Source organism: Anabrus simplex, chromosome 3, assembly GCF_040414725.1.
Source record: "Anabrus simplex isolate iqAnaSimp1 chromosome 3, ASM4041472v1, whole genome shotgun sequence".
Taxonomy (NCBI): Eukaryota; Metazoa; Arthropoda; class Insecta; order Orthoptera; family Tettigoniidae; genus Anabrus; species Anabrus simplex.
In genome coordinates this window covers 89,986,108-90,130,286 of record NC_090267.1, presented here as the reverse complement: position 1 = coordinate 90,130,286, position 144,179 = coordinate 89,986,108, and the positions used below count along the sequence as shown (strand labels likewise).

Below are 144,179 nucleotides of genomic sequence, written 5' to 3'. Positions count from 1 at the left end.
TTATTTTTTTTTTTGCTAGTTGCTTTACGTCGCGCCGACACAGATAGGTCTCATGGCGACGATGGGACAGGGAAGGGCTGGGAGTGGGAAGGAAGCGGCCGTGGCCTTAATTAAGTTACAGCCCCAGCATTTGCCTGGTGTGAAAATGGGAAACCACGGAAAACCATTTTCAGGGCTGCCGACAGTGGGGTTCGAACCTACTATCTCCCGAATACTGGATACTGGCCGCACTTAAGCGACTGCAGCTATCGAGCTCGGTCTGTGAAATATTACCTCATCAAATGTTAATGAACTTTTTGGTCACTCTGTACTTGCCTTTCATGTATATTAACTCGCTACTGTAATATATATGCTTAACAGGAGTGTAGTCAAGAGCTACCATTGCTGCTGGAAAATTATACTATCCCTGCTGCTCTTGTTTTGTAACAGCAAGTGGATACCAAGTGTCCATTACGCCATACTGAAATCCAGGAAGACCCAACAGCCTTAAAAATGCTTTTAATGTAACTAAGTTCTTATTAGCACTTCTTGTTTCCAGTTTCCTTGTTCAAATAAATTCAATTTTGAAAAAAAGGTTTAGGGCCAGTTTCATCAACCACAGTTAAAAGTCCGTTAACGAGATTTTCCTCCCCTGTGAACCATGTGACCTTGCTGCGGTGGGAAGGCTTGCGTGTCCCAGTGAAGCAGGTAGCCGAGCCGTAGGTGCAACCTTATCGGATGGGTATCTGTTGAGAGACCAGACTAACGAAGGGGCGTAGCAGCCTTTCAGAAGTTGCAAGGGCGGCAGTCTAGATGACTGACTGATATGGTACTGTAATATTATTTAACATGGTTTAGCTTTGTTGATACTGCTACACGGCTGAAAGCAACGGGAAATTACAGCCGAAACTAAATCCCGAGGACATGCAGCTCTCTCTGTATGAATGACGTACTGATGATGGCTTCCTCCCGGGTAAAATATTCCGGAGGTAAAATAGTCCCCAATTCGGATATCTGGGTAGGACTACACGAGGGGGTGGGGAGGCGAATCATCAGGAAGATGGATACTGACATTCTGCGAATCAAAGCGTAGAATGTTAGAAGTTTGAATCGTTGTGATAGGTTAGAGAATCTGAAAGGGGAGATGGATACACTAAAGTTAGATGTAGTTGGTATAAGTGAAGTACGTTGGCAGGAAGAGCAGCATTTTTGGTCAGGCGACTACAGAAATATCACCACAAAATCAAACAGGGGAAATTCTGAGTTGGTTTAGTAATGAATAAGAAAATAGGGCACCGGGTAAGCCACTACGACCAGCATAGTGAAAGGATTCTTATTATCAAGTTAGACACCAAGCCAATGCCCACCACAATAGTACAGATCTATATGCTTACTAGTTCAGCGGATGATGAAGAAATCGAAAGAATGTACGAAGAGATAGAAGATTTAAAACAATATGTAAAAGGTGACGAGAATCTAATTGTGATGGGAGACTGGAATGCAGTGGTAGGCCAAGGAAGAAAAGATAACAAAGTAGGGGAATTCGGATTGGGACAAAGGAATGAAAGAGGAAGCCGGCTGGTTGAATTCTCTACCGTTAGTAATTTAGTCCTTGCTAACACTTGGTTCAAACACTACAAACGACGCCTGTATACATGGACGAGACATGGAGCACTGGAAGGTATCAAATAGACTTCATTATGATTAGGCAGAGATTCAGAAACCAAGAGTTGTATGCATTCCCAGGAGCAGATGTGCGCTCTGACCACAACCTGTTGGTCATGAAATGCCATCTAAAATTGAAGAAGTGAAAAAAGTAAGGAATGCTAGGAGATGGGATCTAGACAAGTTGAAAGAAAAGAGTGTGAGGGAATGTTTCGAAGAACATGCAACACAAGGACTAAATAAAAGGGCTGAAGGAAACAAAGTAGAGAAAGAATGGACAGTCATGAAGAATGAGATCAGTAAGGCTGCTGAAGAAAAGGTAGGAAGAAACAATGGAAAATTCAAGAGATACTAGATCTGATTGACGAAAGACGAAAGTACAAGCATGCAAAAAATGGGGAGGGCAGAAAAGAATACAGGCGAAAGAAGAATGAGGTACATAGAAAGTGCAGGACAGCTAATGAAGAATGGCTGAAAATATTCACCAGATATTGTAATAGGAGTTGAATCATGGCTGAGAAATGATATAATGGATGCAGAAATTTTCTCACGGCACTGGAGTGTGTATCGTAGAGATAGGATAGGAAGGGTGGGAGGCGGAGTGTTCATTCTGGTGAAAGAAGAATTTGTAAGCTACGAAAAAGTTAAAGATGAGACACATGAAATTCTAGGTGTAAGGCTCATTTCTAAAGATAATAGGCAACTTGATATATTTGGAGTGTACAGATCGGGAAAGGGTAGCACTGACGCGGATTCAGAATTATTTGATAGGATAGTCAGCTATGTGGGAAACGACATGGAAAGAAATGTGATTGTAGCGGGAGATCTGAATTTGCCAGATGTCAATTGGGAAGGAAATGCGAATGACAGGAAGCATGACCAAAAAATGGCAAATAAGTTAATATGGGAAGGATAGCTGATTCAGAAAGTGATGGAACCAACCAGAGGGAAAAATATCCTGGATGTCGTGCTGATAAAACCAGATGAGCTCTATAGGGAAACTGAAGTAATAGATGGTATTAGTGATCATGAAGCTGTTTTTGTCGTAGTTAAAAATAAATGTGATAGAAAGGAAGGTCTTAAAAGTAAGACTGTTAGGCAGTACCACATGGCTGATAAAGCAGGTATGAGGCAGTTTCTAAAAAGTAGCTATGATCGGTGGAAAACGGTAAATATAAATGTAAACAGACTCTGGGATGGGTTTAAAGAAATTGTTGAGGAATGCGAAAACAGGTTTGTACCATTAAGGGTGGTAAGGAATCGTAAAGACCCACCTTATTATAATAGAGAAATAAAGAGACTAAGAAGGAGGTGCAGACTGGAAAGAAATAGAGTTAGAAATGGCTGTGGAAGTAAGGAGAAATTGAAAGAACTTACTAGAAAATTGAATCTAGCAAAGAAGGCAGCTAAGGATAATATGATGGCAAGCATAATTGGCAGTCATGCGAATTTTAGTGAAAAATGGAAGGGTATGTATAGGTATTTTAAGGCAGAAACAGGTTCCAAGAAGGACATTCCAGGAATAATTAATGAACAAGGGGAGTGTGTATGTGAGGATCTTCAAAAGGCAGAAGTATTCAGTCAGCAGTATGTAAAGATTGTTGGTTACAAGGATAATGTCGAGATAGAGGAGGAGACTAAGGCCAAAGAAGTAATAAAATTTACATGTGATAACAATGACACTTACAATAAGATACAAAAGTTAAAAACTAGAAAAGTGACTGGAATTGATCAGATTTCTGGGGATATACTAAAGACAATGGGTTGGGATATAGTACCATATCTGAAGTACTTATTTGATTATTGTTTGGTCGGAGGAGCTATACCAGATGAATGGAGAGTTGCTATAGTTGCCCCTGTGTATAAAGGAAAGGGTGATAGACATAAAGCTGAAAATTACAGGCCAGTAAGTTTGACATGCATTGTATGTAAGCTTTGGGAAGGCATTTTTTCTGATTATATTAGACATGATTGTGAAATTCATAACTGGTTCGATAGAAGGCAATTCGGTTTTAGGAAAGGTTATTCCACTGAAGCTCAACTTGTAGGATTCCAGCAAGATATAGCAGATATCTTGGATTCAGGAGGTCAAATGGACTGTATCGCGATTGACCTGTCTAAAGCATTTGATAGGGTGGATCATGGGAGACTACTGGCAAAAATGAGTACAATTGGACTAGACAAAAGAGTGACTGAATGGGTTCCTATATTTCTAGAAAATAGATCTCAGAGAATTAGAGTAGGTGAAGCTTTATCTGACCCTGTAATAATTAAGAGGGAAATTCCTCAAGGCAGTATTATCGGACCTTTATGTTTTCTTATATATATAAATGATATGAGTAAAGGAGTGGAATCGGAGGTAAGGCTTTTTGCGGATGATGTTATTCTCTATAGAGTGATAAATAAGTTACAAGATTGTGAGCAACTGCAACGTGACCTCGAAAATATTGTGAGATGGACAGCAGGCAATGGTATGTTGATAAACGGGGCTAAAAGTCAGGTTGTGAGTTTCACAAATAGGAAAAGTCCTCTCAGTTTTAATTACTGCGTTGATGGGGTGAAAGTTCCTTTTGGGGATCATTGTAAGTATCTAGGTGTTAATATAAGGAAAGATCTTCACTGGGGTAATCACATAAATATGATTGTAAATAAAGGGTACCAATCTCTGCACATGGTTATGAGGGTGTTTAGGGTTTGTAGTAAGGATGTAAAGGAGAGTGCATATAAGTCTCTGGTAAGACCCCAACTAGAGTATGGTTCCAGTGTATGGGACCCTCACCAGGATTACCTGATTCAAGAACTGGAAGAAATCCAAAGAAAAGCAGCTCGATTTGTTCTGGGTGATTTCCGACAAAAGAGTAGCGTTACAAAAATGTTGCAATGTTTGGGTTGGGAAGAATTGAGAGAAAGAAGAAGAGCTGCTCGACTAAGTGGTATGTTCCGAGCTGTCAGCGGAGAGATGGCGTGGAATGACATTAGTAGACGAATAGGTTTGAATGGCGTCTATAAAAGTAGGAAAGATCACGATATGAAGATAAAGTTGGAATTCAAGAGGACAAACTGGGGCAAATATTCATTTATAGGAAGGGGAGTTAGGGATTGGAATAACTTACCAAGGGAGATGTTCAATAAATTTCTAATTTCTTTGAAATCATTTCGGAAAAGGCTAGGAAAGCAACCGATAGGGAATCTGCCACCTGGGCGACTGCCCTAAATGCAGATCAGCATTGATTGATTGATTGATTGAAAAATGGAAGGATGTTGAAGGTTGTATAGTCTTAGGAAAGGTAGATGCTGCATACATGGAAATCAAGGAAATCATTGGAGAAAGGAAAACTAGGTGTATGAATACTAAAAGCTCAGATGTCAAACCACTTCTAGGGAAAGAAGACAAGTCAGAAAGATGGCAGGAACATATCCAACTGTTGTATCAAGGTAAAGAAGTAAATGATAGGTTTCTGGAACAGGAAGAGGCTGTTGATGCTGATGACATGGGAGACCCAATTTTGAGGTCAGAATTCGACAGGGCTTTGAGAGACCTAAGTAGGAACAAGGCACCGCGAACTGATGACATACCCTAAGAATTACTGACTGCCTTAGGAGAAACCAGCATGGAGAGATTATTCTGTTTACTATGTAATATATACAGGAGGAGTGCCATCCGATTTTCGGCAGAATATTAATATACCTATTCCCAAGAAAGCCGGTGTGAAAACTGCCGCATCAATAGTTTAGTATCTCACGGCTGCAAAATGTTAACACGTATTATTTACAGAAGAATGGAAAGACAAGTTGAAACTGAGTTGGGAGAAGATCAATTTGGCTTCAGAAGAAATGTGAGAACACGTGAAGCAATCCTGACTTTACGTCTGATCTTAGAGAAATGAATGAAAGGCAAGCCCACGTACATGGCTTTCGTAGATCTAGAAGAGGCATTCGATAACGTTGATTGGACCAAATTGTTTGAGATTATGAATGTGATTGGGATCAGATACGAGAAAGGAGAATTATCTATAATCTATACAAAAATCAGTCTGCAGTGATAATAATCGAGGGCTTTGAAAAAGAGGCAGCAATCCAGCAAGGGGTGAGGCAAGGCTGCAGTTTGTCCCCTCTCCTCTTCAAAGTTTACGCAGAACAGGCGATAAATGAAGTCAAAGAGGAATTTGGAAAGGGAATCAAAGTCCAAGGAGACGAAATCAAAACCCTGAGATTTGCCGATGATATTGTTATTTTATCTGACTCTTCAAACGATCTGGAGAAATTGCTGAATGGTATGGACAGAGTCTTGGAGAAGGAATACAAGATAAAAATAAATAAGTCCAAAAGAGTAATGGAGTGTGGTCGAACAAAGTCAGGTGATTGCAGAAAATAATAGAGGAAGTCTTAAAGGAAGTAGATGAATGTCGTTACTTGGGTAGTAACATAACTGGTGATGGTAGAAGTAAGGAGGACATAAGATGCAGACTAGCACAAGCAAGAAGGTCTTTTTTTAAGAAAACAATTTGTTTACCTCGAACATTGATATAGGAATTAGAAAGATGTTTTTGAAGACTTTCGTCTGGAGCGTGGCATTGTATGGAAGTGAAACATGGGCGATAACTAGGTTAGAAAGAAAGAGAATATAAGCTTTTGTAATAAATGGTGTTACAGAAGAACGCTGATGGGTAGATGGAATCACGAATGAAGAGATACTGAATCGAACTGATGAGAGGAGATCGATTTGGAAGAATTTGACCAGAAGAAGAGATAGAATGATAGGGCACATCTTAAGGAACTCAGGACTTGTACAGTTGGTTTCTGAGGGAAGTGTAGGTGGTAAGAATGGTAGGAGTAGACCAAGACAGGAATAAGACAAACAGATTAGAGTCGATGCAGTAGTTATGTAGAAATGAAAAGTTTAGCATAGTATATGGTGGCATGGAGAACTGTATCAAACCAGTGTATGGACTGATGACTCAAACAACAACAATGAAATTTTAACGTGGTCTTATGGAAATCGCGTTTCACAGAACACAATAACGAGCTCGTTAACTAAGGTGGCTTTAACGTTAACAATCAAGTCAGCAGTATGTAACATTGATATTATTTCGCTCTTCTGGAATGTGCCGGGAATGATACACTAGTGTCCAAAAGTTAAGCATAAGTTACGAGTAAGCGGGGCACCAGGAAATAGACCGCAAATCGCACGACATATACACCTACCAACCTTACGTGTTCGCTCTGTATAGGAAAGGAGTGTTTCCTGCTTTGACTAACGGCGTAACCGCAAGGTAAAAACAGCCAGTGCCTATGCCCCATATTCCCTCAGTCATGTTGCCCTGTTATAGTGTGCGGAGTGTAGCCTCGTTGTGAACGTGACAACATAATGGCACAACGGCACCATTTGGACCCTGTTTTGCAGGGTAGAATATTCGGCCGCCTGGAAGCAGGTTAGACACGGACCGAAGTCGCCGTATCCTTGAATGAGCCACAAAGTATCATTTCCAGGCTTTGGAGACGATTTTGAGACACAGGAGATGTTAGTCGTAGGACATTACCAGGTCGATCAAGGGTAACCACCCCACAGCAGGACCGATATCTGGTCTTAACCGCCCGACGAAATCGGAGTGCACCTGCAAGACAATTGTCACGGAACTTGCAGCCGTCTCAGGGTTTGCCTTTTCCTGGCAAACTGTGTACCGGAGGCTCAGAACAGCAGGACTGTTTGCCCGACGTCCAGTGGTGTGCGTTCCGCTCACTCCAGCCCAGAGACGGGCCGGTTTACTATGGAGCCGTCAACATCGAAACTGGGCCATGAATGAATGGAGGCATGTCCTCTTCACAGATGAATCCCGCTTCAGTTTGCAGAACGATTCCCGTCGTACATTAATCTGGAGAGAACCGGGTAGCCGATACAACAACAGGAACATCGTGGAACGGGACCAGTATGGTGGTGGTGACGTCATGTGTGGGGCGGCATCATGTTGAATGGCCGTACGGATCTGCACATCTTCTTGGGTGGTCCTAGGAACACTGTTAACGCTCGGAGATACAGGGATGAGGTACTGAGACCACATGGTCGACTCTTCCAAAGTGCGGTTGGTCCAGACTTCCTCTTAATGGACGATAATGCCTGACCGCATCGCGATGCTCTGGTGGATGACTTTCTTGCTGGGGAAGACATTCATCGTATGGACTGGCTAGCGAGGTCTGCGGATCTGAATCCTATAGAACATGCCCGAGGTGCATTTGGGAGGCGAATTGCATTCCGTCAGCCTCCACCAACGACCCTCCAAGACCTTCCCATTGCCCTTTCGGAGGAATGGGATCGACTGCCACAAGAGCTCTTGGACCATCTGGTAGAGGGCATGCCACGTCGCAGCGAAGCATGTGTGGCCGCTAGGGGTAACCATACATTCATTTAACAGCATATTTTGCTAAGCTACGTTAGTTGTTGTCAAATGTGTACCTTAGCTATCAGAACATTTCTGACACTGTTGTTTTGGACAAATTGTGTGACATATGGTGTGTGATTCAGTTTCCGTTTGTTCAGCAATCCGTCTGACATTCCTATCAGGCGGTATGGTCTCGTTAGTTATTGGACACTAGTGTCACCTTTCACCTGCACTCCTTTTGCGCGGAATAAGGGATCCCATTTGAAATTGAACTTACTCGGTGATAGGACGAGATATTAAATTAGACTACGTACAGAAGAAAATTATAATGGAAGGTGACGAGAAAAATATACGGGTCGGTAATTTTACTTCAGAAAGAAGATTGCAAATTCATTTCCTAAATTTGGGAGCGTTATAGAATGTAAAACTACAGAGGTTACATCCCTAAAAGGAAAAGAAAAGGCGTGGAATGAGTCAGCAAATGAATTCAATAGGCGCTTAATTGTGACCAAGCGTACCTGTACGACTACCTGAAAAAAGAAGCGAAAAAGGAAAAGATTATTCGAAGGACAAGTTGGAGAGGTACAAGACCGGAGGTGGTACATTTATTCCAGCGTTTACATGGATGACTTCGAAGATTATTTCATTAACCGGCGACCAAGTTGAGCCTCTTATTAACGACGACGACCGTGATGCATAATTTCTTTAGCATAAGATATCAATGTCCAATAGGCCTATACACAAGTTGTTTTCAGGTCGCACCGATACAGATAGGTCTTATGGCGACGATGGGATAGGAAATGATTAGGAATGGGAAGGAAGTGGCCGTGGCCTCAGTTAATGTACAACCCAACATTTGTCTGGTGTGAAAATGGGAAACCACGGAAAACCATCTTCAGGGCTCCTGACAACGGGGTTCGAACCCACTATCTTCCGAGTACTGGATACTGATCGCACTTACACGACTGCGGTTTATATCAATGTCATGTAATTATCCTTTGTTTTAAAACATTCTTGTTATTGTGTGAGATATCTCGTTCGCATTGCCAGTCAGAGGTTTTTAAATTGAACGTCATTAACTGAACAGATCATTAACAAATACAATAGCACAATCATATTAGAAATTAGGCCTGCCATGTTATACCTGGTGTAGATTATGATCCCCCGTTCTTCGAATTTATGTTTCATTACACATGTTTCTTACGTATTAATAAGTTTCCATCATCATCATCATCATCATCTGTTTACCCTCCAGGGTCGGCTTTTCCCTCGGACACAGCGAGGGATCCCACCTCTACCGCCTCAAGGGCAGTGTCCTGGAGCTTCAGACTCTTGGTCTGGGATACAACTGGGGAGAATGACCAGTACCTCGCCCAGGCGGCCTCACCAGCTATGCTGAACAGGGGCCTTGTGGAGGGATGGGAAGATTGGAAGGGATAGGCAAGAAAGAGGGAAGGAAGCGGCCGTGGCCTTATGTTAGGTACCATCCCGGCATTCGCCTGGAGGAGAAGTGGGAAACCACGGAAAACCACTTCCAGGATGGCTGAGGTGGGAATCGAACCCACCTCTACTCAGTTGACCTCCCGAGGCTGAGTGGACCCCGTTCCAGCCCTCATACCACTTTTCAAATTTCGTGGCAGAGCCGGGAATCGAACCCGGACCTCCGGGGGTGGCAGCTAATCACGCGAACCACTACACCACAGAGGCGGACAATAAGTTTCCATACCATGTTGAATACATCGGTTCTCGTCCGATCACCGCAGTTAAGCAACATTGGGCGTGGTCACTACCTGGATGGGTGACCGCTCGGGAACACCAGGTGCCGTTGGCTCAATTCGCCTGGCCGAGGCGGTAAAGGCGTGCTCGGTTAACCCGGAAGGACGTGGGTTCGAATCCCCATCAGGAAGTCGTAAACTTTAAGAAACGAGATTTCCATTTCCAGAGGTGCACATGGTCCTGAGGTTCACTCAGCCTACACCAAAAATGAGTAAAAGTACGGATAGTGGATGCCTTTACCTTCCACCCCTCCAAGGGCCTTCATGGCCTGTACGGAGATTACTTTCCTTTGGTTTTTAAATATTAGTTTATGTAACTATCTTTCTTCTGAAATTTACGATATTGGTGTCTCCCGTAGTGATCTGAACGCCATAATACAAGTATCCCAGTACAGTCCGTAATTGCTGCAATGGAGACAATGGATAATTTCTTCCTGTAGGGTACTAAACTAAACACGTGTCCTCATCCCGAGGTGGTGTAACTCTTTTCAGGTACACCCCCATTGGAGGTGAGCTGCATTTACCATTTCAACCACATACCAGCCCTCTTACCATTCTTAAATTTCTGGCAGTACTGGGAGTACTCTAACACACTGAAGGTATTCAGCGATGAAAGGATGGGGAAGGGCTAGGATTTGGAAGGTAGCACCCGTGGCCTTAATTAAGGTACAGCATGGGAAACCACGGAAAACCATCTGCAGGGCTGCCACCGGTGGGATTCGGACCCTATGCAAGCTCTCAGCTTCCTGACTTTAATAGCACTGCTATCTCGCTCGGTGATTTTTTGTGAAAAGCATTTAATTAGGCCTACTTCCGCGTAAAACTTCTTCTGTCAGCATTGTGAAAATAGTCTAAACAGAACAACTGAGCACGAAACAAAAAATCTCTTCCAGTCATTTGTATTTTAACACGAGAATGCTACGTTAAATTAACGAAGAGATCCTTTGGAATTTGCTTTACGGCGCTCCGACACAGAGATATCTTATGGCGTCGATGGGGTAGGAAATGGCTAGGAGTGGGAATGAAGCGGCCGTAGCCCTAATTAAGGTACAACCCCAGCATTTGTTTGGTGTGAAAATTGGAAACCACGAAAAACCATCTACAGGTTCGACAGTGGGATTCGAACCTACCATCTCCTGGATGCAAGCGCACAGCGGTGCGCTCCTAACCACGCGGCCAACTTGCCCGGTAACGAAGAGTTTAACGGCGCGTTTGATGAAACCGGCCCATAAACTGTTACAAAAGTGAGTTTATGCTACATTGCCTCCATGACATGAGTATACAGTATGCTAAGCTAGTGAGTACATTCTTATGAAATGGTATACATATATGTTCAGAAAAGTTAAATGGTCCGCCTCTGTGGTGTAGTGGTTAGTGTGATTAGCTGCCATTCCCGGAGGCCCGGGTTCGATTCCCGACTCTGTCACGAAACTTGAAAAGTGGTGCGAGGGCTGGATCCGGGTCCACTCAGCCTCGGGAGGTCAACTGAGTAGGGGTGGGTTCGATTCCCACCTCAGCCATCCTGGAAGTGGTTTTCCGTGGTTTCCCACTTCTCCAGGCAAATGCCGGGATGGTACCTAACTTAAGGCCACGGCCGCTTCCTTCCCTCTTCCTTGTCTAACCCTTCCAGTCTTCCCATCCCCCTGGAACGCCCCTGTCCAGCATAGCAGGTGAGGCCGCCTGGGCGGGGTACTGGTCATCCTCCCCAGTTGTACATCCCCCCCAACCCAGAGTCTGAAGCTCCAGGATACTGCCCTTGAGGCGGTAGAGGTGGAATCTCTCGGTGAGTCCGAGGGAGAAACCAATCCTGTGGGGAGTAAGCAGATTAAGAAAGAAAACAATCTAAGAGAAAATAATTATAAAATATCAAAGGAACTAAGGTAGCCGATATTCATTCAGAAACTTCTAGAAAGGACACAGCTATTCAATAGAGCTATTGGCCCCGGGCAGGAAGTCAGAGGAGACACAGAATTAGATAGCTCAGACGGTAGAGCGCTGGTATTTGTAGGTGCCCTCAAATGTCAGCCTCATGACAGTAGATTAACTGGCACATTAAAAGGACTCCTGTAGGGACGCAATTCCGGCGCTGCGGTGTCTCGAAAAACCTTTAAAAATGTAGTTAGTGAAACATAAAACCATTATTATTATTATTATTATTATTATTATTATTATTATTATTATTATTATTATTATTATTATTATTATTAACTGTAGTGTCCGACTGAAAGTTACCGATAAAATGTGGGATTTTACAGTATTATAGCTCCTTATCGTCCGCCTCTGTGGTGTAGTGGTTAGTGTGATTAGCTGCCACCCCCGGAGGCCCGGGTTCGATTCCCGGCTCTGCCACGAAATTTGAAAAGTGGTACGAGGACTGGAACGGGGTCCACTCAGCCTCGGGAGGTCAACTGAGTAGAGGTGGGTTCGATTCCCATCTCAGCCATCCTGGAAGTGGTTTTCCGTGGTTTCCCACTTCTCCTCCAGGCGAATGCCGGGATGGTACCTAACTTAAGGCCACGGCCGCTTCCTTCCCTCTTCCTTGCCTATCCCTTCCAATCTTCCCATCCCTACACAAGGCCCCTGTTCAGCATAGCAGGTGAGGCCGCCTGGGCGAGGTATCCCCCGACCAAGAGTCTGAAGCTCCAGGACACTGCCCTTGAGGCGGTAGAGGTGGGGATCCCTCGCTAAGTCCGAGGGAAAAACCGAACCTGGAGGGTAAACAGATGATGATGATGATGATGATGATAGCTCCTTATGTACGGTAATTAATGTAAACTCGGGAGCGTCGGGCCGATCCACTTGGAAGTGTAGGTGACTCTACTTCCGATCAAAGATGACCAGACGCTATTGCATGAAAGAAGGTAAGAATGCCGCAAAGCACAACCAGTTTTGTTCAGTCCCCACCACTCAGACAAGCAATCCCACTCCTGGCGTGGCCTCTCTCTCTCTCTCTTTCTCACTTTGACTCGCTACAGTCCTCGTACGCCTTGTAAGTTCGCCGTAGCCTTCACAATCAACGCCGACCTAGCCTGCGAGCAGTGAGTGAACTAGCGCGCGCGATCCAGCCAGCAACATACATCGATACTAGCTACATCTGTCATCAATAAAAGTAAGTGAAGTGCAAAATACATACACATTTGAGTTTTGGTTTTAGTCGTATGTAACAGAGCTTTATTTACAACATGGTTGCAGCTGTGGGAAGGGGACGACTTGTGATGGAGGAGTGGGGGAGGTTTAGTATGGCAGAGGTCAAGGTCAAATTAAAAGAACCAAATATGTCACTTAAGTTTTATCTAATATTCTGTCCCGTTTCCGAAGACTGGATCACAGATGCATGACGGAATCAGTTGCGTAAACCTCACTTCGAACTTCGAAAGAAATGCAACGAATTATTTATGATATTTTTTATTGAATCGCCAACGGCCGTAGCCGTGTTAAAACACCGGATCCCGTGAGATCTCCGACGTTAAGCAACATTGGGCTCGGTCAGGAGTTGGATGGGTTGCCTCGCGCTGTTGGTGGCGGGTAAGGAAATGGAGGAGCCGAAAGGAACTGGCCACCCTACCGCACGTAAACTACGGCTCAGGAACACCTCTGCGGAGGTTCGGACCTGCCTTCGGGCAGAATAACCCTTACCTTACCTTACCTTTATTGAATCCGTTTACTCTCCAAGGTTGACTCAGTGAGAGAATCCGCTTCTAACGCCTGGAACACTGTTCTGGAGCGTGAGACATTTGATCGTGGATACAACTGCGGAGGAGGACTGTTACCTCGCCAAGGAGCCCTCACCTGCTATGCTGAACAGGAGTTTTGTGTGTGTGGGGGGGGGGGGAGGGGAGAAGACTGCAAGGGATGGGCAGGGAACGTGAAAGGAGGCGACAGTGACCTTAAGTTAGGCACATACCGGCATTTGCCTAGAGGAGAAGTGGGAAACCAGGGAAAAACACTTCGAGGATGACTGAGGAGGGAATCAAGCCCCCCTCTACTCAGTTGACCTCTCGAGGCTGAGTACCACATTTCAAACTTCGTGACTGAGCCGGAAATCGAACCCGGGCCTCCGCGAGAGGCAGCTAATCACACTAACCACAACACCACAGAGGCGGACGAAATGCGATGAATACGGTATGAAAATAAGCATTTCCAAATTGTTTGTTTGTTTGTTTGTTTCCTTAACATGCTGTAAAGCCTGCGTGGCAGACAAATATTAAAAAATAATATTTTCAAGTTTTACATAAATTTACCTGAAATGCGACTCCTCGACTGACTGATCAGGCTTTCGGTTCAGAGGGTCCCGCGGTCGATTTGCGGCCTGGTCGGGGATTTTAATCGCACCTGATTAATTCTTCTGGCTCAGGGACTGGGTATTTGTGTTTGTCCCAACACTCTCTTTTTTCATATTCATAAAACACATCACATTACCAACCACCAAAGTAACACGCAATAGTGATTATATCCCTCCAGATAGGGTTCGGGTAAGGAAGGGCATCCAGCCGTAAAACAGGGCCATATCCACATGCGCTGCACAGTTCGCACTCTCGACCGCACATGTGTGTGAAACGCGACAGGGGAAAGAAGACGCCATAATGGCATCGATGATTTGGATATAGCCTAACAGATCGTTGTTGTTTGAGTCATCAGTCCATAGACTGATTTGATGCATAACTCCTTTTCATTTCTACATACTGTAACTACTGCGTCCAACATCTGCTCGAATCTGCTTGTCATATTCGTACCTTGGTCTACTTCTACCGTTTTTACCTCTTACACTTCCCTCAAAAGCCAGCTGTATAAGTCCTGGGTGTCTTAAGATATGTCCAACCATTCTACCTCTTCTTCTGGTCAAATTTAGCCAAATCGATATACTCTCACCAGTTCAATTCAGCATCACATCATTCGTGATTGTATCTACCCATCTCACTTTCAGCATTCTTCTGTAACAGCACATTTTAAAAGCTACAATCCTCTTTCCGCCTGAGGCAGTTATCGTCCATGTTTCACTTCCATACAATGCCACGCTTCAAACGGAAGGCTTCAAAAACATTTTCTAATTCCTATATCAATGTTCGAGTTAAACACATTTCTTTTCTTAAGAAAGGCCTTCCGTCCGCCTCTGTGGTGTAGTGGTTAGTGTGATTAGCTGCCACCCCAGCAGGCCCGGGTTCGATTCCCGGCTTTGCCACGAAATTTGAAAAGTGGTACGAGGACTGGAACGGGACCACTCAGCATCGGGAGGTCAAATGCGTAGAGGTGGGTTCGATTCCCACCTCAGCCATCCTGGAAGTGTTTTTCCGTGGTTTCGCACTTCTCCTCCAAGCAAATGCCGGGATGGTACCTAACTTAAGGCCTCGGCCGCTTCCTTCCCTCTTCCTTGTCCATCCCTTCCAATCTTCCCATCCCCCAACAAGGCCCCTGTTCAGCATAGCAGGTGAGGCCGCCTGGGCGAGGTACTGGCCATTCTCCCCAGTTGTAACGCCAACCCAATGTGTCACGCTCCAGGACACTGCCCTTGAGGCGGTAGATGGGATACCTGACTGAGTCCGAGGGAAAAAACCAACCCTGAAGGGTAAACAGATTAAGAAGAAGAAGAACAAAGGCCTTCCTTGCTTGTGCTAGTCTGAATTTCTACCATCATTAGTCATTTTATTACCCAATAACAATATTCATCTACTTCCTTTAATATGTCATTTCCTAATCAAATATTTCCTGCATCACCTGACCTTGTTCGACCGCACTCCATTACTTTTGTTTTGGACTTATTTATTTTCATCTTGTATTCCTTCCTCAAGACGCTGTCCATACCATTCAGCAATTTCTCCAGATCTTCTGCAGAGTCAGATAAAATAACACTATCATCTGCAAATCTTACAATTTTGATTTCCTCTCCTTGGATTGTGATTCCCTTCCCAAACTCCTCTTTAATTTCCTTTATCGCCTGATCTACGTTAACTTTGAAGAGGAGAGGGGACAAATTGCAAACTTGCCTCACTCCTTTCTGGATTGCTGCTTCTGTTTCAAAGCCCTCAATTCTTATCATAACAGACTTAATTTTTTACAAATTGTAGACAATTCTCCTTTCTCGGTATCTGATCCCGATCGGATATAATAGATATAATGTATATTCGGAAAAGAAATAAATTTAAAATAACAAAAATGGAGAACCAAAGAGAGAACGGGGTAGATATCAATCCTGAGAACTATATACTGTAAATACATGCAGTTTAGACTTAATTGTAGATCGTTTGTAAATACCGTGCAATAAATAGTAAATAGTTTGACTTTGGTATGTTTGAATCACTTGTCTTTGTAGATGTAGTGAAACGGAAAGCGAGGCTGTGATCTATGTAGGCTCACGAAAAAACTCGGAATGGTCCCACGATCTCCTATGGGCAATACTGAAGTGTTGTCAGTAGAGGAGAAACCTAAGGGCACTTAATGTCATGTAGGGCATATGAAACTGGAAAACGTGGATCATTTCAAGTTCTTAGGATGTGTTGATGATTATAAACGTCTTTCTTCCGGGCTTTCAGACTGTGGTCGAATTGGCTTTGTAGCTCCCAATGTTTTTTGCCATTACCACCAAGTAGAGTTTATGGTTGACTAAAATGTATTTCAACTTTCACTGGGAAAATGCAACCGGGCATTCTTAAGAGGTCTGTTCTGTCCGAAGGTCAGCAGTGGACGGTCGAAAACCAATTTGACCACAGCATACAAACTCGCGAAATAATATATTCATCGAGATGCTCGCGATGAAAGCATGATTGTTATTATTATTATTATTATTATTATTATTATTATTATTATTATTATTATTATTATTATTATTTACAAGCACATCGCAATTGGGAAATATTCCGGTGGCAATGGTCACCTTACAGTAGTGTGATAATAAAGTAAATTTAAAACATAATTATCTAACAACAACAACAATAACAACAAGATTACAACAAGCAGAGCCTCCGTGGCTCAGGCGGCAGCGCGCCGGCCTTTCACCGCTGGATGCCGTGGTTCAAATTCCGGTCACTCCATGTGAGATTTGTGATGGACAAAGCGGAGGCGGGACAGGTTTTTCTCCGGGTACTCCGGTTTTCCCTGTCACCTTTCATTCCAGCAACACTCTCCACTATCAAATCATTTCATCTGTCAGTCATTAATCATTGCCCCAGAGGAGTGCGACAGGTCACGGCAGCCGGCACAATTCATATCCTCGCCGCAAGTTGGGGGCTTCATTCATCCCATCCCTGACCCGGCCATTGACTGGAAAACAGGTTGTAGGTTTTCATTTTCATTACAACAGGCAATTCCATGGAAAGAAAATATAGTAGTTTAACATTCAAACCGTGGTGTAGGGGTAGCGTGCCTGCCTCTTATCCGGAGGCCTCGGGTTCGATTCCCGGCTAGGTCAGGGATTTTTACCTGGACCCGAGGGCTGGTTCGAGGTCCACTCAGCCTACGTGATTAGAAATGAGGAGCTATCTGACGGTGAGTTAGCGGCCCCGGTCTCGAAAGCCAAGAATAACGGCCGTGCTGACAACACGGCACCTCGTAATCTATTCCCCCTGTGGGTGGGGGAGGTAAAATAACACCCACGGTATCTCCTGCCTGTCGTATGAGGCTGCTAAAAGGGGCCTCAGGGGCTCTGAACTTTGGAGCGTGGGTTGGCGACCACGGGGCCCTTAGCCGAGTAATGGCATTACTTCCACTTACTTGTGCCAGGCTCCTCACTTTCATCTATCCTATCCGACCTCTCTTGGTCAACTCTTGTTCTTTTCCGACCCCGACGCTATTAGGTTTGCGAGGGCTAGGGAGTCTTTCATTTTCACGCCCTTCGTGGCCCTTGTCTTTTTTTGGCCGATATCTTCATTTTTGGAAGTGTTGGATCCCTTTCATTTTTCCCTCTGATTAGTGTTATATAGAGGATGGTTGCCTAGTTGTACTTCCTCTTAAAACAATAATCACCACCATCACCTCATAATCTGCAGGCCTGCGGGCTGAGCAGCGGTCGCTTGGTAAGCTAAGGCCCTTCAAGGGCTCTAGTGCCATGGGGTTTGGGTTTTTTTAACATTCTAAATCCAGCATCATCGTATACAATTTCTGTTATCTTTCGTACTTCTCCCAAAATGGTAGTATAGTGAGTGAAATGGAATCAAAGTGTACCGAAGCTGGTGTAATGAGTTCGCTGTAGCGATCTTCTTCTTCCTCATCATTATCATCACCTCCCTGGCCTTTTTTTCCATTAGCTTGAGTCGTATGTATATTTGGACGACTTCTACGGTCAGATGTCTGTACTGGCACCAACCCTATATGAGCAGACACGTAGTCAAAAAGGGAGGTATCCAGGGTGTTCAATCCCCTTGAATTTTCCCCTCGAAAGTTTAAAAGTAGAAACTTTTCTTGATCAACCAGTTCAGGGAAATGCGCTTAAAATTAATAGTTTTGGAATAACTGCAAGCGAATGAACCTGTGATAATTTACTTTTTGTAACTTCACAAATATTAGAATTCGAAATGATATACAAAATTATGTCCTAGTTCGTATGTTTGTTGTTGTTTTTTTACATAAAATTGCTATGTTAGCAATAAATATAAATTTCCAATATAAATTTCCAGATCATATCTTGGAATGCTAGAAATAGGCCAACCAGTAATTCTGTATTTAGGACCCCCTTCGAAAAGAAATCATATCTACGGGACTTAATTTCGGAGGGATGTAATCATTATTTCTTGTCTCTGTGGTGGTTGTTATTTTGATGTGTTGTTTAACTACTCACCGCGCTTCAATTCCATAAACACACTGAGATTTATTTTAAATTCTAGTCAGTTTTTTTTTTCTTTTTCTTTTGGCACAAATCTACTATTTCATGGTACAATCCTTTAGGTGCTGACAGTGAACAAGAACGATTTGTTATGAACAAGTCGATCGAATTAGGCCCGAGATACGGAAGTAACACGTATGGATTTACACTTTAAGCAAATTTTCACTTTACGAACACTCATAAGTGTGTATTACCTTCTCTTGCACCTATCTTGGCATCGATCCTTTCAGGTATGCTCCTGATTAACGCTGCACCGAGCTCGATAGCTGCAGTCGCTTAAGTGCGGCCAGTATCCAGTATTCAGGAGATAGTAGGTTCGAACCCCACTGTCGGCAGCCCTGAAAATGGTTTTCCGTGGTTTCCCATTTTCACACCAGGCAAATGCTGGAGCTGTACCTTAATTAAGGCCACGGCCGCAGGAATAATCTCCATTCTTCCATGAGGGCCTTCCGTGCTGGATAGTGCCGCTCCGGTGAGCTCCGACAGCACTGCACCCCTAATTCACTGGCCGCAGTCGATAACAACAGCACTTAGTGCACCTCGAAAGTAGAGGTGTAGTATGTTATTTTATGACAAGCGCTAGATAATATTGCCTAACTACTCATATTAGTAGAAGAATGCGGATACTGACACACGACGCACATGAATCATTTCAAGGTCAAGGATAGGATTTCTACTCTTCTTTGTAGATAATTCTTCTTTCTCGGTATCTCGGTAGTACAGGTGACAGAGGAGGATAGAATGTAAGGCTTTCACTACTCGTGACCTAGACGCTGAGTGGTATAGGAGTGGTTAAAAGTAGGAAAGATCATAATATGAAGATAATGTTGGAATTCAAGATGACACTGGGGCAAATATTCATTAATAGGACGAACAGTAAGGGATTGGAGTAAACTATCAGGGGAAATGTTCGATAACTTTCCAAGTTCGTTGAAAATATTTAAGAAAAAGCTAAGTAAACAATTGATAGGAAATCTGCCACCTGGGCAACCGCCCTAAATGCAGATGTTTGATTGATTGATTGATTGATTGATTGATTGATTGATTGATTGATTGATTGATTGATTGATTGATTGATTGATTGATTGATTGAACTCTACATCCGGCCGGCTTTACCTCCACGAATTAATCTGATACTTATTTTTGGTGCAGGCTGAGTGAACCTCACGGGCATGTGCCTCTTCTGAAGTGGAAATCTCATTTCGTCTACCTGACAAGGAATCGAACCTTCATCCTTTCGGGCGAACCGAGCACATCTTAACCGTCTGCACTAATTCTCCCCTATTATTGACCTACCTACTTATTGGCCATTCTCCTTGGTTTGATAAGGAAGAAGCCATACCCCTTAGTGTCGACTGAGTTTTCAGTTCATAAAACACTAATCACAACACATAATCGCTACTGGCGGTAGTAATGAAATGAAACGGCCTATGGCTTTTAGTGCCGGGAGTGTTCGAGGACATGTTCGGCTCGCCAGGTGTAGGTCTTTCGATTTGACACCTTTAGGCGATCTGCGCGTCATAATGAGGATAAAATGATGATGAAGACGACACATACACCACCACCGGCAGTGATGGTTAAAATTCCCGACCCTGCCTGGAATCGAACCCGTGACCCCTGTGACCAAAGGCCAGCACGCTAACCATTTAGCCATGGAGGCGGATACTAGCTGTCGTTCCCGTCGTTGACGGTACAATCATGTAGCATGTGTATAGTTACCTAACTCCCCAGCTACTTTCCACCAATATTCAGGCATTCTGTTTTATTCGGGACGCAGCAGTAATCCCATCTATCGGTGATGCGTGGCAGCAGAAGAGACAAATAACATCACAACAATGGTCAATGTAACAGTATTCAAAGGAGGCAGTTACACTGCCCTCGTTGCCTTACAAGGTTCCAGCATGTGATATTCGCTCTCAGCTGAGACATTTGGTTAGTCTATGTCCCATTGGGAGATGGAGTGGCCTCCACTTCCCAAATAAGCTGAGAGCGATTAAAGGTACAGCGAAGGTATGGATGACTTCCCTTCGGGCTTCTCAGAGGGAAGCAGTGGTATTATGTCGTCTTCGGATCGGCCACGGTATAGTCACGCACTCTTGTTTACTGAAAAGAGAACCCGCTCTGGTGTGTACTTGAGGCGACCATCTTACCGTGGTACACATCCTTACGGAGTGCGTGGACCTGGTCGATCTGCGTCGGGATTTGCCTGGAGGAGAAGTGGGAAACCATGGAAAACCACTTCCAGGATGGCTGAGGAGGGAATCGAACCCCCCCCCCCCTCTACTCAGTTGACCTCCCGAGGCTGGGTGGACCCCGTTCCAGCCCTCGTACCACTTTTCAAGTTCCTTGGCAGAGCCGGGAATCGAACACGGGTCTCTGGGGATGGCAGCTAATCACACTAACCACTACACCACAGAGGCGGACTTTATACACTATATACTGTAGGTATATTGATCAACCTGTGTGTGTTATTTTATTTTATTTTATTTTGAGCTGAACTGTGAGCACCTCATACGACTACTTCCAGGATGACTGAAAACGGAATACTCTCAGTTGTGAGATCTGAATGGACTGAGTGAACAGCTGAGAAACTCTTAATAGGTACTGAGCCGGCAATAGAACCCGGGCCAAACGTGCGATAAGTTGCCATATTAATGTTTAGGCTACAAGTACGACTACGATGAAGTGGACCCAACGATAATTTTATATGTGCCTGTTGCCGGGTCGTTAGGACGAAGACTGACGCAATATGAAGGCTCTTCCTTAACAAGCTGACTTTCTCAACACACACACTATACTTTCTCCAGCTCTGGAACGTGGGGCGAGGCATGACGATGCACAATAACCCTTTCCTCAGAATAGGTCTAGTCCCACCCTAGAAAGTTGCAACGCCCTGTTCCATTTTCTTTTAGCAGTGTAAGAATATTAGGATAATATCAGGTAAGTAGAATAGTGTCATGTAAAGTTGTGATACCAAACTCTTGATCATCACTTATAACTGTACTTACGTAGTTCTTGGCTAGGGGCTTTACGTCGCACCGACACAGATAGGTCTTATGGCGACGATGGGATGGGAAAGGCCTAGGAGTTGGAAGGAAGCGGCCGTGGCCTTAATTAAGGTACAGCCCCAGCATTTGCCTGGTGTGAAAATGGGAAACCACGGAAAACCATTTTCAGGGCTGCCGATAGTGGGATTCGAACCTACTATCTCCCGGATGCAAGCTCACAGCCGCGCGCCTCTACGCGCACGGCCAACTCGCCCGGTACGTAGTTCTTGAGACAGTCATCGTTTAACAAAAAGGTGCTTTCAGTACAAGACATCGTCCGGCTTCATGGCTAAATGGTTAGCGTGCTGGCCTTTGGTCACAGGGGTCCTGGGTTCGATTCCCGACTTGGTTGGGAATTTTAACCATAACTGATTAATTCCCCTGGCACGGGGGCTGGGTGTATGTGTCGTCTTCGTCATCATATCATCCTCATCATGACGCGCAGGTCGCCTACGGACGTCAAGTCAAAAGACCTGCATTTGGCGTGTTCTTTCCGGAAACCACGCATTTACGGTGTTTACAAAACATGCTGTACATCACATTTGAAATACCACTGTATTAAGCCCTATGTCCAGCTCGCCGCGAAACTCACGACTTATTAACGAAATTACATTTACAAACACACTGCATTTAGTATGACTTGCTTTCAGTTCACTTTTTGGAAATAATCGTACACTTGTCCTCGGACACTCCCGGCACTAAAAGCCATACCGTACGCCTTTTCATTTTTCAATACAAGACATCCAATTTGCCATAGGGAAGCAGATGACAATACGCTCAATAGTAAACCAGTATTGGTAAATACATATTACTGCGCATGTCCTTAAAGTGTTTGTAATTCAAATAACGTACGAACTGAACGTGAAAACAAACCCACAATAACACTATGTAGGTCAGAGTCGATTCATGGATCGCGAGCTTGTGAAGCAGAGAGCTTGCGCGTTGCGATCCGTGTTCATTGTGGGAATGTATCGCTTGCTGGTCTTGTGAAGCGCTCTCTGCTCCTTGCAATTTGAAACGGTGAAAGTTCTCACCATAGCCTCCATATGCATAGATTGACCTTTTACTAGTGGCAACTATTAATTTTCTAGATACATAGCATACATACAAAGTATGCCTTGGATGTGGCCAACTTGTTCCCAGCGACGCGGAAGCCTTTGAATATTGTCAGCACTGCCTAATCTTTGGATGTGCGAAGAGAGTGATCGATTGCCTACAGAACGTCTTCTTCTATTCGGAAGCGAATTTCACGCAGTGGTCCTTCATCTTAGGGATTAGGTTGAAGTTGCAGGGACACTTTATGTATAGCGCACCCATTATTCTGCACGACAATGCAAAGGTGCATGCTGCAGGTGTGGTGTATTGTTTGTACAATCGCTGGGCCTGGGAAGTGCTCTACCAACTTCCATACTCTCCGGATAAGTCCCCTCGACTTCGACCTAATCCTTCAGATATTTATCTACAGCAAACTCTCGCTTATCCGGATTAATGCGGACCCAAGACTGGACAGATAACTAAAAAACACGGATAATCCAGACTACATGTGTACTTACCGGAAACCACGCATTTACTGTGTTTACAAAACATGCTGTATATCACATTTGAAAAACCACTGTATTAAGCCCTATGTCTAGCTCGCCGCGAACTCACGACTTATTAACGAAATTACATTTAGAAACACACTGTATTTAGTATGACTTGCTTTCAGTTGACTTTCGGGAAATAATCGTACAAATTTTTCTGCTTCTATTTTTCATTCACTTTATCCGGAAGTTCCAAGCATCGGTATAGTCAAACGAATTTTGTTCTGCATTCTCTACTAACAGATGAACGTGTTTCAGTGCCTCGGTGTGCATGATAGTGGGTTCCTCGATCACCTCGTTGACTCTCCTTCTCTGCCGAACACGCTTTGTTCACTATATCCGTGTCACGTAGCTGCTCAAAACCTGGTTCATAGGCATCGCTATTTAACCACCCGCGGATGTTTTCGTCATCTACGTCTTCACAACCAGAAATTTGTTTCACAAGATACGTTAGACGAGTAGCAGCGATCACATTTCTCATTAGTTAAACCTTCAAAGCCAGTTTCAGGAAGACCGAAAGTGGGAATGGTGCCCGTAGCATCTTCCGGCGGTAGAACATTGGTCACATGCACAATAGTGCATTCTAAACAAAAACATTCACTGTAATTATAACAGTACATTACTGTCCGACTCGTTGGCTGAATGGTCAGCGTACTGGTCTTCGGTTCAGAGGGTCCCGGGTTCGATTCCCGGCCGGGCCGGGGATTGTAACATTAATAGGTTCCAATGGCCCGGGGGCTGGGTGTTTGTGATGTCCTCAACATCCCTGCAACTCACACACCACACATAACACTATCCTCCACCACAATAACACGCAGTTTCCTACACATGGCAGATGCCGCCCACCCTCATCGGAGGGTCTGCCTTACAAGGGCTGCACTCGGCTAGAAATAGCCACACGAATTATTATTATTAGTACATTACTTCAGACCTTGTTTGTATTCTTGTTTAAATCGCTGAACTCTCTCTTTCTTAGCATTAATCCCGACTTGCAGGGTCTGCTGCTTTGCTACATCTCCTCCATTTCTGTCTGTCGTTGACATCTTCTGGTGTTAAGCCAACACTGTGCATGTCTGCCCTGATGTTGTCAGTCCATCTCTTTGCCGGTCTTCCTCGTGGTCTTGTTCCCTCTGGGTTGATGTGGAGCGCTGTTTTGGCAACTGAGTCGTCCTGTTTTCTCATGACGTGGCCGTACCAGCGGAGACGGGCTTCCCTCACTTTGTCTATGATGGGCGCGACACCAAACCTTTGCCGGACGTCCGTGTTCCTTATGTGATCACATCGGGTCAGCCCCATGGACCATCGAAGCATCTTCATCTCCAATTAAATCGCTGAACTATGCACGGATAATCCACAAATCGGATAATCCACACTCGGATAATCGGAAGTTTACTCCATGTGTTTTATTAGTCTGTGTTTGCCCATTTTGTACAGGTGTGCGAGAAACGTCACCCTATTATCTTTTTCTTTTGTCGTGATTTCCGAGATTCTCTCTATGTTCTGTTAGATTTCTTTGTCGCTTTCTATGTCCTCCAGCTTCTCTAGTCTGAGACATTCGCTGGCGTATAGGCATTCTGTTTTGACGACAGTGTTGTGGTGCCTTATTCTGGCGTTCCATGAGATGCACTTTTGTTTGTCACTCTGTATGCTCTCTCCATTCTTCAGCTCCAGTCGTCTATTAATGTAGTAGCAAGTTGGCAGCAATCACGTGAGAATAGTTGCATGTTGTGATGCGAGTTAGACGCTGGTTCTCGTGATCGTTCTGCACGGAAATGCTCCAATAATGATGCGAATGTGGAACTGATGAGTTATGGGTGATAACTCATCAACATGAGGGATCAAGTTTACCCCATCGTACCACAATCGAAGTAAAATACATCTTGTGGGCCTCGCTATTATTGGTTATGAAGGCACACCACATAGATTCTCACAAGCACTGCAATGTGTTGCAAGGAAACCCATCCTCCAACACCCCGCTCACTGTCGAATGCATCACCAGGACATTTGTTTTTTTGGTTTGCATAACTTCAGTTTTTGTTCCCTGCACAGCATAGGATCTGCGACTGCAATGGTACTTAAAACATTGTGCATGGAGGGACGTATGGCAAATCTTCTTCTCAAATAATGATTACTGCATGTGTTCGGCGGTAGCGGTGCAACAGACTGGTTCATACGGGACCGGTTCCATGTGTTATGAAATGTGCCTTTGAATTTCAGTTCTGCTTGCACCTAATACGAATTCCCAAAACAGACGCAGTTACATCTTTGTGTCACTAGAACCTCTTGATTCTCTTGATCTTTAGGGCTTACCTAGATTTATTTGCCAACAGAAAAATGTACTACTGTCTTATATGATTGTTTCTGGTTGGTTGCTATGTTCCAGTCTCCATTGGCCTCCACGTTCATCGAATCTGACCCCTCTTAAACACGCATCATAATATGATCGAACCGCGATCGTCTGACACCACAAATTGCATGAAGATACTATAGACGCATTTTGGCAACATGTCGAGGGTATCTGGTCTGACATGTCCTTTGTATGCTGCGCCATGTAGCTCCACAAGATGCTGATTTCTATATGTTTAACACGTCGAACTGCGTTGTAAATGTAATCATTTTATCGCTGTACCATAAGGTCACAGCACAGTAACTATACCTCGATAGCCCTTGTCTACGTGACACTGCAACTTTACGGCTTGCAGTGTACGTGCATTGCCTATACTTTCGTATAGTTTGAAACACGTGATATGTTGTCTCCAATTGCAACGTGACATTTGACTGTGTCACCTAGCCATTAGAAGAAATTTGTGCCTTAGTTATTTGGTATCAAAAATAGATGAACAAGATGCACATTTCTTATAATGTGATGTTTTTCTTTTTTTGCTACTTGTTTTACGTCGCACCGACACAGATAGGTCTTACGGCGACGATGGGACAGGAAAGGGCTAGGAGTGGGAAGGAAGCGGCCGTGGCCTTAATTAAGGTACAGCCCCAGTATTTGCCTGGTGTGAAAATGGGAAACCACGGAAAATAATGTGATGTTACTGTTCTAGTTTTGTAAGAGGGACGAAAAGAGATAATAAGCTTTCATACTTCATTTTCTTAACTCAGTGGTGAGATCATCATTTCTGCAAAACAGAACAATGAAATTTATTCAACTCGCCGTCTTGAAGACAGCACTAAACGTGTGTGCCACAGAAGTGTTGAAATCTGCCATATCATCATTGTTACAGCCGAGCAAGTTGTCGAAAGTAAATTTGGACGTGATGTAATAGTCTATATCTGTAAGAATATTTTTTTTACACTGCAGGGAGCCCATTATCCTTTTGTGGAACCGGAAACGTCATGTCAAAAGTCTGCTTCTCAAAACAATAGTTGTCCTTCAGACTGCCGTGTTAGACATGGTTTGTTTTTTGGTTTTCTACGACGGAACGCCGATGATATAATATCCCAGCAAGAGAACATTGCCAGTCATTCAAGAGCTGATATATTTGGGAAAAGGTGTTATCAGCGATCATACATCCTAGTACACAGTAGGTACAATCCGCCACCAATCACGAGAGGAACATGTACGGGAACAAGTAAGTACGAGTGACAGAAAGAGTCACAATCAACCTAATATTGTATTGATAGGCACGGAGTCAGAGGTTACATATCGGATTGACATTACAATCCCAGCAGCTGAGAACATTGAAAAGAAGACTGGGGAAAAAGCCCACAGGTACCTGTCTCTGACCAATGAAATAAGAGAGATTTGGCATCAGGGTAGAGCTGTCATTGTTTCCATTGTGTTGGGAACTGCTGTATGATTCACTACACCAGCTAAAGTTTAACAATAACGTCTAGAATGAACTCCAGAAATTCTACAGCATTATGAGGAAAAGTGCTGAATACGGATTTGAAACTAACCTAAACCCATGGCACTACAGCCCTGAAGGGCCTTGGCCTACCAAGCGACTGTTGCTCATCCCGAAGGCCTGCAGATTACGAGGTTTCGTGTGATCAGCACGACGGATCCTCTCGGCCGCTATTCTTGACTTTCTAGACACGGGCCGCTATCTCACCGTCAGATAGCTCCTCAGTTCTAATCATGTAACTTAGGCTGGGTGGATCTCGAATCAGCCCTCAGATCCAGGTAAAAATCCCTGACCTGGCCGAGAATCGAACCCGGAGCGGCTAAGAGGCAGGCACGCTACCCGTACACCACGGGGCCGGCAGTACGGATTTGAAGGATTCATGAATCAAGACATTCTGAAGATCGATAGTGTTTTATTAGGCTTTGATAGCAATACCGCGCAATTTAACTGAACACCAGGGAAGCGCGAGACAACCTGAATAATAATAATAATAATAATAATAATAATAATAATAATAATAATAATAATAATAATAATAATAATAGGCTAATAATAATAATAATAATAATCGTATGGCCTCAGCTACCGTGTGCAGACATTTCAATTTGACGCCATCTGGCTGTCTGCTCGTCAATTTCGACGTTCCGTTTTACTCTAGACCCACTAGATGGCAGAACGAGTAAACCGAAACCCTCTCAGGCATCTGTGGCTGAGATTTAATGAATTTTGTCGGATAAATACCAAATGTGTCACCAGAGATATTTTACATGCCGACATAAATTTTTGCTATTGGCTTTACGTCGCACCGACACAGATAGGTCTTATGGCGACGATGGGACAGGAAAGGGCTAGGACTGGGAGGGAAGCGGCCGTGGCCTTAATTAAGGTATAGCCCCAGCATTTGCCTGGTGTGAAAATGGGGAAACCACGGAAAACCATCTTCAGGGCTGCCGACAGTGGGATTCGAACCTACTATCTCCGGAATACTGGATACTGGCTGCACTTAAGCGACTGCAGGTATCGAGCTCGGTAGGAAACATAATAACAGCTGATAACCGAAGTAAGGGAGATCTGGTCAGCAAAGGTAGCCTTCAATAAAAATAGAAAGCTTTTCACATCTAAAAATATAACCTTAAAACTAAGGAAACAACTAGTTAAGACATACGTATGGAGCGTATTTCTGTACAGAAGTGAGACCTGGACACTAGGGGTGGTAGAGAGGAAGAGAGTAGACGCCTTTGAACAATGGTGATATAGACGAATATTGAAAATTCTTTGGACAGATAGAGTTACTAACGAGGAAGTAACGGAAAGAGAAACCCCGAGCTTGTCAATGAATATGAAGAAAAGAAGAAATACAATCAGACATGAGAGTTTACTAGCCTTCATCCTGGGGGGGGGGGGGGGCTCTGTGGAGGGAAGAAATCGTAGGGGAAGTTCTAGACTGGAATACATTGGTCAACTGATGGAGGAGCTGGGATGTCAATCTTATGTACAACTGAAGAGAATGGCACGAAACCGGAACCTTTGGAGAGCTGCTACCAGCATACCAACCAACTTTAGGGTTGTAAACTTTAGTAGCAGTCCAATACCATAAAGAGATTGATTCTTTTGTAACGGATGCTTTAACTAGTAAGAGAAAGTAAAGTTTCATTTTAAAGTAAAATATGCAATATTTTGACAGCAAAAAACCAAACCAAACCCCATGGCGCAACGGCCCCGAAGGGCCATGGCCTACCAAGCGACCGCTGCTCAGCCCGAAGGCCTGCAGATTACAAGGTGCCGTGTGGTTAACACGACGGATCCTCTCTGCCGTTATTCTTGGCTTTTTAGACCGGATTTTGACAGCAGATTGGACTAAATACAAACATAAATAAGACATTTCAATGTTCCTCTACAGCAAACAAATTATTTTCCATATACTGTACAAGGAACGAAATTCAATTTATGTTCTGAAATAAGGATCTGAAAGGAGAGCAAACTGAACATTTTTTATCACAAATTTATAAAAAGCTTACTTTCACACACAATACGTTGAATATGGTACAGTTTCTAGGCTATTCATATAGTCCATGGTCGCTTCAATCCCTACCGGAACACCAGTTAACTATAGACATCACACCCCACATGTTTTCACAGTTTACGCCCTGTAAGTACATGGACTGTTGACCACAAAATATTGAAAATGGTATTCTGACTCGTACTGTGAAAACGCATCTTTAATTTGCAAGTTCCTGTTTGATTCCAAATTTCTCAAACAATGTTATAACAATCTATAAATTTTGTGGGATTGTACCTTCTATGTTTTACTATTTGTAATATTGTGTAACCCATACTCATACAGAGCCCTTGAAAACACTTCCTTCAAAATATTCATGGAAATTTAAAACGGCAGGCTTACTGGTGAAGGAGATGTTCTACCAGAAAACCAATTTGGTTTCAGAAAAGGATAGATTACAGAAAAGCCTTCGATTTCATAAATAGGAAAACACTCATCCGAAAACCCAGTCTGTTGATTGGCGAAGCACACCAAATAAAGAAAATACTTTCAGACATCCTAAAATACAATTTCATCCAAATATCTGATGATATCACATTATCCAAGCGTCTAATTCAACGCGCGTCGTAATGAGGATGAAATTATGATGAAGACGACACATACACCCAGTCCACGTGCCAGCTAAATTAACCAATATGATGGTTAAAATTCCCGACCCTGCCGGGAATCGAACCCGGGACCCCTGTTATTAAAGGCCAGCACGCTAACCATTTAGCCATGGAGCCGAACGGTGCGATAGGAAATGGCTAGGAATGGAAAGGAAGTAATACTAATGTTAATAATAATAATAATAATAATAATAATAATAATAATAATAATGATAATAATAATATTTCCGGGCTGAGTAGCTCAGGTGATAGAGTGCTGACCATCTGGAACAAAATTCCAGCACCTCGGCGTCTCCGTAAACCGTATAAATAGTTAGAGGGACGTAAAACCAATAACATTATTATTGTAATAATAATCGCATGACCGTAGCTACCAACTTGCAGAACTTCTGAAGTGGTGCCATCCAAACAGGTGCTAAAGCTAAGTTAATTTAATTTCGTCTGATGACCCTGAATGAGCCACTTTTATAGAGATCTCTCAGCTAGCAACAACATGACATGGAGCGTTAACATTTTCAACCATCTTTCAGATGGTGACTTCCTCGGCCAGGATCGAACCCACGAATTTGTGATCATGAGTCGGACACTGAACACTGTATACCACTAATTCGTCGAAGGAGCTAATGTCGCAGTATCACAGGGGGACTCTCCTACGAGAAAGTATGGGAGTCAACAGTCTTGCTTACGGAGTTGTTCGTGGAAGTGCAATTAAGTAATGTTCGTGTGGTCAGTGAGCTCAGATTGTGCTCAGTCATGCTGGATTACATGCAATGCACTAAACAAGCTGACGTAAGCAATTCGATGTCTACTGTAATTCGAGCAATGGATCTCTTCCTGCGTTATCGAAAAGAGAGGCAAGGCTTTACATTCAGCTGCCGTTTGGTAATGTTTATCGCAGGTTTGTGAAATTACTATACAGCACAGTTTCTGACAAATGTTATCTCGTAGGTTAGGTCTGTGGTAAACCCTAAATAATAATAATTATTATTATTAATTGCCGTTACTTCACTTGCTATACATTTTAAGAGACGCTGAGATCCCACAATTATGCTCTGAAAAGGGGTTCTCTAGTAAATCTACCACAATACAAAACAAAACAATTTTCTTTTTAAACGGCACATTCCAACGTAGGGCCCGAATTATTTTTAAATGCATATGCGCATATGCAAATGCATATGTTGAACGTTAGTGCATATTTTGAGCGTTAGTGCATGTACAGACATATTTTTCTCTTACGTGTGATCAATTACTGTATCTAAGATTTCTCAACGAAATTAAAAATCTCATGAACTCTGTATGTTGTGTATCCCTTGGCAACATAAGACGCATTCCCTGATCAAGGAAAAAGGTCTCATTCTCACAATACAAACAGGTAGACACCAGCTATTTCCTTCTCTCTGACATTCCTTCCTCCTTCTCCTTAACGTAGCTTCCCAAGGTTTGCTTAAACAAGTGCGTTCATCTATTAACTTGCTCTTCGTCTATTGCAGTGTTTCACCAGAATAAACTGTAAAAAAATGCCTAAAATCTTTGCCAGGAGAATGTTGCGAGCAGTCAGTGCCAGTGTAGAAGTATTGCCCAGTTACGTCCGTCGACGTAGAACGATCATTTTCAGCGTATAAATTAATTCTGGCCAACAACAGAGAGTCACTGACTCCTGAAAACAACTGTTGAAACCTACTGCCATGCATCATTTTGCATTTTGCATTTCATGTTTATCAATTTAACCCCGGTCTAGAAAGCCAAGAATAACGACCGAGAGGATTCGTCGTGCTGACCACACGACACCTCGTAATCTGCAGGCCTTCGGGCTGAGCAGCGGTCGCTTGGTAGGCCAAGGCCCTTCAGGGCTGTAGTGCCATGTTTTTTAATCAATTTAACAGCGTTAAAATTAAATAATGCTTCTGATGAGTTCATTTTGTTTTATTTTAATGCATATTTTTGTGCATATTTACAACATTTTTTGTGCATATATGCAAGCATACTTTCGGAGTTTTTAGTGCGTATGAATCCCGGCCCTAGATGTCATAAAGACATTTTTATTTAGGGCATTTCCTTTCGCCACATGCTGTCCTACTGAAAACCTCACCTAAGTTCTCCAGGATTCGAATCATGAACATTCCGGATGCGAGTCGATTGGCTCCACCAGTTCGCCCCTTGAAACTGAATATTATTAATTCAAAGATGTTAAAAATTAAAAATAAGATCAAATAACTGCAACTGACTCTCACTGCAACTTCTAATGGAATGAATAAATATACAGTCGAACCTCGGTATCTCGAACTTCCATTGCTCGAATTTTCAGTATCTCGAAATAATTTCAATTTTCCTAACGTCTGTTCTATTCTTCACGTGCATTTATTCCTCTAATTACTTGAAATTCGATTGCATATCTCGAAGCAAACGTGTCCTCCATAGACGCTGAAAAGATTCTGTAACTCAAATTTTGCACAACATTAACTGTGCAATTCGGCATTTAATTTATTTACAATTGGTTTTACGTCGCACCGACACAGACAGGTCCTATGGCGACGATGGGACAGGAAAGGGCTAGGAATGGGAAGGAAGCGGCCGTGGCCTTAATTAAGGTATAGTCCCAGCAGTTGCCTGGTGTGAAAACGGGAAACTACCGAAAACCATGTTCAGGGCTACAGACAGTGGGGTTCGAACCCACTATCTCCCGGATGCAAGCTCACAGCTGTGCGCCTCTAACCGCACGGCCAACTCGCCCGATAATTCGGCACTTAAGGTTCGTGTGTTATTGTTCCTTAACGTAATGCAGTATATCATGTCTGCCCACCCCTGGTGCGTTGACCATAGGCAGCTGGAGCTGTTTGGACCCTCTTCTGTATCTTCACTAAACCAGACTTTTCTTCGATCCTACATACAGAGTCAGTCGAATGTACATGTTTTTGCAGAAATAACTATATGTATTCTGTCTTCAGCGACTTGCTGTAATAAGTATTCTGAAAATTATAGGCCAGTCAGTTTGACATGCATTACATGTAAGATTTGGGAAAGCATTTATTCTGACTATATTATTAGACATGTTTGTGAAATTAATAACTGGTTCGATAGAAGGTAGTTCAGGTTTAGGAAAGGTTATTCCACTGAAGCTCAACTTGTAGGATTCCAGCAAAAATATAGCAGATATCTTGGATTCAGGAGGTCAGATGGACTGTATCGTGATTTACTTATGTAATGTATTTGATAGGGTAGATCGTGGGAGACTTACATGTCTGCAAATACATCTGGATGAAAATAGCTATAAAGTCCTTTCACTACTTATGACAGTATCAAGCCGTAGTTACACGTGATTCGAATACGTACAATCCTCAAAGGCGTTAATTCTCGATAACTCGAAATAAAATTCAGTGATTCGAGATACCGAAGTTCGACTGTATTTGAAATTCAGATATAATACCTAGCACATTAGAGTTTGAGATTTAACAGCATTTAGTCATATTCACTTCCAGCAGTGTTTCTCAAACACTTCACTTCTTCTATTACAGTGGCGATACTCACGTGACGATGTACGTAATGCAACATCCGCCGGTGTAATTGTTGTGGCGAGCGCTTTTATCTGCGGAGGCTCGTTACTATTACATAGTTACTTACCATAAATGAATTCATTACAGGTTATTAAATTTAGTTCTGTGGTTAGCACGATGGAAGATCCCCCTTATCTTCAGGAGTCTTATCATACGTAACTTTTCTTGTTACACAGCTGTCGGATGTTAGGACAGTGTTATCTACCAACCTAGAATTCCAACGGATATACACTCAGATGACATAGTATCACCATTATACACTGACCGACAGTGACAATGCAACACCAAGGAGGAGTGGTTCGAAAGGGATGAGAGTTGGAGAAAAAACAGAGACGGCACGGATGAATAATTGATGTTTATTTCAAACCGATATGCAGGTTACACAATGCGCACGGCATCGACTCAGTAGGATGTAGGACCACCGCGAGCGGCGATGCACGCTGAAACACGTCGAGGTACAGAGTCAATAAGAGTGCGGATTGTGTCCTGAGGGATGGTTCTCCATTCTCTGTCAACCATTTGCCACGGTTGGTCGTCCGTACGAGGCTGGTGCAGAGTTTGCAAACGGCGTCCAATGAGATCCCACACATGTTCGATTGGTGAGAGATCCGGAGAGTACGCTGGCCACGGAAGCATCTGTACACCTCGTAGAGCCTGTTGGGAGATGCGAGCAGTGTGTGGGCGGGCATTATCCTGCTGAAACAGAGTATTGGGCAGCCCCTGAAGGTATGGGAGTGCCACCGGCCGCAGCACATGCTGCACGTAGCGGTGGGCATTTAACGTGCCTTGAATACGCACTAGAGGTGATGTGGAATCATACGCAATAGCGCCCCAAACCATGATGCCGCGTTGTCTAGCGGTAGGGCGCTCCACAGTTACTGCCGAATTTGACCTTTCTCCACGCCGACGCCACACTCGTCTGCAGTGACTATCACTGACAGAACAGAAGCGTGACTCATCGGAGAGCACGACGTTCCGCCATTCCCTCATCCAAGTCGCTCTAGCCCGGCACCATGCCAGGCGTGCACGTCTATGCTGTGGAGTCAATGGTAGTCTTCTGAGCGGACGCCGGGAGTGCAGGCCTCCTTCAACCAATCGACGGGAAATTGTTCTGGTCGATATTGGAACAGCCAGGGTGTCTTGCACATGCTGAAGAATGGCGGTTGACGTGGCGTGCGGGGCTGCCACCACTTGGCGGCGGATGCGCCGATCCTCGCGTGCTGACGTCACTCGGGCTGCGCCTGGACCCCTTGCACGTGCCACATGTCCCTGCGCCAACCATCTTCGCCACAGGCGCTGCACCGTGGACACATCCCTATGGGTATCGGCTGCGATTTGACGAAGCGACCAACCTGCCCTTCTCAGCCCGATCACCATACCCCTCGTAAAGTCGTCTGTCTGCTGGAAATGCCTCCGTTGACGGCGGCCTGGCATTCTTAGCTATACACGTGTCCTGTGGCACACGACGACACGTTCTACAATGACTGTCGGCTGAGAAATCACGGTACGAAGTGGGCCATTCGCCAACGCCGTGTCCCATTTATCGTTCGCTACGTGCGCAGCACAGCGGCGCATTTCACATCATGAGCATACCTCAGTGACGTCAGTCTACCCTGCAATTGGCATAAAGTTCTGACCACTCCTTCTTGGTGTTGCATTTGCTCTGTCAGTCAGTGTACTTTGCATTCAGAACTCCATTTCTGTGGCGTTCATTGAACCCCATTAACCAAATCATCTTCTCTCATCACATTACCAAGAACACAGCTAGAAGTCTTCCATTAGGGTGACCATAGTCTTCTTTTCCCTGGGCGCACCCTCTTTTATCGGGCTAAAGAAACGTCCGGGAAGATTTTTGAAATTCTGGAAAGTTCCTTTTTTGCGAAATTCTAATATTTAAATCGCGAGCATTGCCTCTCCACCGAAAATCATTCAATCATGGTTATAGAAGTCTTTATTCACAGAGTAATACTGCTTTTTGTCTTAAAAGGTATTTGAAGAAAATAATAATGTTATTGGCTTTGCGTCCCACTAACTACTTTTGCGGTTGTTTGAGACGGCGAGGTACCGGGAATTTAGTCCCACTGGAGTTCTTTTACGTGCCAGTAAATCTACCGACACGAGGCTGACGTATTTTAGCACCTTCGAATACCAACAGACTGAGCCAGAATGGAACTTGCCAAGTTGGGGTCAGAAGGGCAGCGCATCAACCGTCTGAGCCACTCAGCCCGGCTTGAAGAAATTATGTTTGGTGCATTTACTTTAAGGATTTCGTAGAAATAACGAAAGCAGCAGAATTCCTTTCTTGTATCCCCCATCCACAATGCAGTACTAAGGAAAGACCGTTTTCTTTAATTATATTGAATTATTTAACTCATTTATTCACAAAAGCGTAAGTTATTTGCTGTTTATTACCTTCATGTACTCTTGCAGTTCCTCTTGTAGTCTATTCCCTGTCCCTTCGGACTCATCGAAAAGTTCGTGAAAACTAAATGATGAAACTGGGTTACGTCATCCATTTTGGCTAAATGTCGCTTTACTGTGTGTACTAAAGTACTCTCGTGTCCTTGTCTTGAGGTGAGTTGTATGTGCCCGAAAAGAGCTGTATCTACCATTTTAACCACATATCAGCCCTCCTGCCATTCTTAAATTTATGACAGTATCGGGAATCGAACCCATGCCTCCGAGGACGGTAGCTAATTTTGCTTGCCGTTACCCTACGGAGGCGTTTTATGTACTTAAGCATGTTGTTTATTCGTAGTGATCTTAGCTCTCTAACCTCTTTGGTCATTTGTATAACATGATGACTCAGATACCGCAATATAATAGACTCTCGATTATCCGTGAGCGGATTAACCGCGATGGTCTAGAAAAATGTAAAAAAAATCGGGTACCAAGCAATAAAAATTATTGAACTTGACTGTACATCACAATCCTGACCCACAGACTCTTGCCTCTCAAACAGTTGGTGTTCAGAGCAATGGTCCAGACTGTGTTGAGTTCAATTCAGTTCAGTAAGGAAGTGTCTACTGTACAATACTCAGTACTATTCGGCGATTTCTCTGAGTGTCTACTAATGTCCAAAAACCGTACGGTAAGTGTTTAATTTTAATATAGTGTGTAAATTTGAATGAGGCACAGGACTTATGGCGTAGGTGAAACAACAGTCCAGGATGTCCGAAAAATCAAAGAGAAAGTAATTAGTTTTTCTAGCAGCTCTACTCATCGAGGGGATTGTCAATGCGAAAAACAAATTTTTACTTGCACCAAACTGGATAAAGTCATATTGGAATGGTTTCAATAGAAATGAGCAGAAGGCATGTAGATATCCGGCGTAATGTGCACCAACGAGGACCAATTTTTCTTCAAAGTCTTGGAGAATGGAGAAAAATTGATTGCATCATCCAATTGACTGATGATATTCGAACGACCATTAGATATTGCATGTATGTCTGTCCTTTAGTCCCATTTTCTGACACGGGGCAGGGGATAAGATGAAATGAAATTATCTGGCAATGTTTTACGACCGGATGTCCTTCCTGACGCCAAACTCAGTTGAGGAGCTAATGAAGACGAAATTAATGATGGTGAATGACATTCTGTAAAGAGGTGTAAGGAATCGGCTGTTCCAGGCATTCGCCTCGAATTAAAAATTAAAAATGGGAAACCATAGAAAACCAATATCGGGACGGCCGACGGTGCTAAACCATTAGATACTGTTATTAATGTAATTTAGCTCCTTTTAAATCCACAGTGTTTTAATGTATCAAGCGGCTTCATAATATCCATTCTACCTCGTTTGCGGATTATCCACCTATTTGTATTTTTCCACCATCTGTCTGTCCCCAATTACTCCACGGATTCTCTATCCCCAATTACCGCGGATAATCTAGAGTACTCTAAGTAGGCTACTAGGAAGCGTTTAAAAGAAGAAGCCTTGTGGAGTGAAGACAACCTACTCGGCTTCATGTCATCCAACTCTCTTCTGGTCATCCTTCTTGGAACACCGTCACAGTTGTAGTCGTAATATTGAAATATGCGTTCTGACAGTTCTAAGGCGGATGTCCGTTTACTGCCTGCCTGGGTGGGGAGAAGGGGGGTTTGGTTGTCATGGAAATGAGGCTGGACCTATTGCGGTTGCCATGGAGATAAGCCTGCTGGCCGGCTTGTGTTGCCTGGAGTTGCCAAACCTCTCACTTCTGAGTTACGTACAACAGAACACAGCGGTCTGAACCAATGAAGAAGTGAGCCGGAAGCGAAGGAAAGGAGAAAGGAATGTAGGAATGTAGCAACACCGTGCAATGGCACGTGCAATGCTCCTCCTTCCAGACCATCTGTCAAAACGCTTCTTTTAATATTACGGGTATAGATACGTAAGACCTGGGTTTCCTCTGACAATGAGGAGTTAGTGGGATAGACGCTTATGCTTGTGCACCATTATTGGCGAGGAATGCAGATTGCATAACTCAGTGTCAATGAATGAGAGCTGTTTAATAACCAAACAAAAACTTATGTCATCCATTTTAGGTAAACATTGCTTTATGTACTTATGCATTATGTTAATTCATACTGTGGTCTTAACTGAGATGTGCTAACGTCACTGAACATACAAACAAGTAAATGAGAGGTAATTTAGTCAGGTTTGATGTCTGTCACACTTTAGGTTCTTCTCTCGTCTTCAAGTGTTCTTCAGTACCTCTTTTTAAAACATGACACCACTGAGTAAATACTGTGCATGAATGCACACGGATCTATTTGTTGTCGACTTTTAAAACTAGCTTTTATGTTATCTGAGTTCGACCTCGGCTGAATTCAGTGTTTCATTGACCGGGCGAGTTGGCCGTGCGGTTAGGAGCGCGCGGCTGTGAGCTTGCATCCGGGAGATAGTGAGTTCGAAACCCATTGTTGGCAGTCCTGAAGATGGTTTTCCGTGGTTTCACATTTTCACATCAGGCAAATGCTGGGGCTGTACCTTAATTAAGGCCACGGCCGCTTTTTACCAACTCCTAGGCCTTTCCTATCCCATCGTCGTCATAACACCTATCTGTATCGGTGCGACGTGAAGCCTGTGTTTCATTGTGATATCTCATTACCGTTAGTATACTCTTGGACCTACGTTAAGGATCACCCACGGGACAATATCCGACACTCCGTCATTTCTTAACCATTTGTGCTCGATCGTCAGATATGTTCCGACATTTAAGAGCAACGGGCGTACGCTATGATCGGCAGCATTTAAGCTTTCGGCAACTCTTGGGCTTTATCAGGCCTATAAAATAGAAATTCAGCTGTTTGAAAGGGATATTTCCTCTCCACGCGAGGAGCCTACTTCCTTATTAAGTTATAGTACAAAAATTGCGTACCGATTAATAATAATAACAATAACAACATTCAAATTTGTACACTAACTTACGGTTTTCCACAGTTCTCTGAAAGTCACAACTCTATTATATATACAGAATTAGATGCAAAAATACCAGTGTTCAGAATAAGTAGCCTACATATTAAATATAAATCAAAAAAGTTGCTTTAGGTCGCACCGACACAGATACCGGTAGGTCTTATGTCGACGATGGGATACGAAAGGGCTAGGAGAGGGAAGGAAGCGTCCGTGGCCATAATTAAGGTACAGCACCAGCATTTGCCTGATGTGAAAGTGAGAAACCACTGAAAACCACATTAACGGCCGTCGACGGTAGGATTCGAACTCACCATCCCCCGAATGCAAGCTCATATCTATGCGCCCCTAACCGCATGGCCAACTCGCTCGGTCATCTTTGAAAATGTGTCTTTTTCTATCAGCAGAGGATTTTTTTTAATCGTCATATTTTGTACGGGCTACCCGAGATGTACAGTAGCCCTCTGATTTTCTGATTCAACATCTTTGTGTTTAAGCAATTCGTCAGTCGGTCCGCTTACTCACTGTCCACGTACACAGGTGATCTCGTGATTCGATTATTGAAGTATTGTGCAATGATGCGATATACGTACTGCGAGAATACCGTGCGGTTCTTTCCGGTATAAACCAGACAATTTCGAGTGGTCATGAGCATGACTCATAGTCATAGGGTAGGCTAGAGAGTTGAGATGAATTAAGTGTCGAATGTCAACTAACTAATAATACTGATTCATTAAACTAAGTAGAATAACATAATAGCATACCTATGTACTAGCTAGGTACAGTGGAATTATGTTTTGAATACCTTTTTAACACTGGAAAAAACCCATCTATTATTTAAACATCCCTGTAAGAAGAGGGCAGTGAATGCAAGTGGGTATTATTTTCAAATGAGCTGAGAGTGGGAGTCCGTTATAGCGTGCCATGGATCTGTATGTCTCGCTGTAGCGGAAGTTCGGCTCCACGCTAATGTCCAGTGTGCCAATAATGAACTGTAAGTACACTGACTGAGCCCGGCGCCGCACACGGGGGCTACTGTTAACCCAACGTCATCGGACACAACGACGCGCATTTGTCGCCAGTCACCAGGGATGGACACTGGAACAATGGCGTAACGTGATATGGTCGGGCGAATCACGATTTCAACTGCACCATGCCGATGGGAGGCACTGTGTATGGCGCAGACCACATGAAGCGATGGATCCCGCCTGCCTCGAAGGTGTGGTCCAGGGCGCTGTTGTCTCTGTTATGGTCTGGGGTGCATTTTCTCGGTATGGAATCGCTCCCACGTCGCCCGCGAATGGTTCCAGGAACATGCAGCGGAGGTCCAACGACTGCCATGACCGTCCAGGAGCACCGATATGAACCCTATCGAGCATATCTGGGATGTCCTGGAACGCAGGCTCTGTGCCATGGATCCTGCACCCACGATTTGGTGTCAGCTGCGTCCAGAGGACTATCAGGGATTTGTCGACTCACTTCCACGGCGTCTGCCTGCAGTTCGCAGGGCGAGAGGAGGCCCCACACGCTATTAGGTGACTATCCCATGACATTTGCTAAGTCAGTGTATGTTGTGTCTCACTGATTCGTGATTGCGTACGATTCTTTTCAGTGTGCGATGGCTCTGTATGTCTCACTGCAGCGAAAGTTCGGTTCCCCTCCAATGTCCAGTGTGCCCATAATGAACCGTGTGTGTGTTGCGTTTCACTGATTCGTGATTGCGCCACTCAGCACTATCTGTGGCAAGTCAGCTGAATGGTGTGCCGTGAGCTCGTCGTTCCTGTGAATCGATTCATTCGGACACTTGAATGAATCGATACATTGCTTCGAATCATACAGTCTGTAGCCAACACTACAGCGAAGTGATGATTGGGATACATTATCTACGTATAATTATACATACTTCTCACAAACTTAACATGTTACAGACGTGAAAATTGGTATATGTAGTCTCTTGTAAAAATAAAGAAATATGTATTTTTTGTTTTCAGTGAAAACTCAAGGGGGAGGGGGTAAAAAGGAGTGAAAGTGGGATTTCATTATTTTTAATAGGATATCTCAAAAGCTGAAGATGTTACACAGGTGAAAATTGGGATTATTATATAAATAATATATAATAACATGTAGTGACTGACTGACTGACTGACTGACTGACTGACTGACTGACTGACTGACTGACTGACTGACTGACTGACTGACTGACTGACTGACTGACTGACTGATTCTTCACTGCCGAGCCAAATCTACTGGACAGAACGAAATTAAATTTTGGGGATACATTTATATTAGAGTGTAGGTTCTCACTAAGAGAGAATTATTGGATATTCCATCGCTAAGAGGGTTAAAGGGGGGTTGAATATTTAAATGAGCATATCTATATCTCAAAAACTTAAAAGTTTACATACTTAAATATTGGTATTTAGAATCTCCTTTAAAAATACTGTAACTTTTTTGGAAAATTCCCTTAAGGGGAAAAAGGGGTTGAATACCTGTTATGAGGATTCTTATATCTAAAAAACTGAATGTTACATACATGAAAACTGGTATTAGGAATCTCCTTTAAAAATAAAGAAATGCGTATTTCTTTGTTTTAGAAAAATCCAATTAATGGGGAGTGAAGAGGAATGACAAAGGTGGGTGAATTTTAAAAAAGATTATATCGACAGTATATGTCAGAAACGTAAATTGTTACAGATGTGAAAATTGGTATTTGGAATCTTTTCTAAAAGTAAAGAAATATAGATCAATTATTTTCGGGAAATCCACTTAAGGGGAACTGAAAAAGGGGGGAGTAAATTTTTAAAATGAGAATATCTACTGTACATTATATCTCATAAACTTAACACGTTACAGACGTGAAAATAGGTATCTGTAATCTATTTTAAAAAAGAATATATATTTTTTGTATTCAAAAAACACTTAAGGGGGAGAGGGTAAAAAGCCTGGAAAGGGGATTTAATTATTTTTGTTAGGATAGTGGTATCTCAAAAACTGAAGATGTTCACAGGTGAAAATTGGTATTTTGAGTCTCCTTTAAAAATCAAGATATACGTATTTCTTTATTTTCGGAAAATCCACTTAAGGGGTGAAGGATTTTGAAAATTAGTTGATTTCTTTGTATGATGATACTAATATCTAAAAAACTAAAGATGTTGCAGACGTGAAAATGGGTATTTATAATCTCCTTTAAAAATAGATAAATATGTATTCTTTCGTTTTCGGAAAATACACTAACGGGGAGGGGGGTGAAAGAATTGAAAATTCAGTTGAATAATTTGTATGAGGATACTTATATCTAAAAACTAAAGATATTATAGACATGAACATTGGTATTTGGAATCTCTTTTAGAAATTAAGAAACACGCTTTTTTGGGAGAAATCAACTTTGGGGGGGGGGGTGTAAAAGATTATTTATTTTTATGAGGATACATATATCCCAACAATTGAAGACGTTACATTCGTTATAATTGATATTTGGAAACTCCTTTATAAATAAAGATTATTTTATTTTCAGAAAATTCACTTAATGGGGAGGGTGAAAGGAAGTGAATGGAATTGCATTCTTTTTATGGCGATACTTATATCTCAAAAACTGAATGTTATAGACTTGAAAATTTGTATTTAGAATCTACTTTAAAAATAAAGAAACACGCATTTGGGGGGGGGGGGAAATCAATTTAATGGGGGTGGGAGGTGAAAAAGGACTTTTAATTCTTTTTATGAGGATACTTATATTTCCAAAACTGAAGATGTTACAGACACGAGCATTTGTATTTGGAATCTTCTTTCAAAGTAAAGAAACACGTATTCTTTTGTTTTCGGAAAAAGCACTTAAGTGGGGGAGGGGTGAATGAATTTAAAAATGAGTTGCCTTTTTTTTTTTTGTATGAGGTTACTTATATCTCGAAAAATAAAGATGTTACAAACATGAAAATTGTTATTTGGAATCTCCTTTAAAAATAAAGAAACACGTATTCTTTTGTTTTTGGTAAATTACTTATGGGGGTGAAAGAATTGAAAAATGAGTTGAATAATTTCTATGAGGATACGTATATCTAAAAAAACTAAAGATGTTACAGACGTGAAAATGAGTATTTCGAATCTCCTTTAAAAATAAAGAAACACGTATTGTTTGTTTTCGGAAAATCGACTTGCAGGGGGGGGGGGGAGGGAGAGTGAATGTAAGTACATACATCATACAACATCATTATAGACCGTTATGCCTTTCAGCGTTCAGTCTACAAGCCTCTGTAAATTTAGCAAATGTCGCCACAATCCTCTATTTGCAACTAGTGCTATGGCCACATTTACTTTTATACCTCTCATCTTTAAATGACAATGGAGTTTATTTACCAACCTTTCAACTTCCTGAAGCGTAATTTCACCAACATTTTCCTCCTCCCTATAGCTTGGTTGTTCGCGACACCACCAGGAAGATTTCGTTTTACATTGAGAAGATTTTCAAAATACTCTCTCCACCTGTCCAGTGATTCCCTGGGATCTATTATGAGTTCACCTGAATTACCCAAAACACCGTTCGTTTCCTTTTACCCTCCCTTCCTAAGATTGTTTATTACTGTCCAGAAATGTTTCCCTGTTGCTTGACCGAGTCCTTTCAGGTTATTACCAAAATCTTCCCACGATTTCTTTTTGGATTCAACAACTAGAAAATAAGTAAAGGAGTTGAATTCTGTTTATGAGGATTCTTATATCTCAGAATCTGAAGATGTTACAGACGTGAAAGTTGGTATTTTGAATCTCCTTTAAAAATAAAGAAACGCGTATTTATTGTTGACGGAAAGTCCACTTAAAGGGGAGAAGGGTGGAAAAAATGTTGAAGAAGTTGAATTATTTTTATCAGGATACTTATAACTCAAAAACTGAAGATGTTACAGACGTGGAAACTGTTTTTGGAATCTCCTTTAAAAATAAAGAAACAAGTACTTGTTTCGTTTTCGGAAAATCCACTTAAGGTAGTGAAAAGAATTTAAAAAATTGGTTGAATTTTTAAAAAGAATACTGGTATATCTACAGTGTATGTAAAAAACGTAACATGTTACAGACGTAAAAACTGGTATGTGGAATCTCCTTAAAAAATAAAGAAAGGTGTTTTTTTTCCGGAAAATCCACTTAGGTCGGGTGGGTTTGGGGGAAGGACAGATAAAGGGGTTGAACTCCTTTTATGGGGATTCTTATATCTGAAAAACTGAAGATGTTACAGACGTGAAAATATTTGGAATCTCTTTTAAAAATAAAGAAACGTGTTATTTGTTTGATTTCGACTTGAGAGAAGACTTTTTCTCATATGTACAGTTCTATGTCGCATGATCATGTTAGCCCTAAGAGACAATAACACAAACGCGGTTTACAAAGAGTTTCTGGGATAAATGAAACTCAATTATCGGTGAGTTTTTATACTTTCTTTCAGATAATGTCTTAGTACAGTGCTTAGGAACGGTTACTTTTAACAAATTACTTAATGCACGCGTGCGAAGCGGCGGGTAACTGCTAGTTTAAAATAAAACTTTATAATCGCAACAAAAAACTGACCTTCTCAAGGTATTCCAGATTGATGTATACTGCGATCGATATAAACAGATTTATTTTCTTATATTTATGCATTGAAAGAAAACGGATACGTTATACATTTTGTGTTACAATCTACAAAATGCAGGGTTTAAGCATACAAGCTGTGATTTACAATTCCTTGGATGGGAATGACAGTATTTTTATCGTTTTTAAAAGTAAAATTCCTGTTTTTTATTTAGCAAAATATAATATAATGGAACAATGATTTTGCACAGTGTTGTAGAGTTGTGTGACTTTCCTTCACTGAATTTCTGAAAATAGTATTTAAAATTTAACAAGCATACGGTGATAATAGCTAGCGAGAGGGAGTTTCATTACGCGTGAGGACATAGATATTTACTATTCAAGATTAAAGTACAACAATAACAACAACAGCAACGTTTGTTTAGGGGTTGTAGTGGGGTTGTAAAGGAGAGGGCATATAAGTCTCTGGCAAGACCCCAACTAGAGTATGATTCCAGTGTATGGGACCCTCACCAGGATTACTTGATTCAAGAACTGGAAAAAATCCAAAGAAAAGCAGCTCGATTTGTTCTGGGTGATTTCCGACAAAAGAGTAGCGTTACAAAAATGTTGCAAAGTTTGGGCTGGGAAGACTTGGGAGAAATGAGACAAGCTGCTCGACTAAGTAGTATGTTCCGAGTTGTCCGTGGAGAGATTGTAACTGTTCGCTCTCCTAACTTCACACTTGAGGAGACGAAAGTTAATACCTGGGGTCACATGAATATAAATATAAACTATATGTGGCTTGCCCGCAAATTGCCACGCAAATAGAATCAATTATCATTACATGGTTTCCCATTTCTCTATGTAATGTTTGGGTGCCAGCGTTACAGTTTTAACAAAACTGTAAACCAAAATTTATATTTACCAGCATAGAGACTTATACTTAAATCACAGGGGTAGGATTTTAAATAATTAACCATTAAGTATCGCTTGAGAAAGAAAATTAACGCAATATTAAATAAAAAGAATTTATTATACAAAAATGATATGAATCGGAAAAGTTCCTTAAAGCTTGGAGGGATTTTAGAATTTACGTTACTGAAATTAACTGTTGCTTGCTTTATCTAATTGAAGCTCACCAATTACAGCTTCCGTTGAGGTCATCTGGATTCCGTGGTTACTCGTTCCCCTCTTCTCGTTGTAGAATTGGCTCATGGACATCCTTCCTTCCTTCCTTCTGTGATATGGTTCGGGCTATCTGAACTAGCACTCCCTAATTGCCTAGTCTTTAAATTAGACATTGGCCCTATACTTGTGAAAATTGATCACCGTTGATCGTAGGAGGAGAAAATTCAGAGATATGAATTTTTCCATGTTATCAGAAATCACAATCCAACTTAGCTATTGTACTGATATAATACAGACTTGTACCAAATTCCGTGGACTTGAACTAAACGTAGTTCTTCGTCCAGAATAATTACTGAATATATCACAAGCCGTCGGCTTGTTTCGTCTCACCCTGATCCAACAACATCACAGCAGCTACATACTGTGTCGAAGTGACAACTCACTGTACGAAAAATAACTATGTCTCGAAGCGACCATTCACTGTCTCAAAAATCAATAAAGTAGTTGTGGTTCTGGTAGTGTGAGTGGAGATAATATATCCCCGGGCTCTCCCCTCTCTTGGTAGCAGCTCATTACCAAATCTCAATACAACGAAGCATCTGATTCGCAGATGGCATTATCATCTCCCTCTCTTCATTCTTCACAAGTAACCAGTAGGCGTGGCGAGGATGTAGATGCCCGGCTTGTTAGCCTCGCGCGCGGGTCGCTGTATACTACCTTTGCTCATGAGTTAAACCCGTGAGTCATCCAACTTCCCAACTTCAAGAATACTTTTCCGTGTACACAAATATGAGAAGAAATAACACCAACTCTGTCTCAACATTGACCATATATACAGTACATAATGAATTCCTATCCTACATAATATAATAATTTAAATAATAAATGATGTTCTAATATATACAATATGATTCCAAAAGCCTTATTTACACATGATTGAAGTTAAATTAATATGTCATTATGAATAATTGCCGATGGCGGATAATCTTGATATCGAGTGATATCGCGTAAAAGGATTGTACACTAATTTAATATGGCTGGAGAAGCCTGGACGGTTACAAGATTGCATGGGATGACATCAATAGACGAATAAGTTTGAGTGGTGTCTTTTAAAGTAGGAAATATCGCAATATGAAGATAAAGTTGGAATTCAAGGGGACAAATTGGGGAGAATATTCGTTTATAGGAAAGGGAGTCAGGGATTGGAATAACTTACCAAGGGAAATGTTCAATAATTTTCCAATTTCTTTGCGATCAAAGGCTAGGAAAACAACAGATAGAGAATCTGCCACCTGGGTGACTGCCCTAAATGCAGATCAGGATTGATTGATTGATTGATTGATTGATTGATTGATTGATTGATTGATTGATTGATTGATTGATTGATTGATTGATTGATTGATTGATTGATTGATTGATTGATTGATTGATTGATTGATTGATTGATTGATTGATTGATTGATTGATTGATATACCTACCAGGTAGATGTATGGTGAGTTTATCTGATAATTTAAACCCAAACAACCACAAGCCACAGAATATCCACCTTACCTTCGTATTATATTAGAATTGTTTCTAAACCACCTCTTTTTTAAGTACTAGTGAACAATTATCATTCATTACGTACATTATAAAATATTTGAGGTTATACGCCTAACTCTTTATTGTATCCGGTCAAAATACATAAACTACAACGAACATAAATAACTTACGGTATTTCTTACAAAGTAAATTGAAAATGACGAGGATTTCTGCCCTCTTTCTTTCTTTATTTTCTGCCACCATTTCAAACTCGGGTATCACCGCAGTGATCGAGATTGACTGGGAGAACTTCGCCCAACCTTCACGGCCTGTGACGTAGCCATGTCACTCTGGTTGAATACCATACGCTGCGCTCATCGCCTGCCAGCCTGCCCACTTTACAGTATTGGACGCCCGCGAGACGGAATGCCCAGCATGAGCACCTGTGTTGTAGAGCGTCGTGGGCAATGAGAGAGCTCCGCTCCTTGAGCTAACGGCGTGAGCGCGGGCAGAGCCGAGAGCAGCTCACTTCTAATAGCTCCCCCCCCTCCCCACCTTTATGGGCTTTAGTTACCAGACCAAACAGCCAGCTACAAATACATTGGAATACAAGATATAAACAGTAAATATACACTTAGGTCCGCCTCTGTGGTGTAGTGGTTAGTGTGATTAGCTGCCACCCCCGGAAGCCCGGGTTCGATTCCCGGCTCTGCCACGAAGTTTGAAAAGTGGTACGAGGGCTGGAACGGAGTTCACTCAGCCTCGGGAGGTCAGATGAGTAGAGGTGGGTTTGATTCACACCTCAGCCATCCTGGAAATGGTTTTCCGTGGTTTCCCACTTGTCCTCCAGGCATATGCCGTGATGGTACCTAACCTAAGGCCATGGCCGCTTCCTTCCCTCTTCCTTGTCTATCCCTTCCAATCTTTCCATCCCCCCACAAGGCCCCTGTTCAGCATAGCAGGTGAGGCCGCCTGGGCGAGGTACTGGTCATCCTCCCCACTTGTATCCCCGACCCAGAGTCTGAAGCCCCAGGACACTGGCCGTGAGGCGGTAGAGGTGGGATCCCTCGCTGAGTCCGAGAGAAAAACCAACCCTCGAGGGTAAACAGATTAAGAACGAAGGAAAGAAAGAAAGAAAGAAAGAAAGAAAGAAAGAAAGAAAGAAAGAAAGAAATACATGTACACATATGAGTCTTCCATTATATTGTACTTGGATTACGTAGTTTTAATAGTTCTGAGTCTTTACACACACACACACACACACACACACACACACACACACACACACACACACACAGAGAGAGAGAGAGAGAGAGAGAGAGAGAGAGAGAGAGAGAAGAAGAAGAAATTTAACCCTCAAGCACACGCGCCAGATCTTATGACGCAGACACACGCGTGGGGGTGCTTTCCACCCCACATATCATTGTATTGTAAAATATGAATTACTGTATTAATTGGAGATTTTAAGATAGTTAATGTAAGAATGACCCTTTCTGCGGGGATCCAGCCTTAAAGGTACAAGAGCGGGAAGAGCACAGGAAAGTTATTTGTACATTTCACTAGGAAATAAAATGACCTGGGGTGGATTCCACCCCATACGCGTGTGTTTGAAGGTTAAACACTACAACTGTAGTATGTTTAGTTATTTTTAACGATGTTGTAGCACGTCAGTCTTCATAGTCTTAAATCGGTGTCTTTAAAAATATGGCGATTGCCTTATACTCCTCTGGTTGCTGGGATTATAAAATGCACTGTATGTTGAGTGGTAGTTGAAAGTTCTTATTAAGTTTTTCTGCTGCACATTATAAAGATGGCACGAGAAGAAGATGTGGTTGACGTCAGCGATTGCTTGACGGTCACAGGAGCAGTAAGGCGAGTTTAGGACTCTTATTCGATAGAGATGGTTTACAAAACTGTCGCGATTGAACCTTATGCGAATAAGAGAAGTGACGTATCAGATACAAGCATTCTATTTGGAGAACCAAAGTGAGTGAGGAGGGTATGGTTGTGCTGCAGCGTGTTGTTTTCTTCGTTGCCTTTTTGTAAAATTCCATTCTTTTTCAATTTGCGTTCTACTTCTATTAGTTTATGCTGTAACACCCAGCTGGCGATATGCGGAGTCAAACAAGAAAAGCCACAGTAATGTACCTGGCTGAGTATATTATGTGTACGCAATACAATCATAAAATCTGATATCTTGGCCTTCCCATTCAACAAGTCCACATTATAAAAAGAGAAATGAGTATGAGGCAATGGGCATTCCAGCGGGTATGTTTAAAATGGCAAATATTTCAATTAATTGCTCAATCAACTTGAACTTTACGCGATGCTTTGTACGATTGATAAGGTGAATTATGGATCTTTCAAAGCTTATCTTCGTTTATTGGCGATGATAACGGCACCTTGAATTGGTTGCACAGTATTGGACAGTTCACCTTGTTGCTTGGTTACGGATTAATCTGTTCCTGTAAGTATACTGCACTATGTTAAATACTTCATTTTCTGTCACTAGAGCTGTAGTCTATTTTCTCGTCTTGTGACTATGAGTGTTGTTTTAAGGGAGATGTCAGGCTGAGTGGCTCAGACGGTAGGGCGCTGGCCTTCTGAGCCCAACTTGACGGGTTCGATTCCCGCTCAGTTCAGTGGTAGGCCTATTTGAAGGTTCTCAAATACGATAGCCTCATGTAGATTGTTGGCATGTAAAGGAACTTCTGGGGGATAAAATTCTGGCTCCTCAGCTTCTCAGAAAACCGTAAAAGTACTTAGGGGCACGTAAAGCCAAGAACGTTATTATAATATATCGGTTATTTGTATCAAAGCATTATTATTTTTAAAATTATTATTATTAAATTATTATTATACTCCTCGGCTGAATGGTAAGCGTAACTTTCTTAAGTTCAGAGGATTCCGGGTTCTTTTTTTCCGGCCGGTTCAGGGATTTTTAGTAACGCCTAGTTAATTCCTTTGCCGGGCTGAGTGGCTCAGACGGTTAAGGCGCTGGCCTTCTAACCCCAACTTGGCAGGTTCGATCCTGGCTCAGTCCGGTGGTATTTGAAGGTGCTCAAATACGACAGCCTCGTGTCGGTAGATTTACTGGCACGTAAAAGAACTCCTGCGGGACTAAATTCCGGCACCTCGGCGTCTCCGAAGACCGTAAAAGTAGTTAGTGGGACGTAAAACAAATAACATTATTATTATTATTAGTTAATTCCTTTGGCTAGGGGGTTACTCCAGTCCCTTACTCTTTGTCCCATAAATGGATATTTGCCCCAATTTTTCCTATTGAATTCCATCTTCATAATATGATTTCCCCTGCTTTTAAAAGCTCCGATCAAGCCTAATGCCATTCCACACCATCTCTCCACTGACAGCTCGAAACATGCCACTCAGTCCAGCAGCTCCTCTCCTTACTCCCAAGTCTTCTCAGACCAAAGTTTATAACATTTTAGTAACACTACTCCTTTGTCGGAAATCACCCCGAAAAAACCGAGCTGATTTCCTTTGGATCTTGTCCAGTTCTCGTATCAAGTAATCCTAATGTGGGTCCCATACACTGGAACCATACTCTAATTGGGGTCTTACCAAAGACTTATACGTCCTCTACTTTACATGTCTACTAGAACCCCTAAATACCCTCATAACAATGTGAAGAGATCTGAAAACTTTCTTAACAACCTCGTTAATATGATTACCCCAATGAAGATCATGCGTCACATATTGCACCTACGATCTCACCAGGGTTGGCGAAAGCAGCAGGGAAATAATAATAATAATAATAATAATAATAATAATAATAATAATAATAATAATAATAATAATAATAATAATCATCATCATAATCATAATAAAATATACATTTGAGTAGCCAAGCTAGTTCTTTTCTCGCCTCTTGAGCTTGAATCCCGGTATAGTAAGGTTGTGTTAACGAATATATACATACATATATATTATTATATACCGCCTGTTGCCATTTCTTGATGGATGCAGTATTTTTATATCCGTCTCTTGGCACAGGCCAGAGCAAAGTGTAGCTTCCACCGAAGTTCCAGTCTCATCCATAGCTGTGACAATATGGAAGTTGCTGGGGTATGGGTGGTGCTGAGTAATGGCATTGTCGAGTGTTATGAAAGGTGTTGCTCAAAAGATAAGTCGTGCTGCAGTAGCACCTTCTGGTCCAGTGAGGAAAGCAATGGAAAACTACCTCACCCCTCATCTTGCCTAGTATCCCTCATTTGGGCTCTGCCATTGGTTTTTGCGGTTTCCATATAACTGCATAGCCTTTGGTGGTGCTATTTGAGGATCCAACCAGCCTGTGGGCTGATGACCTGACTGACACTATATATATTATATAAAGAGGTAAAGTTTGTATATAATGGCTAATCTCAGGAACTACTGGACCGATTCTAAAAATTATTTTACTAATGTAAATATTCATTATCCCTGACGGACATGGGTTGTATTTTATTTTCAAAACAATTCGAGGGGGGGGGGGTGACGGAGGGGAGATATGAAAATACTAGGCTAACATAGGCGAAATATCGAATTTGTCGCACAAGGAAGAGACGAAGCTCAATTTAAGCCCCTTGACACAAAGAACAAAACTCGGTAAGCCCTATGGGTCCGAAAACCATGTTTTAAGGCCCTAAAACCAACCGTTAGGGAGATATTGGCACCTCACTACCCCTGCTCTAGGAATCGGATAAAGAAATGAACTGCCGTAACCATGGCAACGTCAGCTCCAGTATTCTTACAGCAGCGAGATTATCTACAACTAGCAAATGTACCCGTGCTTCGCTACGGTATTCTACAGTGTATACGGATATCGACGTAAATACTGTGCGTGCAGTAAATGAGATTGTTTTAAAATTGCATGTCTCTTAGCTTAATCCCAGAAATAGCATGGGGAGGTCCCCATGCGTTGTTTCCAATATAAAGTGAGGGTTGCGGAGTTGTGATCATAACGGCAGGCTCACTTGCCTACTGCCATTCACAATGGAGTTGGCAAGATTACATTATAATTGCAGGCCCCATTGCCTACTGCGCGGTCACAATCGATTTGCGGAGTTTTAGTTACAATGGCAGACCCATTTCCTACTTTCAGACAGATTACAGTTGAAGAGTTTTTATTATAATAGCAGGCAACTTCCCTACCACCAGTCAAAATTGAGTTGTGCATTTATCATTATAATGGCAGACCCTTTTTACTGCTGCCAGCCAGCTTACTGCCAGTCACACAGAATTAGTGAGTTTCCATGAAAATAGCAGGCCACTATGCCTAATGTTAGTAATTTTAGATTGGAACATTTGTTTATAATGGCGGGCACCCTGGCCTAGAGCCAAACACAATAGTGTAGGGGACTTGCGAACAAAACTGCATGATCCCTTGCCTTCTGCAAGACAAATCGAGAAGTGAATTATTCATTAAAATGGTAAGCCCTCCTTACTAATGCCAGTTACACAGGAGTTGGAGAAGGACTCCATTCCTACTGCCAGCAGTCAAAGTCGGTGTAGGGAGTACTGATTACAATAGCAGACACACCCTTTCTCGATCGCTACAAATCGACATCAATGCTTATATATATATATGGATATACGAAAGTATATGCATGTTTACAATATTGCAGACCTTCATTTACAGATTAACTGCTGCTGAACTGTACGTCATATTGACAAAGGATTGTACCGTAAGGCGCAGTATTTAGCGATCTAGATGGCTGGTCCTATGATATTTTCTCGGATCTCATCTATTCATGGGTCAGATTGAGTCAGAAACGTTGAATAGGTTGAAATTTGTGTAAGATTATCTTACATTGCATTACTTTTCGGATAATTATGTGACATAGCAATTGGCTCACATATGGGTACCGGGTGGGCCAATGTTCGTGTAGAGTTTGATCATACTATCTTTCCTGTAAGTGATTGAAAGCATGAATTATATAGGTAAAGAGTCCAAATTTACTTAAAATCGAGAAATAGAGACGAATCTAACGTATAAGCTATACAGATACGACAAAAAGTCATAAGACCAAGGTTGAAGATCACTCCTAATTCAACGACGATTGTGCCATCCGTTATGTGATAGGACTTCCCGTTTATCCCACGAAATACCTCGAAACGAAGGTCTGCACCATCATTAAAATTGCTTCCATATTTCGATATTCTTCGGGGATAAAAAATGAACAATTTAAAGATCTGTGAAGTTTTTCGTTCGTTACAAGCTGAAACGTGTAATTTTGCCAAATTTCAATTTTCCTGCTTGTCTGGCAGATTATGCTGCAATCTGGATTTTGGATGAGGGGGTAAAAATTATGACTTTCAGGAATTAAACCAAAAAATATGCAGACGATCATTATTACCGCTCAAACGGGTATCTGTACGAAAATTTCACCAAAATAGTCAATGTACAGGCACACACAGTCGTTACGATTTTATTTATATAGATAGATAAGGAATCTGCTCCACGTACAACACATTTTGGCTACGTTCGCTGGACTTAACCTGCAAAACCAACCGTTCATGATATCTCACTTATTAATCCTCCTGTCGAAAAATTCACATGAGAACAAAAGTTTCAGAAATGGATATCCATTAAGGATTGTAGATTTTGATTAATTTCGGATGCGCATATTTTGAGGAAGTGCAAAATCATGGTTCCGGTTTCGGATAAACCCCCAGTAAATTTAGGTATTCAGAAATAATATTGGCCCTAAAACCTACACAAGGACAGGTGGATTCTAAATATCAAGCATGGTAGAAATATATTCAGTAGTTTTCAAGTTATAAAAACTCATACAATCAAACCGACAAACAGACACCAAAGTTAAGAAATATGCAGATGCTCATTATTACAACTGAAACGGATAACTGTACGGAAATTCCGCCAAAATTGCCAATGTATAGACAGACGGTTGTTGCGATTATATTTATATAGATGACAGATAAGCATGGGCACTTCTGAAAGTGCAAACCTTCATTTCGAGATTTACTGCTCCTAAACGGTACATCATACCAACAAACGGTTTGCACCCTCAGACGTCCCTTTTATCGCTCTACATGTTTGGTGTTAAAACATTTCCTCGTATCTCACATATTTATGGGTTCGATTGAGTTACGATATTTGAATGGGCTGAAATTTGGGTACATTTTCATCATTTCACATTATTTTTCACATACTTATGTGGAAGCTAGAATCATGAAATTGGGTTCGCATATAGCCATTGGTCGTGACAATGTGCGTGCCAAATTCGATTACTCTGCATTTACTATAAGTGTGTCAAACTAAGTAATACAGGTGTAAAAAGCACAAAATTTACGAACCATCGAAATATACAGCCAAATCTACCCTATAAGGGAGAGAGAGAGAGAGAGAGAGAGAGAGACGACAAAATATCACAGGACCAAAGTTGTAGATCACTCGAAATTGAACGGAGATCATGCCATCCGTTTTGTGATAGGACTTACCGTTTGGCCGCGAAATAACTCGAAACGAAGGTCTGCACCGTCATAAAATTGCCTATATTTCGATATTATTCGGCATAAAAAGTGAAACATTTAAAGATCTTGAAAGTATTTCTTAATTTCAATTATTCAGCTCGTGTGGCAGATTGTGAGGCAATCTTGATTTTGGGCTGGGGGGGGAGGGGAGGGGGTAATTTAGGACTTCCAGCAAAATATAGCTAAAAAAATATGCAGGTGATCATTATTACCCCTTAAACGGAAAGCTGTACGAAAATTTCGCCAAAATAGTCATGCACAGACACACGGTCGTTACGATATGATTTATCTAGATAGATAAGGAACCTGCTCCACGTAAAGTATAACACCTTTTGGGCTATGTCCGCTAGACTTAGCCTGAAAACCGACCTTTCATGTTATCTGCCTTATTAATCCTCCCGTTGAAAAATGCACATGAGAAAAAGAAATTAGAATTGGATTTCCAAACCGTTTGATCGATTTCCAGTCAGGTGGGTCCTGTAGTTTATATATTGTGGGAGAGTAAAAATCACAATTTCGGTCCCCTATAAAACCCCAGTCCATTCCGGGAATTTGAAATGGTATAAACCTTAAAGTTCGCCCCTGTGGTGTAGTGGTTAGCGTGATTAGCTGCCACCCCCGGAGGTCCGGGTTCGATTCCCGGCTCTGGCACGAAATTTGAAAAGTGGTACGAGGGCTGGAACGGGGTCCACTCAACCTCGGGATGTCAACTGAGTAGAGGTGGGTTCGATTACCACCTCAGCCATCCTGGAAGTGGTTTTCCGTTGTTTCCCACTTCTCCTCCAGGCGAATGCCGGGATGGTACCTAACTTAAGGCCACGGCCGCTTCCTTCCCTCTTCCTTGCCTATCCCTTCCAATCTTCCCATCCCTCCACAAGGCCCCTGTTCAGCATAGCAGGTGAGACAGCCTGGGCGAGGTACTGGTCATACTCCCCACTTGTATCCCCCGACCAAGAGTCTGAAGCTCCAGGACACTGCCCTTGAGGCGGTAGAGGTGGGATCCCTCGCTCAGTCCGAGGGAAAAACCGAACCTGGAGGGTAAACAGATGATGATGATGATGATGATAAACCTTAAAACCTACCCTTGGAGGGGTGGATGCTAAATATAAAGTTTGGTTCAAATATCTCAGTAGTTTTCAAGTTGTAAGAAATACGCTTTACGCCCACCCGCTCTTGCGTTAAGTCTGATGGTACTTGTACCGAAAAACGGTCCGTTAATGATATCTCCGTTATTAATCCTGGTATCGAAATGATGCACATGAGAAAAAAAAAGGTTTAGAAATTAATTTCCATTAAGGCAGGTAGATTTCCATAAAGTTTGGTTGTGCATATTTTTAGGGAGTGCAAAATCACGGTTTCGGTTCCGTATAAACCCCCAATTAGTTCAGGGATTTAGAAACAATATTTGCCCTAAAACCTATCCAAGGACAGGTGGATTCTAATTTTGAAGTTTGGTGGAAATATATCCAGTAGTTTTCAAGTTATAGAAAAACAAACAAACAAACAAACAAACAAACAAACAAACAAACAAACAAACAAACAAACAAACAAACAAACAAACAAACAAACAAACAAACAAACAAACAAACAAACAAACAAACAAACAAACAAACAAACAAACAAACAAACAAACAAACAAACAAACAAACAAACAAACAAACAAACAAACAAACAAACAAACAAACAAACAAACAAACAAACAAACAAACAAACAAACAAACAAACAAACAAACAAACAAACAAACAAACAAACAAACAAACAAACAAACAAACAAACAAACAAACAAACAAACAAACAAACAAACAAACAAACAAACAAACAAACAAACAAACAAACAAACAAACAAACAAACAAACAAACAAACAAACAAACAAACAAACAAACAAACAAACAAACAAACAAACAAACAAACAAACAAACAAACAAACAAACAAACAAACAAACAAACAAACAAACAAACAAACAAACAAACAAACAAACAAACAAACAAACAAACAAACAAACAAACAAACAAACAAACAAACAAACAAACAAACAAACAAACAAACAAACAAACAAACAAACAAACAAACAAACAAACAAACAAACAAACAAACAAACAAACAAACAAACAAACAAACAAACAAACAAACAAACAAACAAACAAACAAACAAACAAACAAACAAACAAACAAACAAACAAACAAACAAACAAACAAACAAACAAACAAACAAACAAACAAACAAACAAACAAACAAACAAACAAACAAACAAACAAACAAACAAACAAACAAACAAACAAACAAACAAACAAACAAACAAACAAACAAACAAACAAACAAACAAACAAACAAACAAACAAACAAACAAACAAACAAACAAACAAACAAACAAACAAACAAACAAACAAACAAACAAACAAACAAACAAACAAACAAACAAACAAACAAACAAACAAACAAACAAACAAACAAACAAACAAACAAACAAACAAACAAACAAACAAACAAACAAACAAACAAACAAACAAACAAACAAACAAACAAACAAACAAACAAACAAACAAACAAACAAACAAACAAACAAACAAACAAACAAACAAACAAACAAACAAACAAACAAACAAACAAACAAACAAACAAACAAACAAACAAACAAACAAACAAACAAACAAACAAACAAACAAACAAACAAACAAACAAACAAACAAACAAACAAACAAACAAACAAACAAACAAACAAACAAACAAACAAACAAACAAACAAACAAACAAACAAACAAACAAACAAACAAACAAACAAACAAACAAACAAACAAACAAACAAACAAACAAACAAACAAACAAACAAACAAACAAACAAACAAACAAACAAACAAACAAACAAACAAACAAACAAACAAACAAACAAACAAACAAACAAACAAACAAACAAACAAACAAACAAACAAACAAACAAACAAACAAACAAACAAACAAACAAACAAACAAACAAACAAACAAACAAACAAACAAACAAACAAACAAACAAACAAACAAACAAACAAACAAACAAACAAACAAACAAACAAACAAACAAACAAACAAACAAACAAACAAACAAACAAACAAACAAACAAACAAACAAACAAACAAACAAACAAACAAACAAACAAACAAACAAACAAACAAACAAACAAACAAACAAACAAACAAACAAACAAACAAACAAACAAACAAACAAACAAACAAACAAACAAACAAACAAACAAACAAACAAACAAACAAACAAACAAACAAACAAACAAACAAACAAACAAACAAACAAACAAACAAACAAACAAACAAACAAACAAACAAACAAACAAACAAACAAACAAACAAACAAACAAACAAACAAACAAACAAACAAACAAACAAACAAACAAACAAACAAACAAACAAACAAACAAACAAACAAACAAACAAACAAACAAACAAACAAACAAACAAACAAACAAACAAACAAACAAACAAACAAACAAACAAACAAACAAACAAACAAACAAACAAACAAACAAACAAACAAACAAACAAACAAACAAACAAACAAACAAACAAACAAACAAACAAACAAACAAACAAACAAACAAACAAACAAACAAACAAACAAACAAACAAACAAACAAACAAACAAACAAACAAACAAACAAACAAACAAACAAACAAACAAACAAACAAACAAACAAACAAACAAACAAACAAACAAACAAACAAACAAACAAACAAACAAACAAACAAACAAACAAACAAACAAACAAACAAACAAACAAACAAACAAACAAACAAACAAACAAACAAACAAACAAACAAACAAACAAACAAACAAACAAACAAACAAACAAACAAACAAACAAACAAACAAACAAACAAACAAACAAACAAACAAACAAACAAACAAACAAACAAACAAACAAACAAACAAACAAACAAACAAACAAACAAACAAACAAACAAACAAACAAACAAACAAACAAACAAACAAACAAACAAACAAACAAACAAACAAACAAACAAACAAACAAACAAACAAACAAACAAACAAACAAACAAACAAACAAACAAACAAACAAACAAACAAACAAACAAACAAACAAACAAACAAACAAACAAACAAACAAACAAACAAACAAACAAACAAACAAACAAACAAACAAACAAACAAACAAACAAACAAACAAACAAACAAACAAACAAACAAACAAACAAACAAACAAACAAACAAACAAACAAACAAACAAACAAACAAACAAACAAACAAACAAACAAACAAACAAACAAACAAACAAACAAACAAACAAACAAACAAACAAACAAACAAACAAACAAACAAACAAACAAACAAACAAACAAACAAACAAACAAACAAACAAACAAACAAACAAACAAACAAACAAACAAACAAACAAACAAACAAACAAACAAACAAACAAACAAACAAACAAACAAACAAACAAACAAACAAACAAACAAACAAACAAACAAACAAACAAACAAACAAACAAACAAACAAACAAACAAACAAACAAACAAACAAACAAACAAACAAACAAACAAACAAACAAACAAACAAACAAACAAACAAACAAACAAACAAACAAACAAACAAACAAACAAACAAACAAACAAACAAACAAACAAACAAACAAACAAACAAACAAACAAACAAACAAACAAACAAACAAACAAACAAACAAACAAACAAACAAACAAACAAACAAACAAACAAACAAACAAACAAACAAACAAACAAACAAACAAACAAACAAACAAACAAACAAACAAACAAACAAACAAACAAACAAACAAACAAACAAACAAACAAACAAACAAACAAACAAACAAACAAACAAACAAACAAACAAACAAACAAACAAACAAACAAACAAACAAACAAACAAACAAACAAACAAACAAACAAACAAACAAACAAACACCAAGGAAACATACCCTTGGACAGATGGATGCTATGTATAAAGTTTGGTTCAAATATCTTCAGTAGTTTTCAAGTTGTAAGAAATACGCTTTACACGCACCCGCTCTTGCGTTAAGTCCTCTGGGATTTGTACCGAAAAACGGTCCGTTAATGATATCTCCCTTATTAAATCCTGTTATCGAAATGATGCACATGAGAAAAAAATGTTTAGAAATTAATTTTCATTAAGGCAGGTAGATTTCCATTAAGTTCGGTTGTGTATACTTCGAGGGAGTGCAAAATCACGGTTTCGGTTTCGTAAAAATCCCCACTCAGTTCAGGGATTTAGAAACGATATTTGCGCTAAAACCTACCCAAGGACAGGTGGATTCCAAATATGAAGTTTGGTGGAAATATATCCAGTAGTTTTGAAGTTATAGAAGGACAGACAAACAGACAAACAGACAAACAAACAAACAGACAAACAGACACCAAAGCTAAAAATTATGCAGATGGTCATTATTACACCTGAAACGGATAACTATACGGAAATTTCGCCAAAATAATCAATGTACAGACACACGGTCGTTACGATTTTATTTATATAGAAGATATATCACAAAAAAACTAAATGTTACAGACATGATAACTGGTATTTAGAATCTCCTTTAAAAATAAAAGAACACAAATTTTTGTTTTCAGATAATCCACTTAGGTGGTGAGGGGAGGAGGGGTTAAAAAGAAGTGAGAAAGGAGTTGAACTCTTTATATGAGGATACATATATCTCAGAAACTGAAGATGTTACAGACGTTAAAACTGGTAAGTGGAATCTCTTTTAAAAATAAATGAACACACTTATTTGGAAAATCCACTTAAGAGGGTGAAATAATAAAAAAGGCGGGTGAATTTAAAAAAATAATTATCTTCTTCTTCTATCGCTTTTCCCACACCTGTGCGGTTGCGGGTGCGAACTGTGTCCCCACATGTGGTTTTGACGCTGTTTTACGGCTGGATGCCCTTCCTGACGCCAACCCCGTGTGTAGGGATGTGATTACTATTGCGTGTTCCTGTTGTGGTTGGTAATGTGGTGTGTTGAGTGAATATGAAGAGGAGAGTGTTGGGATAAACCCAAACAACCTGTCCCCGAGCCAGATGAATTAATCACACGCGATTCAAATCCCCGTCCCAGCCCGGAATCGAACCCGGAACCCTGTGAATCGAAGGCCTCAACGCTGACCACTCAGCCAAGGAGTGGAGCTTTTTTGTAAAATGAGTATATCTCATAAACTTAGGCTGGAGATCGAAAAAGTGAAGAAGGAGTCGAATTATCTTTATGAGGATACTTATATCTCAAAAACTAAGATGTTACAGACGTGAAAATTTGGTATTTGGAATCTCCTGTAGAAATAAAGAAGCCCTTTTTTCTCGACTTAAAAGAGGACTGTTTCTCACATGTAGAGTTCCATGTCACATGTTCCAGATTTAGCTCTGCCAGTAGCCTGGTCATCTTAGTCCCAGAAGCCAATGCCACAAACGTGGTTTACAAAGAGGCTCTGGGATAAATGAAATGCAATTTTTCGGTGAGATTTTATACTTTAGGGATTTTCAGATAACGTCTTAGCGCAGTACCGAGGAACAATTATTTTTTATCAACTCCTCGCGAGCGAAGCCGTGGCGCAACAGCCCCGAAGGGCCAAGGCCTACCAAGTGACCGCTGCTCAGCCCGAAGGCCTGAAGATTACGAGGTGTAGTGTGGTCAGCACGACGGATCCTCTCGGCCGTTATTCTTGGCTTTCTAGACCGGGGCCGCCATCTCACCGCTCCTCAACTGTAATCACGTAGGCTGAGTGGACCTCGAACCAGCCCTGAGATGCAGGTAAAAATCCCTGACCTGGCCGGGAATCGACCCCGGGGCCTTTGGGTAAGAGGCAGGCACACTAACACTATACCACGGGGCCGGCACTCAGATATTTAGAAATAAATATTCATGTTTATTTTTGTTTAAATATTTACAGGAACTTGAAATCCTGAACTTACCTTAATGTCTAGGCAGGAATTGCTGGAATAGAGACAAAGGAGGACATCATTAAGATAAGATCCAGATTTCAAGTTCCTGAGTACAGGATGGCCCAAAAGTTCGTAAACTTTTGACGAGGAAACACTTTACGGAATATTGGAGATAGAGTGGTAATAACTGACACACACCATTGGCATGACATTCTATGATCCTTAACACCGGTTGCAAATAAATGGACGTTTAACACATAATCGTATAATTATTTACAATAGAATGCATCTCGACTGTATGCTTTGCCTCACTGAAATGGTTCTCCCTCACTAAACTTCTAAACTACAATAGGATATTATATTTATCTAAGTGCATTAAGTTTTACGATCTTCCTCAATATACATTTGTAATCTCATTGAAGATTTGTCTGAAATAACAGATAACCTTGACAAAATCCATTGTTTTACTTATCAGTCACGATATTATCAGAACTATTAATTTGTATATTCGCTTAATTTCTTGGACTTTGATTCCTGCACTTATTGTGAATTCCCTCAATTGCGTAATAACGCGAATGATTTCCACAGTGAATTGTGACAATAGATTTACCGTTTCATTTAAACGCCCTCTTCAAACCGAAAATAATAATAATAATAATAATAATAATAATAATAATAATAATAATAATAATAATAATAATAATAATAATAATAATAATGATGCGTGGCCTCCGGCGAGGCCTAGTGCAGGTCTTTCAAGTAGACGCTGTATAAGCGACCTGAGAGTCTGTGAGGATGGGGCCCTACCTAAGATGAATAATCATGTCCCCGACCCTGCCGGGAATAGAACCTGTGACCCCGTGTACCAGGCATGCTAACCATATAGCCATGGAACCAGACAAGGCGTCCGTAAGACCGGTTGTAACTGGGAACATTAGCTTAAACTTTATTAGTAGGGCCTACTCTTTGTTAAGATGGTGCAAAACAACATAAAGAAACTGTAATAATCATTCTAGAATCCTCCGTTGTCAGCTATTGATATGATAAGCTTTGATAACAAGGCAGAAGAATAACAAAAGAATATTCATCCAGTAAGTTCCGTAATCTGTTGTCATCTAATGTATGATATTGCACAAAAATTGCTCTACCGCTGTAACCTCAATCAATCAATCAATCAATCAATCAATCAATCAATCAATCAATCAATCAATCAATCAATCAATCAATCAATCAATCAATCAATCAAGATCTGCATTTAGGGCAGTCGCCCAGGTGGCAGATTTCCTCTCCGTTGTTTTCCTAGCCTTTTTTTAAATGATTTCAATGAAATTGGAAACTTATTGAACTTCTCCCTTGGTAAATTATTCCAATCCCTAACTCCCTTTCCTCTACACGAATATTTGCCCCAATTTGTTCTCTTGAATCCCAACTTTATCTTCATATTGTGATCTTTCCTACTCACACTTATTCGCCTACTTATATCATTCCACGCCATCTCTCAGTTGACAGCTCGAAACATACCACTTAGTCGAGCAGCTCGCCTCCTTTCTCCCAAGTCTTCCCACACCAAACTTTGCAACATTTTCGTAACGCCTGTCTTTTGTCGGAAATCACCCAGAACAAATCGAGTCGCTTTTCTTTTTTTTTTTTTTTTTTTTTTCAGTTCTTGAATCAAGTAGGGCCAAATCCTTGTGAAGGTCCTATACACCGGAACCATATTCTAGTTGGGGTCTTACCACAGATTTATATGCCCTCTCCTTTACATCCTTACTACAACCCCTAAACGCCCTTATAATCATGTGCAGAGTTCTGTACCCTTTATTTACAATCCCATTTATGTGATTACCCCAATGAAGAATTTTCACTATTTTAACACCTAGGTACTTATAGTGATCCCCATAAGGAACTTTCACCTCATCAAGGCAAGGTGGACAGTGTGACTGGCTACGTGGTACGTATCTTTTAGCTGTATGCTTGGATTCAGGAGATGGTGGATTCGAATGCTACCGTCAGCATTCCTGAAAATTATTTTTCTGTGGTTTCCCATTTTCACACCTCATACACTTGCCTGAAGTGTTGGGTTGGATTCTCAGCCAAACCAAGGCTTTTAATCATGGTGTGAGATTTGAAATGAGGTCTATTTAATACCAGTTGAAGAGGAGCTCTCTGACCATGAGACACTCCAAGATCATCACCTAGCTGCGAAGTTGACTTTTGTGTAACAGCCATGGCTTTACCGGAGATATTTTTCTGTTTAGACCTCTGTTCCAATATCGATTCCCGACAGGGTCAGGAATTTTGAACATAATTGGTTAAATCTGCTGGCACGGGGACTGGGTGTAGGTGTCGTCTTCTTCAATTTCATCTTCATCACGACGCGCAAGTCGCCTACGGGTGTCAATTGGAAAGAACTGCACCTGTCAAGCCGAACTTGTCCTTGGACTCTCCCGGCACTAAAGTCATACGCCATTTTATTTCCAATATCATACTCATTAGGACAGGTTCTGCTCAGCATGGATGACAGAATATTTAACACTTCTCGTATGCTAATGTGTTCCTGTTTGTTCATTTACGCTGTGTCACGGAGACAAGGGGACGCTTTAGGCTTCGATCACATTGAAGGCACGCTTGTGCAAGTAATTTGGTGGCGCGCGCGTGCGCAAGCTGGCGTGAACAGCAATGTGCTCACACTAAATGCAAGCAGGTGCAAGTTAATTATTATAAACAGGTCAGTCGAAATGGAGATGTCAGGCGATGAGGACATTGTTTTGGAAAATGGCGTTTTAAAGTTTTTATTTTTGGACGAGCAGGAAATCAGGGAAGAGTGGGTTAACGAGTCTTTTTTGGACAGAGAGGAAGATGGACAGTATGCACGAATATTCAACGTTTTGCTTAGACAGCCTGATAAGTTTTTTGAATACTTCAGAATGATACCAGACACTTTCTACTATATACTGTACAAAATCACACCTAGAATAAGGAAGCAATCTAATTTCCGAAAGTGTGTATCATCAGAAGAGAAGCCTCGATGGTCAGAAATCAACTGAGATCACGCACGCTTGCAACTACAAAACAAATATTTTTGTTCCGAAGTGGAGTCAGAACAAGCTTGCGCAAGCGTGCACTTTGTTGTGGCGGGCAGTGTGAGCAGCGATGAACAAGTCACCACTCGTTTCTGTCGCTCTCCTGCAGATTTTGTTTATATGAGCACGCTTGCGCACGCGCGCGCCACCAAATTACTTGCACAAGCCTGCCTCCAATGTGATCGAAGCCTTATACATCTCAAGTAGGGTACTTGAAAAATGTCAACTCACTCATCTCTCCAAGATTTTAAGCGTTGTTCTGGAAAAGCCAACTGTATGTCGAATATCCTAAGGGGCTTTATTTAGAATGAATTAATGAATGAATGAATGAATACACTTCTCTACCAGTCACGGATGACCACCAACTGGGGAGAGCGTATTCGTTTATTGTAATCTAAAACATTGCATGTAGTTAAAGTTGAACGTACTCCGAGCCAACAAACCAATAACCGAAAGCAAGATACAAAAAAATTAAAAGATATTAAAATTCGTTAACAGTTAGATAATGTTAGTATATACGGCAAACCACATACATATTATACATCCTTATAAAAACAGCGAACAGGCCCCCTCCTCCCCCCCCCCAAATCAGGGACAACCGCCCACCGGGGAGGGAGAGAAGGTCCGCCCACCGCGACCATTGCACACACACATGCAACCAGGATTATTAATTACAGTAAATCGAATATATTTTACTCCACACGACCGATTGGAAACAGTGAACGGACCGCTCCCCCTCCAGCCACGGATGGCCACCAACCCGGGGGAGAGACTGTCCGATCATCGCATCCATCGCTATCACATGTCACTGGTTCTGTTCAATTTCGAAATGCCACTCGCTTGTAACTGATACCACATTCAATTATAATTTATTACCACAGACATATTCTTTAATAGTACTTAAATATATCTTTTTGAACGTATACAACCTTATCCTTATGAGGTATTTCCTGGATTTTAACTAAGTTGTACAGTCCAGGACACCTCTTCCGTAACTACATCTAATTATCTCTGTTTTCTTTACATTTTTTCCCAAATACCTCTAATAATATTAAATAATTTTGCTATTTTTCTCGGTTTCTTCCATTCTCTGTTTAATAGACTTGAAAGTGCGTACAGTTCATGTTCATTTAGAATTTTTTCAACTCTCTCCTTTCTATGTATTTCTCTCAATTGTTTCTTGTTTCTTCACAGTCCTTAATCAACTGTGCCACTTCCATATTTGAATTACATAAAATACATTTATTTTCGTCATTTGTTTCTCTTAAAGCTTTATTTTTATACACTCACTTCAACCACCAGATTATTCCTCTCATTTCCCTTTTTGTTAACATTTGTGTCCGTATAGTCATATTCTCACTTATTTTTCAAAATTCTATTAGTGATCTCTTGCTGTTTCATTCTGCCCTAATTATTTGTCTTTCTATATCTTTCACTCTTTGCTATGCAATCTCCTGTTATCCCTTGACATATTACTTACCCAGTATGATCCCAATCCTATGTACTCTAGAAGCTTCTTCACTCCATCCACCCAGTAGCCTTCGTTTAGATGTTTCTTTTGGTGCTGATAGGTTATGACTAATATTTCACCACCTCCCCCTGTCTTTAATCTCAACCAATACTTGACTATTCGTTTTGCAATATCAGCCCGTATACTCACCCCTTCACACATCATTCTTACTCCACTGTTTACAGTACAGTTTGGCAGTCCCATAATTATTTTGGTAAATTTGCTAACGATTACCTCTAATGCTACAATTTCCTGATCTATTCCCCAAATTTCTGATCCATGCAATACCTTAGTTTTAACTACTGCATTAAGTATGTTTTCCTGAATTTAGTATTCTATGTTAGGCATCTTTTTATCTAATATTTTGATACTAGCCGAGGCACTTATTCCCCTCATTATTGATCTTTTTATTTCGTCAAACCAACTGCCATTACTACATATAATCGTCCCTAAGTATTCGATTTTTTGACCACTTCTAACTTTGTCTTACCCATCCACCACTGTTCACTCTTAGAAAGCTTTACACCCCTTTTACAAACCATTACTCTGGTTTTATGCGGGTTAACATTTAAATTCCACTCTTTACAGTAGGTCCCTACTTCATTAATACTATTTTGCATCTTGTTGGGTGTTAATGCGAGTAGAATGATATCGTCCGCAAAGATTAGGCCTGGAATATCTTGATACTCGAGACATGGATACGCTCCTTTCTCAAATTATTTCGAGTGGAATATATCGTTAATAAACAATAAAAATAATATGAGGGACAGTTTACACCCTTGTTTAAGACCCACTTTAGAAGTTATCTCCCCCACTATTAAACCATTTTTAACTTTGACAGTAGGCCTACATTTAAATTCCGAATATATATTATCAATTGCTCTTATAATTTTAGCTGATACTCCGATCTGCCCCAACTTGTGGACGACAGCTTTTCTACTCACCGAATCGAACGCGTTTTCTAAATCGATTACAGCAATGTAAAACTTGCCTCTTTTCTTAATATATTTATCTATTATTGTTTTAACTACCATTATATTGTCACTAGTCCTCATTCCCTTTCTGAATCCTGCTTGTAATCTCGACAGGGTCGAGTACTCCTCCGCCCAATTCATTAATATTTTTGCCAATATCCCTGTGTATGTTGGTGATGCATTTAAGTTAAAGTGGCAGTTAGTTACAGCCAAAGGGACCTCTCGTCCTACTTGTAATTAACTTTAAATAAATATATTTCTATATCTTACTTAAAGAATCTAGCAACGTAATCCCTCTATAATTACTAGGGCTAGATCTCTCTCCACGTTTCTTGTATACAGGACAGATGATACCTTCTTGCCATGATTTAGGGAATCTTGCTCTCTCGAAGATCTTGTTAAATATTTTGACTATACTTGCTAGGATAAAGCTATTTTTGCTTGCTTCCTTCAAGAATTCATTGTTTATACCTGAAATTGCTCCGGATTTCCCTTTCTTACCTTTCTGTAATATTTCCTTTACTTCGTCGGCTGAAATTTCCTTATCTAAATCGGGCAGGGTGCACTCCAATCCTCTCGAGACTCTCATCTTTTGTACATCCTGTTTCCAACTATCTTCACCACTTAATAGTTTACTAAAGTATTCTATCCATTCTCTACGGCTTATATTTACCTGAGTTATATTTTTTCTATCTTTACAAATTTGATTTATTCTATGCCATACTTTGTTAGTATTATTATTCAGAGCATCTCTGTTTAAGTTGTCAGTCTGTTTCTTCTGCCACAAATCTTTAGTTTTTACCAATAATTCTTTGTACTCTTTTCTTTTGCTACAGAATGCAGTTCTTGGTTCATGCCCGCCTATTCTTCTGAATGTGTTTAGTGCTTTCATTACTTCTGATGTCCGACTCGTTGGCTGAATGGTCAGCGTACTGGCCTTCGGTTCAGAGGGTCCCGGGTTCGATTCCCGGCCGGGTCGGGGATTTTAACCTTCATTGGTTAATTCCAATGGCCCGGGGGCTGGGTGTTTGTGCTGTCCCCAACATCCCTGCAACTCACACACCACACACAAAACACTATCCTACACCACAATAACACGCAGTTTCCTACAGATGGCAGATGCCGCCCACCCTCATCGGAGGGTCTGCCTTACAAGGGCTGCACTCGGCTAGAAATAGCCATACGAAATTAATTTAATTACTTCTGATTTTTTGTTTGCATTCTTCATTGTACCACCCACTATTTCTTTGTATTCTTACCTCCCGAGCCCGCATCTAAGGGGCTTTATTGGAATTTCAGATCAGTTTGTTAACGATTTTTCTATTATTATTATTATTATTATTATTATTATTATTATTATTAGTATTATTATTATTTACAGCTTTGCTTTACGTCGCACAGACACAAATAGGTCTTATGGAGATAATGGGATAGGGAAGGACTAGGAGTGAGAAGGAAGCGGCCTTGGCCTTAATTAAGATCCAGCCCCAGCATCTGCCTGGTGTGAAAATGCTATTTTTTTTGCTAGTTGTTTTACGTCGCACCGACACAGATACGTCTTATGGCGACGATGGGACAGGAAAGGGCTAGGAGTGGGAAGGAAGCGGCCGTTGCCTTAATTAAGGTACAGCCCCAGCATTTGCCTGGTGTGAAAATGGGAAACCACGGAAAACTATTTTCAGGGCTGCCGACAGTGGGGTTCGAACCCACTATCTCCCGGGTGTAAGCTCACAGCTGAGCGCCCCTAAGCGCATGGCCAACTCGCCCGGTGAACGAGTCTTCAATACAGATTTCATTTACATCCAAAGCTCTTTCTAAGAAACAACTTCAACAACAAACAACAAAACAACAGTAGACCAGTGTTTTATGTACTTCCAGTTGCTTATAGATAGATTTTGTAAGACGCCGGAGGGCAGGAATTTTGCTCTGAAACAGGGTCTTTTATGTAAAGGCGATTGGGAATTAGCAGTGTGGTGGGGAGGGGGTAGGCATCAAAATTGAAAAAAAGGTAAATTGGTAAGTTTTGGGGCTCTCTGAGTGAATTTCGATAGAGACGTAAAGGTTGAAAGTCTGCCAACTTAGTGCGGTAATAATACGTACTGTACTTTCACCAACGGAACAATAATTACGCATGTATTACAATTAAATAAAAATGTCGCGTGATTATGCAATTGAAAAGTCATTTAGTATTTGACTACACAGTAACAAAGAAACAGACACTAGATAGAACTAAGAAACATTTACTGAGTGAGACTGATAGACTGAGGAATACGTGCGATAAGCGGGTGACCTTGCCAAAAATATACCCCAGCTACCCTTCGTCGCAGAACGTGGTACACATTGCTCCACGGGTCTCCACTACTGGATTTGGCACTGCACAATTCGGTTAGCCGCGACGATCGACATTTTGTGTGTGTTTCCGCTGAGTATTTCTTAATTCTTTCTTAATCCGTTTACCCTCCAAGGATGGTTTCTCCCTCGGACTCAGCGAGGGATCTCACCTCTAGCGCCTCAAGGGCAGTGTCCTGGAGCGTGATACTTTGGGTTGGGAGATACAACTGACGAGGATGATCGGTACCTCGCCCAGGCAGCGTCACCTGCTATGCTGAGCAGGGGCCTTGTTTGGGGGTGGGAAGATTGGAAGGGACAGACAAGGAAGTGGGAAGCGGCCGTGGCCTTGAGTTAGGTACCATCCCGGCATTTGCCTGGAGGAGAAGTGGGAAATGACGGAAAACCACTTCGAGGATAACTGAGGAGGGAATCGAACCGCCCTCTACTCAATTGACCTCCCGAGGCTGAGTGGACTTCGTTCGAGCCCTCGTACCACTTTTCAAATTTCGTGGCAGAGCCGGGGAGTGGCAGCTAATTACACTAACCACTACACCACAGAGGCGGACCATTTTTCTTAATAATTAAATAAATTAAATGAAAGAATTAGCTGAAAATACCACAAGGTTTTTGTTGTATAATTTCCAGGTTCAAGCGCCAAAAATTGAATACAAATTTAATTTTTCTTCACAAATTGGGTCCAACCCCCCCTCCCCCCTCGTCCCCTTAATCGCTGCTACTTCTGACAGTAAGTCTCTGTTATTTAAGAACTTCAAAATGTCAACCGACTCCACAATCCGACCCGCAATCTTCAACATGAAATACGAGTGCTCAGCAAGCTACTCGACGCAGCCGCTTCGTGTTTTCAAGTCCTCATACCATTAGTAGCATGTCACACTTTCCCCGAACGATAAACTGAAGACGATGAATAATTCTTTCACAATATTTCCATCCGCATTCGTCTCGTGTTTTCTTAGTAGAGTTCATTTGGGAACGAGTTTGCCTACATACCTGCGGTACTTGTTACCTTGTCATTGACCCACAGAGCTCTGATTCATTTCATGACTCGTACATTCTTCAGTAAGGTGGAGTAAGAATACCAATGAATCGTTTTCTTAAAAACATTCTCTTGTTGTGCGAATTCGTAAGTTTACATTTACTCAGCCTTCAGGTACGAAGTCAGTCGAGTATCAAGGTCGAAAAATGAGATACAAAATACTGAGTGAGACCTTCCGTGAACTACACCGCTGCTACTACTACTACTACTACTACTAATAATAATAATAATAATAATAAATCTTCCGCTTATCCCAGTTATTTCTTGGGTCACCGAAACACTGGCTCATTTTGGTTTAAGGCTGGATTCCCTTCCTGAATCTATGTGAGTTTTAAGATGAAAATCTCAATCCAGATTAGACCGGGATTAGAACCCCAGCCTTCCAGGCGGGAAGCTAGCGGCTAAACCATTGAGCTAATCGGACCTCCACCTCCCGCCCCCACGGAATTGTTAAACAATGACGAATAGAATACCTAGTGTGATCACTCCGCTCTCTGAACATTGTCGTTGGTGGCTCCGCCGGAGTGTGGAGCTGCAGTCGCAACGAACCAGCTGCAACAACACGTACACCTAATTGTCGGCGAAGGTAATAGCGTGTGTGCGTGAAAACATGGTGATAATTTAACGCCTATTGAGGGAATTTCTTTGTTTTAATGTTTTCCGAAAGTCTGTCTTAGTATTTGTGCAGTGCTTTGTGTGTGCAATCAGCAAGTTGTCTATTATTTCGAGAAAACGTCGCACTGTTTCGTTCTTGGTTGTAAATCGTGTTACGGAAGGAAGCGTGGTGGTAGACGATGTTTTACACCGCCAAAAGGAAATAATCTGTTTGCGAAGTGGGCGAGAGTTATTCCACGGAAGGATAAGTCGAAAGCAGTTTTCGGCAGATTCAATTATAAGGGCGGACTGTTTCGTCGTGAAAGGTGAAAACGTGTAATTTCCTCGTGTGAGGTGGAAATTAAAACCATGATCCGTGCCTCATATTTTCCCTAATTTACCGAAATACCTATCTACTGAGGTAAAATCGCGAAAGGCACCTAGTAGAAAAAGGAATGAAGACGGCATCAAGGGGATAAGGAAGAAGAATCACGATGTGAGTGAAGCAATGATGGCAACTGTAAGCGGTGAAGTTCAAGTTCAAAGTCAGCCTAGTTCTGGGGCCAGTCTAGTTCTCTTACCACTTCCGAAAAGACAGTAATATCTCTCAAAAGGCGACTAAAGAACGCAACTCGTAATTTAACACGAGCTAAATGCAATCTGTCCTCAACCACAACTAGGATTGATTTCCTGCAGGGGCAGATTAAGAGCAGGGAATTTCAATTTAAAGATTTTAAATTTCTTAGTAAGAAACAGAATATTATTACAGATGCTGTTCTAAAGAAATGCCATGTAAAATCTCCCAATGCTATGAGGTATAGCAGTGGCTTTGTTGTAGAGAGTTTATTACTTAGAATACAATCACCTATAGGATATAGGCAATGTCTGCGTCATAACCTGTTACCTCTTCCCTCATAAAGCCATTTGAGGAAACTCTGCAAAGGACTCAAATGTCCCTATGGTGTAAATCCTCCTTTTATAAGTGCTTGTACATTATATTTAGGATGAAATAGACGAGTATAAATGGAACGGAGTATTGTACGCGCACTTTTTACTGACAGATTTTTGTACTGGGTTGAGGAGTAAGGAGGGAGCACTGCTGGTGCCGGTAATACTGCCAACTAAATGGAAATGAAATCTGAATTGAATCGATAATATGATCGATCGATATGAATTTTCTAAACCTTTATTATCTTACGCCAACACCTGTGTCACACACACAATATATGATGAATGAAAATCCACAGCCTGTTTCCAGTCTTTTGACCAGGTCAGGAATGAAATGAATGAAGCCCCATCTAGCGGCGAGGATAGGAAATGTGCCGGCTGCCGAAGCCTGTCGCACTCCTCTGGGACAATGATTAATGACTGATGAAATGAAATGTAAATGACGAGTGTTGCTGGAATGAAATATGAGGGAAAACCGGAGTACCCGGAGAAAAACCTATCCTGCCTCCGCTTTGTCCAGCACAAATCTCACATGGAGTGACCGGGATTTGAACCACGGTATCCAGCGGTGAGAGGCCGGGGCGCTGCCGGCTGAGCCACGGAGGCTTCACACACAATATATAATACTATATAACATTTCTCGATGCGAAACTTGTTCCTGGCATGAATTCTATAGTTTGACTTTGCTGTGTAAACAACAACAGTACGAGTACTTAAAGTGTACGCCAGATGTCGCACAGCGATCATAAGCGATTCTTAGTTTGTGTTTCAAAGGTTGCCGATACGAATCTCGAAGATAACCGAAGTCGACCGATTCAGCATTAGGGTGTATATCTATAGCTAAAAAGTGCGCAGATAATAGTTATATTCAATGAGTTTATATTAAGTGAAAAGATTCAATTTAATTGTTCTTCACTGAAAGTAGATGGCTTCCTCCATTTAGGTGAACTAACGCCAGACTGTCAAAAAACCAGATGGCAAATCGCCATTTATGCAAGCAGAAATGCTACTCCAGGAGATATCCTTGCTAAAATTATAATTCTGTTCTTGTTGCAGATGGAAAAGAGTGGCATGTTTCACGTGTGATTGTAATCAGTCAAATAAGAAAGCCTGGAAATATTCAGAAAATGGTGGGAAGAAAAATCAAGCGCAATGCTATATTCTGAATATATCAAAAAGCAGTCATCTCCGTTCAGGCCATGCAGGCCCTTGGAGGGGTGGAAGGTAAAGGCTTCCACTATCCGTAACCTCGGCACTTGATGGGGTAGTGTGGTTAGCCGCCTTTGTCCCCAGGGATTAAAGTGGAAATCTTGATTCTTAAATTTTACGACTTCATGACGGGGATTCGAACCCACGTTCTTCCAGGCGAACCGAGCACTCCTTTACAGTCTCGGCTGAATCCAGCAGATGTAAAACGGATGATCTGGACTTTTTTCAGATTTTGTGCGTATATTGAAATGTAGGCCTATAAGAAACTTTTTTCTATGATAAAGTAGGATTATCTTACAATAGCAACACTCTCAATTTTGACTCTTATAGGGAACTGTTTGAAATGTCTATCTTTTTAAAGTATGTAAAAAAACAATATTGCTTTCGCTTTCCGTAATGTTACATTTTATCTCTTGTGTTCCCTTATTCAAGTGGGGACTGAGATTATTATTACAGTATTATTCATAAGTCTGAACAATTGGGTGTTGTATTTGGTTATTTGCATATCAGTGTAACCTCCATTCAAACAGTTTGTGAGAGTCTCGTGGATTGACCATGTCACAAATGAACAAATATTACAGAGAGCAAACTGCAAAAAAGAACTGGTAACCACCATCAAATTCAGAAAAATTGCCTACCTAGGTGTGAAAAATACGGAGTTTTACATCTAATTTTGAAAGGCAAAATTGGAAAGCGCCGAGGAATAGGCAGGAGGAGAACAACATGCCTTAGGAATATTAAAGATTGGACAGGCATAAAAAGCACTGAAGAACTCTACCGTGTTGCTGAAGACAGAAAAGCACTCTCCACACTGATCGTCAACGTCCGGGAGACAGGGCAGGGCACATAGAAGAAGAAGAAGAAGAAGAAGAAGAAGAAGAAGAAGAAGAAGATGATGATGATGATGATGATGATGATTATGATGATGATGATGAATAAGAAGGAGAAGCGCCGCTCTGCGGAGTGCGTTTGAACTCGGTCAACGATCTCCTCACTTTCTATTCGTCATGGTTAAATGTTGATTTTTCAATTTTATTCCAGGTACAGTTTGAGTACGAGCCTGTTATTACAACGAGAGAAAATCCACAAAGGTTAGCTGCCCTAAAACAAGAACACCGGGCGAGTTGGCCGTGCGGTTAGGGGCGTGCAGCTGCGAGCTCGCATCTGGGAGATAGTGGGTTCGAACCCCACTGTCGGCAGTCCTGAAGATGGATGTTCATTTTCACACCAGGCAATTCCGGACACGACCGCTTCCTTCCCACTCCTAGGCCTTTCCTGTCCCATCATCGCCATAAGACCAATCTTTGTCGGTGCGACGTAAAGCAAATAGCAAAAAAAAAGTTCATTAAAAAAACATCCAGTCATGTACCATGCAAGATATAAGTTATAATCAGAATTGTCCAACTCGTTGCCTGAATGGTTAGCGTACTGGCCTTCGGTTCACAGGATCCTGGGTTTGATTCCCGGTCAGGTCGGGGATTTTAACCTTCATTGGTTAATTCCAGTGGCCCGGGGGCTTGGTGTTAGTGCTGTCTCCAACATCCCTGCAACTCACACACCATACATAACACTATCCTTCACCACAATAACACGCAGTTACCTACACATGGTATATGCCGCCCACCCTCATCGGAGGGTCTGCCTTACAAGGGCTGCACTCGGCTAGAAAGAGCCTTACAAAATTATTATTATTATCATCGAGAATTCATCTTAAGCCTACCTATGTGTTGTTAATTACAGGTTATGTTCGACCATGGATAACATTGACAGCGTCGAAGCTTTAGACAACGTGTTTCAAAATCAGTGTCGAAGTCCTCAAATTATGTAGTGCGTTCCTTTTATCCACCTAGGATGTTTTATTTCATAATCTTGGTCATATTCATCGTCGCTGTGATTTTCTTTTTCAGTTAAATAATCCAGGCGTTTATGATCTGCCGTCCTGAGAGGCTATTATCTCAGATTTCCTGCTTTATCGGCCAACCTATCACCGGTAAAATTTTAAACCGAGATAATACCCGTTATCGGAGACAATGTTGTTGGTGAATACAAATGTAACTGTTATCTCGTTTTTTTTTTAAGCTTTAATCTAAGACAAAAGCTTTTACTCGCGCTAATGAATACGGGCCTAAGCTAATTTGCAAATATTTTTATTTCATTAAGAACATGATGGTCTGCAGTTTATTGTAGAATGTAGTTGTGTCCGAGAAATCTTACTGGTTACGTGTTTTTCAGTGTTTTGTGCACTGTGTTATTTGTATTTCATTGGGGCTATTATCGGAAAGGAAGTTTGTGTTTTATGGAGGCACCATCATGGGATTCTCCAGAAGTGGTGTGAGTAAAACAACGTGGGGGTTTTGACGGACTGTTCCGCGCAATCGTTTTACCCGAGGCAGAGTATCTCCTTCCCTGTTCCTCGAACCGACCTAACATTTATGGCAGAACCACCAGGCGGAAAGCTATTTTGTTAGCCCCTGGACCACAGCGGTGAAACGTGCACGCCGCTCTCTGGCCATTAATCAACAGAATCAACTTCACTTCGATATCACCATTAAGGGGGGGGGGGGGGGCAGTTGCAATGAGCACAGCCAAGAACCACTAGGTCCTTGGTTCGATCGCAGGTCATGTCATGTGATTCACTATGTACTTCTTTCTTTCTTTTTTTTTTTTTTTTTTGCTAGTTGCTTTACGTCGCACCGACACAGATAGGTCTTATGGCGACGATGGTACAGGAAAGGGATAGGAGTGGGAAGGAAGCGGCCGTGGCCTTAATTAAGGTACAGCCCTAGCATTTGCCTGGTATGAAAATGGGAAAATGGGCTGCCGACAGTGGGGTTCGAATCTACTATCTCCCGAATACTGGATACTGGCTGCACTTAAGCGACTGCAGCTATCGAGCTCGGTCACTCTGTACTAAACATCTGTATGGTCTGTATTGGATGTACGGTAGAGCTGTGTCTAATGGGTAAAAACATCTACCAGTAAAGTTGCTTTACTCATAAAAACGGAATCTTCTTCTCGGCTCAGCTCGCATTCGGGAGATAATGGGTTCGAACCTCATCGTCAGCAGCTCTGAAGGTGGTTTATCGTGTTTTCCCATTTTTACACCATGCAAATGCCGAGGCTGTACATTAATTAAGGCCGGCCAGTTCCTTCCCACTTCTAGCCATTTCCTGTCCAATCGTCGCCATAATACCTATCTGTGTCGGTGCGACGTAAAGCACATAGTAAATAAATAAATAAATAAATAAATAAATAAATAAATAAATAAATAAATGAATAAATAAATAAATTCTTCGTAGCCTTTTCTCAATTACTTGGGTCGACATTTTGAATAGATTTATTCCAGTTTCTCCCTATGGGGGGGGGGATAGAATGTCCACGGTACCCCTTGCCTGCCGTAAGAGGCGACTTAAAGGGACCTCAGGGGATGTCAACTTGTGAACGTGTGTTGGCGACCACGGGTCTCTGAGATGAGTCCTGGCATTGCTTCCACTTACTTGTGCCAGGCTCCTCACTTTCATCTATCCTATCCGACCTCCTTTAGTCAACTCTTGTTCTTTTCCGACCCCGACGGTATTAGATTGCGAGGCCTTATGGAGTCTTTCATTTTCACACCATTCGCGGCCCTTGTCTTTCTTTAGTCGATACCTTCATTTATCGTAGTGTCGCATCCCTTCCATTTTTCTCTTTGATTAGTGCTATACAGAGGATTGTTGCCTAGTTGTACTTCCTCGTAAAACATTAACAACCACCACCACCACCACCACCACCACCACCACCACCACCACCACCACCACCACCACCACCAGTTTATCCCAGTTTTACGGCCGGATGCCCTTCCTTACGCCAACTCTATTTGGTGCGATGTATTCACTATTGCATGCGTCTTAGGTGGTTAGCAGTGTGATGTGTTGTATGTAAATGAGCATGTGTGTTAAGACAAATACAAATACCCAGACCCCGAGCTAATGGAATTCACTACCGTATAATTCAAGCCGGCTGTTAAGCGAACCCGAAGGTCACTGCGCTGACCATTCAGCCAAGGAGACGAACACTCTTAAAAATACAATATTTCATTAAATATTTTCTATTAATTGGTCACAATGAAAGAATTAATTTGGGAGGCGAATACCACAGTGACGTAGTTACCGGCTTACCATTTGGACAATCGAGATTTGAGTTCCTCGAAACATCCGTGACACACACCGCCCATTTCTTGGCCTGTCAAGATGACTGTTGCCCAGCCTCATGACCTGCCTATGGCCTGACTGGGAATTGAACCGGGTCCTCCGGTCAAGGGGCAAGCACGCTACCCAGCACCATGGTGCTGGTCTTGAACTCGGTCAAAACCCAGGGTCACCCCAGCGACTCCCAAAATAACTGGGTTGAATTAAGGCCTTTAGGGTTACGCACCCGAATGTTAAGGGTTTGAAACATGGAAAACTTGGATGGGATTTTCAATTATTCACATGGAAGAGTTAATCCACAACGGCTACCAGAAATACATCGACTCTCCGTTCTCTTTTCGTACCTTCTCTTACTCTACCTACCTGTTGACCTCGAGCCAAGTCTACGTACAACTCCTCCGCATTTGATTATACGTTACTAAGAAACTCATGCACGTACGTTTCAATTCCAGTTAGTTCTATTCTTGGAACATTATAATTGTCCACTTTAACCGCGGAAAGCCGAAGAAAATGGTCATATTCATGTTCTGACAACGGAGAAAAGAAAATGTTTTCAAGGTATAATGGTGGTATTGACTAGATAATGAACCAGAATCACCATTTCTGAGTAGAATAATGCCTAAAATAATGTTGTTATCCTGCACTGAATACGTACAGTGGGAAATTTCCAAACTATTTGTTGGTGTAGAAACCAAACATGTCCGCCTCTGTGCTGTAGTGCTTAGTGTGATTAGCTGCCATCCCCGGAGGCGCGGGTTCGATTCCCGGCTCTGCCACGAAATTTGAAAAGCGATAAAGTGCTGGAACGGGGTCCACTCATCCTCGTGTCAACTGGGTATAGGGGGTCAGCCATCCTCGAAGTGGTTTTCCGTGGTTTCTCAATTCCCCTCCAGGCAAATGCCAGGATGGTACCTAAATTAAGGTCACGGTCGCATCCTTCCCTCTTCTTTGTCTATCCCTTCCAGTCTTCCTATCCCCCTACAAGGCCCTGTTCAGCATAGCAGGTGAGGCCTCCTGGGCAAGGTACTGGTTCTCCTTCCCAGCTGTATCCCCCGATCCAAAGTTTCACGCTCCAGGATACTCCCGTTGAGGTGACAGAGGTGGGATCCCTCGCCGAGTCCGCGGGAAAAATCAACCCTGGAGGGTAAACTGATTAAGAAATGAATAAATAAGGAGAATCTGCGGGCAAGCTTTTTCATACTACTGCATGCTTTTTTTTTTTCGTCATTAAATGAGTTTTATATCTTTGTTACTGAGGTTCATTTCTATACTGAAATAATATTACTAAACTGACTAACAATACATACCGCACATTTTCAGTAACACAGCCCCCTCGGGATTACTGGACAAGACGGATTATGAGGATTTATAGGCTATAACTTCTGGTTTGATGGAAACAAATATAGTATAAATATTTCTGAAGAAAACATGCATGTATGTTGCTTTGCCTTGTTTTGGGTTATCCCCCATCCTCATTGCCTGTCTATCTGTCTCGTATAGTGGTGGTGATTGGGAACTGGGAGGGGGTGGGGACAAAAATTTTAGATAACAAAGAGTACCGGGGTCTGGAGGGTTTTGACGAATAGCTATTAAATGGTATGTTTTTATGTTCCCTGCGTAAATTTGGGCAGAAAAGTAAAGGTTAACTTTTTCTTTTTTTGTTTTTTTGTTTTTACAATTTGCTTTACGTCGCACCGACACAGATAGGTCTCATGGCGACGATGGGATTGGGAAGGGCTGGGAGTGGGAAGGAAGTGGCCGTGGCCTTAATTAAGGTACAGCCCCAGCATTTTCATTGTGTGAAAATGAAAAACCACGGAAAACCATCTTCAGGGCTGCTGACAGTCGGGCTCGAACCCACTATCTTCCGGATGCAAGCTCACAGCTGCGCGCCCCTAACCACACGGCCAACTCGCCCGGTGGTTGACAGTTTACCAACTTAACTGCAGTAATAATAGTTTTTGTTTTCGATTAATACTAAACAATAAAACGTTCGCCAAAAGAACAATTACACAAGTATTATAATTAAATAGAAGTAGGTTACTTCGAGAATTTACAAATACTCAGTAATAATTTCATTCAAAAATATGGCTTATTGAAAATAAACGCCAAATAGTGATAATATGGTGAAGTCCAACCAGTAAGAAATTAAAGGAAAGATAATTAGGCGATAAGACAATTGGATTTGTTTAAATTGTTTTTCTTAAAATTCCTATTAGTCCTAGTTTTAGGCAGCTAAAGTAGAATACAAATTTACTTCTACGTTGTGAGGATGGGCATCTTCCCCCTTCCCGCCCCTCACCCACAATAATCACCGCCCCTACATTCCACCAGTTTCACATTCAGCAATTTTTTACAAAATTGTCGATTTTCGTCCCGTATTTTCTTAATATCGTACACTTGGCACTTCCACATCAAAGGTTATCAGCGACACAAGGATGGGATTGTAGACGCCGTAGCCGTAATTAATTGCCTGCTGTGGAAAGGAAAACCACGGCAAACCATCTTTAGAGCTGCCAACAGTGGAATTCAAACCCATTAACTCCCGATGTAAGCCCATAGCTACATAGCTCAAACTGCATAGCCAACTTGATCGATAATACACATACATTTTTCAATATATTCCTACACGTACGTTTGGTGTCAGGAAAGGTATCCGGTTGTAGAACACGGCCAAGTCCACGTGTACAACACCCGTGACCCCAACAAGGTGTGAAGGAAGAGGAAGATGAAAAGAAGAAGAACAGCAACATTATACTCGTAATATTAAAAGAAGCGTTTTGACAGATAGGCTTGGAGGGAGGAGCATTGCACGTAGCATTGCACGGTGTTGCCACATCCCTACATCCCTTTCTCCTTCCCTTCGCTTCCGGCGCACTTTTTCGTTCGTTCAGACGGCTGTGTTCTGTTGTACGTAACTCAGAAGTGAGAGGTTTAGCAACTCCAAGCAAAATGAGCCGGTCAGCAGGCCTATCTCCATGGCAACCGCAGCAGGTCCGCCCATGTTTCCATGCCAACCATACCCCCTACTTCCTTCTGCCCGCCCAGGCAGGCAGTAAACGGACCTCCCTATAAGAACTGTAAAAACGCATCTTTCAATATTACGACTATAAGAGCCACTAACAATGTTATCGGATTCTGCAAACAACAGCTAGTAATAACATGATATCTTATGGTCTTTTTCAGCTTAAAGAAAACTCAAAAGGTACCTTGTGTATTAATCTCGACCATGAAAGTATCAATGTGAACAATAGTAAGTAACATGTTCTCATTTGAAACGCAAATTGTAAACCTTACCGTAATATTACTTGTAGTTATCATCAGTACATTGTGTCGGTAACTACAAGCTCATAACCTCCAACAACTACTTACATCCAATTTCATGTCAATAAGTGACCAGTTAATGTGATGTGAATATTCATTACCATGAGTCGAAGATAAAGGGAATGTTCTGCTAGTGAACTTTAAATGTTATGGAGAGGGCTACTTGGCTGAATCGTCAGCGTATTGACTGTTAGCTCGGATAGACCTGGGTTCAGTTCACGGCCAGGTCAGGGATTTTACCTGGATCTGAGGGCTGGTTCGACGTCCACTCAGCCTACGTGATGGTGAGATGGCGCTCGCGGTGCAGAAAGCCAAGAAAAACGGCCGAGAGAATTCGTCGTGCAGACCACACGACACCTCGTAGTGGCCGCATGGACCTTCGGGGCTGTTACGCCATGGAGTTTGGTTTGATTTGGTTTTAAAGACATGCACACATTTTCTTTCTTTCTTAATCCGTTTACCGTGCAGGCTTGGTTTTCCCTCGGACTCAGCGCGGGATCCCATCTCTACCGCCTCATGCAGCGTGACACATTGGGATACAACTGGGGAATTGGACCAGTATCTCGCCTAGGTGGCCTCACCCTCTATGCTGAACAGAGGCCTTGTGGGGGACTGGAACATTGGAAGGGATTGGCAAGGAAGAGGGAAGGAAGCGGCCGTTGTCTTAGGTTGGACAAGAAATGCGAAACCAGAAAACCACTTCAAGGATGGCTTTTTTAATTTTTTTGCTAGTGGCTTTACGTCGCACCGACACAGATAGTTCGTATGGCGACGATGGGATAGAAAGGCCTAGGAATTGGAAGGAAGCGGCCGTGGCCTAATTCAGGTACAGCTCCAGCATTTGCCGGGTATGAAAATGGGTAACCACGGAAAACCATCTTCAGGGCTGCCGACAGTGGGATTAGAACCCACTATCTCCCGGATGCAAGCTCACAGCCGCGCGCCCCTAACCGCACGGCCAACTCGCCTGGTTCAAGGATGGCTGCTGTGAGAATCGAACCTACTCAGTTCACCTCCTGAGGCTGAGTGGAACCCATTCAAGTCCTCATACAACTTTTCTAATTTCGTGGCAGAGCCGGGAATCGAAGCCGGGCCTCCGGGGGTGGCAGCTAATCACACTATCACTACAACATAGAGGTGGACTGCACGCATTTTACTTCGCAATAATGTGACAGCGGTTTTAGCGGAAATGTGGTTGGAATCGTCTTTTTCCAATGTTAAAGAAACCGATTAATATCCAGGACCTAGACTGTAAATGGAAAGCGTTTACTTGGACATGATGGACTAGGAATAAATAAACTATCATTTCCTAATTTAGAAACAGTCATTAATCTCTTTCTAGTCCTCCGCTTGTCTTAATCATCGTTGAAAGGGTCTTCAGTGCTCTCAAAACTGCGAAACAGCTTACAGAAATGAGTTGAAAACTGACACCGTAGTGAGATTGATGGCTACAAAAGCAGAAAATGGGTGTATTCATTTTTGGTCGGCATTAACGATGAAAAGAAGCCGGGCCGAGGGGCTCATCGTTTGAGGCGCTGGTCTTCTGACCCCCAACTTGGCAGGTTCGATCCTGGCTCAGTCAGGTGGTATTTGAAGGTGCTCTAATACTCTGCCTCGTACCGGTAGATTTACTGGCACGTAAAATAACTCGTGCGGAACTAAATTGCGGCTCCTCGGTGTCTCCGAAAACCGTAGAAGTAGTTAGTGTGAAGTGTGACTTGAAGCCAATAGCACTATTATTATGACAAGGAGCGTGTAATGAAGAAATACAATTTGTTTTAGATGAACGAAAAATATCTAAAAATTTTTAAAATTTTCCACACCTAATTTTATGGTGTAAAATTGTTTTTTTACCAGGCGAGTTGGCTGTGCGGTTAAGGGCGCGCAGTTGTGAGTTTGCATCCGGGAGATAGTGTGTTCGAACCCCACTGTCCGTAGCCCTCAAGATGGTTTTCCGTTTTTCCCGTTTTCACACCAGAAAAATGCTGCGTCTGTACCTTAATTAAGGTCACGGCCGCTTCCTTCCCATTTCTAGGCCGTTCCTATCCCATCGTCGCCATAAGACCTATCTGTGTCGGCGCGACGTAAAGCAAATTCTAAAAATAAAGTTTTACCATTTACTTTATTTCTTAAGTGGCGGTCATGGTGGCTTTCTTTATTCATGGTTATTAATGCTTGAATTGTCCGGTTCCAAGGCTAAATGGTTAGCGTGCTGGCTTTTTGTAACAGGGGTCCCGGCAATTTTAACCTTAATTGGTTAATTTCGCTCGCACGGGGCCTGGGTGTCTGTGTCCTCTTCTTCATAATTTCATCCTCATCATCACGCGCAGGTCGCCTGCTGGCGTCAAATCGAAAGACCTGCATCTGGCTACCCGAACTTGTCCTCGGACACTCCCGGCACTAAAAGCCATACGCCATTTCATGTCTTCAATGCTTGAATTGACGTTGATATTGAAATGGGTAATTAATTCCAGCCTTTCATTTGAAAGAGAATATTTTAATCGAAAATCAAATAATTTTTGTGACATTTAGTGGTAATTTTAGTGCAAGGGATTGTCAACCCTGGAAAGGGAGCCGTGAGTGACAAAAGTATGTGAACCGCTGCTGTAGGGTTTCCTATTTTCACGGTGAACGTACATTTATTCGACTTGTATCTTGTCTTCTGCAGGATGGGTGCATTCTTCAGCTACTTCTGGGTGGGCAAGCAGGAGGACTCTGCAGCCCTGGACAAGGAGGATCCCACCACGGGTCTGACACCACGACAAGTCCAATTCATCACTGATACTTGGACGCTTGTCAAGAAGGACATCCGTGGGAATGGTGTCGATCTTTTCATGAGGTGAGTAGCTAACAATTATTATTATTATTATTATTATTCTTGTTTTCGAATAGGTCTACTATGGACCACGTTAAGTATCATTCATTTACGGTTCTTCCTCTTTCGATCGGCCCAGTACTTCTTCATCCTTTCGGAGTGGGCTTCTTTACGTTCTCGTGACCAGTTGTTGCCGGTCCGTTTTTTTCTACTTTGATCTTTGAATCCCTTAATTTTGTTGATGATTTTTCTGTATTCCTATTATTATTATTATTATTATTATTATTATTATTATTATTATTATTATTATTATTATTATTATCATTATTATTAATATTATTATTACTATTATTATTATTATTATTATTATTATTATTATTATTATTATTTTGCTTCACGTCGCACTGACACAGATAAGTCTTATTGCGATAACGGAATAGGAAAGGGCTAGGAGTGGGAAGGAGGCGGCCGTGGCCTTAATTAAATTACAGCCCTTAGCATTTACTTGGTATTAAAATCAGAAACCACGGAAAACCATCTTCATGGCTGGTGACAAGATATATCGACCACCCCTCTCTGTATTTCAGTAAATACGGGGCAGGGAAGGTGTCATCCTATAATAGCATGCCATGATGAAAGGGATGAGAACAATTTAGTGAGGAAAGGACACAACCCTCTCTCAATTTTTATCTGATAGCGCCTGATTAATTTCTCTAGCTAGAGGACTGAATGTTTGTGTTCATCTTAATGCACACCTCCATTTAGGCCTACAAACACAACACTACCAACCGCCACAGATATACACAATAGTGAATACATAGGGTTGGTGGGAGGAAGGGCATCCGGTTCTAAAACTGGGCCAAATCCATAACATTTGATAATTTCACTATATTGGGAAAAAGACCAGGAAGAAGTAGTCAGAGGAACTGGTTATTATTATTATTATTATTATTATTATTATTATTATTATTATTATTATTATTATTATTATTATTATTGTTATTATTATTATTATTATTATTTCGCTAGGGCCATCGAGGAACACGTTAAGCCTTTTTACATTGGGCAGTGAACTTTGCTTTCTTTCGAGCCCAGAATTCCCTCATTCTTTCCGAGTGGGCCTGCTTGCGTTTCTCTGTCCGAGGGACACCGTGTCTTCTTTTCAGTTGTTTGTCTCGGTTTAGTCTGTTCGTCATTACCCATTTTCGGAAAAGACCTCTGTCAAAGGCGTCTTCCGATTTTATTTGCAGCATTTGAGGTCTTCTTTGGCGTTTCTAAACCAAGGCATCGTGGTTTTAGGTTTTGAATCAAATAGGTGAAATATCTGCTTGCTCGACCTGTTTTCGTCAATTCGTTTGAGATGACCGTAGAATCGTGCTTGTCTTTTGCGGAGAGTGTCTGGAATTTTCTCTATAGGCTCCCTTATTGGATCTTTTTTTGGTGGATGCCATTCTTGCAGTTGGATCCCATGATTCTCCTAATTATTCTGCCCTTCTTTTCCTCCATTTCTTCGAGGAGTCTTTTATTGGCTTTTAGGGATGGGCTTTCGGATGCGTACACAACTACTGGCTTCAGAACCGTTCCTTAGTGACTTTTGGGAGAGGCATTTTTTGTTGCAGATCGTGCGTGACGTTTGGTAGGCTATTTCAAGTATGCGTATTCGTTGCCTAAGTGCTTCCTTGTCCAGTCCAATTTTCATGATGATCTCACCCAGGTACTTAAATATTTTATACCCGCCTGATGTCCCCATATTTCGTCCGAAGTTTTGGTGGTGCGTCTTTCATGTTGGTCATTACTTCTGTTTTTTCAAACAATATCTGCAGGCCAGTTTGTTAGGCGATTTCCTGTAACAGTTTGATTTGAATCCTAGAGGTTTATACGTGGTTCGACAGAATGGCGATGCCATCGGCAAAAGCTAGACAGTCTATCACGATTCCCTCGGATTTAGTTCCTGTCCTCAGTAAGCTATAGTTGATTTCCATTAATGTCGTTCGCCAGGTCCGGATGATCTTCTCAAGAATGCAGTTGAAAAGCATCTGAGAGAGCTCATGGCCTTGTCTGACTCCTGTTTTTACCTCAAAGGAATCCGAGAGACATTATTGGAACTTTATTTTGGATTTTGTATCTGTCAGGGTGGCTGTTTCAAGCCAACCCCAAATTTATTAAGGATGTTTAGCAGACCCTCGCGGTCTATCGAGTCGTATGTTTTCTTGAAGTCAACAAAGACTGACACGTACTGTTTGGACCTTAGAGTACAATACCTGATTATCGTTTTGAGGTTGTGTAACTGTTCGGCTGAAGAGCGACTTTTCCTAAACCTCCCTTGATATGCACCCATTTGATGCTCTACTTGCGCTTCCAAACGCTCCAGAATGGCAAGCGAGAGAATTTGGTTGATTACCGGTAGCAGCAATATTCCTCTGTACTTGTTGATGTTTTTCATCCTGCATTTCTTGTTCAATGGATGGATCAGGGCCGTTTTCCAATCTTCGGGTAAAGTTTTCTCAGCCCAGATTTTTTGTATTGGTTTTTGCAAGTTTCAACTGATTCCTCAGGGGCATATTTCCTCAATTCTGCAACTACTGAGTCTTCACCAGGCGCTTTGTTGCTTTTGAGACGGGCAATGTGTCGGGTAGTCTGGAATCTGAGCACCTGAACATGGGTTCATTGGTCTCAGTGGGACTTTGGGGCTTATCGCAGTTTAGTAGATTCTTGAAGTAGTCTGCTAGAATGTTACAATTTTCTTCATTTGAAGTCGCCAGTGTACCACCCTTTCCCTGAAAGCATAGCGATGGCGGCTTGTAGCCAGTGAGTTTCCTTTTGAATGATCTGTAGTACTCTCTGGTTTCATTTTTCTTAAAGTTATGGTCTGTCTTTTCAATAAATGATTTTTCCTACTTACGTTTCTTAGTTCTGATCACTCCAGCTGTTTGGGTCCGTTGGATTGTGTAGGTTTCCCAGTCTGTTTCCGATTTCACCGAGTAATAATTTTTCCATGCATCGAGCCTCTGAAGGACTGATTCACAGTTTTCATTCCACCAGGCATGTTCCTTGTTATTCTTCTCCTTCTGCTGTTTCTTCTTCTCCTTATTCTTCTTATTATTATTATTGGCGTGATCTTTCCATAGACTGGTTTGATGCAAGCTACCCATGGCACCATATCCTATGCTCTTTTCATTTTACGTAACTAGTACATCCTACACCTGCTCTAATCTACTTGTTATGGTCCACCCCTACCGTTCTTACCGCCTACACCTTCCTCAAAAGGCAACTTAACAAGTCCTGAATGTCTTAAGGTGTGTCCTATCATTCTATCCCTTCTTTTCGTCAAATTTAGCCAAATCGACCTCCTCTCCTCCTCCTTCCCTTCATTCGTGATTCGATCTACCCATCTCACCTTCAGCATTCTTCTGTAGCACCACATTTCAAAAGCCTCTATTCTCTTTCTTTCTGAGCTTGTTATGTTTCTCTTCCATACAATGCCACGCAGGAAATATTAGATTAGAAAATGGAGTCTTAAAGGAAGTAGATGAATATTTTTACTTGGGTAGTAAAATAACTACCGACGGCAGAAGTAAAGAGGACATAAAATGCAGACTAGCACAAGCAAGGAAGAGCTTTCTTAAGAAATACAATTTTTGTTCACTTTGAACATTGATATAGGAATTATTTCTGAAGGCTTTCATCTAGAGCCTCTCATCCCACCATTAATAAAGATATTAATTGTTTTGAGATGTTATGCCACAACTTAATTTCAGGCGAGTATTTTAATCATCATCATCATCATCATCACCATCATCATCTTTTTGCTTAATTAATTGGGAACATGTTTCAAGTTGATAAGTGATGAAGACTGTAGGCCTATAGAATAGCAAAGAACAATACTGACTTATCTGAAATACAAAGATGTTAGAGTATCATCAATTTTTTTTAAAGTTGGTTTGTGCTGATTAGGCTATAGGCCTATCAGGTTAGTCAATTAAAGTCTTTGGGTTTGTCAACCAACCGTTGGTCGGATTATATTGAAAGCTTCTAAAAGCATGGCATCCCGCTTTAAAAAACATATTTCCATTTTGTTGAGGACTTACTTGCTACACCGTAAGGACTGTGGTTGCATTTGTCAAACCATTGCCTAGTAATTTTACATGTGGAGGAATTTTTGTATAGGAGTACCTATAACTATAAACATATTATATTACTAGCATTTGTACCTGATCTTCACACGGGATTTTTTTTGCTAGTTGCTTTACGTCGCACCGACATAGATAGGTCTTATGGCGACGATGTGACAGGGAAGAGCTAGGAGTGGGAAGGAAGCGGCCATGGCCTTAATTAAGGTACAGCCCCAGCATTTGCCTGGTGTGAAAATGGGAAACCACGGAAAACCATTTTCAGGGCCGACAGTGGGGTTCGAACCTACTATCTTCCGAATACTGGATACTGGCCGCACACGGGAATTTGTAATGGATTACATGTTTCCTTCATTCGTTCATGCAAACTTACATGCCTGTATTGAAACGTTTAGTACGGCATGTTAACGTATATTTTTCTACGAATTCAAGCGGCAGTATCGTAACGTACGATAAAGATCAGCAAAGTCGAGACAGAATTAGGACGATTAGGGAGTTTATTGTACGGTACAGTTCCAGGTCCGAAGTTGTGCGAAATTCACCGTGCTTCTCGGTTACGTATTATTGTTTCTCTGACCACTGGGGAGGTGCTGTGTCTGAGGACTCATTAAACACACCGTTTCAACCTCCCGTATTATCTGTTCTATCGAAAGGAGTAAAATGGCTCTTTAGTTGATCCCGTTAACCCACCTTGAAGTGAAATTCACGAACCGTTCGACGGCAGTTGGACTAAAAATTAAATATTTCGTAGACATCTCCGATATTTACCACCAGACTGTCTAGCTTCTTGGCTAAATGGTTAGCGTGCTGACCTTTGGTCACAGGGTTCCCGGGTTCGATTCCCGGTAGGGTCGGGAATTTTGACCTTAATTGGTTAATTTCGCCGGCACGGGGGCTGGGTGTATGTATCGTCTCCATCATAATTTCATCATAATCACGACGCACAGATCGCCTACGGAAGTCAAATCGAAAGATTTGCACCTGGCGAGCCGAACTTGTCCTCGGACACTCCCGGCACTAAAAGCCATATGCCATTTCATTTTTTACCACCAGACAATAAATATATATACGGCACAAAATGACGGAAAAGGTCTTAAACGTTCGTTTTATACAGTCTTTTGATAGACCTGATTAAAGGAGTTCATATTGGGATTTTTTTTTTTATAAAAGGTAACTCCAAGTGATACCTTGACGTCATATGCAACTGATAACACAATCCTGAATGAGTGGATACAATTGCACCCACTTATGGGCAAAGTCCGCTGGAACTTGTACTGAAAAACTGTCCGTAAATGATATCTCCCTTATCAGTCCTCCTTATCGAAATGATGCACATGAGAAAAAAGTTTTAGAAATTGATTTCCAATAAGGAAGGTAGGTTTCCATTAAATTTGACTGTGTGCATTTTGTGGGAGTGCAAAATCACGGTTTAGGTTTCTTATAAACCCCCATTAAATTTATGGATTCAGAAATAACAATGACCCTTAAACCTACCCACCGAGCTCGATAGCTGCAGTCGCTTAAGTGCGGCCAGTATCCAGTATTCGGGAGATAGTAGGTTCGAACCCCACTGTCGGCAGCCCTGAAAATGGTTTTCCGTGGTTTCCCATTTTCACACCAGGCAAATGCTGGGGCTGTACCTTAATTAAGGCCACGACCGCTTCCTTCCCACTCCTAGCCCTTTCCTGTCCCATCGTCGCCATAAGACCTATCTGTGTCGGTGCGACGTAAAACAACTAGAAAAAAAAAAAAACCTACCCAAGGAGAGGTGGATAGTAATATCAAGTTTGGTAGAAATACATCCAATAGTTTTCAAGTTATAAGAACTCAAACAGACAAACAAACAAACTAACTAACTAACTAACTAACTAACTAATACCAAAGCTAAAAAATGTGCAGATGGTCATTGTTACACCTGAAAAGGATAACTGTACGAATATTTCGCCAAAATAGACAGTGTACAGACGCGGTCGTTACGAACTACTTTTTGTATAGAAGAAGAAAATTTCACTGGGTATTCTCGGAGTTTGCATTATATTCCACAAAAAGTTATTTCCAAGAAACGGCATCGGTCTGCGTGTTCTCTATTATGTCGTCGCTGCTGGGACAAAACCTCCTATGTGAAATCTTTTAGCTTAGAACATTGGGCAGTAAGGTTCTGTCATCTAAGGTGCAATATTGTGTGAATATTGTCAGGCATTCTCGCTCTTCATAATGTATGTGCTGCGGGTCAGTATATCTCGAAAAATATTGTCACACTAGCGAATGTACCCGTGCTTCGCTACGGTATTCTACATTGTATTCGAATATCGAAGTAAATAGTGTGCATGCAGTAAATACGATTGTTTTAAAATTGCATGTCTCTTAGCGTTATCCGAGAAAGAGCATGGGGAGGTCCCCGTACTACACCCTACCGGGCTTCGAATGGATGACCCACGCAAGAATGCCTCCACGTAACGGGGTAAACACCCACGGATGAGATTGGATTGCAGAGCGGGTCGAATTGCTTAACGAGCTTCGAACCGCTCCCCTTCCTACTTTCTGTGCCGGCCCGGCAGCCTGAGCACTTGGGGAAGCGGTACGTTCGAAAGAAAACAAAAACAACAATACTTAAGATGGAGCCTTATGTCTATAATATGAAAGTAGGATCTCTGGGTTCAAATGCCTATTGGATACTGCTTAACACTGCTACAAATGACAAGAACCATTTAATAGGGGTACGAATGCAAATTTATTCAAAAATAACAATTTAAAAAGGTTGATACAGCTCTATACAATGACTCTCCACATATGGGATGAAAAGAAAATAATAATCATTTTAAAATACGAATCGCCCATGGGCGTCGTCTGTATAACGGTATGATTGAGGTTTTGCGACTTGCTATCGTTCATTTTTCCTCATTTATTCATACCGTTTCATGAAATTTGTACATTATTCTGTCGATCACACCGTGAGATGAACTGATGTCCCGATACACAAATATTACTAGCTGTTCTAAGCACGAACATAACCGGGGCCTACGCTACATAATATCATATTAAAAGACACATTTGCATAATGCACAAACAAACACAAATACCCTTTTGCTAAACCCCGGACTCCTCATCTATTACCAAAACCAAACAACGTGCACATAGGTTCTGTTTGAACTCAAAAATATGTGCACATCATTACGAAACATACACAAAACATATGGATATATACACTTCATGCACTCAGGAGAACCATTCCTAGAAAGAAACAACATGGTTATCACTGTCTCCGGCCCAAAGCGCAAGCGTGAATCAGCTCGCTCATGGGCGCCACCATAATCCGGCGTCGAACTGGCAGACTCCCGACCGAGAGGTACTGTGGGTTTCTGTAGATACCGAGAATAGCGACAATCTCATCTCGCCGGATATCTGGGGGAATCCCTATTCATTTATTAAATACCTTTTAAAAGAAGTTACCGTGATATTATCATTATACAAGTATTCTTAGCTAAGCCATATAACCCAAACAAAAGAACGTGAGCAGACCAGGCTCCAAGCCCTAACACAATGCGAGACGGGACCCTTTTGTCCCGATGGCGAGAGCTAGACCTTCACAAAAAATAAAGGAGGCCGGTCATTCACTTCGCACGGCCATTCAGATTCTTCTCTCCCTCAAACGTCACCTTCTCGTCTCAGGGACACATCCACGGCCCATTTTATTTGTTTATTCATATTATTGTGGAATTCCCATGAAATACTCTTTTATTCTCTCTCATTATTATCGCTGAGCGCCGGCAATGGGCACAATCATTTCTAACTCATTTCATCGTAAATTACTCGGGCATTCAGCCGTCCCACTATGTCTCATATCGCGTATCTTATTCCCTTGGGCCTAGGGCTCTCATGGCTCCTCGTTCATACCACATAAATACACTTATATTTAAACCTTCTGACCAAAGATTAGGGATGGGCCTCACCCCGGCTATAGATTAAAAGAAAACTCTCCAAACCATTATGTCCAATTAATCAAAATCACGGGAGACTTGCACATGGTCCCTCACACCTATCTAGATCACACAGTATGTACCTCTCCCGGTCGGGATTTTCTTCATTCTTGATGTACATGCACGGATTATATCTGTAAGCTAGGCATGCATTATCTGACTGACCCATGAGTTTCCCTGGCATATTTGACAACCTCGTGGGACAGTGACTACCAATATTTCGACATGTTTCCCTGCTTGCCAACACTATTTTTCCAACCGCCCCTACGGGAAACTCGAATATTCTCCTAACCTTGTTCCCATATTTGCTAGGACATTCTACATTTTACTAAAAATATAACCCTCACGATAAGCTAATCATTAAGAAAGAAATATGAGTCGTCCGGGAATTTAGCCCCTTGAATTTTACTTCAACATTATAAAAATCAATAAAAATTCCATATAGGACATGCATTAACTTACAACATTTGATATTTACAAAAGAACGCTAATCCTATCCCCGGGTTATGTCATGCTTAGAAATTAAATTTGGACATCACTCATCTGTTTGGTGGCCGTTGTCTCTTCCGCCACGGGAGACCCATGGTGAAGTTCTTAGTACTCCATGACCACTCGGCAGGTGGCGGGCGTGCAGTCCTTCATCCCTGGTCCATACAAGTCCGACATCCTGGGGAACTCGTCACAGCTGAAATCTTACAGTAATCCAAGTGGGTAACACCTTTACACTCGTCACACGTCCTCTATTTCAGAGTTTACACCCGCGTTCACAGTAAGAATCGGGTAGCTCACGAGACTCGAGCCCCTGATTCGAAGTAACACTTTGGGTGACACCTAATTATGAATTTCACTGACTCATTAAACCGGCAGTTTCTCAGCCGAATTCTAATACTTGTTCGAAAATTATGCTCGCGGTTTTTACTAGTTTGACACGCAGCACAGGAACAATACCTAGGCTCGTTTGGCCTCCCGTTCACTTCACAAAGCGTGCTGGGCACAATGGCGCTTTCAATACACGGTCAAGGGTTTCTGACTTAAACTGGGGCACCGCGGGATATAGTGTCCTCCTCACCGACCCGTAAAAGAACAACTGTCTCTACAATGGCCTGCCCGGCTTATATTATCTTACCCGCCGGAAGCTCGGAGGCGTCAACGTTCACGGTTCATTAAGAACAAGAGCTCCTTTCGTACCAAGAATTGACGATATTTGAATAGTGCATCTTGTAGCCCTCTGTCTCCTCTTTCATTTGAGCCAGGCGTGCCGGATCTCCGATCAGCAGTTTTTATGTAATTTGCTTCCCGCCTTTGATTAATTCATAGCGTCCTCTGGGGGGTGGAGCTATCTCCTAAGCGCGATTCTTGGCGTGGGTGACGCCGCTATGTCCACATGTGTTAGCGATATGTTACATCTTGACAGCTGGTGACCTCATTTCTTCCCCTGCATAAGTTATTACATATTTTTAGTCTGGAGAACGCAGAAAATTCCGCTCTATTCAATGGTGTGTCTCACATAATTTTCCTATGTCTGGATTAAAATATCGCCCCGTTTTACGCGACGTTGGCACCCGTGACATGTGCATAAAAAACCGGAAGTTCCTTATGTTCGTTTGGAACTCTGGGAAGCTAGGCCCCACCTCGGGGCGTATCTGACTACTCCAGCATCGCGTCCCCTTTCTATCTCTCTCTGCACGTTGAGAGCGTATTTCCGCGAGGGCTTGGCTGTTCCTTTGTCTTTCCATTGTCTGGCAAGTGCTCTTTTCGCGGGTTCCATTCTGGCATGCCGCCGCTCGATGCCCTTCGCCCATACTGCTACCTATGACGCGACCTTTAGGAGTAATTTTAATGGAGTATAAAGCCCATATCATTCCCATGGAGCTGTACAGGACACTGTACGGTTTCAGTACGTTGTTTCCAATGTAAAGTGTTTGTTATGGACTTGTGATATAACGGCAGGCTCACTTGCCTACTGCCATTCACAATCGAGTTGGGAAGTTTACATTATAATTGCAGGCCCCATTGCCTACTATGCGGACAGAATCGATTTGGGGAGTTTTCGTTAAAATGGCAGCCCCCCTTTCCTACTTCCAGACAGATTACAGTTTTTATTATAATGGCAGGCAATTACCCTACTATCACTCGAAATTGAGTTGTGCAGTTATCATTATAATGCCAGGCCCATTTTCCTACTGCCAGCCAGCTTACTGCCAGTCACACCAAGTTGGTGAGTTTCCATCAAAATAGCAGGCCACTATGCCTAATGCCGGTCACATTTTAGATGAGGACATTTCTTTATAATGGCGGGCACCCTTGCCTACTGCCAAACACAATCGGATAGGGGAGTTTTAAAGAAAACTGCATGCTCACTTGCCTTGTGCAAGTCAAATCGAGAAGTGAACTATTCATTACAATTGTAGGCCTTCCTTACTAATGACAGTTACACAGGAGTCGGAGAAGGAACCCTTTCCTACTGCCAGTCAAAGTCGGTGTTGGGAGTACTGATTACAATAGCAGACCCACCCTTTCTCGATCGCTACAAATCGACATCAGTGAATATATATAGATCGACATACGAAAGTATATGCGTGTTAAAAATATTGAAGACCTTCATTTACAGATTAACTGCTACTAAACGTACGTCATATCGACAAAGGATTATACCATAAGACACGCCGGATTTAGTGGCCTAAATGCCTGGTCCTATGACATGTCATCTATTCTTGGGTAAGATTGAGTTAGAAACGTGGAACAGGGTAAAGTTTTTGTAAGATTATCTCACATTACATTACTTTTCGGATAATTATGTGACAGCTACATACATAGCATTTGGCTCACATATGGCTACTGGGTGGGCCAATTTTCGTGAAGAGTTTGATGATTCTGTATTTCATATAAGTAACTGAAAGTATGAATTATGCATGTGAAAATTCCAAATTGACTTAACATCGATTAATAGAGAAAAATCAAACGTAAAAGGGATACAGATACGGCAAAAAGTCATAAGACCAATGTTGTAGATCATTCCAAATTGAACGAATATTGTGCAATCCGTTATGTGATAGGAATTTCCGAAGGTCTGCACCATCATTAAAATTGCCTGCATATTTCTATATTCTTCGCGGATAAAAAGTGAAAAATTTAATGATCTAGGATGTTTTCCGTTTGTTACAGGCTAAAACGTATAATTTTGTCAAATTTCAATTATCTTCTTTTCCTTCTGGCAGATTATGCCGCAATCTGGATTTTGGGCGAGGCGGGTAAAAATTAGGACTTTCAGGAAACTAAACCAAAAATTATGGAGATGGTCATTATTACTCCTTAAACGGAAAGCTGTACGAAAATTTCGCCAAAATAGTCAGTGTAGAGGCACACAGTCGTTACGATTTGATTTATATAGATAAGGAATCTGCTCCATGTAAAACACCTTTTGGGCTATGTCCGCTGGACTTAACCTGCAAAACTGACCATTCATGATATCTCCCTTATTAATCCTCCTTACGAAAAAATGCACATGAACAAAAAGTTTTAGAGGTGGAATTCCATCACGTTTGGTCGATTTCCAGTCAGGTTGGTCTTGTTCTGTATACATTGTGGAAGAGTAAAATCACCATATCGGTTCCCTATAAACCGCCAGTCCATTCCGGAACATGAAATATTATTTACGTTTAATGATGTCTCCCTTATTAGTCCTCGTATCGAAATGATGCACATGAGAAAAAAGGTTTAGAAATTAATTTCTACCAAGGCAGGTAGATTTAAATTAACGTCGGTTGTGTATATTTTGTGGAAGTGCAAAATCACTGTTTCGGTTTCGTATAAACCCCCACTCAGTTCAGGGATTTAGAAACAATATTTGCCCTAAAACCTATCAAGGACAGGTGTATTCTAAATATGAGTCTTGGTGGAAATACACTGACTGACAGAGCAAATGCAACACCAAGAAGGAGTGGTTCGAAAGGGATGAAAGTTGGGGAAAAAACAGAGACGGCACGGACGAATAATTGATGTTTATTTCAAACCGATATGTAGGTTACACAATGCGCACGGCATCGACTCAGTAGGATGTAGGACCACCGCGAGCGGCTATGCACGCAGAAACATGTCGAGGTACAGAGTCAATAAGAGTGCGGATGGTGTCCTGAGGGATGGTTCTCCATTCTCTGTCAACCATTTGCCACAGTTGGTCGTCCGTACGAGGCTGGGGCAGAGTTTGCAAACGGCGTCCAATGAGATCCCACACGTGTTCGATTGGTGAGAGATCCGGAGAGTACGCTGGCCACGGAAGCATCTGTACACCTCGTAGAGCCTGTTGGGAGATGCGAGCAGTGTGTGGGCGGGCATTATCCTGCTGAAACAGAGCATTGGGCAGCCCTGAAGGTATGGGAGTGCCACCGGCTGCAGCACATGCTGCACGTAGCGGTGGGCATTTAACGTGCCTTGAATACGCACTGGAGGTGACGTGGAATCATACGCAATAGCGCCCCAAACCATGATGCCGCGTTGTCTAGCGGTAGGGCGCTTTACAGTTACTGCCGGATTTGACCTTTCTCCACGCCGACGCCACACTCGTCTGCGGTGACTATCACTGACAGAACAGAAGCGTGACTCATCGGAGAACACGACGTTCCGTCATTCCCTCATCCAAGTCGCTCTAGCCCGGCACCATGCCAGGCGTGCACGTCTATGCTGTGGAGTCAATGGTAGTCTTCTGAGCGGACGCCGGGAGTGCAGGCCTCCTTCAACCAATCGACGGGAAATTGTTCTGGTCGATATTGGAACAGCCAGGGTGTCTTGCACATGCTGAAGAATGGCGGTTGACGTGGCGTGCGGGGCTGCCACCGCTTGGCGGCGGATGCGCCGATCCTCGCGTGCTGACGTCACTCGGGCTGCGCCTGGACCCCTCGCACGTGCCACATGTCCCTGCGCCAACCATCTTCGCCACAGGCGCTGCACCGTGGACACATCCCTATGGGTATCGGCTGCGATTTGACGAAGGGACCAACCTGCCCTTCTCAGCCCGATCACCATACCCCTCATAAAGTCGTCTGCCTGCTGGAAATGCCTCCGTTGACGGCGGCCTGGCATTCTTAGCTATACACGTGTCCTGTGGCACACGACAACACGTTCTACAATGACTGTCGGCTGAGAAATCACGGTACGAAGTGGGCCATTCGCCAACGCCGTGTCCCATTTTTCGTTCGCTACGTGCGCAGCACAGCGGCGCATTTCACATCATGAGCATACCTCAGTGACGTCAGTCTACCCTGCAATTGGCATAAAGTTCTGACCACTCCTTCTTGGTGTTGCATTTGCTCTGTCAGTCAGTGTACATCCAGTAGTTTGTAGCACTCGCGTACATACGGCGTAATTAAGGAAGAAAATAATACAGTTAAGAAAGTTGAAAGTAATAGAAAATGGATTATAACTGAGGACAGTCGGATAACGACAAATATGTAAATGCCAAGTTAATGTATTGGAAAATCAAATGCCCCTCAATAAATTATGCTAGTGTGAGTTATGGATATTATAAAGCGGTAACAGAGGAGAAATTTAGGTCCAGTGATTCCTAGGTAAACAAATAATAAGAAGATGACTAATGGTGTTATTACTTAATCTATTCGAGGGCGGTTATAATATCCAACGATATTCCGCCAATATCCCGCAGATAGGCCAATTGACGCCTCTCTTGCCTTCTACCCAAGGAACAACCACGAATTTATTTTTGTTTATTTTTTTTTTTTTTTTTTGCTATTTGCTTTACGTCGCACCGACACAGATAGGTCTTATGGCGACGATGGAATGGGAAAGGCCTAGGAGTTGGAAGGAAGCGGCCGTGGCCTTAATTAAGGTACAGCCCCAGCATTTGCCTGGTGTGAAAATGGGAAACCACGGAAAACCATCTTCAGGGCTGCCGACAGTGGGGCTCGAACCCACGATCTCCCGGATGCAAGCTCACAGCCGCGCGCCTCTACACGCACGGCCAACTCGCCCGGTAACCACGAATTTAAAAGCATGATGAGGAAAATGGCAATACGTTACTTCCCTGCCGGCATGCAGTCAGAGACGTTGCCATGGTAACCTGTAGGTTCGTTGTCGGTCTGTCGGTCACTCAATGCAGAGCATGATACCAGCGGAAAATTGTAAATTTCTCCGTCATGTGAAGAGTAAGGTAAATTGTGAGCATAACGAAAGTTGTTTATAATGAAGAGACGTTTCACGTACGGTAAACGAAGTTTACAGAAAATCAATAGTATAAGAGAAAATGGGGGAAAACCATTCTGGCTTTCCTATAAACCCCCGTCTATTCAAGGATTTTAAAATGATATGCATATTTAAACCTTCCCCGGTATGAGTATACTCTAAATATGAAGTTTGGTTGAGATCTATTCAGCCGTTTCGACGTGATTGTGGAAAAACCATTCTGGTTTTCCTATAAACCCCCCGTCTGTTCAAAGATTTTAAAATGATATGCATATCAAAACCTTCCCTGGGATGAGTATACTCTAAATATGAAGTTTGGTTGAGATCTATCCAGCCGTTTCGACGTGATGGTGGAAAAACCATTCTGGTTTTCCTATAAACCCCCGTGTATTCAAAGATTTTAAAATGATATGTATATCGAAACCTTCCTCGGGATGAGTATACTCTAAATATGAAGTTTGGTTGAGATCTATCCAGCCGTTTCGACGTGATGGTGGAAAAACCATTTTGGTTTTCCTATAAACCCCCCGTGTATTCAAAGATTTTAAAATGATATGCATATCGAAACCTTCCCCGGGATGAGTATACTCTAAATATGAAGTTTGGTTGAGATCTATCCAGCCGTTTCGACGTGATGGTGGAACAGACAAACAGACAAACAGACAGACAGACAGACAAACAGACAAACAGACAAACAAACAGACACGAAACGTAAAAACCACCGATTCGGTCTTGAGTTGACCTAAAACGGATAAATATCTGAAAAATTGGCAAAACAAAAGAAATTACAGACAGCGGACCCCCTACAATTTTATTTATATAGATAGGAGGTTTTGTTCCGGCAACGACGATAATGCATTTATTTCGAGACATGTTCTTACAGGTGCCGTCTCGCTGTATTGTTTTTGTTTAGGCATTCTAATCATTAAATATGCCCGGCTCCATGGCTAAATGGTTAGCGTGCTGGGCTTTGGTCACAGGGGTCCCGGGTTCGATTCCCGCCAGGGTCGGGAAGTTTAACCATCATTGGTTAATTTCGCTGGCACTGGGGCTGGGTGTATGTGTCGTCCTCATTGTCATTTCATCCTCATCACGACCCACAGGTCGCCTACAGGCGTCAAATCAAAAGACCTGCACCTAGCGAGCCAAACATGTCCTTGGACACTCCCGGCACTAAAAGCCATACGTCATTTCATCATTATGTAATGAAAACGATCTTCTAACCTCGGAAATGGCAACAAATGTCGTGCAATGTCTTTCGATAAACAAAACGCAATAGATCATTTCACTATTCAGTAGCCACAACTATACGATCTAGGAAGCATGATCATAATATACAGCGTTGCCGTATATGCAGTGAACACTTATTGTGTAAATGTGTATGCTCTTGAAGTGTTGTTTATGGAATGTACACTCATATAAGTGAATACTTACAAGGAAATGGCGCGTACCGGGGAATCTCACGTAACTTTTGCACACACACATTAAATGAGCCAAGAGTAACACAATGGCCAAAATACTTCTTTACGAGATTAACTCGTGCAACCTACAGGAAGCTTTGAAGTACGTATGTTTGAATTAGCGCGCTCGCCTGCTCAGGCGGCTACTCAATACCCAATCCGCAACTTGCACCGTCCAACAGCTGATTTGAGACCACGCTGCCATACCCTTACAGTCGTTGTATGGGACAACATAGGCAAAGTTATTTTTGCGCTGGAAGAAAAATATGGAACATGTGATATTAAAGATAGAAATTTCATAATGTTCCGTATTGAACTGAATCACAATTAAATTCAAACAAGAAATAAAGTGGTTCAACCTATTCAATACAAGGAAAATAAGATATGTAAACTTTACATTCTTATTTGATTAAAAGCGGGACCGGTTTCGACCACTATTCTGGGTCATCATCAGCCGAATAAATAAAAATATGAAACAATGCATAGGAAAACAATAAGTTAATGATAAGTCTTTCACTAAAAGCAGTTCAAGAAGCACTATAACACTATGGGGATTAGCACTGCGTGATGTAAGATCTTCGACTTCTTCTGGATTTTAGGATCTCCTTTATTGTTTTCCTATGCATTGTTTTATATTTTTATTTATTCGGCTGATGATGACCCAGAATAGTGGTCGAAACCGGTTCCGCTTTTCATCAAATAAGAATGTAAAGTTTACATTTCTTATTTTCCTTGTATGCCTTTGCTGGCAGGACCTAGTGTTTACAGTGCACTATGTCTTCTGGTATGGGCTAGAGCAATTTTGTTACTTTCATAGATCTGTCTTTGTCTTATCCTTGGCTTTGACAATGTGAAAGTGACTGAGGTATGAGCGATGCTAGTAATGCCAATCCTTATGCAGCCAGTCCCTGCTATGAATGGTATGAAAATGTTGCTCATAGGGTCGGTTGGTGTATGCATTTCACTGGGCTTGGCAGACTGATACGTAATAGAAACTCTGGCTCGGTGAGGAAAGCAACGGAAAACTACCTCACTCCTCATTTCCCTAGTATGCCTCTTCAGTGATGCCTAGGCCATCTATGACAGCTGATGGCAGAGCTGTTGAGGATCCCACCGGCGGAATCGCTGACGGACTGAACATACATTTTCCTTGTGTTAAATAGGTTGAACCACTTTATTTCTTGTTTCAATTTAAATGTGATATTAAGCCCTTATCTAAGCTTCGTTAGGTGAGGTTAGTATAGAACCGCTGTGTGCTTTCAACATTTTTTCCACGAGCATCAATGTTGCAAAAACCTATACGGAGTATTTTCGTGTGTAACGTCCCTTGTTATACTAATTAACCTTTCTTTTCACTATAACAATATTATTCTATTGCTTTTATTGACCCACAATCAATCCAGGAATTAAATTATTTCTCGTAATGCCGTTACAGCATTTTCACGACGTGCTATGCAATTACTAACGGAATAAAAAGATCAGTGGGGCGATCCCTCAACGAGTGTACCCAGCACGCGCCGCCGTCCTGCGGAGCCAACCGCGCCAATTCAAACGTGAGAACCTTAACGCTTTCTGTAGGTCGCATGAGTAAATTTCAGAAAGAAATATTTTGTCCATTGTGTTATTCTTGGCTCATTTAACGTGTGTGGAAAATTTACGTAAGATCCATGATTCCCCGGTACGCGCCCTTCCTTTGTTACACTATCATAAGTGATCCCTTATTACTTAAGGGTTCCACTTATGTACCCATAAGTGCCGTCTTGGAACTTGGACCTTAGTCTTGTAAATTATATGCTAAATAACTTGTATTTCACTACTAAAGATATTATCTCTACATTAGGCTCTTTAGGATACGTCCTGAATTGCAGAAGAGATTCTCCAGCTTTGCCGACATGCCTCTAGAGGAGTTGGCGAAATCAAAGCGACTTCAGGCCCACACCAACAGTGTGATGTACGCCCTGGATAGCGTCGTGGACAGTCTGAACGACCCTGAGTGCCTTAACGAGATGTTGCTCAAGATCGGCGAGAACCACGGTCGTCGCAGGATCACGGAACGTGACTTTATGGTAAATATGTCCCTTTATTTATCAGAATGTGCGACCCAACCCGCATTCACACGGGAGCAGTCTTCATCACCATCGCCATCATCATCACCACCATCATCATCACAGTCATCATAATCGGTTATTCTGCCAGTTGGGAAGTCTTCTCATGGCTGGCTCCTGAGTATTTCCCGATCTTCAGCAGATATTTTCGTTAGGTCGTATTTTCTTCCCAATTTAATGTTATCTATCCCTGTGGGTGGGGGCGGTAGAGTAGCACGCCAGTCGTAAGAGGTGACTAAATGGGGCTCATGTGCTCTTAATAAGGGAGTGTGGTTTGGCGCCCGTGGGACCCTTAGCTGAATCCGGGCAATACTTCCACTTACTTCTGCCAGGCTCCTCACTTTCATCTATCCTATCCGACCTCCCTTGGTCAACTCTTGTTATTTTCCTACTCCAACGGTATTAGGTTGCGAGGCCTAGGGAGTCTTTCATTTTCACGCCCTTCGTAGCCCTTTTCTTCCTTTGGCCGATACCTTTATTTTTCGAAGTGTTGGAACCCTTCCATTTTTTCTGATTAGTGTTATATAGAGGATGGTTGTTTAGTTGTACTTCCTCTTAAAACAATATCACCACCACCACCTGTTATATAGAGGATGGTTGTTTAGTTGTACTTCCTCTTAAAACAATATCACCACCACCACCTGTCTACCAGCTAGGACCTCTCTCTTCCTCTCGCTCTTTCCATGTACCATCCCTTTCATTGAACGTGTCATGAGGCAGTGCCCAAGCCAGTTCATCTTTCACTTTCGGAACTTTCGTAGCATCTCTCTTTCCCCTTCCATTTTTCTTAGTACCCCTTCATTTCTCACTTTATCATTCCAACTCACCTCCTCCATATTTCTCCAAATCCATATTTCAAACCTTCTATCCTTCTTTCATCCTCTTTTCTTAAGTGTCCATGTTTCTGCTCAGTGCATTAGCAAACTCCAAACTACTATAGCAACCTCATTTTTAGATCACTGTCCACTAACTGGCTGACGTGTGACGACGGAGAGCTCGTGTGACGTAAGAACGCAAAGTGGTCAGGTGCTTCTGACTGCCTTGCATTGTAGTAGCCGTACATAGTGGTGTCAGTAGCAGTACAGCACTCCTCACTGGCTAGAAGCAAACATTCCTTCACAAATTCACCATCACTGAACGGTTTTAAGCTTCTTCGCAATTAAATATGAAATGTTAAAACTCAATCGATCTGCTGACTCACTGATCGAATGCTCGACTGGGTTATTTAATTTGTCTTTCAGATTACACGTACCTGTTCTTCGCCTTGTTACTGAGCATAATCTGTAGCGTGACACAAACTGTAGTGGCGTTGTGAATTATTTCTTTTTAAATACCGTAGCTCTTTTCTACAATCTAAACATTTAGCTGTAGCATTCCTATCATTTTCAACAAATGTCACATGGCTCTTCGACGTCACATGTCAGCCAGTTGGTGGACACTACTTTAGATATTCATTCAGTGGCCCACACATCAGCCATCGTTTCCTGCAGAATGCTTCTTTTCCTGTACCGGTTTTATATTTTTTCTCCCTTGAGCAGTATATATCTTTAGTGACATGGCTTCCTGGGTATTTAAAAGTGTTCACTTGGGTGATTTTTCTCATCTTCCAATGCAACAGTAAACGTTTCCCGTTTTGTCCTTACAGCGGGTCTTCGGTCGGCAGTCTTTATCTGGAACGGCAATCCTTCATAATCTTGACTGACAGATCTCACTTTTCATTTAGCACACACCAGCCATTTCACACAGCAGCTCCATGCACTGAGGTTAAAACACACGAACCTTGGCTATCACAACGCACGAAGAAGGTTACACTTGCTTCGATTCCAGATAAATCCGATAATCACACAATCAACTCACGGGACTGCTCCACACACTGAACTCTTAGCTCACGACTCGCAACTCAATACTCACCACAATAACACAACTACACCAAACCTACTACGACCTGTTCGCGACGATACTGCTTTTATATATCTGGTGATGGAGTTCTAATATCTAGCGGGTAAGGCCAGAATAGGTACGTTTTAGTTTCGCTTTCGAGAAAGTCCACGAAGACACCAGACGTAAAGCACAATGGAAGCAGAGCCGTCACATGCCCTCAGGCTGGCCAGAAACTCCTCAGCCTGACTCACTCATCCCTTCCACGAAATACCGAAGGGGATTACAACAGTCGCATGGCTACGTAACAATATGTATAGATGACTTACAGTGTCCGGCTCCATGGCTAAATGGTTAGCATGCTGGCCTTTGGCCACAGGGGTCCCGGGTTCGATTCCCGGTAGGGTCAGGAATTTTAACCATAATTGGTTAATTCCGCTGGTCCGGGGGCTGGGTGTATGTGTCGTCTTCATCATCATTTCTTCCTCATCACGACGCGCAGGTCGCCTACGGGTGTCAAATCAAAAGACCTGCATCTGGCGAGCCGAACTTGTCCTTGGACACTCCCGGCACTAAAAGCCATACGCCATTTCATTTCATTTCACTTGCAGTAGTTTTACCAACTAATGTCCGGCTCCATGGCTAAATTGTTAGCGTGCTGGCCTTTGGTCACTGGGGTCCCGGGTTCGATTGCCGTCAGGGTCAGGAATTTTAACCACCATTGGTTACTTTCTCTCGCACGGGGGCTGGGTGTATGTGTCGTCTTCATCATAATTTCATCCTCATCATGACGCGCAGGTCGCCTACGGGTGTCAAATCGAAAGACCTGCACCTGGCGAGCCGAACATGTCCTCGGACACTCTCGGCACTAAAAGCCATACGCCATTCATTCACCAGCTAATATTCATTCCTCATTCAATGCTTCCGTAACTTCACTCCTCCGTTCCTACAGAGCACTCTCACTCAATGAACGTTGTTTTTGTAGGCCTTGTACAGTATATAAAACTCTCTGAAGTCCGAGTCATGCGGTTGTAAAAAAAAATCTTGTGAGAATTTGGGGATATTTTACTGTGATACCATTTAATCTGTTTTAGCGAAATTTTTGTCTGTAATATTGAGAACAGTGTACAACTTTTTCAATCGAATTTCTCCATTTGTTTCAGGATTTAAAGGTTGTCTTTATGCAACTTCTGAAGGACAAACTAGATATCCACCTCACACCATACGGAGAAGAGGCTTGGAGCAAAACTGTGGACGTGATATACAAAGGAATTTTCGAAGGCCTGAAGGGGAAGATCTCTTGAACTTCATTTACCCGTTACCTGTTGAGTGAAATCTCCTACTTGTGCGTGAAGTTCTTAGCCTTGGGCGATGTACTGTATATGATCTGTCCTACAGTGGTGCTATATTAGGGAAGTTAGGACAAAATCTATGTAGACGATCGCGCTTTTAAGAGAGAAGAATATTAGTATACCTGATAGTTTAATAGCTTATTAAATGTATTATTAACTGTAATGTACCTGATCTTTCAAGTGAACTATTAACAAAATAAGCTTCAGAAAATGACAGTACAATTAGTTCTGTTATGTATAAAACGACTGCAATGGCAAGTGAGCTATTGTAAGTACAGTGATGTTCGTTATATGTTAGTTACAGTGGATAGTTTGGAACCGATTATGTTGGAAATGTAAATATTGAGATATGATATCAACTCTGCTCTGACAATTGACTGCGAAGACAATCGATATCCCCATTAGCGCAGCTGGTTCTGAAAATTGAATAAATCGTTAATAATTTTGATTTCTCCAATCGGAAATCTCACAAACACAAATTGATGTTCTGAATAGTTTATTCTGAATTGGAATTGTTCTTCTTCTACATCTGCCACATAAAACCTTGTGTAACGTAGGTCAAAGGTTTTTTATCTGGAAATATCTGTCTGATCTAAGGGCTGCTAGTATTGTTAATGATTTTTAATTTTTGTTTTCCTTACAAGGTAAGAAACATGATGTTGCAACCTTTGCAGATGTAACTGCTCCAAACGGCGTGGCTTGGTAATTGTAGTAATAACGTGAAGTTGCATCACACTTTCTACTACTTCTAAGAACTGCCAGACTGGAATATTTCATTGTCTACGGTGTGTACCACACCGTGAACACATTTTGCAAGCGAACCGTAGAGATATAGAAAACGTTTCTATTTAATCTTTCAATTTTTTAAAACTAAGTGTAATAATCTGAATGGATTTTAAAGTACAAATACTGGTTTAATTCTGAGAACGTTGTACCGATGCAGGATTGTATCATTAGCTACCTCGTCAAGCGACACGTCGCGGTAATGTCAGTGAGAGGAGAGTTATCACAAGCGACTATTTTCTTTGTGACTGTTTGATGAGATGAAAACAGTTCAGTAATTTCTCCTGTGCATACAGGCCTTGTTGAAGTGAGCCTTTTCTCAGGTGGTTTTGCTATCATGCTTTCATAAATGAGCATTTATATAAATCCACAATGAAATAAATTGTTAGCTATGAATTAACACTATATTCTCCATGATAAAGTGTTACCACACTGTTCTAGTGCCGGCCCCGTGATGCAGGGAGAGTGTTCCTGCCACTTACCCGAAGGCTTCGGATTTGAATTGTTTCTTTGCTTATATTTTACTGTGAATTCAAGCTCCAGTGATATCGTGAAACAGTTTTATTTAGCACTATCTTTGGAAGAGTATTTCCAGACTTATATTGGCGTATGTCGCAGTTTTTGTTTTCACTTCCACCCCAATATCATTTGTGTATCGAGTGCTTCAGATACATACCCCGCAGTATGTTGGGTAGCCACATCTTGCAGGCGTATTCATATAGAAAATAAAGTAAAAAGGTAAATCACGATATGTGCATACTGTTGCACGTTTTATCACAACAAGTGTTCAAAATATCCCCTTCCCTGTCAAACACACACGCACGCACACGCACGCACACACGCACACACACACTCTCTCTCTCTCTAATTCTCTTCTCATGCTCTCCCTGTGCCCTGATCAATGAACCGGGCCACGCGGCATTTCAACAAATAAGTTCCCACTTAGTCTGCAGCCCCTGCAACATTCGCAACTTCTCTACCTTGCGTTGTTTTGGGTAGCATAACTATGAAAGCTCCAATAGTGGACCAATAATAGCTTCGACAGTGGATCAGGTAGATCACCAACTCTATTGCGGAATATGTATCTGAAGCACACTGTACGTTATTCTTGTCACTGTTGAAATTCATGGAATACAATTGCAAATATCAATTCGAACACAAGAAATTGTGCATTAAAGGTGACATCTTTTACGAAAATATCTGATCAAAACAAAACTTGCTAGAACTCGGCCGGGAAAATTAACGCCATACCATAGTAATTCAAAGAGGATTACAAGTAAATAGACTGCAGTGTGTTCTCTTATGACTCGGTCTCACGTCACTGGCTAATGAGAACATTTTACTCATTTCAATCTACCTTTCACTTACCACCTGATTGGAAAGAGTGAAACTATAATCGAAGTGGAATATTCAAAAGTGTTTACCAATCAATTCACTGGCACTTGCTCAAATTGAGAAAATATGAAACTGTACCAAGATAAACATACTTACAGATAAAATAACATACAAAGTAGAACCTTGTCAAAGGAGATCAGTTCGGGACCGTCCAGATGTTAATTAAATATTCTACATAATCTGGCGCAAGATCACCCACCACATGTATTTTAAAAATTAAGCTTCAACAAACTATAAATAATCATATTTTTAATATATTAATCTTTCAAATTATACACCAATGACAGGGCTGTTTTAGGCATACTCTTAGCACAAACAACATGAACAACAAATCTGAATAATTTTGTGTTTTATTCTTTTTTATAGAAAATATTGGAGGTGTTCTATATCATCTTAAAACCTTTCATATACAGTAACTTACGATATTTTGTCCATTTTTTAACATGGACTAAATTCAAAAATATCTGGATGATTTGTTGACTAGAGGTTTAAGAATTACAATTGACGATTTTGAAAGCGTCTTGACCAAAAGTTTACCAGCACATAGTACAAATCATAACATTGTGTGTAAAATATTTAATGTTTTAGCGAGAGTGTAATGGGATTTATAATGTTTTCCCAGGATATCATCATATTCTTCCAAATGATTAATTATTTGTTATTTGCAAGATTGGTAACAAAAGTGCAGCAAGATTATAAATTATGTTCTGTTTTCTATTTATACAGTATTATATATATTAACTGTATAGTTATGGATTTCTCATGATTTAGAAAGGAAGTTTCTAAACACTATTAAAGTAAATTTACAATTATTATATTACATTTCTGATGTCATGTCATTCATCACTCTATGATAGAGATCCTTACCTTGAGCAGTAAAGCTCATTAATCAGCAACAACTGTGAGGAAATGTACTCCACATACATCAGTTTTATGTAGCTGATTTTTCTTATATATGTTTTGCTATGTAAAATATCTGCTTCACTAATTTATTTCATTCCTGTTCAGGGATAGACAATACCTGAAATATTTTTAAAAGTGCTACTGATTGTTAATTATATGTGGATAGTGATTGTTAATAAAAAGTAGTATAAAACAATACTTCTGTTTGCATCATTTAATCAGCACTCCTGAAACCAAACGTGTTTCCGAGTCTGTCTAGTATTCAGTACTCAAAATAATAAGTCCTGAAAGTTGTTCCTACTACATTGTACTTTCTAAAATGCTCCCGACTTAGCTGCCGCAGTGAACGTGAAAAGTCTGACGGATAAAAGGTATGTTGAAGTCTCAGGGAAACTGAGATATAAATTTGATTTTTGGCAAGGAATAACTTCAGCCAGATGTTTACTATCATAAGCGCATCTCATTTTCTCTCCCATGATTAAACGGGAAGAAGCTGTTTATTGATAATAAAGTAAAGTTAAAACATAATTACCCAAAAACAACAAGAGTACAACAAGCAATTCCACGGTAAGGAAATATTGCAAGAAATACTACTCGTTTAACACTCTAAATCCAGCATCATCTTATACAAATTAATAATGCTATTTGCTTTTTACGTCTCACTAACTACTTTTACGGTTTTCGGAGACGCCAAGGTGCCGGAATTTCGTCCCGCAGGAGTTCTTTTACGTGCCAGTAAATCTACCGACACGAGGCTGACGTATTTGAGCACCTTCAAATACCACCGGTCTGGGCCACGATCGAACCTGCCAAGTTGGGGTCAGAAGGCCAGCGCCTCAACCGTCTGAGCCACTCAGCCCGGCCATATACAAATTCACACACAACTTTTTTCCAGTACTTAACACTACGACTTACCTAATACCTAGTGGTGGCCACGTCTTATGTGCTAATTGATTTTATTTATCTTATGCGCTGAGTGATAAAAGGAACTGATGGAAATATTTGGCTTCGTTCGGCTCACAAGGAAGTAGCGAGCTGAAATTCTGCAAAGAAGCTATGTCGTCATCAAGAGAACTTCATAATGTCTATCCATGATATGTGAGCACGCGTAGCGATAAATCACACGTTGTGCTACCAGACTCGTAGCAACAGACTACCAGACTTGTTAAACACAGTTGAATTTTAGCACGAGCCGCCACTGATTATACCGTTATAGTGCAAATACTTTGTAAACGTCCTGCGCGGAAATCGGCCGCGCATGTGGGAGAGGCAATCGAGACGGCCTGCCCCGTCTCCCACTCCTCTCGCTTCCCAGTCTTCGGCTACACATCGTGCTAAGCACTGTACGCAGTGGCTGAACACATCATGTCAACAAGCGAGTTAAGGGATAGCGAACCGAGAAGAGAGAGAGAGCGCTAATCGGACCTCCCACTCTATGTTTACGATGTTTACTACAGAACAACCCACAAGTTCACTCTCAATACATCATTCGGTTACGTAGCGCGTACCTATCATCAAAATATCACTGTAATATTTGTCCCAAATGGAACATAATAATTGCTTTTACACAAATAAAGTCGAAAATCTGCGGTAAATTAAGAAATAGTACGAAATATTTTACTTGCAGAGAATGATATGCATTCATACTTCACTATCTTACAACTATTTTTTTTCTACAACGTCGCAGGGCTTCCGTATGTGTTTTGTTTGCCTAACACTCTCGTGTGTGATGTCTTTGCTCACCGAAGTTGTTTGCATTAATTAGGTGTCGTTGTCTTCATGTTGCTCATTCGTTTTGTTCCCTAACTCATTCATTAAATGATATGTTCATTGGTCCAGGGATCATGCTATTTTCCTTTCAACAAAAAAGTAATATATTTATTTGTCCATGGATCATGCTATTTTGCTGTTTGAACTGTCCGCGCTAGTCATATGGACAAAGATAATGGGAATACACAGACATAGCACTCCCATTCGTCGGTGCTAGGCTTGGAGCTCAAGAAAGAAACAAAAGACGGCACGAACAGCGGAATACAACACAAGGGAGTCCTGTCAACAGCCCGTAAGTACGTATACATAGTTCTCTAGATATTTCTCTAGTAACGACGGCACTTCTTAATTAACGCAGATTTTTCACTCCATTTGTGTAAAAGGAATTATTATGTTCCATTTGGGATAAATATTACAGTGACATTTCGTAGATAGGTATGCGCTACATAACCCATCATTCTCGCTGAATCACATCCTAACTGCCTCACCGTCTACCTTAGGCAATACGTTGATCTAATCTTTGCAAGTGGTGTCAACTGTGTGCCATTTAGACTATACCGTAACGTGTTGGCCGGGTAAATAAATGAGTACTGAACCTGGTAACGTTCTGCTTCTAAAATGTATATCTACACATTAACACTCACAGGTATACCGAGCTCACAACTTACAATTATAGTACATGTTAGACAATGACACAGTTCGCGCTCTCTCTCTCACTTAGTTCTCATTTACACTAATATACACAGACTTTGGTCAGTAGCCATACCGTCCCACTGAGTCACACAGTCACACTCGTTGGCGCTCTCACAGTCCACAGTTCGCAACCCGCGCACAGCAGTCTCGCAATGCAGGAAGATGTTTGCTGTCCACACTCCAGTAGAACTTCGTTCACAGGCCCATGTCGGCACCTAGTGTCTTCTTACAAACAGCACCAGAACACGCGTTGTTTTCCCACTGCAGCGAGTCCAAGAGACACACACACGACGCCAGGTGTCAGAAAGAATTTTCAGCTCCAACAGGTTGGCACACACACACTGACTGCACTCTTCGCCCTCTTCGCTCACTCACTGAGTCCATTCACTGACTTAATCAACTCCGCGCTTGTCCATCGCCTTATATAATGGGACCGTCCCTTCGAGATACATCGTCTTCACGAAGCTCATGGAAGCCTCCAGATATAGAAGGCTCTGGCCCTGGGGACCTAGCCGTTTCTGTACTCCTCAAGACCTCACCGACATAGCGGCCAATGACGGCACTTGTAGCGTTGTCCGACCAATGGGCGCCGACCCTCCCCCATCAAGTTGATTGTCGCCACACGGGGCGGGGCCACAATGAATCGCTCCCCTTCCAGCCCAGCTCCAAAAAAGCAGCGAACGTACTACAATATCGTACTTCTAAATCAATCAATCAATCAATCAATCAATCAATCAATCAATCAATCAATCAATCAATCAATCAATCAATCAATCAATCATCTGCGTTTAGGACTGTCACCCAGGTGGCAGATTCCCCATCAATTGTTTATCTAGCGTTTTCCTAAAGGCAATCAAATAACTTTGAAATTTATCGAACCTTTTGATAAATTATTCCAATCCCTTATTCCTCGTCCTATAAATCAATATTTGCCTCAGTTTGTCCTCTTGAATTCTAACTTTCCTACGTTTAGAAACGCCATTCAACCTTATTCGCTTTCTAAAGTTTTTCAAGCAATCTCTCAACTGACAGCTCGGAACATACCGATTAGTCGAGCAGCTCGTGCCCTTACTCCGAGGTCTTCCCAGCCCAAAGTTTGCAACATTTTCATAACACTAACCTTTTACCGGAAATCGCCCAGAAAAATCGTGCTGCTTTACTTTGGTTCTTTTCCAGTTCTCATATCAAATAATCCTGGTGTGGGTCCTATACCCTTGAACCATACTCTAATTGGGGTCTTACCAGAGACATATGCCCTCTCTTTCCATTCTTATTGCAACCCCTAAATATCTTCATAACTAGAGTCCGGATTATTAGGTGCTGATAGGTTAGAATGCAAACTTACTTAAGCCAGTAACAAGTATACCCTACACTGTGCAACGATTATGCTATGAGATTTGCATAGACATTAGGGGTACAGCCTACAGAACTCCCTGAATTTATGCTACTCTTCCTACATCATGGTACAACGGGTTGCATGACACTTCCTGCAAACCAAATTAATTTGCATTCTAACCTATTACCACCTACAAATCCGAGGCATATTCATAACCATATGAAGAGATCTGTATCCTTTTTTTACAACCTCGTTAATGTAATTACCCCAATGAAGAACATTGCTTAAGGCCGGTCTCCACTGATTAACATTTAACGCCAACATTTTAAATTTAACATGTGAATATAGACACGTATATTGTGATTGTGTCTTCCAATTGATTTGACAGTGCAAAACATGTCAAGTCAATTCGTTGTTCGTGAGATGTCGGCACAGCCTCGGCAACTTCCGTGCTGTTTCCATGCCAACAGATAGCCTAAACGACGCAAACGGCGTGCTTCTCGTGAAGTAGGATTATAGTTAAAACAACCTGCAACATTAATTTTGATATAAGCTACAAATACAGTACGTACACGTGTGTCGTTCTCTCTGCACTACACTGAAATTTATAGTCAGAAATGGAGTGGAGCCTGGGAGATTACTCTGGACATAATTAATGATAATATAGAAAGGCACCGAGCTCGATAGCTGCAGTCGCTTAAGTGCGGCCAGAATCCAGTATTCGGGAGATAGTAGGTTCGAACCCCACTGTCGGCAGCCCTGAATATGGTTCTCCGTGGTTTCCCATTTTCACACCAGGCAAATGCTGGGGCTGTACCTTAATTAAAGCCACGGCCGCTTCCTTGCCAGTCCTAGCCCTTTCCTGTTCCGTCGTCGCCATAAGACATATCTGTGTCGGTGCGACGTAAAGCCAATAGCAAATATATATATAGAAAGGCCTTGTATGCGGGATGTCTCATCAAAGGAATAGAGAGAGAAAGCGAATAAAGACGACAGATTCCAGGAACTCGAAATTATCTATAATTGTTCCCGCGAGTGTATCGAAAAGTAACTAGCGTCTCTCCGTTCCCAGCACAGTCGAGAATTGCAAAACGTTCAGAAAAGTCGGAAGTGGTTTGCTTTTGAAGCAATGAGCAGGATGGAGAGAGGAAATGTGCCTAATTAAACTGCATTTCTAAATCATAACAAGAAGCAACAGAGGCAATAACAAAGGCCAAATCCTCTGCATCTAAGTCCATTGTCCTTGTTTGAAAATACTAGACACCACCTAAATATATTAGCACAAATAGATATGATGAACTACCTGTATATAAACAAAGTAAGTCAAGTTTAACACGTTTATTAAGTGTGGACACAATGTTAAATGAAACAGTATGGAAAATTTAACATTAAACATGTTAATGGTTTCACCAGTTAACATTTAACACTTTTAACATTTAACATGTTGTTGTTAAATGTTAATCAGTGGAGACCGGCCTTTATATTAACACCGTGTGACCGTTCACAACGCCACCAATGGTACGTCAGGATACCCAGGTGATGAAATATGCCGTTTTACGCGTCATTCTACGATAAAAATTGTCCAAGTTAGAATTTTTGCACCCGTTCCGGAACACGGATGACAGTACGCTGACTCGCGCGACCCAACTTTAGTTGCTGGTAATTAGCAGCGAGGCACTGCAGGAGCGCTTGTACTTGAAGTTTTCTCACTCCAACCGCGAGCGAGATGAAAAGAGACACGTTATCACGTGACTGAGAATCTAGGTCACTAGCAGAGCTCATGGAGGTCATTCAACGTAAGAACTAACATTATACCGTATTTCCCTCACCCATTCACCACTGCCAACTCGCCGAGTTCAATTGTTTTTAACAAGACAATTAATACAAATCGCACAATACTCAACGGATAGTCACACGCAAACATTCGTTTGAATCAAAGAATTTTACACATAATTATGAAGCAGAGAGATGCTCAACATAATTGAAAGAACGGTAATTACGCCGTAACAAGGGTGCGCCTTAATGGTTACCAGATGTTGTGTCATGACTGCGGTAGCAAGCTAAAGGATTCCCCTAGCACTCCTCACGGTCCGTCGACAGAGACCAATAGACGCTTTTAAGATTGCTCGAGAATCCACGAAGCTATTTTAATAAAATTCACTCAATGAAAATGAGAGTACAGGAGCTACAATTTGATATCCCGTTCGTTACTGTAGGTTACGTATTAGCGAAGCGCATTTTGAGAAAGAGGCGTATTTCTCCCCCTCCATCAGCTTCAGGGTTTCTTGCCTATATATTACGGAGCTGTGAAACAGGCATCATCAGTTCATTTTCAGTTCGTCATCAGTTACCAGTTCGTTGTGACTAGTGTGTGAGTTCTTTGTGAAGGAATTATTCTGAAGTGTGAACAACACATTACAGTGATGTATGAAAGTCTGTGATTTTATGTGGAAGTAACCACAATCTGATTAAGCAATTTACGTGCACAGTGTAAGGTACAATGTGCCGCTAACAAATCTAGTAAAAACGGTGCGAAACTGTGATGACTGTTGTCCGTGTGACAGGGAGGTCGTGCATCGAGCCTCATATATGGCTAAACTATTACGGCTCAATTAACATAAATAGGCACGTATTTAGCTAAGTGCGTGGAGCGGGTTTATCAGAAACGGACGTGGAATATTTAGGAAAGTGAATGAAGGGCCCTTTGTCGGCAAAGTATGAGGGCAGTGCCTCTTCAGGTAAATCCCTATCGCAGTAAAGAGCTCGACCTACGTATGACTAAGTGCAGTGGAGTATGCCTGAATTATTGTTATGTAGTACGAGGGTGTTAACACATTAGTAGCGTATCCACTGACATTTCTAAATGAACCAGTGAAATTTCAGGGCCTAGAGTAAATATCAATAGGAAGGATAGGAAAGTGAGGAGGAAATAATGTCGGGCTTCAGAGACATAACCGTCATTAAGCTGGGGTGCTCGTGTCATTGAGCAGATCCAACCATATATTTAATCTGTGATGTGTGATATAAACTAACCCATTCACATTAAACAACTTCCCCTCATTTACATAAGGAACTACTAGAACGTCGGAGTGAACGAGGTATCTAGCTGTCTGCCGGAATTTCGCCTTGTATAGCAGAGATCGTCCGGAACTTCGTACGAGATCAAGCCGTCATGTTCGTGACTCATCCGTTGGTCATCCAAGGACTTCACATCGCTGAAGGCATAATGAAGACAGAGTAAATATATGGGTGTGCCCTCCTGTAGAGCTGTGTTCGTGGTTGCTGAAGGCTGAGTACATTTTCAAAATATTATTACTATTTGAATGTCGTATTCAAATGTAAATACTAAGAAAAAAGCAAATTTGCATGTAGATATAACGTAGATCGCCAGTATGCTATTTCAACGAGATGACAGCATTTCAATTGATGGGTTTTATAGGAGATATTTCTTCATGGTTGGGGCAACCATATTTCATTTCTGTTTATTTATAAGGGTTTGAAGTGCATGCTGTAGATTCAAGAACCTTAGATTAACTAAGTGTGAAGTGTTGTAAAATAATGGGGCGTAATTATTCTGTGTAAATGACTCAGATTATCACCGATTCACTATCTAACAGGAGTAATCACAAGCTTTCTCAATTTGTTGATTCGACACTTCACATAATGAGATAGAAAAAAAACGTTTTTAATTTAAGACGTCGGACGCAATGGAACGAGACATGACATTGGAGTATGCATTGTGTATGCTTGGAATAACTTGACCCGTGTGGTAGATTCATCTTCAAGGTGGCTTGTTTCGGCGTATCGAGGGGTAAAAGACAGCTTATTGTCCAGGCTGTAGCTCGGACGTGGTATTGTGAAATGTAAATGAAACTCCTTTCGAGTTAAATCGATAAGCGCGAAGTGCATGCCACGCCATAGATAAAATAATTAAGGCCAGATGTAGAAACAAAGTGTAATGAGTTGTGATAGCAGCCAGAAAAGGAATGATGTGTTTTGCTGCAAAGAAAGAGATTTTGAAGGGACCCCGGGAGGGCGGTCCGTTGTGCCTGGAAGTCAACCAAGTCACAGCTGGCGTGATTTATGATACCTGGCAAAGACCAGACGGGCCGAGCACTCGCTATCTTTGTGAAGGGTAAAGGAGTAGTATCTGTCGTATTTCCCTCGAATCAATGATTCCAAGTTACCATTTATTATTAATACCGTTCATTAAACTCCAGTGTTATGAGATGAGCGATCCCACCAGTTTCTTCTTTAACCATTTAAACCGTATAGGGTTACAGGTTAACATATTCCATGTCTCAGGAGATCCAGGGTTCATTCCTTGGATACAGTGAAAGTTCGTGCTCGCTGTTGCTACCGACAGATGGATTGAAACTTCCGCAACTTCATCTAATGTATTTAAAAGTGCATATGTTTTGTCTATTTATTACAGGAAGTGAAAAATTTTATATTCATGAGATACTGGATGTTTGAAGTCGCTCTATTGTTCGTACACAGAATTACAACGTTGTATATAATATCATGTTGAGTATTTGCTGGAATCCCATTGAAACAAGCGTGTGTATTATATTGCATATTCAACAATGATTAATTTAGGGAAATGACGTGATACGACCTTCAAATATTTGGAAATGTAGTCATAGAAACATACAATTTACTTGAGTTCATCCGATGTTAGGTATCGTAACTTGGTATATTTTTAATATATTAATTCTCGATAGATAAGCAGAATTATAGCAGGGTACGCCCATACTAATTAAATATGTGTAATTGTGATAGGCAATGCGCAATGTGATAAGTGCATGTGTAAAGTGTAAATAATCCAAGAGGAAACGCCTGTTAAGATTGAAATAATTGAATGTTGAATGAGGTGTAGAAAGAGACTACCAAACATTTAAAACGTCAAGATCGATCTGAACATTATTTATGTAAATGGTATTGTATGGTATATCCATGTGAATAAGATGTGTTTCACTAGTATAATAAAGATGTTGTATAAGATATACTGCAGCTTATGTTCTCATTAGTAATGAACTAGTATTCCTCTCATAATTAAGATTCTCCTACTATAGAGATTATTAGAAGATTATCGCCCCACCGGATGGTCCATTCAGACCCGTAATGTTCTACCAATTTAGCTACCGTACTATTCTAGTAGGGGAGGTGGGACTTCGATACCGGACTGAGTTCGAATCTCATCGGAGGTGCTCCATTATAATATATTTATGAGCCATGGTATTTTGATTATGTACTGAAGCCTTGGACAGGTACAATACCTTCATACCTCCCAGATATTATGAACACCGGGCGAGTTGGTCGTGTGGTTAGGGGCACGCAGCTGTGAGCTTGCATCCGGGAGATAGTGGGTTCAAAATCCACTTTCGGCAATCCTCAAGATGATTTTCCTTGATTTCCACATTTAAAACAAGAAAAATGCTGGGGCTGTACCTTAATTAAGGTCACGGCCGCTTCCTTCCCACACCTAGACTTTTCGTATCCCATCGTCGCCATAAGAAATGATACTTGACTACTAAACGTAAGTGCATTTCATTCACTCAGTCAATCAATCACTACTGATCTGGATTTAGCGACTAAAATATCCCTACGCATCAAAAATAAAATAAGATTTAAAATCCGCGTAAAAAATTCTATAATAATAACAACACATTTTTCCTCCAGGAATGGAACTTTTTCTTTTCTTTGTAGAACAGGGTAATGTACGCCTCTGTAGTGTAGTGGTTAGTGTAATTAGCTGCCACCCCCGGAGGCCCGGGTTCGATTCCCGGCTCTGCCACGATTTTTGAAAAGTGGTACGAGGGCTGGAACGGGGTACACTCAGCCTCGAGAGGTCAACTGAGTACAGGTGGGTTCTATTTCCACCTCAGCCATCTTGGAAGTGGTTTTCCGTGGTTTCCCACTTCTCCTCCAGGCAAATGCCGGGATGGTACCTAACTTAAGGCCACGGGCCGCTTCCTTCCCTCTTCATTGTCTATCCCTTCCAATCTTCCCATCCCCCCGCAAGGTCCCTGCTCAGCATAGCAGGTGATCATCGTACCTACAGTAGTTGTATCCCCCGACCCTGAGTGTGAAACTCCAGGACACTGCCCTTGAGGTGATAGAGGTGGGATCCCTCTGCGTCTGAGTTAAAAACCGACCCTGGAGTGTAAACAGGTAAAGAAGAAGAATTACATGAAGTTTAAAATAGTTAACGTTCCTCTCCTTTCCTTTGCCGTTTCCTAATAATGCGAGTGAACCATGTTCTAGTATCCACCTTTATTATGAGAAACATACCTTCTTTTCGTTGAATACAATGAGATATTTACCCCTTTGCAGATCATAAATATACTGCGAAGGGTTGCGTAAATTGAAACAGTAAGTTGTGATATACCAGGTAGAGTATATGTGTGTGTCTGTGTGTGTGGGCGTGGGTGTGTAAATCGCATTTGAGAATAGGGTCTTCGAGCTGTGCTTTTTGTAAACAGTGATCGTCATTCCGAAAACATTCAGCTTGCTGCCTACGGAGATGGGGAAAAGGCTACACTAATAAATATTTGTTGTAAAAGGACCATTCGAAAAGAAACAAGGCTATAAAATGAAAACGTGTACCATCGTTTCAAAAGTATTGTCCGGCACTGTTAAGGCACTTGTCCCACTGCGACACAAGATGGTGAATGGCCTACTCGTAAAATTCCTGGGGCTGCTTTGTGAACCAGTTCCGAACGAACATCTTGACGGCGGTGTCCGAGGTAAATATTTTGCCTCTCAGAGCCTTCTTTAGCTCGTATTGGACTTTTTGCGTGGCGACGACTGCATACTTCCACTGAAGAGTTTGTAATTTCGACTCGGGTTCGAAGTTATGACACCGTGTTTCGTCTCCAGCGACCACTTCCTTGGCACAGCGCAGCAGATGTTCAAGAGAGAGGTCCATTCGACATGCTTCCTGTGCTGGTTGAATACTGTGAGGCACCCATTGGGCACACTTTTAGCGAAATTTCAGTCTGTCCTTAATGATGGCGTGAACTCTTCCGATGCTCACTCCGACCTCTGCGGCAATGGCTGCTACCGGAACTCGCCCGTCATACAAAATGAGGGCAACCACCTGCTGGACAATGGCATCGGTAATGCGGTGTGGCCTTCCAGACTATGCATTATAGGCCAATGACATGCGTCCTTCCCTGAACCTCTTGTGCCATACCTTGACCCTTGCAACGGGCATGCAGTGCTCTCCGTACATTTGTGCCATTCTTCGATGAATTTTCCTTCCCCTAACTCCTTCTGCTACCAGGTAAAGCTCTACACCCCTTAACTCTTCTTTTGAATCCTCCATTTCACTGTTGTCAGCACGACTGCGTGCAGTGGACGACCAACGCGTAAGCGTGCTTACTCTGTCGTCACGTGGTGTGGACCTATGTCTTTCCAGCGCCGAGTTTTGGACCTAAGCGCTCTTATACGGACCGCACCTTCTTCCTCAGGCAATTGCATTACGATCCTTTCAGCGGTTTTCATTTTATAGCCGACAGCTCATTTCCTCTTTTTTTTTGTCTGATCCTCACATGACTGTTGATTAGTTATTCATATGTATACTTATTGAACACGATTGCGAAACAAAGTTGCACTTGTCATATAGGCCTACTATAATTGCCTATTATGGTGTGTCTTGTGGGCTTTGAGTACTGTTGTTTTAATATATGAAGCAGTATGCAGAAGAAAACAACTGGGCGAGTTGGCCGTGCGGTTAGGAGCGCGCAGCTGTGAGCTCGCATCCGGGAGATAGTGCGTTCGAATCCCACTGTCGGAAGCCCTGAAGATGGTTTTCCGTGGTTTCCCATTTGCACACCAGGCAAATGCTGAGGCTGTACCTTAATTAAGGCCGCGGCCGCTTCCTTCCCATTCCTAGGCCTTTCCCGTCCCATCGTCGCGATCTGTGTCGGTGCGACGTAAAGCAAAATAGCAAATAGAAGAAAATATTTTTATGTTGTTGACCAGTACATTAAAACAATTGTTTTTTTAACAATCTGTTTTACGTCGCACCATCACAGGTGCGCACCCCCAACCGCATAGCCAGCTCGCTCGGTAAAAACAATTGCCCTCAAATCAGTACTAAGAAGATGTTTCTTAGTTATGATTGCTTTTTTTCTTCAAGTTGACCATATTATTATTACTTCTGGCTCAGCTAGTTTTAAATTCCATGTTTCTTTCTCTCAAACTTTGCTACCAATGCAGGCACGAAATAAATAAAAAATAAGTGAATACTGTGTGGCCGTCCAGCCCCGTACTTTCAACGTGTCCCGAATGCACTAGTGATGAATGGGATGCCTGATCGATGGTTTACAAAGGAGCGAGACAGCGTGCTGTATGTCGGATGGTGAACAAATAGCAGCCATTTTACTACATACACTACGTTCTGTAACAGGGTGCATTTGTATACAGTCCAAATATTTAAAAAATAAAGACAACTGATTAATTTATGCACGTGCAAATTTTCTACTCTACTAAAAGTTTCCTTGTATGTGGTAGACCTATGTTCCATGGACGACTATTAGCTCTTATTTGCATATCACCGGGCGAGTTGGCCATTCGCGTAGAAGCGCGTGGCTGTGAGCTTGCATGCGGGAGATAGTAGGTTCGAATCCCACTATCGGCAGCCCTGAAGATGGTTTTCCGTGGTTTCCCATTTTCACACCAGGCAAATGCTGGGGCTGTACCTTAATTAAGGCCACGCCGCTTCCTTCCTACTCCTAGGCCTTTCCTAACCCATCGTCGCCATAAGACCTATCTGTGTCGCTGCGACGTAAAGCCCCTGGCAAAAAAAAAATTGCAAATCTGTCCGGCGAAAAACGTGTATGGAAGGCAGGCGGCTATTTGTAAACTCCTGCGCATACCGTTTACGGACTTCGACTGCATTCTGACCGCCATTGCTGAGCACAGTACCCATTGTGCTTGCTGTAGCAAATATCAGCCTACTACTGTACATTCGAAAGCGAGGCTTATTAACGCACTGGATGGGCGCGGGCCATTAGACGACTAGTTGTACATGAAGCGAGCGGCCGTCCCGTTATTATCACTCCATATTCTGATGTAACCTGCCTATAGGCAGTAGTACCCCTGTGAAAATCAGTTGTTAGGTATCCCATTCATCATTAGTTCATTTGGGGCACTTATAAGTAGAAGGTACGGAGCCAGCGGACCACCTGGTATGTATCACGTTCTTTCTTATAGAACTCGTGCTATAATATTAGTGGAGGCTTGACTGGAACTCCCACCAGATTTTCATTTCCGGCTGTTAATCACTTCTTCGCGTCAATTTCCTGCATCCTTTCAGGAGACAGAGGTCTAGCTCCATGTACACCAATCGCAATCATTGACTGAAGATGACCAAAGAAACTCACGAAGTGAGAATTGTACTAACGGTAAGTCGAATAAAAACACAGTTGATTTTAAAGTAATAACAGTATCATTCTTATTAACGTGAATGTGTAAATATAAATATTTCTTGCAGTAGACACTCTCACTCACGACTATCCACGACGCCATCGCTATTGCGTCCTTAATATTTTCGAAAGAATCCCTTAATTGTTTCACATTCTCGGGATTGTATTCGCCTGAGTTCCAGCCGTGAATCACGATCAAGTGCTTAATAAGTGGTCCTGTGGGTCGCGATACCACTTACTGTACTTTGGAGTAAGACCTATTGTATACGTGCAAATCTTCGTCAATTTTAAAACTTTATAATAACTTTGAATACTGCACAAGTTAACTTGTCAAATCACTTGCAATACTTGAGAAGTCTTGAGAAGCCTTCAAAAGTATTTAAATTGAAGTAGAACATGTTTCAATCGATCGAAGAATTGCCAAATCTTTGACAGAATTTAACAATGAAATTAGAGTACTGAAGGTGCGCATAGGCCACTAGGCATGCTGCGATTACAGGGAATCAAAACAACAAAAATGGATTCGTCTTCATGACCGAGGGATGTTTTGTGACATCTCTGCCTACACGTAACTCATGTCCATTTTCAAGGCCAAATATTGCCTGTAGGGGAGTAAGCAGTCTTGGTCCTGCGGGAGCTTTATGCGCGCTCCTCCCACTCCCACACCCTCCACAATGTTTCCTGATACACGCATACATAAAAAGGGTGCCCGAGTATAAACAAAGCATGGTGTCTCCGCACCTCCTCGCTTAACCTTCAAACACACGCGTATGGGGTGGAATTCACCCCAGGTCATTTTATTTTCTAGTGAAATGTACAAATAACTTTCCTGTGCTCTTCCCGCTCTTGTACCTTTATGGCTGGATCCCCGCAGAACGAGTCATTCTTACATTAACTATCTTAAAATCTCCAATTAATACAGTAATCCATATTTTACAATACAATGATATGTGGGGTGGAAAGCACCCCCACGCGTGTGTCTGCGTCCTAAGATCTGGCGCGTGTGCTTGAGGGTTAACGCATTGCGGCAGGTAGACAGCCCACTACAAGACTGCTATGACTGAAGTGGGTACAGTGGTGGATATATAGCAATACACTCACTGTGCCTTCAGCACTCCCGTTCACTTCCTTCCCCTCCTTTTCGGTACTGGAATGGCCTTCAACACTAACCCTTCACTCCCTCCTCTCCTTTTCGGTACTGGAATGGCCTTCAACACTAACCCTTCACTCCCTCCTCTCCTTTTCGGTACTGGAATGGCCTTCAACACTAACCCTTCACTCCCTCCTCTCCTTTTCGGTACTGGAATGGCCTTCTACACTACCCTTCACTCCCTCCTCTCATTTTCGGTATTGGAGTGGGGCATTGCTAAGGTTTATGTCGGTACCCCATTTCTGGGCATGTGTGTACCAAATATCTGTGCACGGAGGAGAGGCATGAAGTCAAGCCTTCTTCATTCCTGGCTGTATGTGTGCCCACAATGGGCACTCCCAAGTATCACTCAGGGTCGGCTCTTCTGATCCGTAGAGAGTAGACCGTGAGGTTGGATGTCTTCGCCACTGGAATGCCATTTCTATACAAGGCATTTTCGGCTGTACGCCAACATGTTGCTTTCGGACGTCCGCGTCCTTTCCTTGGTTCCTCGATTGCAAGAGATCTATTAACGGGATGATCTTCATCTCGACGTTGTACATGTCCGTACCAGCGCAACTGCCGCTCCTCCAATCTCTCACTGATAGAGACCGTATTAAATGACCCTCGTATATGCTCATTGCGCACTCGGTCCAAGAGGGTGACACCCGCTGACCATCGCAGCATCCGCATTTCTGTTACATGCATTTGCTGATCATGATTCTTTTGCCTTGTTCAACACTCGGAGCCGTAAATGAGGCAGGTCTAACAACAGTCTTGTATATCTTGCCTATGAGCTTGATAGGCATCCGCCTGCGACACAAGATACCTATCAGCAAACGCCATTTTTGGTCCATCCAATGCTGATGCGATGCTACACGTCATCATCAATCGTCGTATCGGTGGCGATAACTGAGCCCATGTACTTGAATTTATTCGCACTTGCCAGTGAAATGAAATGAAATGTTGTATGGTTTTTAGTGCTGGGATATCCCAGGATGTGTTCGGCTCGCAAGGTGCAGGTCTTTCTATTTGACTCCCGTAGGCGACCTGCGCGTCGTGATGGGGATGAAATGATGATGAAGACAACACATACACCCAGCCCCCGTGTCACTGGAATTAACCAATTAAGGTTAAAATCCCTGACCCTGCCGGGAATCGAACCCGGGACCCTCTGAACCGAACGTCAGTACGTTGACCGTTCAGCCAACGAGTCGGACACCCTTGCCAGTGGTTCACCCGCTAAGAAAATTCTACTGAGTGTACCTTGAACTTCTGGCTTGGTGAAGTTACAGGTCCAACGGCTTATTCTGAGCCCATTTGTGTCCAAAGCTTATCTCCAAAGTTCTAAGGGTACCTCGACTTCTTCACAAGTTTCACCAACAAGGACGATGTCGTCTGCGCATAGAAAGGGCCATGGTAGTCAATCCTGCATGCTCCAAAGGCTGTCTTCTGACTTCCCATGTCCTGGTAGTCTGTTACGACTCGTCAGAGTAATTGAAAGAGAATAAGGGGAAAAGCACTAGAGAAACAGACAATTAAAACAGCAATGTTTAGAATATCTCCGAAATAAAGAAACAATATGTAAGTGCTTTAATAACTCATAAGGGAGTCAGAATGCCCTGTTGGTTCCATACTGGATCTTTTTTTTTTGCTATTTGCTTTACGCCGCACCGACACAGATAGATCTTATGGCGACGATGGGATAGGAAAGGCTTAGGAAGTGGAAGGAAGCGGCCGTGGCCTTAATTAAAATACAGCCCCGGCACTTGCCTGGTGTGAAAATGGGAAACCACGGAAAACCATCTTCAGGGCTGCCGACAGTGGAGCTCGAACCCACTATCTCCCGATTACTGGATACTGGCCGCACTTAAGCGACTGCAGCCATCGAGCTTGGTCCATACTGGATCAGACAACAACACAAACAAATAATTTTACGTTCTGGCTTTGATCCTCAAGTGCTCCCACACAGCCACAGTCAATTTCGCAACACTCCTGTATGCCCCAAGTGGTTCTGGATGGTGGGACCGCCAAACTTATTTAGTCATATGTCCCATAACTACGGAGTGGTAATTTGCATGTTGGACCTCGTTGTTTAAGTCGATGTTTGCGACGTAAACGTCGTTGCTACACGTAATGAAACGTAAGAGTCCAGGTGCTTCAAATGGGAAAGTTGGGATCGATGGCTGGTTTAAGTTTTGAAATGTGGTTCTGGCGATGGTGGGTTTGTACTTGAAGGTTGGACGAGATTTTAGGAACGATAACTTCTAGCTCACAACTGTCTCACATGAGACGGGGTTATCCTGGAGTTTAATAGTGGAGGAGGATGCTAGGCAGTCTGCGGATGTAACATATAGGGGAGGGTAGCCATTTAGTTCGGAGGAAGAAAGAATCTTAGCTGCCATTACCACACGTGTGGCTTACTTCTCCTGGGTGAACCTTTATGGAAAGCAAACAGTGTTGTCGCAGGAACTAGAATTTCTCGTGGAATGGCTTGTTGGTACAGTTGAAATCACATAAAATTGCTCCCTAAAAAGCAAATATGGCAGGCTTAATTAAGTCCCATCATTGCTGCCAACTGGATTAGTTTTTTATAAAAATCATCAAATATTGTAAAAATAATAATGTTGTTGGCTTTACGTCCATCGAACTACTTTTAATATTTTCGGAGACGCCGAAGTAATAGATTTTTTCTCTCAGTTATTTTACGTTCCAGTAAATCTACTGACACGAGGCTAACGTATTTGACCACCTTGAAACACCACCGGACTGAGCCAAACATTATCACTAGGGCTGAGGACTTAGATGTTAGGCCCCTTTAAACAAAAATCATCATCATGGTCATCACCATCATCAACATTATCAAAAAAAACAGTATCTCAATGCTAGTAGCTTTAAAGGAGATTATCATACCTGAGCATAAATTCATGAAATTTATTGAGGTCAGCAGTATATGTGGATTAAGCCCAGTTTTACGGCAGAATGCCTTTCCTGACCCCGGGACTGTCTCTGGTAAGACCCCAACTAGAGTATTGTTCCAGTGTATGGGACCCTCACCAGGATTACTTTATTCCAGAACTGGAAAATATCCAAAGAAATGCAGCTCGGTTTGTTCTGGGTGATTTCCGACAAAAGAGTAGCGTTACGAAAACGTTGCAAAGTTTGGGCTGGGAAGACTTGCGAGAAAGGAGACGGGCTGGTCGACTAAGTGGTATGTTCCGAGCTGTCAGTGGAGAGATGACGTGGAATGACATCAGTAGACGAATAAGTTTGAGTGGTGTTTTAAAAAGTAGGAAAGAACACAAATTAAAAATAAAGTTGGAATTCAAGAGGACAAATTGGGACAAATATTCATTTATAGGAAGGGGAGTTAGGGATCGGAATAACTTACCAAGGGAGATGTTCAATATGTTTCCGATTTCTTTAAAATTATTTAAGACTAAGTAAACAACATGTAGGGAATCTGCCACTTGGGCGACTGCCCTAAATGCAGGTCAGGATTGATTGATTGATTGATTGATTGATTGATTGATTGATTGATTGATTGATTGATTGATTGATTGATTGATTGATTGATTGATTGATTGATTGATTGATTGATTGATTGATTGATTGGAGGTATGTATTCATTAGTGCATGTTTCTGTAATGGTTTCCGTGTGATGTGTTGTATATAAATGAAGATGAGTATTAAGACGTACACAAACACCCAGTCCCTGAGCTATGAGAATTAACCGGAAATGCTTACAATACCCGGCCCGGTCTTGAATCGAACCCGTGGACCCAAGAACCGAAAGCCTCTGCTGTGTAGCCATGAGAAGCCCGAATTTGATTATTCATTCTGTTTCATCAACGAGGGTTAATTTTAACTCTAGTTTAAGGCCGGAGTTAAGTTAACCCCTCCTTTCACCTGGGTTAAACTGTTAACTCGAGGTTAAAAACAAAATGGTCACCGTAAATTATGCATCTGATTCAGAGTTGCTTTATTTAGATTTTGTTAAATGATGTTTCTAATAAAAATAGGTCTATAATAAGAAGGAACGACTTTCAAAATCTATCTGGGGAACCATTTTTGAACAGGTATTGACTATCAAAAACCGTCGTCAGTAAAATCGTCAATGAAATTCGCGAGAGGTTAGAATACACAACTGATAGAAACGGGCCTCTCTCTCCTAAATTAAATGTATTGACTGCATTAAGGTTTTATACCCCTGCGAACCACGTGACCTTGCCGCGGTGGGGAGACTTGCGTGTCCCAATGAAGCAGAAAGCCGAGCCGCAGGTGCAACCATATCGGATGGGTATCTGTTGAGAGACCAGACTAAGGAATGGTTCATCGAAAGGGGGGTAGCACCCTTTCGGAAGTTGCAAGGGCGGCAGTCTAGATGATTGACTGATATGGCCTTGTAATAATACTCAGCATGGCTTAGCTGTGTTGATACTGCTACAGGTTGAAAGCAACGAGAAACTACAGCCGTAACTAACTCCCGAGGACATACAGCTCTCTCTATATGAATGATATAATGATGATGTCTTCCTCCCGGGTAAAATATTCCGGAGGTAAACTAGTCCCCCATTCGGATCTCCGGGCGGGGACTACACGAGAGGGGGCGATCATCAGGAAGATGGATACTGATATTCTGCGAGTCGGAACGTGGAATGTTAGAAGATTGAATCGTTGTGGTAGGTTAGAGAATCTGAAAAAGGAAGTGGATAGACTAAAATTAGATGTAGTTGGTATAAGTGAAGTACGTTGGCAAGAATAACAGGATTTTTGATCAGGCGACTACCGAATTATCAACACAAAATCAAACAGGGGAAATGCAGGAGTTGGTTTAATAAAGAATAAGAGGGCTGCGGGTAAGCTACTAAGACCAGCATACTGAAATAATTATTGTTGTCAAGATAGACAAACCAATGGACACCACAATAGTGCAGGTCAATATGCATACTACTTCAGCGGGTGATGAGGAAATCGAAAGAATAAATTAAGAGATAGAAGATTTAATACAATATGTAAAAGGTGACGAAAATGTAATTGTGATGGGAGACTGGAATCCAGTGGTAGGCCAAGGAAGAGAAGGTAATACAGTAGGAATTTGGACTGAGACAAAGGAACGAAAGAGGAAGTCACCAGGCTGAATTCTGCACCAATCACAATTTAGTCCTTACTAATACTTCGTTCAAACACCACAAACGACGGCTGTATACTTGGATGAGACCTGGAGACACTGGAAGGTATCAATTAGACTTCATTATGATTAGGCAGAGATTCAGAAACCAGATGTTGGATTGCAAAACTTTCCCAGGAGCATACGTGGACTATGACCACAACTTGTTGGTCATGAAAAGCCACTTGAAGTTGAAGAAGTTGAAGAAAGGAAAGAATGCAAAAAGATGGGATCTAGACAAGTTGAAAGAAAAGAGTGTGAGGGATTGTTTCAAGGAACAAGTTGCACAAGGGCTAAATGAAAAGGCTGAAGGAAACACAATAGAAGAAAAGTGGATAGTCATGAAAAATGAAGTCAGTAATGCTGCTGAAGAAATGTTAGGAAAGGAAAAAAGATCAACTGAGAATCAGTGGATAACTCAGGAGATCCTAGACCTGATTGATGAACGACGAAAATACAAGAATGCTAGAAATGAAGAGGACAGAAAAGAATACAGGTGATTAAAGAATCAAGTGGATAGAAAGTGCAAGGTAGCTATGGAAGAATGGCTGAAGGAGAAGTGCAAGGATGTCGAAGGTTGTGTGGTCCTAGGAAAGGTAGATGCTGCATACAGGAAAATCAAGGAACCCTTTGGAGAAAGGAAATATAGGTGTATGAATATTAAGAGCTCAGATGGAAAGCCACTTCTAAGGAAAGAAGAAAAAGCAGAAAGATGGCATGAACGCATCCAACAGTTGCAATCAAGGTAAAGATGTAGATGATTTGGTTCTGGAACAAGTAGAGGCTGTTGATGCTGATGAATGGGAGACCCAATTTTGAGGTCAGAGTTTGACAGAGCAGTGAGTGACCTAAGTAGGAACAAGGCACGTGGAATTGATGACATTCCCTCTGAATTACTGACTGCCTTAGGATAAACCAGCATGGAAAGGTTATTTCATTTAGTGTGTAAGATATATGAGACAGGAGAAGTCCCACCCAATTTTCGGCAGAATGTTGTTATACCTATTCCTAAGAAAGCCGGTGCTGACAGGTGTGAAAACTACCGCACCATTATTTTAGTATCTCATGCCTGCAAAATTTTAACACGTTTTATTTACAGAAGAATGGAAAAGCAAGTTGAAAATGAGTTGGGAGAAGATCAATTTGGCTTCAGAAGAAATGTGGGTACACGTGAAGCAATACTGACTTTACGTATGTTATTAGAGGATCGAATCAAGAAGGACAAGCCCACGAACATGGCATTCGTAGATCTAGAAAAGGCATTCGATAATATTGATTGGACCAAGGTATTCAAGATTCTGAAGGTGATTGGGATCAGATACCGATAACGATGAATTATCTACAGTCTGTATAAAAATCAGTCTGCAGTGATAAGAATGGGGGGGGGGGCTTTGAAAAAGAAGCAGCAATCCAGAAAAGAGTGAGGCAAGGCTGCAGTTTGTCCCCTCTCCTTTTCAATGTGTACATAGAACAGGCAGTAAAGGAAAGCAAAGAGGAATTTGGAAAGGGAATCACAATTCAAGGAGAGGAAATCAAAACTTTGAGATTTGCCGATGGTATTGTTATTTTATCTGAGACTGCAGAAGATCTCGAGAAGCTGCTGAATTGTATGGTCGAAGTCTTGGGTAAGGAGTACAGGATGAAAATAAATAAGCCCAAAACAAAGGTAATGGAGTGCAGTCGAACGAAGGCAGGTGATGCAGGAAATATTAGATTAGGAAATGAAGTCTTAAAGGAAGTAGATGAATATTGTTACTTGTGTAGTAAAATAACTAACGGTGGCAGAAGTAAGGAGGACATAAAATGCAGACTAGCACAAGCAAGGAAGAGCTTTCTAAAGAAAAGAAATTTGCTCACTTCAAACATTGATATAGGAATTAGAATGATGTTTTTGAAGACTTTCGTGTGGAGCATGGCATTGTATGGAAGTGAAACATGGACGATAACTATCTCATAAAGAAAGATAATAGAAGCGTTTGAAATGTGGTGTTACAGAAGAATGTTGAAGGTGAGATGGATAGATCTAATCACGAATGAAGAGATACTGAATCGAATTGGTGAGAGGAGATCGATTTGGCTAAATTTGATGAGAAGAAGAGATAGAATGATAGGACACATCTTAAGACACTCAGGACTTGTTCAGTTGGTTTTTGAAAGAACCAACGGTAGGGGTAGACCAAGGTATGAATATGAAAAGCAGATTAGAGCAGATGTAGGATGCAATAGTTACGTAGAAATGAAAAGGTTAGCACAGGATAGGGTGGCATGCAGAGCTGCATCAAACCAGTCTATGGACTGATGACTCAAACAACAACAACACCACAGGGTCGCTTCATGTAATGGTCGGAGACAGCAAGGGTTATTTTTCTGTCAATTGTCAAATAATCAGTGACTCTAACCTCAAAATTCGTTATATAGTTACAGTACAATATGGTCTGCAACGTGGGCAATGCTATTATATTCCCTTGTTATTTTTCCCCCATGTGTCCTCGTTTTCTTTTAATTTAACACGGTCAGTCTTCTTGAATTCTATAATGCATTGGTACTCGCCGGCTAATTCACTAAATAACGTTTAATTTTCTAAAGCAGAAAATTTCGTGTCCCTATTTCTCTTCTGAACTTCTTCAATTTTTCGATCACTGCAATTAGTGCTATCACGATTACGAAAGAATAATATCTATCACGGAACTGAGGAAGAAAACGAGATACCGCGCAAGAAATAAACAACAGAACCACCCGACAAGTGTGTTTATAATCTGTGATTTTTGTCACTGCCTCTTTGATCGGTATGGCAGCTGTTTCCGTCGAGGGTTAATGCGGTGTTAGATAACCCTCTGCCGAAATAGCTCGGTGAAACGCGTGACTCGTATTAATGAGTTAAAATATTAACCCTAAGTTAACAAACCAAGGGTTAAATCGGTGTTAGATAACCCTCTGCCGAAATAGCTTGGTGAAACGCGTGACTCGTAAGAATGAGTTGAAATATTAACCCTAAGTTAACAAACCGAGGGTTAATGCGGTGTTAGTTAACCCTTTGCCGAAATACCTTGGTGAAACGCGTGACTCGTAAGACTGAGTTAAAATATTAATCCTAAGTTAACAAACCGAGGGTTAATGCGCTGTTAGTTAACCCTCTGCCGAAATAGCTTGTTGAAACACGTGACTCTTAAGGTAAGGAAAGGATTATTCTGCCCGAAGGCAGGTCCGAACCTCCGTAGAGGTGTTCCTGAGCCGGAGTTTACGTGCGGTAGGGTGGCCAGTTCCTTTCCGCTCCTCCATTCCCTTACCACCAACCAACAGCGCGTGGCAACCCATCCAACTCCTGACCACGCCGAATTTTGCTTAACTTCGGAGATCTCACGGGATCCGGTGTTTCAACACGGCTACGTCCGTTGGCTGACTCGTAAGATTGGGTTAAAACATTAATCCTAAGTTAACAAACCCAGGGTTAGAGTATATTTAACCCACGTTGATGAAACCGAGCCTAGAAGAAACTGAGGTGTTCTTGCAATCTTACTCTGTGGTGCGTAGGCGGTGAAAAGCAAGCTAAAGCTGGTCACAGTGTACATGTTGCTTAAACGTCGCGTTTCCCTTCAATTTTTTGAATAAAGAAAGGATTTTTAGGTACCGTGAGGGAGGGGGGTGGCTTTGTGACAGATTTCGAAGTTTTACTGCTTCCAGTACACAGTTTTTAATTGAACCTAAAACTAACTACTGAGTTTGCTTGGTTCATCCTTCCTTTATTTGATAGTATTTTGTCTGCATCTCAACCTCAATTAACAACCGAGAAATTTGCATTAACATTTGTCACAATGTCACTTTGTAACAGGCCTATTTCTAATCTGTAATATGTATGGAAAACACGGCGGCACAATGTCACCCATTAAACGTTTATGTAGCATATTAAAGCGAAATTGGACAATGGTAATTATTTATTTTATTCAGTTTCAGATAAAAATACAGTACCTAATTTTACATTTTCTTAGTCAACACGTAATTTTCCATAAACACAATGTTTCATTAAACAAAATTGTCTAATTCTTGAACTTTGTACAGTGCTCGTTTGCTAATTAGCTTTGGAGAATTTATCTTGAAGAGGACTTCCTGATTCGAATACAGAATTTCATCTCGACGGACTGGCCATCTCCAGTTCTTCAAGGTTCTGACCATGTATCCATCAGCTGGTGTATCAGTGATTCTTCCTGGGAAGAGCTGCTCTTCATATTGGACAACTATGTGGTCTCCTACTTTAAAGTTGTTATCCTGACCGGAACAGCACTCAGCTCGTGACAGTGAAGACACTTCAGGAGTGCTGGTATTTGATTGGTCAAATTCGCCTTCATTAAAGTTCAGACTTTGGACGGAGTCATGTACAGAAATCGCTTCGCTCTCATCATCTGTCTCATCTCTGGCAGCAGATATTTTTCGGGAAGATTGAGGCTTCTTTTCTTTCTATTTCTTTCTAACAGACGTGGTGTCAAGTCATTCGGAAGGAGCAGCGGATGTACCAATACAGTCGTTGCGTCTAGAATGTCGGATGGCCCGAAACTCTTGCCTGGTGGGAAGTTCATCTATCTCCTTCTCTTCATTCCTTGTGGTTTGGTAATCTCTTTCCTTCTCTTATCTAGCTCTTCAATAAACACATCACCAACATTGGCGTTAATGGAAACCACGCTCTCTTCAAGAATTGCAGGCGGTAGTCGATTCAAGACCTCATGTTTGTTGAGAGGAAGTATCCCTCTCTTCCGCAATCTGGATCGCAAATTTTGTTCTGTGCTTGGCTCCAAGGCAGTCATTACGTTCTTGAGAAGTCCAGGGAATTCGTCCTTTGGAATCGATGAACACCTACTTTCTGAGGGAGATTTTTTCAGTCGATAGGAACTTGTTTCCAATGAATCTTCAGCGGACGAACGAACGCAGCATTTAACGGCTGAAGTAAATGAGTGGAGTTAGGTGGTAAGGCATTGAATTTGATACTATTTTCCTCACAGTGGCGCATCCTCTCCAGAATAATGTGGGAACCCAAGTTATCGCCTATTATCACCTTTGTCTCTACTTGTCTTTTCAAAATCGGCAGCATAAGGGAAATGAACCAGTCTTCCAATACTTGGTTGTCAAACCATCCCGACTTCGTCCGGTTATATCGTGTACCATCAGGTCCATTTTCTGTCCACGTAGTCCATAGTTTCTCAGTTTTGTAATTCACGTAGAGTTGTGCCAGTGTACCAGAAGCATTGCCACAAACCATTACCGACGTGCATGCTTTTGATGAGTTTTGAATGTGTTCCGGATACTTCGCTCCACGGGGAGTGATTACCTTTTTGCTCACAGGATCATCAGTCAAGTTTGTCTCATGGAAATTCCAAACATTTTCAGGGAAAAACTATCCAATTCCTCTTCCATGTTACCAAAATATGTGTCTATTACTTCTTTATCATTGGCAGCCCTTGCATAACTAATATTTTTCAATGTTCTTTCAGCAACTACATTTTTATGGCGTCTCATGAATGATTCAGACCAGTCCCTCCCCTTAAAATTGTTCTTAAAGTAAGAGATATCCCTACCTATCCTGTCAAGGTAATCTTTGGCAACACACCGTAGACCAAACGTTGTCATGGGATATCCATATGATGACATGGCAATTGTCTGGGCTACAAACAAGGTTTCTTCTTCAGCTGAAAAGACTGGTTGTCCACCAGCAGATTTTACTGTTTTGGTGAGTAAGTCCCGTGCCTCTTTCATCTTTAGCCATAAAGTATTCGTATGAATGTTGTATCACGAGGAAGCTTCTCTCAGAGATAAAGTTTTATTCAACACCAACTTTACAGCCTCATAGAGATGTTGCGGTGAATAATTTCGATAGGAACGAGTGCCCAATCTCCGAGTATATGTTTTCGGCATGTTTAATGGCTTTGTTGTTCACTGAAACAAACGAATGATGAACTACAATTCAAGAAAACACTTGCGGGGTGACTTTGTAACACTGTCGAACTGTCATAAGGTCACCCTGCACCATCCATCGATTTTTTACAAGCTTACTAATAACTTTAATAATAAACGCCCTACAAACGTATAATTATACCACATTGTAGCTAACATATTAAACATCATTGGTAATTACCTGTATTTTTCTGTTTGCAAGCAAACAATACTCCACAAAACTAAGTACACAGACTTTCCCGCGTCAACGTGACAGGTGGTTTCAACAAGGAAATGGCTGCTGGAAACAAATGAATCGCTGCCCCTTTGAGACTCTGCCGGTGGGTAGCCCTACATATGCGGACACCCACTGCAGTTACTTTTTAACATTTCTCCATGGCGTTTGTGGCGCCAGATTCAAAAAATATATACAAACCTTGTGTGTCACAATGTCAACCTGCTAGTCACAAAGCCACCCCCCCCCTCCACACTCCCCTACGATACTAATAAGTTAGAAAACACACGTGTTTAACCAAGGTGGAAGTAATGTCTACCCGCAAGACGGTTCTGTATTGAGATTTGCATAGATATTAGACAACGAAACCCGCAGACTAACACCCATTCCACGGTTACATTTAGAGGCGAAGTCTCGGAAAGCTTCGAAATAAAAACACGGGTGGGAGGGGATGGACTTTCCCCACTTCTCTTCAACTGTGACCTTGAAAAGTTTGTGAGTATGGCGCAAAGAACTGGCCAACTTAGGTGTCCAGAGTGGGATATACCTGGGTCATAAGAAGGAAGGACTGGTTCAAATCAATCAATCAATCAATCAATCAATGATCTGCATTTATTGCAGTCGCCCAGGTGGCAGATTTCCTATCATTTATTCACCTCATATTTACATTTAGATATAGCCTAATTGTTTACCAGGGGTTGCCTGGCCAAGGCGGTAAAGGCGTGCTCGGTTCGCCCGGAGGGACGTGGGTTCGAATCCCCGTCAGGAAGTCGTAAAATTTAAGAAACGAGATTTTCACTTCCGGAGGTGCACATGGCCCTGAGGTCCACACAGCCTACACCAAAAATGAGTACCAGGTTAATTCCTGGGGGCAAAGGCGGCCGGGCGTAGAGCTAACCACTCTACCCCTATCACGTGCCGAGGTTAACAATGGTGGAAACCTTTACTTTTCACTCCTCCAAGGGCCTTCATGGCCTCTAGGGAGGTAGCTATAATTGTTAGCTTTTTAAATATTTTCAACGAACTTGGAAATGTATCGAACATTCCTCCATATAAGTTATTCCAATCCCTTTCTCCTCATCCTATAAATGAACATTTGCCGCAATCTGTCCTGTTGAATTCCAACATTATCTTCATATTGAACCATTCTGTTCATGGACCAATAGTATAGATTTTAGTATTAGATATTGGGATTACATAAGACCACCCATGAAGTCATTGTCTTATAGTTTATTTCATAAAGGATTCCAGAAGAAGCGTTCTCGTGGGAAGAGAGCTAGAGCGTCATTATGAAAATCTCCAGAACCTCATTAAAGGGAGTTATGTCCCAAGCCAAGCCTGTTAATGAAGATTGGGGACGCTTCCCGGATCCCGGCAAAACTAACCTTCGGAGGGAAGAAGGAATTAAATTAATATCTTTGGTTACGAAAGAGATGCATTGGATCTGATACAAGAATTGCAACCTGCATAATTTATGCTTAATTTTGATATGCAATATGGCTGTAATCATAAATGCATTCGTTAAGTAGGGTACTTGACGTGCTTTGTGCGGGAAAACTTCGAGTCGCGGACGCGCGTATCCTGCACGCGATCAAGCGGCGTGGCTACGCCAACCTGATTATAAATGCAAGGCCGCATGGCACATCAGCCTCATTCTCTGACCGTAAGGCTGCTTGAACGAAGTCGTCATGCTGCAAGTCGGCACCGCGAACAACGTTTTATCTTCGAGCTGCACATACAACTAGTACTACTGAATCTGAGTGGAAGTAAGTAATTAACTTGCATATTCAGCTAAGTTCTTGATATTACCGGTGTTGAGATGCTATGGTGAGATGAGGTACTGCCTATAATAGACTGATGAGCTAGTAGCTTCATATTTCTGTGAGGTCAAGTTGTAACTGACGTAATGCTAGAATAAATGTAGGCTCAGGGTAGTTCTGATACCACGACATGTTGTCCGAGTGAAAGAATAAAATAACAGTGTTACTAAGAGTGGTGAAGAAACTATAGTGTACCAGGTTTAAAATTCAGAACAAGACTTGGTCAATGTAACGAGTGAGGCACGATAGTAGTGGAAACAGGCATCGAGTCTGGACAGTCTGTAATAAGTGAATTTGTTTTCAGTTACCCCTGCCCCAAGCCATTACGAGCTTCTACATCATCATTGCGAGGAGGCCACAACGGGAGCTGAAGCCGGCACGACATCGGGAATCGATCCAGGAACGTTGGGCGTACCTGATCAGCGCGACATCGAAGGGGACATCTTCCAACCATCAAAGGAGCTGCAAGAAGGATTCACGCAAGATAGAATGTCTCCAATTGTTCACCAGTATCTGCTGCAAGCGTCGCAGTTGGTCATGATGTGGTAAATTCAGTGGTCCACAGGAAGGGCCGCTCCGTCATGTCATCAATTATATAAGGTCAGAGCTTTCCAATTCTGTTTCAAGCATGTCATTTAAATTTAGATAGGAACAGGGGGGCCGTCAGCCAACAGGTTAGTTTAAGGTAGGAAATTCTTGGTAATAAAGAGCTAGGCCTCAAGCTCTAACCCCGTACATTAGGGTAGATGATAGCTTGTATATTCCTTGTTGGCGTGATTATATTTCATTTCGATAGTATTAGATTAGTGTACGTGTAATCTTCATGGGTCAGGTCGAACTCCCTTGGTCATGGTAGGTAAGTCTGACAGGCAGGCACTGTTTATTGTGTAGCGTTTAGGCATTTGTCTCTGCAGACGTAGGTTGTATACTTGAGATCAGGATTTACCACGTAACTCACCTAGCTTTACTGACAGGGCGAGCGAGTCCGTATGTTTGAGATGTGGGCATTATGCATGTAGCTGACTGTATGAATTGATATGAGAGAGCCCCAGCGCAGTTTGAGAGTGTATTGGATGCATTTGAGATGCCTTATTATGGCTATGTGATAATAGCTTACTGAATTGTGCCTTTGTATTATCAAGGATGAGCCCATGGGAGGCGGAAATGAAATTTGTTGTATTGCTGGTGGTATTGAGATGAGGGCGTGTAGCCCATGTGTATTTCATAGAGCGTTTTTAACAGCCAGATTATGTGAGGTACTTTGAAAGGCGAAGTTCTTAGCACTCAGCTATAAGTCAGTCAGCTGAGCTCATAAATTGTGTGGACTGCAGCCTGTCGAGTGCACGGCTGGTGAGGGTTATTGTGCCTGACGTCACAGTCTTGAAACTCGGTTATATTGCTGTCTGCAGCTTGTCGAGTGTGTAGGGGGAGGAGACGACCTTGACGTTTTGACGCAGGGAGAGATTTTTGTTCTGTTTGTTCTACTTTAATTTTAACACTGGCCCGTTTGATATTGACCCCTTGGACAAGTTGGTTGTGTTCCTTTTTATATTGTTTATATATGAATATTCAACGCCTTGCTTTTCATGGGACCAGGGTTCGAGACCGGGTCAGGACACTGTACATTATGTGTTTATATTTGTTTGCACCGGGGTTCGATGGTACGAGGCATAGTAAAGTTTATGGAAATTACTGTTAGATGTGTATTTCAGCAGATATCCATTTTCTCTTGGTTTCATTACTTACACAATTGTAACATGCTTGTTACAGCAGAGCTATTTCGTGAGGGCAGTGAACTGGTTGTCAACATTATCTTTACCCCAGTCACATTTGAAAGCTCTTATATTTGTAAATAGTATATTTTTATATAATAAATCCTTGATTGTAAAACTTTGAATGCAGCGATGTTTTCTGTTAGATAATTTTTTTCATTTTATTTTAGCTGATTCTTACCTGATTAGTCACATATCCTATTGTTTTATCTTAATTTTGCCCTTTGTTCACCCTTGTTATCCCTGGGATGTGCGCGACTGTGCGGCCGAGCGTGGATATGTGTTCAGGTAAGACTATGTGCACAAGCTCACGTTTGTGGGAGTTCTTTCACTACTGTACTCTGGGTTCGAGATCGGCATTCGCCTGGCCGGAACCATAGGGTCCTGTAGGGCACAATATTATGATCTTTCCTGGTTTTAAAAGCTCCCCTCAAGCTTATTCTTCCACTTATGTCATTCCACGCAACTCACCACTGACAGCTCGAAACGTACCACATAGTCGAGCATCTCGTATCCTTACTCCCATGCCTGGCCTTTGCTGACGACATGGCACTGATTGCCGATTGGCTGGATACAGCAACACTACAGGTGAATTGCCTCAGAAGACAGGGAGCCAAAGTGGATCTTCAAGTGTCGTTGGAGAAAACAGAGTTCTTTACCAACATCAAATAAGCTATCAGGGAGATAATACTAGAACGGGGAAAAATCAAGAGGACTGAGAAATTTATCTCGGCGAATGGATTGAACCCGCTTATCAGAAAGAGCATAATTATCCATGAGAGTCAACAAGTTGGAACTGGCCTATCGACTGAGAAGGAATACTTACAACAAAAATGCATGAGCCGCTCGTGGAAAACTAAAATGTCCGAGCGGCTCGCGAGCACTGCTTCAGCCATTTGCGCGCGATCAGTCTGAGTCTTGTTTCCATCAAAAGATGGTTTCTGAGCAAGAAACTCTGCTTTTCCGTTATTGCGACTACTTTTCTCTTTGCTCCTTTTTCCTCCGGTGTGACCCCATGAAAGAAATATGTTTTTCTTACATTCATCCGCGGGTCGTCCAATTGTTGTACCATGCATCCTCTTTCACATTATTTTAAAAGTGATTCCCGTTTTCCGGGTCCCATAAAACAGAATGTGTCCGATAAGTGTCTATTAGCGTAAGCACATCTTCATCCGACCAGACCGCCGTGCTCGCGGGATGCTCACTGTAGCCGTACACACTTGCGAGCATGGTAGTGTAAGCGGCTGATGAACCGCTCGGCTCACAACATGCTCGCTTTACGCTCAGTACACCGTACACACTTGCGAGCATGGTAGTGTGAGCGGCTGATGAACCGCTCGGCTCGCAAGATGCTCGCTTTACGCTCAGTACACCGTACACACTTGCGAGCATGGTAGTGTGAGCGGCTGATGAACCGCTCGGCTCGCAAGATGCTCGCTTTACGCTCAGTACACCGTACACACTTGCGAGCATGGTAGTGTGAGCGGCTGATGAACCGCTCGGCTCACAACATGCTCGCTTTACGCTCAGTACACCGTACACACTTGCGAGCATGGTAGTGTGAGCGGCTGATGAACCGCTCGGCTCACAACATGCTCGCTTTACGCTCAGTACACCGTACACACTTGCGAGCATGGTAGTGTGAGCGGCTGATGAACCGCTCGGCTCGCAAGATGCTCGCTTTACGCTCAGTACACCGTACACACTTGCGAGCATGGTAGTGTAAGCGGCTGATGAACCGCTCGGCTCACAACATGCTCGCTTTACGCTCAGTACACCGTACACACTTGCGAGCATGGTAGTGTGAGCGGCTGATGAACCGCTCGGCTCGCAAGATGCTCGCTTTACGCTCAGTACACCGTACACACTTGCGAGCATGGTAGTGTGAGCGGCTGATGAACCGCTCGGCTCACAACATGCTCGCTTTACGCTCAGTACACCGTACACACTTGCGAGCATGGTAGTGTGAGCGGCTGATGAACCGCTCGGCTCGCAAGATGCTCGCTTTACGCTCAGTACACCGTACACACTTGCGAGCATGGTAGTGTGAGCGGCTGATGAACCGCTCGGCTCACAACATGCTCGCTTTACGCTCAGTACACCGTACACACTTGCGAGCATGGTAGTGTGAGCGGCTGATGAACCGCTCGGCTCGCAAGATGCTCGCTTTACGCTCAGTACACCGTACACACTTGCGAGCATGGTAGTGTGAGCGGCTGATGAACCGCTCGGCTCACAACATGCTCGCTTTACGCTCAGTACACCGTACACACTTGCGAGCATGGTAGTGTGAGCGGCTGATGAACCGCTCGGCTCGCAAGATGCTCGCTTTACGCTCAGTACACCGTACACACTTGCGAGCATGGTAGTGTGAGCGGCTGATGAACCGCTCGGCTCACAACATGCTCGCTTTACGCTCAGTACACCGTACACACTTGCGAGCATGGTAGTGTAAGCGGCTGATGAACCGCTCGGCTCACAACATGCTCGCTTTACGCTCAGTACACCGTACACACTTGCGAGCATGGTAGTGTGAGCGGCTGATGAACCGCTCGGCTCGCAAGATGCTCGCTTTACGCTCAGTACACCGTACACACTTGCGAGCATGGTAGTGTGAGCGGCTGATGAACCGCTCGGCTCGCAAGATGCTCGCTTTACGCTCAGTACACCGTACACACTTGCGAGCATGGTAGTGTGAGCGGCTGATGAACCGCTCGGCTCACAACATGCTCGCTTTACGCTCAGTACACCGTACACACTTGCGAGCATGGTAGTGTGAGCGGCTGATGAACCGCTCGGCTCGCAAGATGCTCGCTTTACGCTCAGTACACCGTACACACTTGCGAGCATGGTAGTGTGAGCGGCTGATGAACCGCTCGGCTCGCAAGATGCTCGCTTTACGCTCAGTACACCGTACACACTTGCGAGCATGGTAGTGTAAGCGGCTGATGAACCGCTCGGCTCACAACATGCTCGCTTTACGCTCAGTACACCGTACACACTTGCGAGCATGGTAGTGTGAGCGGCTGATGAACCGCTCGGCTCACAACATGCTCGCTTTACGCTCAGTACACCGTACACACTTGCGAGCATGGTAGTGTGAGCGGCTGATGAACCGCTCGGCTCACAACATGCTCGCTTTACGCTCAGTACACCGTACACACTTGCGAGCATGGTAGTGTAAGCGGCTGATGAACCGCTCGGCTCACAACATGCTCGCTTTACGCTCAGTACACCGTACACACTTGCGAGCATGGTAGTGTGAGCGGCTGATGAACCGCTCGGCTCACAACATGCTCGCTTTACGCTCAGTACACCGTACACACTTGCGAGCATGGTAGTGTGAGCGGCTGATGAACCGCTCGGCTCACAACATGCTCGCTTTACGCTCAGTACACCGTACACACTTGCGAGCATGGTAGTGTGAGCGGCTGATGAACCGCTCGGCTCGCAAGATGCTCGCAAGTGCGTACGGCTACAGTGAGCATCCCGCGAGCATGGCGGCCTGGTCGGATGAAGAGGTGCTTACGCTAATAGACACTTATCGGTCACATTCTGTTTTATGGGACCCGAAAAATGGCGATCACTTGACAAAGAATGTGAAGGAGGACGCCTGGCGGGATATCGGTACAACAATTGGACGACCCGCGGATGAATGTAAGAAGAAAATTATTTCTTTGTTGGGATCACACCGGAGGTAAAGGAGCAAAGAGAAAAGCAGTCACACTACTGGAAAAGGCAAGTTCTCGTGTTTAAATAAAATGAAGCTTGAACTTTTGTATTTTTGTACTTGATGTATTATCTTTTTAAAGCAACAATTGTAGTAAACAAGTAATTATATATTAACCAATAAATATCAAAAATGAACACAGGTTGCAGGTCAATAGATAGTACATATACAATAACGTATTCAATCATACATATTTTTTACAATTATCTTTATTTTTTATATTTTTTTATTTTTTTGCTTTAAAGTAGCTAGGTTTGCGTATGAAGCTTTGGCCTCAATGAATGATATAAACCAAGATAGACGCTGAACACAGAGAGTATTTTTCCTTTTCTTTATCTTTTTCAAGCGTACCGGTACGTATTTTGCCATGGCAGAGCTCCTTCTTTCGTGCAATAGTCAGCTATTTCATCTCTAATTTTGTTTACGTAAGCAAAAGATCTCTTAGGAACATTTCGTAGCTGTCTCATGGAAGTCGTCTCTTCATTGTATCTCCATGTTCCGTCAATAATCTCTCCGTTCGCTTCATGGTCTGGTGAACCGGGTGTTGTGTATAAGTTAGGGGAATGAATCCTCAGGTAATTATGCAAAACTACTACAGACATACCAATGATTTCGGCTTTGCGGGCTCCAAAAGCATTGGTTTTCTTAAAACTCGAAACACTGAACTTGATATACCAAAGGTATTTTCCACTACTCGTTGAACAGTGCTCAATCGATAGTTGAAGATTCTCTTGTATGTTCCAGAGGCATGATCTCCCGGGTATGGTTTCATAACATTTTCGCTGAGTGCAAATGCACTATCACCTACGAAAAAGTACGGTAACTTAATTTGACGTCCCAGAAGTTCTTCTGGTAATGGCAGCCATCTTTGCATGGAATTCACAGACTGATGTTGCGAGGAAATGGCGAGCAAATGGCTCAAGCAGTGCTCGCCAGCCGCTCGGACAAAATGTTTTCCATGAGCGGCTCATGAGCAAGTGTGTACGCACCTTAAAGCGCTACTCATCGGTCATACGATCAGAAGCTCTGTATGCCATGGAGTGTCTTTCATTGAACGGAAGAGGTCTGGTGGAGAAAATGGAAATCAGAGAGAGAGGAGAATTCTCAGGAAGATCTTAGGTCTGATAAAGGAAGATAAGTAATTCACAGACGGCACAATTCACACATAGAGAGGCTCTCTCATTGTATTAGGAAAAAGAGAGTAGCTTTCTATGGTCATATGGTAAGACTGCCTCCCAGAAGACTGACCAATCGCCTGTTCATCTTCTGGTAGAACAAGAAGATTCATACCACTTAACTGACAGAAACTGAGAAGGACAAGTGGGAATATCAGATCTTCAAGATAGACGGTCTGTACGACATACCCTGAAAGAAGTCGATGGATTTCAGGAGAAACCCCGGAAGAAGGTACCCCATGGACAGATGAAAGAAAGGAGTTACACCGACAGAAAATGCAAGAATACTGGGCAAAGATCAAAGCCCATCAGCTGAACAAGCGTGGTCCAAAGTATGCCCATTCAAACCAAGAAGAAGATTAGCGATTTGAACTATCAGAACCCCTAAAGTTTATGTAAATCACCTACATAATTGCAGAGCGGCTAGGTGATAGGCCGCCCCGCGGTGCAGGGGTAGCGTGCCTGCCTCTTACCCGGAGGCCCCGGATTCGATTCTCAGCCAGGTCAGGGATTTTTACCTGGAACTGAGGGCTGGTTCGAGGTCTACTCAGCCTACGTGATTACAATTGAGGAGCTATCTGACGGTGAGAAGGCGGCCCCGGTCTAGAGAACCAAGAATAACGGTCGAGAGGATTTGTCGTGCTGACCACACGACACCTCGTAATCTGCAGGCCTTCGGGCTGAGCAGCGTTTGCTTGGTAGGCCAAGGCCCTTCGGGGCTGTTGCGCCATGCTTTTTTTTGTTTTGGCTAGGTGATAATTGCACCTTGTTCAAATACGCTTGTATTCTAACCTTTCGACCCTAAAAATCTTTTTCCTATGTATGAATGTTTATTGTGTTAGTAAAAACAGTTACATATTTATATTTATTTTCTTCTGTAACATGAGGCGACTTCTGACACGATTAAATAACTAAAGAGCCGGGCTGAATATTTCAGGCGGTAGGACGCTGGCTTTATGAGCCTAACTTGGCAAGTTCGATCCTGGCTCAGTCCGGTGGTTTTTGAAGGTGCTCATATACGTCAGCCCCATGTTGGTAGATTTGCTGGCATGTAAATAATCTCCTGCGGGACAAAATTCTGTCTCCGAAAAAGGGTTAGTTAGTGCGACATAAAACCAATAACATTAATATAAGAATAAATACAATTCAGCTTTACTGGAAGAAGAATATCATGAGTGATTCGAATTTCTACGAAAGATGACAGTTCAAAAGTAAAGTAGAATTGTTTATTTTGTGTGGATATCAGGAAGCATATAGCCTTCTTGGCTCAGGCGGCAGCGCGCCGGTCTCTCACCGCTGGGGTCCGTGGTTCAAATCCCGGTCACTCCATGTGAAATTTGTGCTTGACAAAGCGGAGGCGGGGCAGGTTTTCCTCCAGGTACTCTGGTTTTCACTGTCATCATTCATTCCAGCAACGCTCTCCAATATAATTTCATTTCATCTGTCAGTCACTGATCATTGCCCCAGAGGAGTGCGACAGGCTTCGGCAGCCGGCACGATTCCTGTCGTCACCGCTAGATGGGGGCTTCATTCATTCCATCCCTGACCCGGTCAAATAACTGGAAACAGGCTGTGGATTTTTACCAGGAAGCATTCTAAAGGCGAACACATCCCCAATTATCTCTGGAAAGATTCAAAGCACAAATTCACCCTGACTATATTGCTTTTTTTCTTTACTAGTTTGGATTCATATTTGGATAGTTCAACACCACGAATATATCCATCTCGTGGCCATGATGGTTAAGGCGTAAAGTCTTTAATAGTTTGAGAGCGTGGTTAGCCAGTTCGAGTCCCACTTATGGAAAACTTTTCACCATCAGAATGTTGGTCCGGCAGGATTTGATCTGGATTAATCATTTAACGTTAAAGTCACGACCCAGCCGAGAATTGAACCAGAGGTCTGTTGAACCAAAGGCCAGCACGCTAACCAGTTAGCCATGGAGCTCGACTCATATGGCTTATGGCGCTGTCGATGGTGATTCGCCCGTCGGATGGGGATGTTAAGCCTTAAGCATATCTCTGGTGTTATTCGACAGGAGTAGGCTATGTGCCCACACCGGATTTCACCTTCTCCCTACGTCATTATCATCATCATATCACATCCAGACGCGCAGTCACCCATGGTTGCCATACAGAAATTTACAATTGGCTTTACGTCGCATCGACACAGATAGGTCTTATGGCGACGATGGGATAGGAAAAGGCTAGGAATGGAAAGGAGGCGGCCGTCGACTTAATTAAGGTACAATCCCAGCATCTGCCTATGTGAAAATGGGGAAAGCACGGTAAACCATCTTCAGGGCTGCCGACAGTGGGGTTCGAATTCACTATATTCCGTATGCCAGCTCACAGCTGCGCGCCCCTAACCCCATGGCCAACTCACTCGGTGTCAAAGAGAAAGACCTCCACCAGGCGAGCCGAACGTGTCTTCGGACACTCCCGGGACTAAAAGTCATACGATAAATAAATGAAATCAATAAT

General features: G+C 42.0%; 1 protein-coding gene and 1 pseudogene across 1 annotated transcript; both read left to right on the top strand.

The window, feature by feature from the left end:
• The first annotated feature begins 9,733 nt into the window (after positions 1-9,733).
• On the top strand, positions 9,734-9,852 carry LOC136867576 (5S ribosomal RNA; annotated as a pseudogene).
• Positions 9,853-26,720: 16,868 nt separating this feature from the next.
• Positions 26,721-106,061, top strand: LOC136867048 (globin). Its single transcript, XM_067144152.2, has 4 exons — positions 26,721-26,819; positions 83,191-83,361; positions 100,940-101,165; positions 104,246-106,061. Exons 1-4 carry the CDS (start codon positions 26,806-26,808, stop codon positions 104,384-104,386), a joined length of 552 nt encoding a protein of 183 aa, XP_067000253.1. The 5' UTR covers positions 26,721-26,805; the 3' UTR covers positions 104,387-106,061.
• The last annotated feature ends 38,118 nt before the right edge of the window (positions 106,062-144,179 follow it).

Bases quoted from the DNA above. Each gene is read 5' to 3' on its own strand.
- LOC136867048 (XM_067144152.2), top strand. The intron at 83,362-100,939 runs GTGAGTAGCTAA...TCTCTACATTAG, and splicing joins GGTGTCGATCTTTTCATGAG to GCTCTTTAGGATACGTCCTG. The intron at 101,166-104,245 runs GTAAATATGTCC...CATTTGTTTCAG, and splicing joins TCACGGAACGTGACTTTATG to GATTTAAAGGTTGTCTTTAT.